Source organism: Balaenoptera musculus, chromosome 3 (genome assembly GCF_009873245.2).
Source record: "Balaenoptera musculus isolate JJ_BM4_2016_0621 chromosome 3, mBalMus1.pri.v3, whole genome shotgun sequence".
In the NCBI taxonomy this organism is placed as follows: Eukaryota; Metazoa; Chordata; class Mammalia; order Artiodactyla; family Balaenopteridae; genus Balaenoptera; species Balaenoptera musculus.
Window position 1 is genome coordinate 46,296,032 of NC_045787.1, and position 144,179 is coordinate 46,440,210.

The window sequence follows — 144,179 nt, forward strand, 5'->3', positions numbered from 1 at the left end:
CTGCCAATGCAGGGGACACGGGTTCAAGCCCTGGTCTGGGAGGATCCCACATGCCGCAGAGCAACTGGGCCCGTGAGCCACAACTACTGAGCCTGTGCGTCTGGAGCCTGTGCTCCAGAACAAGAGAGGCCGCAACAGTGAGAGGCCCGCGCAACGTGATGAAGAGTGGCCCCCGCTTGCCACAACTAGAGAAAGCCCTAGCACAGAAACGAAGACCCAACACAGCCAAAAATAAAATAAATAAATAAATATTTAAAAAATATATATATATAAAACAGTGCTCATTGGGAGACAATAAGACATCTTAGCGAGGAGCCTGGGCTGTGCAGTCAGAAAGAGCTGGTTGTGACTGCCTATTATGTTACTACTTACAAGATGGGTAGTCTTGGGGAAGTTACCCAGTCTTAACTGAGTCTCTATTTCCTGAGCTGTAAATGAATATAAATTCCATAGTAGCGGATATAAGCACTTAATAGGAAACTAGACATACCTAAAGGGAAAAGTGCTGAAAAGGAAGAAAGACTGAAGAAATTATCCATAATGCAGCACAGAAAGACAAAACTATGGAAGCTAGAGGTTAAAACAGAGGATAGAAAAGATCTAAAATAGTTTAATTATAGATTCAAAAGCAGAGTTGAGATTGTGACAAAGGCAATATTTAAAGTGATAAAAGACTTCAATCCTCTTAAGAGGCCCCACAAATCCCAAGTAGAATAACTGTTTAAAAAGCACATCATGTAAATTAGATACAGCATCATAAACTGCAGACCACCAAAGACGATGAGAAAATCTGAAAAAGCAGCCTGCCAAAAAAAGATACAATATCTGCAGAGGAATGACAATTAGAGTGGCAGTTGACTTCTCACCATAACAACAGAAACCAGCTACCAAAGGAATGATAACTACAATGTACTGAAATAAAATAACTATCAACCTAGAATTCTACATGCAGCAGAAATACCTTTAAAGAACGAGGGCATTCCTTATACTGAATGTACACTTAAAAATGGTTAAAATGGCCAATTTTATGTTATATATATTTTACCACAACTTTAAAAAATTTTAAATGTCACATACCAAAAACCATTTAATTATGGTGCTAACCACACTTTAAAGGGGTTAATTGTATGGTGTGTGAATTCTATCACAATAAAGCTGTTTTAAAAAAGAATAATAGCAAATAAAATGTTTTCAGACAAACAAAAACCAACAAACCCTTACTAAAGATAAATTCTAAAGAATGTACTTTCAGAAGGAAAAAAAAGTGGTAAAGTATGTAGATAAGCCTATTAAACAAGGACTGTATGTAATAACACGTTATGAGGTTTAAAAACAACAAAATTAAAATATATTACAACAATAATATCTAATTTGGGAGGGTGTTCTTAGTGCTTTCAAGTCCCTGAAGAGTCTGAGGAGGGTTAAAAGGTAATGACTAACTTTAAACTTTGATAAATTAGCATGCAAGATGTAATTTCTAGGGATCCAATAAGATTAGAAACAGAGTGTTTAAGTTTCAAATTAGTAGGAGAAAACATGAAATTATTTTTTAACTCCAAACAAAGGCAAGAATGTGGAGACAGTGTTAGAAAATTCAATAAAGATTTATACCAAAATATAAAGTAATTATATTAAATACAATTTGTCTAAATGTTACAATTAAAAATAAAGATTATCAAGTTGGCTTCTTAAAAAAAAATATTCCGGGCTTCCCTGGTGGCGCAGTGGTTAAGAATCTGCCTGCCAATGCAGGGGACATGGGTTCGAGCCCTGGTCTGGGAAGATCCCACATGCCGCGGAGCAACTAAGCCCGTGAGCCACAACTACTGAGCCTGCGTGTCTGGAGCCTGTGCTCCGCAACAAGAGAGGCCGCGACAGAGAGAGGCCCACGCACCGCGATGAAGAGTGGCCCCCCCTCGCCGCAACTGGAGAAAGCCCTCGCACAGAAACGAAGACCCAACACAGCCAAAAATAAATATAAATTAATTAATTAATTAAAGAAACGTTTAAAAAAAATACTTAAAAAAAATATTCCAACTGTATATTGTTTATAAGGTACAAAACTAAAATATAAGAATGCACAAAGATTGCAAATAAATGCATCACTAAAGATAAGGAGTGACTTTTCACAGTGGTTTAAAAAAAAGCAAAAGAGGGAAGCATGCAGGGATGTAGGGAAGAAAAAAGTATAAACTGTATTGTATCTATTGCTTCATAACAAATCACCCTAGATTAAATGGCTTAATGCAACAAATATTATCTCATATTTTCTGTGGGTCCAGAATCCAGAAACAGTTTAGCTGAATCTCTCACAGGCTGCAATCAAGGTGTCAGCTAAGGCTGCCTTCATCTCAAGGCTCAACTAAGGGAGAATCCACTTCCAACATCACTCACATGGGGACTTCCCTGGTGGTCCAGTGGTTAAGACTCCACGCTTCCACTCCAGGGGTCGTGGGTTGGATCCCTGGTCAGGGAACTAAGAATCCCGCATGCTGCGTGGTACAGCCAAAAAAAATCAAAACCGAAACAACATCACTCACATGGATGTTGGCAGGCGTCAGAAGATCCACTTCCAAGATCACTCATACAGCTGCTGGCAGGCCTTCTGTCCTCACTGGCTATTCAGCAGAGATGTCAGATCCTTGCCTGAGGGGCCTCTCCATAGGGCAGTTCACAAAAGGGAAGCTGGCTTCCCTCAGAGGAAGCCCGGAAGAGAACAAGAGAGAGGGCCAGCAAGATGGAAGCCAGAGTCTTTGTGATCTAATCTCAAAAGTGATATCCCATCCCTTTTGCCATATTCTACTTGTTAAAAGTGTGTCATGAGATCCAAGGTCACACACTCAAGGAGAGGAGATTACACAAGGGCATAAACACCAAAAGGCAGGGATCACTGGGGACATTTTAGATGCTGTCAACCACAGAAATGAAAAACAAAAAGTGTCATTGTTTGCTTATTATGTGGTGAATGCAGAAAATCCAGAAGAATCACACTAGATATTTAGAGTGAATAGGAAATTCTAGCAAGGTTGTTGGGTACAAAAATCTGTACACAAAAATCAGTTTATACTATATATAAGCAACAAACAGAAAATGGAAATTTAAAAATAACCCCATTGGACTTCCCTGGTGGTGCAGTGGTTAAGAATCCGCCTGCCAGTGCAGGGGACAAGGGTTCGAGCCCTGGTCCGGGAAGATCCCACATGCCGTGGAGCAACTAAGCCCGTGTGCCACAACTACTGAGCCCACATCCCACAACTACTGAAGCCTGCGCGCCTAGAGCCCACGCTCCGCAACAAGAGAAGCCACCACGATGAGAAGCCCAAGCACCGCAACAAAGACCCAATGCAGCCAAAACTTAAATAAATAAATAAAAATTTAAAAAATAAAATAAATATAGAAAAAAATAAATAAATAACCCCATTTACCATAGGAGCAAACAGTTAAATAATAACTGTTGACGCTAGGGATGGGTTCTATTATCTTTACCTTTTCATATATTTGAAAATTTTGGGACTTCCCTGGTGGTCCAGTGGTTAAGACTCCGCGCTTCCACTGCAAGGGGCACAGGTTCAACCCCTGGTCGGGGAAGTTCCGCAGGTCATGCAGCGTGGCCATAAAAAAAAGAAAAATTTGATATTAACTTTTTTTTTAAGTATCAAATATCTGGAAACAAATCTAATAAAAGATTTGCAAACGTTTACAGAGAAATTTAAATTTTTTTCTCATTTATTCTAAACAAATGGAGGGATAAAGCATGTTCACAGACTAGAAGACTCAATATCGTAAAGATTGCAATTCTCTCCACATAGAGTTATAAGTTCACTACAATCAAAATCAAAATCTCAACTGTGTGTGTGTGGGCGTGTGTGTGTGTAGCCTGACAAGCTGATATTAAAATTAGAACAAAAGTGAAAAAAGTCCAAAAAAATGTGGGAAAAGTCTTCAGCCATATTAATAACACAAAGTAAAACCATAATGAGATGCCATTATACATCCACCACACTGACAATTCAAACTGACAACAGCAAGTTTTGGTGAGGATGGTAAGTAACAGGAACTCTTATACACTGCTGATGGGCTGTGAATTGGCACACCCACTTTGAAAAACTGGTTTTATCCACTCCTCAATTTCACATGTAGGTGGTGGTTATGTTTTATGATCTCTCTATAAGTATGTGATATTTAACAATAAAAAAATAAACTTAAGGGAAAAAAAAGAAAACAGTAACATATATTCCCAAAGATAAGTCACAGAAGAGGAGACTCTGGAAAGTAAATTCTACCTCAGGGAACAAATAGAGCAGAAAGTAGATTTATTATTTGCTCTAAACAGAATTCCAAGGCCTAAGAATAAAATCCTGAAACACTAAAAATCTCCCATTACTTTCCACACTTGCATGATAAGGGGTACTCATACCAGTAGGAATACTTCTTTCCGTCTTTGAAGAGGAAGTCCACTGCAGGAGGCATTCTGCTACGAAAGAACAGAGGGGGTTCTCAAGTGCAAGGAAAATTCAGTCCAAAGAGCAGAGCAAGCCAATTAGTGAGTGCTGCTCTTAGCTTTTTGGGTAATCACTCTCAAAAGAAGCATTCCACCTGCTCCATAATTTAAGTGTACCACTATTTGCAAGAGGGAAAAGCAAAGGAAAAGAAATGGACAAAGCACCTCCTAAAGTCTAGTACAAAAGCCCAAAACTCACTTCTTATTTTATCATAGAAATAAATGATTGATGTGAGAACATTAGTTAAGGCGATGACATTTAGCGTCTGAAGATGCTCTCTGACTGACCTAAATATATATATTCTTTTTTTTTTTTAATTTTATCTATTTATTTTATTTACTTTTGGCCGCGTTGGGTCTTAGTTGCCACACGCGGGATCTTCGTTGAGGCATGTGGGATCTTTCACTGCAGCGTGCGGTCTCTTCATTGTGGTGTGTGGGCTTCTCTCTAGTTGCGGCGCCCAGGTTCCAGAGCGCGTGGTCTCTGTAGTTGTGGCACACGGGCTTAGTTTCCCCGTGGCATGTGGGATCCTAGTTCCCTGACCAGGGATTGAACCCACGTCCCCTGCGTTGTAAGGCAGATTCTTTACCAATGGACCACCAGGGAACTCCCTGACCTAAATAAATGCCAAAAAAGAAACACCATGTACAGTATTAAAAAGAACAGTATTTATTTACATTCCATTTACTTTCAAAAGGATGAGGAAGCTGGAGAAAATATATTGATACTTATAAAGGAAGTAGCCTCATTTTACTTAACCCATTTGTGTTTTTCATGAAACAACAAAGATTTGACTTAGAATCACAGGGCTAGTGAGACCAAAAGAATTTATCCAGTTCAATTTTCCATCTTTAGCCAAGACTGAAATTATACCACTGCAGGCAGATGAAAATCTACTTCACGTTCTTATTCAAACATATACACTATTTTTCAGTCTTGGTTATCACAAAGACATCAGTAACTAGGATGTACACACAAATATTTTATAAACACCATAGGAAACAACAAATAAAAAAATGAAAATACCCTTAAATTTTGTAACAAATTTAAAACATGTTAACTTTACCACTATATATTTGTCTCATTATTTTTAATTGGTTTGTACACTTTAAAAACAGCATTGAGTTTTATAAAAATACTGATAATGGCTCAACATTTTTTGAAGTCAGGAAATCTTTATAATTCAGTAGTCTGTGGTTTATGTGCTTGTTTCTTCCAACACCATAGTCCTCTAACCACCTATTTACTCAAAAACAACAGCAACAACAGAGGTCTTTAACAGCTATCCAAGTATTACATCCGAAAACTTCTAGTTCTTTGAAATGGTTGGAAGGGGTTTTTTAGTGCCCACATCAGCAGCTGTGGTTTTGCTTTAGGTTTTTCAGGAAACAGAAGTGCTTCACTTTCTGGTGTAGGAAATCGTTCTTGGTAGACTTCAGGATAGGACTTTTGAAACTAAAAAAAAAAAAAAAAAATCCAAGAAGTGTCAAAAAAAACAAATAAAAGTCAATAAAATTGGGCACTGTAATTTTAAAATAAGCTTCCGATGCAATAGTTCCCTATTTTTGTTTTGTTTTAATGTTTACTGCTTTTCATCAGAAAAGAAAATAAGAAGAAAACAGATCACAAGTTCACTTCAACACAAATCCATTTCTTTTTGTTAAATCATTGGATTGCACTTTCAATAGATCAGATTCATCTTTAATTTGATCTAATCTTCCAGTAAACTCGCTTTAGTCATACTTCTTAAAGTTTCTCCCCTGCCAACTATAAACACACCTCCCTTCTAAAATATTCACAAGTAATTCTGACTTATGTTCTACACAGTCAAAGAAAATCTGGGCCCAACATTTCCCCATCTCCCTGCTTCTCCAGCTTAGCCCCACCTGCTTCTACCCAAATGGAAGAGAAAACATGCTGGTATACATTACTTTACAAAAAGCTTACAGAGAAGCAACATGTTTTTCCTTTGATCATCACCACTGAACTCTTCTCCAAAATTACTCTGAGAAAAACATGATGGGAATCTAGAACCCTTGTGCTTTGTGTATAATCTTATGTGGTGTGATCAGAAATCAAGCTATACAGGATTCAGTCTTTAAAAATAAACACCATTCACTTGCTCTTGAATCAATACTTTAAAAATGATCAAGGTAGGACCTGTGCAGAAGGGGAGAGGCAGCACCTCCAAAGGAGGGCCTCTGGAGCGTGGCGTTCTGGAGTTCGGAGCCGTGTGGCTGACAGGGTCTTGGTGCTCTGGTCGGGTGTCAGGCCTGAGCCTCTGAGGTGGAAGAGCCGAGTTCAGGACATTGGTCCACCAGAGACCTCCCAGCCTCACATAATAACAAATGGCAAAAGCTCTCCCAGAGATCTCCAGCTCAATGTTAAGACCCAGCTCCACTCAATGACCAGCAAGCTACAGTGCTGGACACCCTATTCCAAACAAATAGCATGACAGGAACACAACCCCATCCATTAGCAGAGAGGCTGCCTAAAATCATAACAAGGTCACAGACACCACAAAACACACAACCGGACGCAGTCCTGCCCACCAGAAAGACAAGATTCAGCCTCATCCACCAGAACACAGGCACAAGTCCCCTCCACCAGGAAGCCTACACAACCCACTGAACCAACCTTACCCAATGGGAGCAGACACCAAAAACAACGGAAACTACGAACCTGCAGCCTGCAAAAAGGAGACCCCAAACACAGTAAGTTAAACAAAATGAGAAGACAGAGAAATACACAGATGCTCCAGATGAAGAAGCAAGGTAAAAACCCACCGGACTAAACAAATGAAGAGGAAATAGGCAGTCTACCTGAAAAGAATTCAGAGTAATGATAGTAAAGATGATCCAAAATCTTGGAAACAGAATGGAGAAAATACAAGAAACGTTTAACACGGAACTAGAAGAACTAAAGAGCACACAAACAATGATGAACAACACAATAAATGAAATTAAACATTCTCTAGAAGGAATCAATAGCAGAATAACTGAGGCAGAAGAACAGATAAGTGACCTGAAGATAAAACCGTGGAAATAACTACTGCAGAAAAGAATAAAGAAAAAAGAATGAAAAGAACTGAGGACAGTCTCAGAGACCTCTGGGACAATATTAAACACACCAATATTTGAATTATAGGGTTCCCAGAAGAAGAAGAGAAAAAAAAAGGGACTGAGAAAATATTTGAAGAGATTATAGTTGAAAACTATCCTAATATGGGAAAGGAAATAATCAAGTCCAGGAATCGCAGAGAGTACCATACAGGATAAATCCAAGGAGAAACACACCAAGACACATATTAATCAAACTATCAAAAATTAATACAAAGAAAAAATATTAAAAGCAGCAAGGGAAAAGCAACAAATAACATACAAGGGAATCCACATAAGGCTAACAGCGGATCTTTCAGCAGAAACTCTGCAAGCCAGAAGGGAGTGGCAGGTCATATTTAAAGTGATGAAAGGGAAAAACCTAAAACCAAGATTACTCTACCCAGCAAGGATCTCATTCAGATTCAACGGAGAAATTAAAACCTTTACAGATGGGCAAAACTAAGAGAATTCAGCACCACCAAGCCAGCTTTACAACAAATGCTAAAGGAATTTCTCTAGGCAGGAAACACAAGAGAAGGAAAAGACCTACAATAACAAACCCAAAACATTTAAGAAAATGGGACTAGGAAAATACATATCGATAATTACCTTAAATGTAAATGGATTAAATGCTCCAACCAAAAGACATAGACTGGCTGAATGGATACAAAAACAAGACCCGTATATAGGCTGTCTACAAGATATCCACTTCAGACCTAGGGACACATACAGACTGAAAGTGAGGGGATGGAAAAAGATATTCCATGCAACTGGAAATCAAAAGACAGCTGGAGTAGTAATTCTCATATCAGATAAAACAGATTTTAAAATAAAGACTATTACAAGAGACAAAGAAGGACACTACATAATGATCAAGGGATCAATCCAAGAAGAAGATAGAACAATTGTAAATATTTATGCACCCGACATAGGAGGACCTCAACGCATAAGGCAAATGCTAACAGCCATAAAAGGGGAAGTCGACAGTAACACAATCATACTAGGGGACTTTAACACCCCACTTTCACCAATGGACATATCATCCAAAATGAAAATAAATAAGGAAACACAAGCTTTAAATGATACATTAAACAAGATGGACTTAATTGATATTTATAGGACATTCCATCCAAAAACAACAGAATACACTTTCTTCTAAGATATACAGATTGCCAACAAACACATGAAAGGATGCTCAACGTCACTAATCATTAGAGAAACGCAAATCAAAACTACAATGAGGTATCACCTCACACCGGCCAGAATGGCTATCATCAAAAAATCTACAAACAGTAAATGCTGGAGACAGTGTGGAGAAAATGTAACCCTCTTGCATTGTTGGTAGGAATGTAAATTGATACAGCCACTATGGAGAGCAGTATGGAGGTTCCTTAAAAAACTAAAAATAGAACTACCATATGACCCAGCAATCCCACTAATGGGCATATACCCTGAGAAAACCATAGTTCAAAAACAGTCATGTACCACAATGTTCATTGCAGCTCTATTTACAATAGCCAGGACATAGAAGCAACCTAAGTGTCCATCGACAGATGAATGGATGAAGAAGATGTGGCACATATATACAATGGAATATCACTCAGCCATAAAAAGAAACGAAATTGAGTTATTTGTAGTGAGGTGGGTGGACCCAGAGTCTGTCATACAGAGGGGTAACTCAGAAAGAGAAAAACAAATACCGTATGCCAATACATAGACATGGACTCTAAAAAAAAAAAAAAAAAAAGATTCTGAAGAACCTAGAGGTGGGACAGGAATAAAGGCGCAGATGTAGAGAATGGACTTGAGGACACGAGGAGGGGGAAGGGTAAGCTGGGACGAAGTGACAGAGTAGCATGGACATATATACAGTACCAAATGTAAAATAGATAGCTAGTGGGAAGCAGCTGCATAGCACAGGGAGATCAGCTTGGTGCTTTGTGACCACCTAGAGGGGTAGGATAGGGAGGGTGGGAGGGAGACACAAGAGGGAGGGGATATGGGGATATATGTATATGTATAGCTGATTCACTTTGTTATACAGCAGAAACCAACACACCATTGTAAAGCAATTACACTCCAATAAAGATGTTTAAAAAAAAAAAAAGATGTTAAAAACAATTTTAAAAAAAGAAAGAAACTGGTGAGTGTGTTGAATAAAAGAGACTTATGAGACAAAAACAAAAACAAAAGCAAACAAACAAAAAAAACGATCAAGGTATGTATACCTGAAACTAACACAACATTGCAAATCAATTACACTTCAAGTTTTAAAAAAGATCAAGTTAAACCTATGCTGAGTTGAAAACTCTTCTCTGAAACCCTAGGCTGTGTTGTTTAATGAGAACTAAAAACTTTTAGTGATGCCTGCAGCAAGAAGTCAATTTGATAGTGGCTATGTAAAACCAAACTCTTATTAAATTCTGGACATTTTACACCTGTGAATTCAGTCTCATTTGCCTTTCAAAAAAATCCAGAGAAACTGTCCTCATTTGACAGCTTCTCTGAATTGAAAGTAATTGCTCCACTAACTCACATCATACTACACATCAAAACCAAGGACAAATATTAGAGAATAGCTTCATAAATGAAGAGATCAATAATGGTAAAAGATCTACATTGGAGAATAAAGACATGGAAAACTGACCATAATTGTGTAAATTAATATATGAAATAAATAATTTACTTTCAAAACTGCTCTGTCTCAGAAGATGAGATTCGTATGAAACCTATTAAAATAGAGAATAAAAAGGAAAAAAAAACAACATAAGAATGGTAGGGAGAAGAATTGACTTGTGAAGAATATCCTTTTTACCTGCTTCAATTTTTTCTTCTTTTCTTTACTGGAGAGTTTGGCATCTGTGATGACTTCCTCCAACAACGCTGCCAGAGGTTCCTGAGAGCCATATGCTCTTTGGTATTCAAATTCCTCTGGGCTAATTTGACGGCAAAATGATGGAGCAGACAGAGTGATATCCATATCAGCTCCTGGGTATTTTATCTGGGGCAAAGGGATTATTAGTGAAAGTGCACTTTCAAATAAATTTCAAAAATTAATTCACATCGTAGATCTCCTAGCAGGAATGATATGACATTCAATTTGGGGAAAACTATATTGAAAAGTAAAAAGTGTTTCCATAACTTCAAAAAAAGTTCATGTAAAGCCACAGTTTCGCATATGAGTTTTTGCCTTTTTAAACCCCAAAGCCATTTTCATAAACAAAAAACCTTGTGCTCCCTTCTAATAAGATCTGAAATTTATACACAAACTGAACATATTGACTAGAACGATTCCAAACACACACAATGAACTATGTAGGTTCTTCCCACATCTACAGAGTCTGTTCCTCCCTCCCTTGGGCACTGACAAAGGTACAAGTTTAGCTCAGCTGCTGTGTAGAGGGAAGTACTGCAACTATCTCCAAACATGTTCATAGCATGAAACTAGTGAAAACGAATGTGCAGACACTACAGGGCAAAAGGCAGAAGGGTGAAATAAGAGGGAAAAAGGTACCAAGATCTATAAATAAAAGCATCCATTAAAAATATTTAATTTCATCCAAATCAAAACTACAATGAGATATCACCTCACACCAGTCAGAATGGCCATCATCAAAAAAATACACAAATGATAAATGCTGGACAGGGTGTGGAAAGAAGAGAACCCTCCTACACTCTTGGTGGGAATGTAAATTAGTACAGCCACCTTCACAGCACGAAGGTTCCTAAAAAAACTAAAAATAGAGCTACCACATGACCACGCAATCCCACTCCTGGGCATATATCCGGAGAAAAACATGGTCCGACAGTATACATGCAACCCAATGTTCATTGCAGTACTGTTTACTATAGGCAAGACATGGAAGCAACCTAAATGTCCATCGACAGAGGAATGGATAAAGAAGATATGGTACATATATACAACGAAATATTACCAGCCATTAAAAAGAATGAAATAATGCCATTTGCAGCAACATGGATGGACCTAGAGATTGTCAAACTGAGTGAAGTAAGTCAGACAGAGAAAGAAGTATCATATGATATGGCTTACATGTGCAATCTAAAAAGAAATGATACAAATGAACTTATTTACAAAACAGAAACAGACTCACAGACTTAGAGAATGAACTTATCGTTACCAAGGGGCAAATGTGGGGGGAAGGGATAGTTAGGGAGTTTGGGATTGACATGTACACGCTGCCATATTTAAAATGGATAACCAACAAGGACCGACTGTATAGCACAGGGAACTCTGCTCAATTTTATGTGCAGCCTGGATGGGAGGGGAGTTTGGGAGAGAATGGATACTCGCATATGTATGGCTGAGTTGCTTTGCTGTGCACCTGAAACTGTCACAACATTGTTAATCGCTATATTCCAATATAAAATAAAAAGTTAAAAAAACTTTTTCAGAGTCCAAGAGGTTCATCTTCTCAAAAATATAGCACCTACTGTCCTTCTGCAGTGGATAAAATTCCTACCATTACATTCATGTCTTTGGTTTAAGATTTTTCTTTTCCCAGAAGCCACAGTTAAAAATAAATGTGTTAAGAGAATACAGAAGAGGAACCAAGATGGTGGAGTAGAAGGACGTGCTCTCACTCCCTCTTGTGAGAACACCAGAATCACTATTAGCTGCTGGACCATCATCGACAGGAAGACACTGGAACTCACCAAAAAAGATAACCCACATCCAAAGACAAAGGAGAAGCCAAAATGAGATGGTAGAAGGGGCACAATCACAGTAAAATCAAATCCCATAACTACTGGGTGGGTGACTCACAGACTGGAGAACACTTATACCACAGAGGTCCACCCACTGGAGTGAAGGTTCTGAGCCCCACGTCACGCTTCCCAACCTGGGGGTCTGGCAACGGGAGGAGGAATTCCTAGAGAATCAGACTTTGGAGCCTAGTGGGATTTGATTGCAGGACTTCGACAGGACTGGGAGAAACAGAGACTCCACTCTTGGAGGGCACACACAAAGTAGTGTGCGCATCGGGACCCAGGGGAAGGAGCAGTGACTCCAGGGGATACTGAACCAGACCTACCTGCTAGTGTTGGAGGGTCTCCTGCAGAGGCGGGGGGTGGCTGTGGTTCAACGTGGGGACAAGGACACTGGCAGCAAAAGTTCTGTGACGTACTCCTTGGCGTGCGCCCTCCCAGAGTCTGTCATTAGCTCCACCAGAGAGCCCAGGTAGGCTCCAGTGTTGGGTTGCCTCAGGCCAAACAACCAACAGGGAGGGAACCCAGCCCCACCCATCACCAGTCAAGCGGATTAAAGTTTTACTGAGCTATGCCCACCAGAGCAACAGTCAGCTCTACCCACCACCAGTCCCTCCCATCAGGAAACTTGCACAAGCCTCCTAGATAGCCTCATCCACCAGAGGGCAGACAGCAGAAGCAAAAACTACAGTCCTGCAGCTTGTGGAACAAAAACCACATTCACAGAAAGATAGACAAGATGCAAAGGCAGAGGGCTATGTACCAGGTGAAGGAACAAGATAGAACCCCAGGAAAACAACTAAATGAAGTGGAGATAGGCAACCTTCCAGAAAAAGAATTCAGAAAAATGATAGTGAAAATGATCCAGGACCTCGGAAAAAGAATGGAGGCAAGATCGAGAAGATGCAAGAAATGTTTAACAAAGACCTACAAGAATTAAAGAACAAACAAACAGAGATGAACAATACAATAACTAAAATGAAAACTACACTAGAAGGAATCAATAGCAGAATAACTGAGGCAGAAGAACAGATAAGTGACCTGGAAGACAGAATGGGGGAATTCACTGCTGCGGAACAGAATAAAGAAAAAAGAATGAAAAGAAATGAAGACAGCCTAAGAGACCTCTGGGACAACATTAAACGCAACAACATTCGCATTATAGGGGTCCCAGAAGGAGAAGAGACAGAGAAAGGACCAGAGAAAATATTTGAAGAGATTATAGTCGAAAAGTTTCCTAACATGGGAAAGGAAATAGCCACCCAAGTCCAGGAAGCACAGTGAGTCCCATACAGGATAAACCCAAGGAGAAATACACCGAGACACACAGTAATCAAATTGGAAAAAACTAAAGACAAAGAAAAATTATTGAAAGCAGCAAGGGAAAAACAACAAATAACATACAAGGGAACTCCCATAAGGTTAACAGCTGATTTCTCAGCAGAAACTCTACAAGCCAGAAGGGAGTGGCACGATATACTTAAAGTGATGAAAGGGAAGAACCTACAACCAAGATTACTCTACCCGGCAAGGATCTCATTCAGATTCGATGGAGAAATCAAAATCTTTACAGACAAGCAAAAGCTAAGAGAATTCAGCACCACCAAACCAGCTCTACAACAAATGCTAAAGGAACTTCTCTAAGTGGGAAACACAAGAGAAGAAAAGGACCTACAAAAACAACCCAAAACAATTAAGAAAATGGTCATAGGAACATACATATCCATAATTACCTTAAACGTGAATGGATTAAATGCTCCAACCAAAAGACACAGTCTTGCTGAATGGATACAAAACCAAGACTCATACATATGCTGTCTACAAGAGACCCACTTCAGACCTAGGGACACATACAGACTGAAAGTGAGGGGATGGAAAAAGATATTCCATGCAAATGGAAATCAAAAGAAAGCTGGAGTGGCAATACTCATATCAGATAAAATAGACTTTAAAATAAAGAATGTTACAAGAGACAAGGAAGGACACTACATAATGATCAAGGGATCAGTCCAAGAAGAAGATAGAACAATTATAAATATATATGCACCCAACATAGGAGCACCTCAATACATTAAGGCAAATGCTAACAGCTCTAAAAGAGGAAACTGACAGTAACACAATAATAGTGGGGGACTTTAACACCTCACTTACACCAATGGACAGATCATCCAAAATGAAAATAAATAAGGAAACAGAAGCTTTAAATGACACAATAGACCACATAGGTTTAATTGATATTTACAGGACATTCCATCCAAAAACAGCAGATTATACTTTCTTCTCAAGTGCACATGGAACATTCTCCAGGATAGATCACATCTTGGGTCACAAATCAAACCTCAGTAAATTTCAGAAAATTGAAATCATATCAAGTATCTTTTCTACCACAACACTATGAGATTAGAAATGAATTACAGGGAAAAAAATGTAAAAAACACAAACAGAAGGAGGCTAAACATTACGTTACTAAATAACCAAGAGATCACTGAAGAAATCAAAGAGGAAATCAAAAAATACCTAGAGACAAATGACAATAGAAACACAACAATCCAAAACCTATGGGATGCAGCAAAAGCAGTTCTAAGAGGCAAGTTTATAGCTATACAAGCCTACCTCAAGAAACAAGAAAACACTTAAATAAACAATCTAACTTTACACCTAAAGGAACTAGAGAAAGAAGAACAAACAAAACCCAAAGTTAGCAGAAGGAAAGAAATCATAAAGATCAGTGCAGAAATAAATGAAATAGAAACAAAGAAAACAATAGCAAAGATCAAAAAAACTAAAAGCTGGTTCTTTGAGAAGATAAACAAAATTGATAAACAATTAGCCAGACTAATCAAGAAAAAGAGGGAGAGGACTCAAATCAATAAAATTGAATAGAATGAAATGAAAAAGGAGAAGTTACAACAGACACCACAGAAATACAAAGCATCCTAAGAGACTACTACAAGCAACTCTATGCCAATAAAATGGAAAAGCTGCAAGAAATGGACAAATTCTTAGAAAGGTATAACCTTCCAAGACTGAACCAGGAAGAAACAGAAAATATGAACAGACCAATCACAAGTAATGAAATTGAAACTGTGATTAAAAATCTTCCAACAAACAAAAGTCCAGGACCAGATGGCTTCACGGGTGAATTCTATCAAACATTTAGAAAAGAGCTAACAGCCACCCTTCTCAAACTCTTCCAAAAAACTGCAGAGGAAGGAACACTCCCAAACTCATTCTATGAGGCCACCATCACCCTGACACCAAAACCAGACAAAGATACTATAAACAAAGAAAATTACAGACCAATATCACTGATGAATATAGATGCAAAAATCCTCAACAAAATACTAGCAAACAGAATCCAGCAACACATTAAAAGGATCATACACCATGATCAAGTGGGATTTATCCCAGGGATGCAAGGATTCTTCAATATACGCAAATCAATCAGTGTGATACACCATATTAACAAATTGAAGAATAAAAACCATATGATCATCTCAATAGATGCAGAAAAAGCTTCTGACAAAATTCAACACCCATTTACGATAAAAGCTCTCCAGAAAGTGGGCACAGAGGGAACCTACCTCAACATAATAAAGACCATATACGACAAACCCACAGCAAACATCATTCTCAATGGTGAAAAACTGAAAGCATTTCCTCTAAGATCAGGAACAAGACAAGGATGTCCACTCTCACCACTATTATTCAACATAGTTTTGGAAGTCGTAGTCACGGCAATCAGAGAAGAAAAAGAAATAAAAGGAATACAAATTGGAAAAGAAGAAGTAAAACTGTCACTGTTTGCAGATGACATGATACTATACATAGAGAATCCTAAAAATGTCAACAGAAAACTACTAGAGCTCATCAATGAATTTGGTAAAGTTGCAGGGTACAAAATTAATGCACAGAAATCTCTTGCATTCCTATACACTAATGATGAAAAATCTGAAAGAGAAATTAAGGAAACACTCCCATTTACCATTGCAACAAAACGAATAAAATACCTAGGTGTATACCTACCTAGGAAGACAAAAGACCTGTATGCAGAAAACTAGAAGACACTGATGAAAGAAATTAAAGATGATACCAAGAGATGGAGAGATATACCATGTTCTTGGATTGGAAGAATCAATATTGTGAAAATGACTATACTACCCAAAGCAATCTACAGATTCAATGCAATCCCTATCAAATTACCAATGGCATTTTTTACGGAACTAGAACAAAAAATCTTAAAATTTGTATGGAGACACAAAAGACCCCGAATAGCCAAAGCAGTCTTGAGGGAAAAAAACGGAGCTGGAGGAATTAGACTCCCTGATTTCAGACTATACTACAAAGCTACAGTAATCAAGACAATACGGTATTGGCACAAAAACAGAAACATAGATCAATGGAACAAGATAGAAAGCCCAGAGATAAACCCACGCACCTATGGTCAACTAATCTACAACAAAGGGGGCAAGGATATACAATGGAGAAAAGACAGTCTCTTCAGTAAGTGGTGCTGGGAAAACTGGACAGCTACATGTAAAAGAATGAAATTAGAACACTTCCTAACACCATGCACAAAAATAAATTCAAAATGGATTAGAGACCTAAATGTAAGACAGGACACTATAAAACTCTTAGAGGAAAACATAGGAAGAACACTCTTTGACATAAATCACAACAAGATCTTTTTTTGATCCACCTCCTAGAGTAATGGAAATAAAAACAAAAATAAACAAATGGGACCTAATGAAACTTCAAAGCTTTTGCACAGCAAAGGAAACCATAAACAAGACGAAAAGACAACCCTCAGAATGGGAGAAAATATTTGCAAACGAATCAACGGCCAAAGGATTAATCTCTAAAATATATAAACAGCTCATGCAGCTCAATATTAAAAAAACATCCAAAAATGGGCAGAAGGCCTAAATAGACATTTCTCCAAAGAAGACATACAGATGGCCAAGAAGCATATGAAAAGCTGCCCAACATCACTAATTATTAGAGAAATGCAAATCAAAACTACAATGAGGTATCACCTCACACCAGTTAGAATGGGCATCATCAGAAAATCTACAAACAACAAATGCTGGAGAGGGTGTGGAGAAAAGGGAACCCTCTTGCACTGTTGGTGGAAATGTAAATTGATACAGCCACTATGGAGAACAGTATGGGGGTTCCTTAGAAAACTAAAAATAGAATTACCATATGACCCAGCAATCCCACTACTGGGCATATACCCAGAGAAAACCATAATTCAAAACGACACATGCACCCCAATGTTCATTGCAGCACTATTTACAACAGCCAGGTCATGGAAGCAACCTAAATGCCCATCGACAGACGAATGGATAAAGAAGATGTGGTACATATATACAATGGAATATTACTCAGCCATAAAAAGGAACGAAATTGGGTCATTTGTTGAGACGTGGATAGATCTAGAGACTGTAATACAGAGTGAAGTAAGTCAGAAAGAGAAAAACAAATATCGTATATTAACGCATGTATGTGGAACCTAGAAAAATGGTATAGATGAACCGGTTTGCAGGGCAGAAGTTGAGACATAGATGTAGAGAATAAACGTATGGACACCAAGGGGGAAAAGCCGTGGGGGGGTGGGAATGGTGATGTGATGAATTGGGCGATTGGGATTGACATGTATACACTGATGTGTATAAAACTGATGACTAATAAGAACCTGCTATATAAAAAAATAAATTACATAAAATTCAAAAACAAAAAAAAATTTTTAAATAAATAAATGTGTTGACAAGCAGGGTTATTCCATGAAGAACATTCCATGTCTCAGCATCAGTTTACCAGGTCATTTAGAGACAACCCAAGAGAAACAGACCAGAACCACAAGGAAAGGAGGACACACACACTTAATTTTTATTTGAACCAAGAATTCTGGAAAAAGTAGAAAAGGGCCAGAATAAAGGGTGAGGCCCAGGTAAAATGTGCCAGCCGAAGCCTAGGACATGAGAAAAACACAAGATATCTATGATTAAAGGGTACAATAGGAAGAAGAGGGTTACAGACAAGGTCAACAGAAGGTTGGTGTCAAAAACAATGCTGACCTCACTGTTTTTATCTATCCCAGGATCAGCCCTGAAACTGCCCCAAAACAATTCACCAGAACAGTCCAAGTAACACTTCGTTTTCAGAAAGGTACCACCCTAAATGTGTTATGACGGAGGGGCTAAGTACCCTGTGTGAGAGAAGAGAGATCTATAGGCTTTGAGCACTAAAACAAACAATTGTTTGGCAATTCTAATGAGTGTGTACTTCTAAGAGAGAAAATGTAACTGGACAGTTGGGTGGTTACTGATTTTATTCAGGGCCATCACAGGTCATGCTACTCTGCGGTTAAGTTAATCATCACTCAGCCTTCTGATCTTCAGCTGACAGTGAAGGGCTCACAGGGTTACGTTCCTGCAATACATGCCTGTGCCATGTGAATACACAAGCCCAGCAAGGATGCAGAGCAACGGAGTCACTGCTATCACTTTTCCTTACAGAAATTCAGTAAAAGTATTTCTCTTCATTTTTATGTTTTTTTTTTTAAGTTTGGCTCATAAAATATCAAGGGGAGGTGGGAGATTAAAAGAACAGTAATATTACACTTTTCACCCATTTAAATGGCAAAGGTATGTATGTTAATAATAATACCCAAAGTAGTCAAGGGTGTAAAGAAATGAACACTTTCTTATACCAACAATGGGAATGTAACTTGGAACAATCACTCTAAATGGAAATTTGACAATATGCAATCAATGTTTAACACACATTCATGGTCTTTCACCATGAAATGCCACTCCTAGGAATTTATTCTTAGAAAGTAATCACAGATGGACCAAAAAAAAAATCTAACTATAAAAATATTTACTGTTATAATGTTTGTAAAATAGAAAAAAAAAATGGAAACAATATAAATATCAACCAAAGAAAATCATTTAAATAAATTATGGTATATTCATATTATGGAATATTATGTTACCAATCATAATGATATTGTGGAATATATAACAATAATGTTGATAATAATAACAGCAGCAGTACCAAATGAGGGCTTACTATGTGATAAACATTATTCTAAGCACTTTACATGTCTTAAGCCATTCAATCCCCAAAATAGCCTTAGGAGGTAGCTATTAACTATTGTTATCCCATTTTACAGAGGAAAAAAAGAGATGGTGGGGCAGATGCTAAAGCAGAGAGTCGTTATACAACATGCCAAGGTCACATGGCTAATAAAGGGCACATAAGAAATTCAAACACCATTTAGTCTGTGCTCCTGGCCATTCTGGGTCAATAAAGAATATTTAACGATGTGGAAACTTCTTCTTGTTGTATTGTTAAGAGAAAGTAAGTTATAAAAGAGGAACAAAGGAAGGAGGGAAAGAAGGAAGGAAGGGAGGGAGAGGGGGAAATAGAAAAGACTTAACACTGACTGAACATTTAGAGTTACTCTGATATTTTTTAATGTGTGTTTTCTCTATTTTCCAAATTCCTTCAATGTATTAGGTGATAATTACCAAAAAATAGGAAAATTTTTTATTTTAATTTTTAAACTTCACACTGAAAACAGATGGTTATTTACTTTAATGATACTTTGGGAGGTAGCAGCTCACTGGTCCTTAATTGTGGAGCCTCAAAAAATGCTTAAGGGGAAAGAGGGCCAGTCATTCAGAAGGAGACAAGCAGACCTGCCTGCCTTTAACCAACGTTTCTGCTCCTGCAGGCTGACAACAAACCCTTCTGGGGGGCCCACGTGATACTAATACATTACATTTCTTTTGCACCATTTTATTATAATGACTGCAATGACAAAAACAATAAATACCTTTCAAAAAGTATCTGCCATATGACAGACATTTTTGCCAGGGGTTTTACAATGTAGTATCTACTCTTTACAACAACTTCATCGAGTAGGTATTGACCATTTTAACACTTGCAGAAACTAAAATCCAGAGGGCTTAAGGGACTTGCCCAAAGCCACATAACCAGGAAAGTGGGGAGCCAGGAGTTTGGCCCAGGTCCTTATGGCTCTGAAGCAGGGTTCTTCTACCACACCATGTTTTACAGTGAGGCAGTATGGCATAGTAGTTAAGAGCACTGATTCTGGAAAACGATTTTATCAATTTGAATCCTAGCTCTGTGACCTTGGACAAATTACTTATGCTCTCTGTGCCTCGGCTTTCTCATTCAAAAAATAGTACCTAGGTGGCAGGGCTATTATGAATCAAGACTTTATTGCACATACATCACTTCCATCAGGAAGTATATGTAGATTCTGAACAAACTCATTTTAGGAATTTGCAACCAAAAGTATGCAGCATTGATCAACACAACAAAACCTAGTGGACATTCCACAAATTTTCAAAGATAATAACAAACATGTGCAGTGCCTACTATGTGCCACGCCCGGTTATAAGCACTTTGCACAAATTAACTCACTCAATCTTCAAAGCAAAAAATGCCAAGAAGCCTAGCAAACTTACATAACTTTCTACTGGCAATTTTATAATTATAAAATTATATTTATATAATTATAATAATATATTTAATTATATTAAATAATATACATAATTATATAATTATAATATCCCTTCCTTTACCTGGACTCTTCGTAGATGGGCCACACGCTCCTCTATGGAGGTCTGCAAGGCCAAAGGGACTTTCAGAATCTCTTGGTAATTGTCCATCAGAAACGTCACCAACCTAGCAGCTAATAAATCATCCAAGTCCACTTCATCTTTGGAACACAAGATGCAATGGGAAAATGTCTGAACCATCTAAAAAAAAAAAAATAGGGGGTAGGGAGGGTGAATTTTTAAATAAACACAGATGAGGTTTTTTCCCTACTCTGAACTGAATGCCATCTAATTTGCAAAAAGCAAATGTGACCAGTTAGGGAGAAATGGCCCACAGCACAGGGTGCACATCTCACCTGGCACCTGGCCACACGTGGTCATCTCAGATGGGCTGATCTTCTCATCAACCAGCATGAAGAGAATGTGCGTCACATCTCACAGAGACTTAGCAGAGATGCTTGTCTGAGCAGTTTTTAAAGGCACCCCCTTTTATAGATGGTTTTAAATATATATATTTAAACAAATTCTGAAAATTATTATCACCATCACAACTTGGATCATGTAGCACTTTTAAGTTAAAAGTACTTTATAGCCATTTAGTCTAATAATATCCTAATTTCATTATTGTCTTATTTCGTTGTTTTTTTAAAAAAAAAAATTTTGCTAGCACAATCTATGTGCCTCAACGATTAGTTTTTCCTAGTTAATTGTTATTTTCTTCAGGATTTTGTATGTACATTTGACAATCACCTTTGAACAAAACCATCAGAAGTGCATTAGGTGATGAAATACAAAAAATATTATAGCAGTTGTTTCCATAGAATTCATTTGAACTAATCCATTCTTAATGCAATCCTTTGGATGGACTTTTTTTTCCTTTTCCTGCTAATTTTATTGTTGACAATCTTATTTCAAAATCTATAAGCATGTAAATGAAACAAGTCAGGCACAGAAAGACAAATACTATACGATATCACTTATATATGGAAACTAAAAAATACAAGAAACTAGTGAATATAACAAAAAAGAAACAGACTCACAGATATAGTGAACAAACAAGTGGTTACCAGTGGGGAGAGTGAAGAGGGGAGGCACAATATGTGGAATCTAAAAAAATGGTACAAATGAACCTATTTACAAAACAGAAATTGAGTCACAGATGTAGAAAACAAACTTATAGGTACCAAAAGGGAAAGGGGCAGAGGGATAAATTGGGAGATTGGGATTGACATATACACACTACTATATATAAAATAGATAGCTAATAAGAACCTACTGTATAGCACCTACTGTATCTATTCAACACTCTGTAATGACCTATATGGAAACAGAACCTAAAAAAGATTAGATATATGTACATGCATAACTGACCCACTTTTCTGTACAGCAGAAACTAACACAACATTGTAAATCAACTATACTCCAATTTAAAAAAAAAGAATTACAAACTATTATGTATAAAATAAGCTACAAGGATATATTATACAGCACAAGAAATATAGCCAATATTTTATACCAACTATAAGTGGAACATAACGTTTAAAAATTGTAAATCACTATATTATACGCCTGCAACTTATATAATATTGTACATCAACTACAATTTTAAAAAACCTATAAGCATGACATCATGTAATTCTGTTTAATAAGACTTCATTTCATCAACATACTGCAGATGATACTTTCTCTTCACTCACATATATGTACAGAGGGAGAGACACACACAGAGACTCTTTATTTGGAGACTAGGGACCCCAGGGGATCTGTGAGTGCCTTGAAATTGTATAGAAAATTTTACACATGCATTCTTCTGGGGAATAGGCGCAAAGTTTTCTTCGCTTTTCAAAAAGGTCCATTAGCCCACCTACCCATCCACCCACCCCCCAAAAAAGGTCAAGAATCACTCTACTGGGTGCTGATTTGTCCTCTGATCTTATGCCACACCTCTAAAGGTCGAACAGTGGACCCTCAGGCATACACAATGGTTCACCAACATATGGAAAGGATGTACATCCCAATGAAACATCAATTTTGCTCTAAGATATTTTTTGAGGAAAATTAATAAATTTTGCTAGTAAATAATTCTAAACCTAGACCCTATTTTAAAACACATGCTGACATGACAAAGTAGAATTCAAAATTAGCCTATGTTTTTAAGCAAAACTGAGAATATATTAAGAAATATCCTCACTCATGGACCCTTAGATCATACCCTGAAAGATACACATTCTTTCCTTCCAAGTTGTCTGGTCTAACCCCATATTTTACTTCTTCCCTCTTTAATCCATGATATATGCTGCATCTTCTCTTACTGGTTATAGTAACAAAGGCTTTGCGACCCTTTTTGTCCTGGAGGAGAGAATGCTGTTTCTTGACAGGCCAGTAATCCTTTCTGTCCATGCTTCCTTCTCTTTGTGTTGACAGCAGGCAGGATGCAGCAGCTATCTCTACACGCAGTGTCTACCTCTACTCACTCTTTACTTTTCCTTATGTTCTTTAAGTCACTAAGACCAAAAGCACAATACCAGTCTGGGTGGATTCCAAGCCATGGCTCTTTAAGCGAGCCTGCCTTGTACCTTCCTCTGGTTGCCAAGCTAGTAAACTTTACTCAAGTGAATTTTAACCCCAAAACTCCAGTCCTCGTAGATGTCAGAAATCAACCTACCAGTGTTCGGGTGCCAAAGCCATCACACAGTGGTGGCATCTCCTTATTTAAGCAGATCCTTGCCATCATCCTCATCAACAGCTGTAACTTTCTTCTATTTTCAGGAGGCAGGAGGAGGCAGCAAATTTGAAATGCTTCAATGGCCATTTCCTCTTTCTGTAACAAACCTGATTTAGAAAAAAAAAAAGGTTCTAGTCCTTTAAAAACCTATAGCCTACCTGACTCTATTATGTTCACATTTTTACAAAACATGTATTACTAAAATTATATAAAGCATGTTTGCATGTGCAATTATACTGGGCTAACTTACATAGATCCACTGTCACAAATAAGCATAGAAAACACGAACCACCAACTAGCGTTGGCAAATATATAAAACAAATACAGCCATTTCCCCCTCCCACACCCTGGACAGATACAACTAAATTTTCATAGCATTTTTTCCCTCTGAACCAAGAGCAGTCAGGTTAAGCCTAACTTAACTCTAAACACTCTGTAAGAGGTCCAAGACAGCATGAGCAAGAACATGAATGTGCCATCACTGCCCTGAAGTTTCCCCTTTTGTACTATTTCCTCATGAGGAGCATGTTCACCATCCTGCATGACTCTCATAGACTAAATAATAGGACTAATGCTGTTAGAGTCGTTCTGGTGCCTAATGGCTCTGCTTCTGTCTAAATAATACCTTCCTCCCACTTAAGCTACTTTTTCTAGCTAAGTGTGATGATTCAATCGTGTTACATGTCACCCCTCCTCACCCAATATGATTTTGCTAAAAATTAGGGTATTCTAATATTGTGCTCTCTTCAACCATATTTGTCTCTGGACACACACACCTCCAAGCCTTCTGAATAGATGAGACTGCTTTCACCGATTTATTGGTTCATATCCAACTTTTTCAAGTTCCAACTAGTCTCTGCTTGGAGACAAAACCATCTTTTATATTCAGTAAATATTTACTGGCCATGTACGATATGCCAGGAACAATGCTAGGTCTCAGAAATATAAAAATATGCCAGGTACCTTCCTTTAAAGAGCTTATGCACTGTGAGAAGGAGAGGCCCATAAAAAAGTAAGTAGCAAAATGTGAGAGGTGCTGCAAGAGACATGTGCAACAGGCATATTAGGGAACCTGTAAGTCACTCAATAAGACTATAGCATAGGCTGTGAGTGTCCAATAGAAATGAAGCGAAAAAGGTTAGCAGAGATGAGATCTTAGAAGGCCTTGAATGCCAGACTAAGGACTTTGGGTTTGAAGAAAAAAAAGGAAACGAGCTGGGGAATGATAAGAAAATACTCCTAGAGTTTTGGGGAAAGTTACTCGCTAAGGACATTTGAGCAGAAATCTGAAGAAAATGAGAGTAAGCCTGGCAAATATCACAGAGACAAATTTTCAAGGTAAAGGAAATAGCAATTACAAAGATTGTGACAAGGGAGTATGTCTGGAATGTTTGAGGAACAGCAATGAGGGCAGTGTGAAGAGAGAGGAGTATGCAAGGAATATTCAAGTCAGAAATGAGGTTAGAGAGGAAGCCAAGAGCCAGATCATGTAGAACCTTGTAGACCATCATTAAGGACTCTGGTTTTCACTGTAAGTGGCCCAAGAAGCCATTGAAGGATTCTGGGCAGGAGAGCCATTTAATTTGAATTATTTTTACTCTGGCAGCTGTATAGAGAATAGACTATAAGGGGGTAACAGGGAGGGAGGAAGGAAGATTCAAGGCATGATTGCAGTCTGTATGAGGTTGGAACTGGTAGCAGTTGGATCTGGTCAAGACCAATTAAATTCTAGATCTATTTCTCCACGAAGTCTTTTACTTTTGCAACAAAGGCTTCTATCACATTAGGCCACAAATCCCTTCTTCTACCAAATTATAAACACCTGCAGAGAGTCAAATTTCACCTTAACTTTATATGTTTCATATACATATATACACACACACAGTTTTATAAATAAGACTTCAAGATAATTGAAATCATAATGCATTTCTTTTGGCAAGCCCGATTTCCTAGTATATGGTACAAAGCATAAAAGTAAACATTCAAGGGTTGGGGGAGGGACAAAATGGTAGAGTAGAAAGACCCTGAACTCACCTTCTCTCATGGGCACACCAAAGTTGCAACTGCTTACAGAGCTATGAAAATGACCTGAAGACTAGCAGAAAAGATTTTCCACAACTAAAGATATAAAGAAAGAGTCACAATGAAACAGGTAGGAGGAGCAGAGATTCAATATTAAAGAACCCACATAAATGAGTGGGCAACCCACAAATGGTAGGAATATCACAACTGCAGAGGTCCTCCCCAGAAAGTGAGGGGTCAGATCCTATATGGTGCTCCCCAGCTTGGGGTTCCTGCACCAGAAGGACAAGCTCCCAGGACATTTGGCTTTGAAACCAAGTGGGGCTTACATTCAGGAGGGCTGGAGGGCTGGAGGAAACAACAGAGACTCCACTCTTTTTTTTTTTTTTCATTTGCATTCTTAATTTATTTATTTATTTATTTTTGGCTGTGTTGGGTCTTTGTTTCTGTGCGAGGGCTTTCTCCAGTTGCGGCAAGCGGGGGCCACTCTTCATCGCGGTGTGCGGGCCTCTCACCATTGCGGCCTCTCTTGTTGCGGAGCACAGGCTCCAGATGCGCAGGCTCAGTAGTTGTGGCTCACGGGCCCAGTTGCTCCGCGGCACGTGGGATCCTCCCAGACCAGGGCGCGAACCCATGTCGCCTGCACTGGCAGGCGGACTCTCAACCACTGCGCCACCAGGGAAGCCCCAAGACTCCACTCTTAAAGGGCATGTGCAAAATATCATGTACTCTGAGTCCCAGCACAGAAGCAGTAGTTTGAAAGGAGCCTGGGTCAAACCGACTTGCTCATCTTGGAGAGTCTCCCAGAGAGGGAGGAGGAGACTGGGATTCTCCCTGGGGGTGGAGACACTGGCAGCAGCCATTTTGGGGAGCTCATTGTACCGTGATGAACCAGTGCTGGCAAGCACCATTTTGGAATCCTCCCTCTAATCTATTAGTGCCAGGGGGCCTGCCCCACCCACCAGCGGGTCCACAGCAGCCATGGACCACCAGATCACAGAGCCAGCCATGTGTGAAGCCTACCCCGCCCTCCAGCAAGGCCACATCCACCACACGACTCAGGGCCTTGCAGTCAATTGGGCTGGGGGTGAAGGGGAGCAGCCCCACCTCCCAGTGCACCCACAGTAGATGGCCTCACCACAACAAAAGGGCAAACACAGCCTACATAGGGAGCACCCGCAGGGCATATAGCTCTGGTGACCAGAAGGGGGTGATGTGCCTCTGGGTCCCACAATACATCTCCTATACAAAGCTACTTCTCCAAGATCAGGAAATGTAACCAACCTACTAAATACATAGGCATAAAAACAGAGAATTACGCAAAATGAGGATAAGAAGCAATATATTCCAAAAAAAGGAACAATACAAAACCTCAGGGAAAAAACTTAAAGTGGAGATAGCAATCTACCCAATAAAGAGTTCTGGGTAATGACAATAAAGATACTCACTGAATTCAGGAGAGGAATGGACGAACACAGTGAGAATTTCAACAAAGAGTTAGAAAACATAAAGAACCAAACGAAGTGGAAGAATACAATCATTGAAATACACTAGAAGGAATCAATAGTAGACTAGATATAGTAGACCCAGAGGAACAAATCAGCAATCTGGAAGACAGAGTAGTGGAAATTCACCCAGTTGAACAAAAAAAAACAGAAAAAGAATTTTTTAAAATGAGGATAGTTTAAGAGACCTCTGGAACAGCATTAAGTATGCTAACATTTGAATTATAGGGGTCCCAGAAGGAGAAAAGAGAGAGAAGGGGGCAGAGAACTTATTTGAAGAAATCACAGCTGAAAATATCCTTAACCTGGCAAAGGAAAAAGACATCCAGGCCCAGTAAGTAGAGAGAGTCCCAAACAAGATTAACCCCAAAAGGTCCACAACAAGACACATTATAATTAAAATGGCAAAAATTAAATGTAAAGAGAGAATCCTAAAAGCAGCAAGAGAAAATCAACTAGTTAGGTAGGAGGGAAGTCCCATAAAACCACAAGCTGACTTTTCAGCAGAAACTTTGTGGGCCAGAAGGGAGTGGAACAATATACTCAAAGAGATGAAAGGAAAAATACCTACAACCAAGAATACTCTACCCAACAAGGTTATCATTCAGATTTGAAGGAGAGATAAAGAGTTTCACAGATATGCAAAAGCTAGAAAGACTTCAGCACCACCAAACTGGCCTTACACAAAATGTTAAGGGACTTCTCAAAGCAAAAAAGAAAAGGCCACAACTAGAAATGTAAAAATTATGAAAGGAAAAATCTCACTGGTAAAGGCAAACATACAGTAAAGGTAGTGGATCAACCAGTTATAAAGCTAATAGGAAGTTTAAAAGGCAAAAGTAGTAAAATTCACCTATATCCACAATAAGTAGTCAAAGGATACACAAAACAAAAAGATGAAGAAATCAAAAAATACCTGGAGGCAAATGAGAGCGGAAATACAATGATCCAAAATTGATGGGATGAAGCAAAAGCAGTTCTGAGAGGGAAGTGACACAAGCTTACTTCAGGAAACAAGAAAATCTCAAACAACCTAAACTTACGCCTAAAGGAACTAGAAAAAGAAGAACAAACAAAATCCAAAGTTAGTAGAAGGAAAGAAATAAATATCAGAGAAGAAACAAATGAAAAAAAGACTAAAAACAAAAGACAAACCAAAAAATAAAAAACACCAATTACACTAAAGGCTGGTTCTTTAAAAAGATAAACAAAATTGATAAATCATTAGATTCATCAAGAAAAAAGAGAGAGGGCTCAAATCAATAAAATCAGAAATGAAAGAGGAGAAGTTAAACAGATACCACAGAAATACAAAGGATCATAAGAGATTACCGCAAACAAAAATTATATGCCAGTAAACTGGACAACCTAAAAGAAATGGATAACTTCCTAGAAATGTACAGTCTCCCAAGACTAAATCCAAAAGAAATAGAAAACTTGAACAGACCAATTACCAATAATGAAATTGAATCAGTAATCAAAAAACCCCAAACAAACAAAAGTCCAGGACCAGAAAACTGTTAGAACTAATAAACAAATTCAGTAAAGTTGCAGGATACAAAATCAATATACAAAAATCTGTTGCATTACTATACACTAATAATGAACTATCAGAAAAAGAAATTAAGAAAATCCCATTTACAATTGCATCAGAAAGAATAAAATACCTAGGAGATAAAAAACTTGTACTCTGAAAACAATGAGACATTAATGAAAGAATTCAAAGATGACAAAAACAACTGGACAGATGTGCAGTGCTCATGCATTCGTGCTCTTGTTAAAATGGCCATACTACCCAAGGCAATCTACAAATTCAATATAATCCTTAGCAAAACACCACTGGCATTTTCTACAGAACAAGAATAAATAATTCTAAATAATTTTTATGGAAACACAAAAGACCCTGAATAGCCAAAACAATCTTGAGAAGGAAAAACAATGCTGAAGGTAGCATACTCCCTGATTTAAAACTATACTACAAAGCTTCAGTCATCAAAACAGTATGGTACTGGTACAAAAACAGACACACAGATCAATGGAACAGAATAGACAGGCCAGAAGTGAACCACACTAATATGGGCAATTAATCTCCAATAAAGGAGGCAAGAATATACAATAGGGATAAGACAGCCACTTCAATAATTGGTGCTGGGAAAACTGGAAAACTACACGTAAAAGAATCGAACTGGAGTACTCTCTCACACCATGCACAAAAATAAATTCAAAATGGATTAAAGACTTAAATGTAACACCTGAAACCATAAAACTTCTAGAAGAAAACAGGCAGCATGCTCTTTGACACTGGTCTTATAATATTTTTTGGATATGTATCCAAAAAAACAAAAGCAAAAGTAAACAAATGGGACAACATCAAACTAAAAAGCTTTTTGCATGGTGAAGGAAACTATGAACAAAAGGAAAAGGCCAATTACTGAATGGGAGAAGATATTTACAAACAATGTATCCAATAAGGGGTTAATACTCCCCCGCAAAAAAAACAGAACTCATACAGTTCAACATCAGAAAACCAAACAACCTGATTAAAAAGGGGACAGAGGATCTGAACAGACGTTTTTCCAAAGAAAACATACAAATGGCCTACAGGCACATGGAAAGATGTTCAACATCACTCATCATCAGGGAAATGCAAATCAAAACCACAGTGAGATACCACCTCACACCTGTCAGAATGGCTGTTATCAAAAAGACAACAAGTAAGGGTTGGCAAAGATGTGGAGAAAAGGGAACTCTTGTGCACTGTTAATGGGAATGCAAATTGGTGCAGCCATTATGGAAAACATTATAGAGATTCTTCAAAAATTAAAAAATATAACTACCATATGATCTAGCAATTCCACTCTTGGGTATATATCTGAAGAAAACAAAAACACTAATTATAAAAGATACATGCACCCCTATTTCATTCCAGCATTATTTACAATAGCCAAGATATGGAAGCAACCAAAGTGACCATTAATAGATGAATGGATAAAGAAGGTGTGTGTGTGTGTGTGTATGTATGTATATCACACACACACACAATGGAATATTACTCAGCCATTAAAAAGAATGAAATCTTGCCACTGCAACAACATGGATGTACCTAGAGGGTATTATGCTAAGTAAAATAAGTCAAAGAAAGACAAATACTGTATGATTTCACTTATATGTGCAGTCTAAAAAACCAAAGAAATGAACAAACATAATAAAACAAAAACAGAGCTATAGATACGTAGAACGAACAGGTGGTTGCCAGAGGGGAGATGTGTGGGGAGAGGAAAGAAAAAGTGAGGGAGACTAAGAGTACAAACTTCCAGTTGCAAAATAAATGCGTCACAGGTATGAAATTACATATACATACATTTAGTACATTAGGGGAATATAGTCAATAACTATGTAATATCTTGTATGGTGACATATTGTAAAAAGACTCATCTTGGTGATCACTTTAAAATGTACAGAAATATCAAATCACTATGCTGTATAACAGGAATTAACGTAGTGTTGCAGGTCAATTATACATCGAAAACAAACAAATAGACAAACTCATAGCAAAAGAGATCAGATTTCTGGTTACCAGAGGCAGGGGTTGAGGGGATTGGATGAAGGCAATCAAAGGTACAAACATCCAGTTATAAGGTAAATAAGTACTAGGAATGTGATGTACAACAAAATAAATATAATCAACACTGCTGTATGTTATATATGAAAATTGTTAACAGAGTATATCCTAAGAGTTCTCCTCACAAGGGAAAAAAAAAAGCATTTTTGTCTATTTCTTTAATTCTGCATCTATAATGACATGATGGATGTTCACTAAACTTATTCTGGTAATCATTTCAGGATGTATGCAAGTCAAATCATTATGCTGTTTATGTTAAACTTATAAGGTGTTGTATGTCAATAATATCTTAATAAAACTGTAAGAAAAAATATTAAAAAAGAAAAAAGAAAGCAAACAGAAACAAAATAAAGAAAGAAAATCATCTGTTTAAAGAAAAAATAACAACAATATATAGGAGGGTTATAACACGTTATTAAAAATATATGTAGCACTAAAATGTATGATAACAATAGCACAAAGGGCAGTGGAAAAAAATGAAAGAATACTGTTGTAAGGTAGTAACATTATAAATGAAATAGTACAATATTTAAAGGTAGGCAAAATTTTCTTGAGATACAAAAAGCATGAACCATAAAAGAAAATGATAAAATAGACTTCAAAACTGAAAACTTCTGCTTTTCGAAAGACATTGTTAAGAAAAGGGGGGAAAAGAACCACACTCCAGGAGAAAATATTTGCAATAAATATATCTAACAAAGGATTTACATGAAGAACATACCAATAACTCTTTTTTTAATAACCATTTTTATTGAAGAATAATTAATTTACAATGTTGTGTTAGTTTCAGGTGTACAGCAAAGTGATTCAGTTATATATATATTTACTATATCATATAGATTTATTTATACATGTGTGTATATATATATATATATATATATATATATATATATATATATAAAAAATTCTTTTTCAGATTCTTTTCCATTATAGGTTATTATAAGATATTGAATATAGTTCCCTGTGCTATACAGGTTTTTGTTGCTTATCTATTTTATATATAGTAGTGTGTATATGTTAATCCCAAACTCCTAATTTATCTCCCCCCCATTCCCTTTAGAAACCATAAGTTTGTTTTCCATATCTGTGAGTCTATTTCTGTTTTCAAACATACCAATAACTCAGTAATAAGAGAACAAACAAACCAATTTAAAAAATGACAGAAATGAAGATTTCAATAGACACTTTACAAAAGAAGATATATGAATGGCCACTGAGCAAATAAATAGATGCCCAATGTTAGTAGTCATGAGAAAAATGCAAATTAAAACCAAAAATATATACCACTATGCGCCCACTAGACAGCCTAAAATTTAGAAGACTAACAATGTGACGTGTTGACAAGAAGGAAAAGCTACTGGAATTCTCATGCATCACTGATGGGAATGTAAAAATACACAATTATTTTGGAAAATAGATGGTCACTTTCATATAAAAGTGAACACACATTTACCACATGATCCAGCAATTCCATTTCTAGATACTTACCCAAAAGAAGAAAGACACATATTCACACAAAGTCTTGTACACGAATATTCAAAACAGGTATATTCATAATAGCTCAAGACGAAAAAACTTCGCATCCCAACAGATGAATGGATAAATAAATTGTGGCATATCCATATAACAGAATACTCAGCAATAGAATGTAACAAACTACTGGTACATGCGACAGCATGAACAAAAATCTCAAAAATGTTACAGAGCAAAAGAAGCCAGATAAGAAGTACACACTGTATGTATTCCACTTGTATGAAACTGTTAAAAAGAAAACCTAATCTATATGGATAGGAAGCTTCTATTCCTGGTTGTCTGGTGCCAGCGTTGGGGTGAGGACTAAAAGAGAGCACAAGGGAACCTTTAAGGGGAATGGAAATGGCCTATATTTTAATTGCAATGGTAATTACACTAGTATAAATTGACCAAAACTGTACTTAAAATGGGTGCATTTTAATTTTGTTAATTATACCTCAATAAAGTTAATTTAAAAATAAATGATTTAAGGAGACTCCCCAGGTGGTCCAGTGGTAAAGAATCTGCCTTCCAATGCAGGGGTCACGGGTCCTATCCCTGGTCAGGGAACTAAGATCCCACATGCTGTGGGGCAACTAAGCCTGCACGCCACAACTACTGAGCTCGCGTGCCTCAACTAGAGAGCCTGCGTGCCACAAACTACAGAGCCCACACACCCTGGAGCCCCTGCGCCGCAACTAGAGAGAAGACCATGAAGCCCACACCCCGCAATGAAGACCCGACACAGCCAAAAAAAATAAAGAAAACTTTAAAAATAAAAAAAATAAACAATTTAAGAAAATGATTTAAGAGACCTAAGCATAACCAAAGTAAAACTCAAAAATCTTAGTACAGAATCTCTTTGTGATTTAAAGATACAAAAAGATTTCTTGAGACACACAAAGTAATTTGACCAAAGTAAGGCACAGAAGTTTTTTACCTTGTGATTACAATCAAAAGACAAGCCACAGACTATGAAATGATATTTGCCAGACTTAAGGATTAGTATCCAGAATGTATTTTTATAAAGACAAAAAAGAAAAACCAAAAGAAAAAAAATGGGTAAAGGATAGAAAAAGTATTTTACCCAAGAAGAAACCCACATGACCAATAAACATCAATAAGATTCATTTTCATATCCATCAGACTAGAAAAATTAAAAAGCCTGATGAAACCAAGTATTGGTAAGGAAACAGGCAAATAGGAATATATCACTAACCAGTGTATAAATTGCTAGAACGACTCTGGAAAGCAATTTGCTAGAACCAGTAAAGACCTGAATACCAAACAACTTAGCAATTCTGCTTCTAGATACAGAGAAACACATGGATATCTTTGCAACATGGCGAAATGTATGTGTTGGATCAGGGTGGTGGGCACATGATGTCTGTTTTATTACTCTCCATTCTGCCAATTTAAAAACCACCCTCCTTCCAAACAGTACTTTTGGTGAAAATTTGGAAATTAAATTGCAGGGTTACTCCTTAACGTGCTATTTGAAAACGTTGTTTTCTTTCTATGAACAATACCACCTATAACAATGAGCACATCGAGCACTAGATCTCGTCTTCTAAATACTGTTCTCTACAGAAAGGAACCAAGAATCCTTAAAGAAATGGCTGATTCCAGGGTGGTGACAGAAAGTAAAAGATGAGCCTCTAGTGGCAAAAGTAAAGACAGTGCTTCAAGGATGCTGGGGATGTGGCAAAAGGATACATGAGCCATTTTAAAGGACCCCCTCCAGGGATTCCAAATACATGCATATTAGACTGCCTAATATTACACTATACGTCTCGGGGGCTGTGCTCAGTTTAATTCCCTCTATCCACAGTCTTTCTAACTCCTGAAGTCCAATTTGGTTCTTTTCTCTCTGTTCGTTTCTTATGAGATAATCTTTTTTTTTTTTTTTTTTTTACAAGTATACAATTCAGTGGGTTTTGGTATATTCACTAAGTTATGCCTATCACCACTATCTAATTCCAGAATGTTTTTGTCACTCCAAAAAGAAATATCCATACCTATTAGCAATCACTCCCCATTTTCTCCTCCCCTCAATTCCCTGGAAACCACTAATCTCTGTCTCTGTAGATCTGCCTGTTCTGAACATTTCATATAAATGGAATCATAAAATATGTGATCTTTTGTATCTGGCTTCTTTCATTTAAAATAATGTTTTCAAGATTCATCCATGTTGTAGCATGTTAACAGTACTTTCCTTTTGATTGCTGAATAACATGCCATTGTATAAATATACTGCATTTTTTTCATTCATTATTTGATGGACTTTTTGAATATTCTGAGTAATGCTGCTCTGAACATTCATGTACAAGTTGTGGTGACACATACTTTCAATTGGCTTGGGTATATGCCTAAGGGTGAAATTGATGAATCACATGGTAACTCTATGATTAACTTTTTAAGGAACAGCAAAACTGTTTTACAAAATGGCCATGCCGTTTTACATTGCCACCAGTAATGCATGAGGTTTCCAATTTCTCCACATTCTCAACTAATACTTGTTAACCATCTTTTTTATATAGTCATCCTAGTGGGTGTTAAGTGGTATCTCATTGTGGTTATGATTTGCCCAGTTTTGAGGAGTATCGCCCTAGAGATGTACAGCTTAGAGTATATTCAGCAACAGATTCAAGGGGATCCCCATGCAGAGTTGTGGAGCTTTTTCTCTGTATAATTGCCTTATATTAGTTTGCTAGTGCTTCCATAACAAAATATCACAGACTGGGTGGCTTAAACAACAAAAATTTTTTCTCTCACAGTTTTGGAGGCTAGAAGTCTGAGATCAAGGTGACAGCAGGGTTGGTTTCTCCTGAGGCCTCTCTCTATGGCTTACAAACGGCTGCCTGCTTGCTCTGACCTCACATGGTCATCCCTCAGTCTGTGTCCAAGATTAATCTCCTCTTCTTATTAGGACACCAGTCATATTAGACTAAGGCCAAATCACACAGCTTGTAACCGTAGAAGCTGGAGTTTGAACCAGTTGCAGAGTCTGCATTCCTAACCCCTATATTATATTGCTACTGACAAGAAAAAACTATTCTTCATTCTCATTCCATAATGATATCAGCTCTGTTTGCTATGTTTGTAGAAATGAGATTTAAAAATCATAGAAACTCTTATATAAATAATTTCCGATAACCTCGAATTTGTAAAATTTCTCCAAAGTTATCAAAGAGAAATTATAAAAAAAAAAAAAAAAAAGGGCATGTCATTCATATACTCAGCATTAGGAAAGCAGAAATACTAGGAGCATGGTAAGATGGTATAGAACCAAATGACTTTGGAAAAACTACTCAACTTCTTTTCAGGTCTACTGAGATTTTCCTCATCTGGAAATGGAAATAATACTAGCACCAATCTCACAGGGTATTGTGAAGGTTATAAAAATAATACTATATATTAAAGTGAGTCCAAAATTTGGAACAATACTCTTTTTATTCACAATGTACAAAAGAATACCTGTATGTTTATTAAAATTAAATACATAATTAATACAGGAATATTTTATACACTTCAACCCTTGATTCTGGCAAGCATATAATTTTTATTTTCTGCTCTGGTGCCTAGAACACTATAGGTACTAAATTAATGTCTTGAGTGACTGAAAAGACTTGGGAGATCATTCATACCACCATTTTGTTTGCTTATGAATCAAATGAGATTTTGAAAATCCTGCTCCCCCATCTTGGAAGTCTGAACAACATTACTGAATGCCTTCTAGGCCCAAGTTACTATATATTAAGCAATTTTATCTGTTCACATTTAATCATTTTGACTATTCTATGAAGTAGGAAGTACTGCCCCATTTTATATACAAGGAAACCGAAGCCCAAAGTAGTTAAGACTGAGAGTTTTCCCTTAGCTGAGATTCAAACCTATGAAATCCTTACATACATAATTAACAACACATAATTAGGAATCTCCTCTCAATAAATCCTACTTGGTTTTAATTTGGTATTAAAAGTGAATGGTCAAGGGCTTCCCTGGTGGCGCAGTGGTTAAGAATCCACCTGCCGACACAGGGGGCACGGGTTCGATCCCTGGTCCGGGAAGACCCTACATGCCACGGAGCAACTAAGCCCATGGGCCACTAAGCCCATGTGCCGCAACTAGTGAGCCCACGAGCCACAACTACTGAAGCCCACACACCTAGAGCCCAAGCTCCGCAACAAGAGAAGCCACCGCAATGAGAAGCCTGCACACCTCAATGCTCGCCACAACTAGAGAAAGCCCTTGCACAGCAACAAAGACCCAACACAGCCAAAAAAGTTAATAATAAATTAATTAATTAATTTAATTTAATTTTAAAAAGTGAATGGTCAGCAATTATTAATTATCAGTTAAAAGATTACACTCTCTACTTAATACCATGCTACCATACTCTATATACATATTAACACACTCATAGGCAAACTTTTCTTGGATACTATATGTGTCCTAGATAAAAACCATTTTAATCTTGGATTATATTTAAAACGTTCATCCATCAGCCACCTATCATCATTGTATTATGTCTTAAGTAATCTTTTGGCAAAATCTCCAGGGATCCAAAAAAAGCTCTAGTGGCTATCAAGTAAATACGTATTTATTTTAAAAGAGATTGAACCTAGGGTATAAAACAGACATAAACTAATAGAATTTTTCAACCACACCAAGGCTACAATTTGAAATCACAAAAATATTAATTGGTAGAAAGTTTAGAAAATTGGCAGGTGAATATAAATTATTCCTTTTTAATATTTTTGAATGTTTAAAGAGGCAGTAATGTAAAAAGTCACAATCCTATAACTCCCTTGGTATTAGGAACACAGATGCTACAGACAGCAGGGGAAATTGGGTCATAAGGATACTTAGCTGTGCTCCAGTTTATCACATCATTGTACATACCAAATAAAACCAGAAAAACAGATTAAAAGTAAAATACAAGCTATGTTTGCAGAAAGTAGAGATCTGCATGCTATTAATCTTGACGGGAGCAAATTGTTCTATTACTTGTAAAAGCACGTGAATTTCACAAAATATTTTAGAACTTGAATAGAAGATCTTCCACTACAACAGAAAAGAATTTTAAAAGTTTGATAGTGGTTTTGGAGCTATTTTTCCTTCTTTAAAAATTAAAACTAAGGATAGCAGCTAATATTTATAATGATAAACCTAATTTATAATGATTATGAAAATAGCTAACATTTATTAAGCATTTCATTATGTATCTAATAGTGTTCTAAACACTAACAGTATCTCATTGAATCTTTACAACAATCCCTATGAGATAGATACTATTATAATTTCCATTTACAGATAAAGAAAAGTGAGGCTTCAAGAGATTATATCATTTGCCCAAATCACATAGCTGGTCAGTGGTAGAAGGGGATTTGAGTCCACACAGTCTAGGCCATGCACCCTAAATACCATGCTGAATTACCAAGAGGCCAATTACTTCCTAAGGATAAATTCATAGAAGTAGAAATGTTGGTTCAAAGAGTACGCACAAATATTCAATAAGCAGATAATCAAATAAAATGTCATTCTGCGTTCCTCAACTTGAGGCAAGGATTAGAGAGTAAAAAGAACAGAGAATTTCTCAAATTTGAAACTAGCTCCTTTACACCAACAAGGGCACACAAAACCATTTTCTTCAGAATTCAAAATGAAAGCCAGGTTTCAAAATGAAAATTACTGCCAGTTTCCCTCCCACAAAGTAAAAACAGAATGTAGTTTATCCCTGAAGAAACTCTCTAATCACTTTAAAATGTTAATTCCTACAGATGAGCCAGTTTGCAGGGCAGAAGTTGAGACACAGATGTAGAGAACAGACATATGGACACCAAGGGGGGAAAACCGCGGTGGGGTGGGGATGGTGGTGTGCTGAATTGGGCGATTGGGATTGACATGTATACACTGATGTGTATAAAATTGATGACTAATAACAACCTGCAGTATAAAAAAACAAACAAACAAAACAACTAATACTAAACTTTCATTGGGTTATTTGTATGGAAGTATGTTAATATAAATGTTTCAGACATTACATGAAATTTCTAAAAATCTTATATGTTCTGGTATAATGTTATAAGTCATAATTCTAGTTATTACTTTAAAATGTATATCTCAGAAATAACTAAATTTCCTTGTCAATTGCACTATTATGAACTTTCATCAAATCTTTAACTGTGGTCACTTTTAAGTCTTTTGTCATTTACAGACAGTTCTGGGTATACTCTGATGCTTTTGCAAATATGTTCCTATAAAAGGGGTTCATCTTCAAGGAATTCATAGAAAAGACTCTGACAAGTACAGGTTTCTGGTAACTGTACTGCTGAACTGAATGAATAAGCATTTTCAGAACTCTAATGAAAAACTGATGAACTCATAAAAGTGCTAACAAAAGATCAAGATGAAAAAAAAAAAATTAATTACATGGGACTGAGTGAACTGATGAGGATGATTATAATTTTTGTGACTTTCTGTTTGAATTAAAAAAAAAAAATCCCACAAGGGCTCAGAGGCAAAGAATATACAAATCAATTTTCACTGCAAAGTAAAGGAGCTGTTACAGTGGAGGATTACTGGACTGAACGTCAATATTATGACATAGCATGAGTGTGTTTTGTGTTTGGTAATTGCAATCATTGTTGCTTTTGTTGTGGTCATCCATTTACAATGCTTGGTGTCAGTCTATTTATCTCTTGTAAAAATAAAATACAGTGTGTGTGTGTGAAAAAAAAGTAAACAATGAAAAAAAAAATGTTAATTCCACAACAATTAGAGATGAAAAACTGAATATAACTCTATAGAATGAGCCATAGGTAAAAGGTATTTTTATCTAAATGTAAAGGACAAATCATGTGATTTTTAATTATTCATAAAGGATAAATCATGTAATGTAAGCATCTTTCACAATTGCCTATTGTTACTAGCAATATTTGAATAATAGTATACTTTCTGAAAAACCTTCACATTCATTAAATCCTCACAATCATCTTACTATGTAGGAAGGTAGAGATGAAATTTAGAGTACTCTTTTTTTTTCAAAAATTTTTTACAACTAAAATTAAGAAACATATTTTATATCACAATAATATAAATACATAGGCATTTAAAACAAAAAAGTTTATAAAAATACCTACTCTTATTATATACAATGCACTCTGATATTTTGTACACTATTCTATGGGTTTGTTTGTTTTTTAATGCTGTTCTACTACATAGAATTCACATCCAACATGTAGTAGTTTCTGAAACAATGGCTTAGGGACTACTAAGTTTGAACCAAGGCTCTCGTATAACAAACATCCAGGAATACACAGGCAGAAGTCAAACAGATATTCTAGTCTTGAGTTTAGGAGATAGATCTGAGATGAAGATAAGAATTGAAAATTCTCAGCATATGGGTGATCCATGAAGTGGTATGATGTGATCAAAGAGAAGATCTGATATATCTGTAATACCTAAGTCCCTCTTGGCATCCTGTTCCAAGGATGTTGTTATTTTTCAATCTGTTCAAATGTCAGAGCAGGACTCGTTTTTAGTTCTTTCTGCCTTTGAATCTTGGAGTGCTATATATTGCTTTCCTCAGTTAAATTACACGTAGGAATACTTAAATTCTCAAAAAACAGTTTAATTTGAGCTCTCCGTTTCTATTTCCTAACTCTTTCTCATTGCTAACCATTACCTAATCCTTTTCTTCCCCTTCATTAAAAGCTTACTGACAAAAGCACACTACAGGATTCAGTAAAAAAAAAAAAATGACTGCAAGAGAATTTAGCTTTCAAATATCCATGACAGTCTACAGTTGAACTCAAGACATGTTCAACAAGTACTTGCAGATTCCTCACTGATTTTAAAGAGCTTCTTGGTTTTGTTTAAGGTTCTGTTTTAAGAACTTCTGAAGGACATTAGCATTCTATCCTTATTTTATAACAAAAGCGTTTCAGTGTTTTAACTTTTATTCTTTGGATTCATTTCATTTTGCTAAACAAAAGCTAAAAGAGTAACTTTTTCATCTTTCACCATTTCTACAATCTCAACATCATCACAAAAATACTGAATCCTCCTTCTTTTAAGAAAATGACAAGGGCCTTCTGTAGCCTCAGAAGTAACTTGTTTCTTGCATTTCAGAATGATATAATAGTGCTTATCCTAATTATAGATTGTAAAGATCTATCACAAATAGTTTTACATTAAAAAATCTTCCTATCTTTTGAGAGAAGAAATGGCTAGATAGCAGCATATGATCATCCTAGCTCAACTTACACATTGTTCCGATTTTTTGTAGTTTTCAAAATGAAACAAAACAAAATAGATACTTAGTAGGAAGTGTTACCCATCACTTTAAGTTTCATGTTTTCATATCTATGAGTATGACAGGCATTACTGCCATTTAACAATGCGAAAACAGGCCCAGAAAGGCAGAGTGATTTATCAGAATGGGTAAAACTAGGTCAACAAACCACCAAGTTACCTGAGCTTGGTGATGTTTCCACTGGTGAAAAAAGAACATAATAGTGAAAAGATAATAAACTATCCACGAAATTACTTAAGCAATTCATCCATGAGACTTTTTTCAATCAGGGAAACATTTCATTATTTAGCTGAATTAAGGAAGGATAAGTGAATAAATAATTAAATCTCAAAGAAACCCAACTGTTCCTTATGAAAGTAATAAAATAAAAATCAATGGGAATTTGTAATGTTCTGTGTTTTAGAAGTTAGGTGACACTTTGGCCATAATGACCATGTGACAGGTTCAGAATTCTTCAGTGCTTTATGTGACACCTACTTTTGGCACCCTCCTTCCCGTTCTCCAAAGGTGACATTAGATTTCTATTTTCAAATCATTGGAAACACAAATTTTCATTTTTGCAAAGTAGACTTGATCATTCCACTAACATATACAATGTTAACAATAAGCTATTCCTTATGGGAGCTTCAAAACAGAAGTGAAATTGGAAGACTTTTGAGAAGGCTTGGAGTTCCCAGAAAGTCAATGGACTACGTCTGTTCAGACAGAGGGTAAGAGACTCGAGAAGTGTTCATTGTAGTTTTCAAACAACCAAAGAAATAAAAAAATATGCCACAGTTTCATTTTCACTGAGAAAAGGTATAAAAAGGAAACGGTTTATACTAAGCGGAAAGAATTCAAACTACATATCAATTAGCAAGAACTCCCTGCCTACAGAGAGACACAGTAAGTGGGACTACTTCTCTGGAGGCTTTTGAGGAAAAGCAAACAAGTTGACTTCGTGAATTGCTTAAAGGTAGATACAGATCCACGCACACACAAGTGATGCCCTTTCCTACACGAAGAGTCCCAAACTGCTATAGCATTTTTATGAGTACTTTCGCTTTTATGCTTAGAAAGTCCTTCACCCACCCCAACATCAGAGAAGTATCAACTATTTTAGATTTGTATTTTTAAAATTTAATTCTCTAATACGGCTGGAATTAATCCTGCTGAATAGTATGAGAAAGGTCTTAATTTTTTTCCCAAGTTTTGTCAATTATCCTAGTGATTACTAGTCTACTTATAAATAATTTATGTTTTTAGTTACAGCCAGTGAATACCTAGGCATTTGCCTAAATTTCCATCTTTAAGAACTACCTAACTCACTTTATTCCAATAATCTTGACATAACAGTAGTCATTACATTTGGAGGTTATTCAGTATCTTTACCTTGGCCCATCTGCAACTTCAAAAGCTTGGGCCATAAGCCCTGGGACCTGAGAGCAGAGAGCACCACCAGCAAGAACTTCAGACTAACATGGGCAAGAGCTCTCTGTCTGGTCAAGTGCACCAAGTAGGCACTCTCTGAAAAAAGGAATTGTTTTCCCGTAAGGATTACCATGGGATAAGGACCCTGAGATAACCTGAAGCACATGAGGGCAAAGAGGTTACAAAGCAAGATGGCACACAGCTCCAGAGGATCTCCTAGAAATCACTGTACAAAAGAACCAAAGAATGGAAAACCTAATCTTATGGATATTTCTAGGTTAAAAAACATAGGAGGAGATCTCAGCCTTTGAGTTACATGATCTAATGTATAACCAGTCTAGTGAATTTCAATGTCATTTTCTAAACTTTATATCTACGAGAAAGCAAACAGCAAAGACCTGTTGTGTCAGCCTTCCAGCCTATTAGCACATAAACCAGGAGCCACGAACTCACTTGCCTATAGGAGCAGAAACCAAAAATATAAACTCTTATGTGAATTTCCAATTTCTTAAAGTTTGGCAATTAATTAAATTTTCTTTTTAAAACACACAAGTTAAACCAGATGTATTCATGAGCCAGATTTGGCCCATAGATCACCAGTCTAGGATCTCAGATATTAACATCATATAACACACAAGCCAGCCAATTTTCCAAAACACTCTTCCCTGCTCCCATGCCCCTTTGTGCTTCCTTTCTGCCTTCTCTTTTCCTCAGTATGCCAACTTATTGCAAGCTACACAGCTCAGTGGATTCTAGGGTGCATATGAAGTGTGTATAAAGGTTGCTATACTATCTCACTCACCCTATTCAAGAGTCAGCCAAACTCTGATCTTAATATAAGGAACTGCCATTTTGGAAATGAAGATTTATTACTAGTCACAGTTATGTTGTTAGGTCAGACTGCTGAGACGAAGTATAGTATAAATAAAGGGTAAGTCTTAAACCTCCAAAAATCTTTTTTTTTTTTTCATTTTTTTCTTTAAGAACACTTCGATATCCTGCTTCACCTATCAATGACTGTTCTCAGGGTCACAGTTATGGCATAAAGCCAGAATTATTTCATGCAAGAAGCAAAGGAATAACCCTCAAAAGAAATTCATTAACTAAACTAAAAATGATTTCCATTGAAATTGCTGCAGAATTAGCTTCTACAACAAAGCAGACTGATTACCTACTTTAAAGCATTTTATCTAAGGGGATCCTATTCCAATCAAAGTAAGTCAAAAGGTTTAAGGAATGACTAATTCCTCCTGGGATTCAACCTATGTATCTAGTTTGCATAGACCTAGATATGATACACTTTCCCACAGATTCTAACAGGATTGCTATATTAGATAATCTTTGTTATTCATATAAACAAATTATGGTCCTCCATAACCTAGAAGACTTTCTTCTTTCACTATGTAAAGTTCTAAAAACTATGGTTTTCAATGCAGGGTGTCTGAAATATATTCACTTGAGAAGGACTGATCAGGGAAGGTTAATATACGTCACCATCTATACACATTAGTCTATTCTTGCTGACACCTAAGAATAATAAATTCTCCATTCTATCCATCCTTTTCCACCTCAAAGCCTCTGCTGAAAATATTTTAGCTGATGGCTGACTCTAACATCAATTTGGAAACAACCAGCTTTAATTCCTAGATGGGATCAAAATGAACAATTGGGGGTAGAACAGACCAGTGACATCACAAATGTAACTGATGCAAATTGGAACTCATACATTTTTAAACACCTTCCATTTGATTTCCTAGAAGCCAGTGCTCAAATGAGAATTTCTTCAGTCAGCTTCCACTAAGCTTCCAACTGACTCTACCCAGAAAGGCTCTCATTCAGATTCCACAGAGAAATCAAAAGCTTTACAGACAAGCAAAAGCTAAGAGAATTCAGCAGCACTAGACCAGCTTTGCAACAAATGTTAAAGGAACTTCTCTAAGTGGAAAAGAAAAGGCCACAACTAGAAACAAGAAAATAACAAACGGAAAAGCTCACTGGTAAAGGCAAACATACAGTAAAGGTTGGAAATCATCTGCACACAAATATGATATCAAAACCAGCAAATGCGAGAAGAAGAGAACACAAATGCAGGATATTGGAAATGCACTTGAAATTAAAAGACCAGCAACTTAAAACAATCTTGTTTATATATAGACTGCTATATCAAAACCTCATGATAACAACAAACTGAAAATCTACAATAGATACACATGAGAAAGAAAAAGGAATCCAAACACAACACTAAAGTTAGTTATCAAATCACAAGAGAATAAAAGAGGAAGGGAAGAAAAAACACCTACAAAAACAAATCCAAAACAATTAACAAAATGGCAGTAAGAACATGCATATAAATAATTACCTTAAATGTAAATGGATTAAATGCTCCAACCAAAAGACATAGACTGGCTGAATGGATATAAAAGCAAGACCCGTATATATCATGTCTACAGGAGAACCACTTCAGATCTAGAGACATACACACTGAAAGTGAGGGGATGGAAAAAGGTATTCCATGCAAATGGAAATCAAAAGAAAGCTGGAGTAGCAATGCTCATATCAGACTGTAATAACAGACAAAGAAGGACACTACATAATGATCAAGGAATCAATCCAAGAAGAAGGTATAACAATTGTAAATATATATGCACCCAACATAGGAGCACCTCAATATATAAGGCAAATACTAACCGTGATAAAAGGAGAAATCAACAGTAACACAATAATAGTGGGGGACTTTAACACCAAACTTTCATCAATGGACCATCCAGATGGTCCATCCATTTCTATCAGATCATCCAGATAGAAAATCAATAAGGAAACACAGGCCTTAAATGACACATTAGACCAGAAGGACTTAATTGATATTTATAAAGCATTCCATCCAAAAGCAGCAGAATACACATTCTTCTCAAGTGCATATGGAACATTCTCCAGGCTTGATCACATGCTGGGCCACAAAGCAAGCCTCAGTAAATTTAAGAAAATTGAAATCATATCAAGCAACTTTTCCAACCACAACACTACGAGATCAGAAATCAACCACACACACACAAAAAAAGGTGAAAAACACAAACACATGGAGGCTAAACAATATGCTACTAAACAACCAATGCATCACTGAAGAAATCAAAAGGGGAAATCAAAAAATACCTAGAGACATATAAAAATGAAAACACGAAAATCCAAAACCTATGGGATACAGCAAAAGCAGTTCTAAGGGGGAAGTTCAGAGCAATACAATCTTACATCAGGAAACAAGAAAAATCACAAATAAACAACCTAACCATGCACCTTAAAGCAACTAGAGAAAGAACAAACAAAACCCACAGTTAGTAGAAGGAAAGAAATCATAAAGATCAGAGCAGAAATAAATGAAATACAAATGAAGAAAATAGAAAAGATCAATGAAACCAAAAGCTGGTTCTTTGTAAAGATAAAATTAACAAACCTTTAGCCAGACAGATTAAGAAAAAGAGGGAGAGGGCTCAAATCAATAAAATGAGAAATGAAAAAGGAGAAGTTACAATCGACACCACAGAAATACAAAGGATCATAAGAGACTACTACAAGCAACTATATGCCAATAAAAAGGACAACCAAGAAGAAATGGACAAATTCTTAGAAAGGTACAATCTCCCAAGAGTGAGCCAGGAAGAAACAGAAAATATGAACAGACCTATCACAAGTACTGAAACTGAAACTGTGATAAAAAAACTCTCAACAGCAGGACAGGAATAAAGATGCAGACATAGAGAATGGACTTGAGGACACAGGGAGGGGGAAGGGTAAGCTGGGACAAAGAGACAGAGTGGCATGGACATAATATACACTACCAAATGTAAAACAGATAGCTAGTGAGAAGCAGCCGCATAGCACAGAGAGGTCAGCTCAGTGCTTTGTGTCCACCTAGAAGGGTGGGATAGGGAGGGTGGGAGAGAAAAGCAAGAGGGAGGAGATATGGGGATGTATGTATATGTATAGCTGATTCACTTTGTTATAAAGCAGAAACTAACACACCATTGTAAAGCAATTATACTCCAATAAAGATGTTAAAAAAAAAAAACTCCCAACAAACAAAAGTCCAGGACCAGTTGGCTTCACAGGCAAATTCCATCGAACATTTAGAGAAGAGTTAACACCTACCCTTCTGAACTATTCCAAAACATTGCTGAGGAAGGAACACCCTCAAAATCATTCTATGAGGCCACCCTCACCCTGATACCAAAACCAGACAAAGATACCACACAAAAAGAAAATCACAGGCCAATATCATTGATTAACATAGATGCAAAAATCCTCAGCAAAATACTAGCAAACCAAATCCAATACTGCATTACAATGATCATACACTATGATCAAGTTGGATTTATCCCAGGGATGTAAAGATTTTTCAATATCTGCAAATCAATCAGTGTTATACACCACATCAACAAATTGAAGAATAAAAACCATATATCATCTCAATAGATGCAGAAAAAGCTTTTGACAAAATTCTACACCCATTTATGATTAAAAAAAAAAAAACTCTCCAGAAAGCGGGCATAGAGGGAACCTACCTCAACATAATAAAGGCCATATATGACAAACCCACAGCAAACATCATTCTCAATGGTGAAAAACTGAAATCATTTCCTCTAAGATCAGGAACTAGACAAGGATGTCCACTCTCACCATTATTCAAGATAGTTTTGGAAGTCCTAGCCACAGCAATCAGGGAGGAAAAAGAAATAAAAGGAATCCAAATTGGAAAAGAAGAAGTAAAACTGTCACTGTTTGCAGATGACATGATACTATACATAGAGAATCCTAAAAATGCCACCAGAAAACTACTAGAGCTAATCAATGAATTGGGTAAAGTTGCAGGATACAAAATTAATGCACAGAAATCTGCTGCATTTCTATACACTAACTATGAATGATCAGAAAGAGAAATTAAAGAAACAATCCCATTTACCATCACATCAAAAAGATGAAAATACCTAGGAATAAACCTACCTAAGGAGACAAAAGACCTGTACTCTGGGAACTGTAAGACACTGATGAAAGAAATCGAAGATGACACAAACAGATGGAAAGATATACCATGTTCCTGGATTGGAAGAACCAATATTGTCAAAATGACTATACTACCCAAGGTAATCTACAGATTCAGGGCAATCCCTATCTAATTACAAGTGGCATTTTTCACAGAACTAGAACAAAAACTTTCAAAATTTGTATGGAAACACAAAAGACCACCAATAGCCAAAGCAATCTTGAGAACGGAAAACGGAGCTGGAGGAATCAGGCTCCCTGACTTCAAACTATACTACAAAGCTACAGTAATCAAGACAGTATGGTACTGGCAGAAAAACAGAAATATAGATCAATGAAACAGGATAGAAAGCCAAGAAGTAAACCCACGTACCTATGGTTAATTAATCTATGACAAAGGAGGCAAGACTATACACTGGAGAAAAGACAGTTTCTTCAATAAGTGGTACTGGGAAAACTGGACAGCTACATGTAAAGAAATGAAATTAGAACATTCTTTAACACCAAACACAAAAATAAACTCAAAATGAATTAAAGACCTAAATGTAAGGCCAGATACTATTAAACTCTTAGAGGAAAACATAGGCAGAACACTCTTTGACATAAATCACAGAAAGATCTTTTTTGATCCATCTCCTAGAGTAATGGAAACAAAAACAAAAACAAATGGGACCTAATTAAACTTAAAAGCTTTTGCACAGCAAAGGAAACCATAAACAAGATGAAAAGACAACCCACAGAATGACAGAAAATATTTGCAAATGATACTACCAACAAGCAATTAATCTCCAAAATTTACAAACAGCTCATGTGGCTCAATATAAAAAAAAAAAAAAAAAAAAAACACAATCAAAAAATGGGCAGAAGACCTAAATAGACATTTCTCCAAAGAAGATACAGGTGGCCAAGAGGCATACGAACAGATAATCAACATCACTAATTATTAGAGAAATGTAAATCAAAACTACAATGAGATATCACCTCACACCAGTCAGAATGGCCATCATCAAAAAATCTACAAACAATAAATGCTGGAGAGGGTGTGGAGAAAAGGGAACCCTCCTACACTGTTGGTGGGAATGTAAATTGATACAGCCACTGTGGAGAACAGTATGGAGATTCCTTAAGAAAGTAAAAATAGACCTACCTCACGATTCAACAATTCCACTCCTGGGCATATATCCAGAACAAAACATAGATCAAAGGGATACATGCACCCCAATGTTCCTGCAGCGCTGTTTACAACAGCCAAGACATGGAAGCAACCTAAATGTCCACCAACAGATGAATGGATAAAGAAGTGGTACATATGTACAAAAGAATATTACTCAGCCATCAAAATAAATGAAATAATGTCATTTGCAGCAACATGGATGGACCTGGAGATTATCATACTAAGTGAAGTAAGTCAGACAGAGAAAGACAAATAACATATGATATCGCTTATATGTGGAATCTAAAAAAATTGATACAAATGAACTTATTACAAAACAGAAACAGACTCACAGACTTAGAGAATGAACTTATGGTTACCAGAGGGGAAGGTTGGGAGGGAGGGATAGATAGGGAGTTTGGGATTGACATGTACACACTGCTATATTTAAAATAGATAACCAACAAGGATCTACTGTACGGCACAGGGAACTCTGCTCTGTACTCTGTAATAACCTAAATGGGAAAAAGAATAGATACATGTATAACTGAATCACTTTGCTGTTCACCTGAAACTAACACAACATTGTTAATCAACCATACTCCAATAAAAAATTAAAATTTTTTAAAAATTGGAATTCGTTTTTTTTTAAGTTCCAAGTTCTTTTGTTTCTAAATTCTACCGTAAAACATTATGAAAATGGAAAATGAGAAGAAAATCTAAGTGGTTTTTAATCCTGTCTTTAGAATTTGTCTTTTACCAGTCACATAATGGCATTAAGTGGCTATAATGAGAATCTATTCAATTAGTCTTTATGCATCTTAAATAACAGCAAGTAGTCATCATTAGGCATGATATTCACAAGGACATAAGCCCCCAATTCTCCCTGGTGGAAAACAAAATACCAAGAAGACCCAGTGGTCTCAAAACACAGTACTAGGTCTAATCCCTTCATCTGTTCTCAATATTGGTCTCTCTGAGAACAAACTCACTCTTATGTACATGATTTATAATTGTTCCATTTTGCTTCTTATTATCAGAAATCCTATGAAATCTTAAAATTGAAGTATTGTGCTAAGAGATCAGGTACATTATTCACATATTGCTGATACTTTATTTTGTTAGGATACTATGGCTGCGTCCCTACTTTCCAACAAGAAAATAAGATAGTAGAAAGGGAAGAGACGGGGAAGGAGGAATGGGAAGGCGAAGACTGCTAAGCCCACAACACTCAAAACCAAGAGGATGCTAATTCCTACAAATCTACATAACAGAGTATGATACCCACACAGTGATTTGGTCACTAAAGCAAACTTTTGGACAAGAAAACAATAATATTTATTGAACAATCACAACATCAACAGAAAAATCTGATTTCCAAGAAGAAAGGAACAATATCAGAAAAACCTATACCAATAATACTGATTTCTTTTTCCTTTTTACCATGTTTCTTTGACAGTGTAAATTCTGAAATATAAATCTATGTGAGAAGTAGCAACAAGTTTTAGAGAACAGTAGTTACTATATTTTACATGTCACAGATAACAAATAGTCCTACAAAAACCTGTTACTTCTATAAAAAGAAATAAGATTTCTATATGAAAATATCTCTCTCACACTTGACTATTCATGAAGTCATATCCAGAGTAGTAGATTTACTCATGAAGAGTAAATGTCAAATTTACATTCTTCTCTACCAATAAAGTCATACTTCTTTGTACAGAAATGACATAGAACACATTACTCCTCCCTAAGAAATAAAAACTAGTGGTCCTTGTTTAGGTTTCATAACAGAGCTTAACTATTTTCTTTTCCTCCTTTATAGAGCAGGACTCCAACTAGGCAAGCATCCCATCTGTTTTTATTTCAAAAAAGCTATGGAAGTCTCAAGATAGTGAAAAATGAAATGATTCCATATCAGTAGTGAAGATATATGCTCATTATATTCCAACTTACCTAATACATTGACAAAGGCGTCAAAAAGGTGAAACGTAAGCAAAGGCTCTTTCAGGTGACCATAGTAATCAGCTATAGTTTTAAAGACATCTTTTTCAAATCCTAAATACATAGGCTGCTTCAAATCCGAACAATTAGGCCCTGTTAAAAAAGGGAAAGAGAAAGAAAGAGAAACATTAATGGGGCAATCATCTCTAAGTATTAGTCTCTGTGCATAGGTGTGGTGTGTACAGATACTTAAGATCAGAAAAGTTTTCAAGGAGAAAACTGATATTATACATTCTGCTTATATAAATATACTTTATATCTAAATTGAAATCTATTATAAAACAATGAGAAAAGTCACTGGCTTACTTCCATTTTCAAAGAAACCGACTTTTTCTTTTATGACGTTCTGAAAGACATTTTTATTAAATGTAAACAGTGATAATTCTCTTTGAAATAGTCAATATTTCTCCTAGTCTTTTTTCGCCACGCGGAATATGGGATCTTAGTTCCCCAACCAGGGATGGAACCCACACTCCCTGCAGTGGAAGCACACAGTCCTAACCACTGGACCGCCAGGGAAGTCCAGATATTTTCCTAGTCTTGACACAGTTAACCAACATAGTAATTACCTCATATATGTAATAGATAAGCTATAAAGCAATTTTTAAAGCTTTTTATTATTTCATCATTGCTATATTATAAAATTCAAGAATCAGAGTTGAGTGAAATAATTGCTGCCTCTAAACTATTTTAGACTAATAAGAATGTATGGACAGACTCTGGGAGGGCTCATGCCAAGGAGTACTTCCCAGAACTTCTGCTGCCAGTGTCCTTGTCCCCACGGTGAGCCACAGCCCCCCACCCCTGCCTCTGCAGGAGACCCTCCAACACTAGCAGGTGCTGTGAACCTGGTGGGAAAGAAGAGACATGTAGAGCAATTATCACAACACAGTACAGTCTGTGCCATCATCTTAAAGGTGGGCTGTCAGTGCTGGGCCTAGGAGGCTCCCTCCTGATCCCTGACTGCAAAAGAGCTCAGCTTGGTGCAGAAGACAATATATACCTCTAAGCCTTGGCGTCTTTCTCCCTCTGGTCTGATGGTGCTCAGTCCTGGCGAAAGAGCCGTGTGGATGAAAGGCTCTTGGTGCTCCAGCCAGGCATCAGGGCTGTGCCTCTGAGGTGGGAGAGCCAACTTCAGGACACTGGTCCACAAGAGACCTCCCAGCTCCACGTAATACCAAAAGACGAAAATCTCCCAGAGATCTCCATCTCAACACCAAGACCCAGCTTCACTCAATGACCAGCAAGCTATAGTGCTGGACACCCTATGCCAAACAACTAGCAAGACAGGAACACAGCCCCATCCATTAGCAGAGGCTGCCTAAAATCATAATAAGGCCAGAGACACCCCGAAACACACCACCAGACGTGGACCTGCCCACCAGAAAGACAAGATCCAGCCTCATCCACCAGAACACAGGCACTAGTCCCCTCCACCAGGAAGCCTACACAACCCACTGAACCAACCTTAGCCACTGGGGACAGACACCAAAAACAACAGGAACTACGAACCTGCAGCCTGCGAAAAGGAGACCCCAAACACAGTAAGTTACGCAAAATGAGAAGACAGAAAAACACACAGCAGATGAAGGAGCAGGGTCAAAACACACCAGACCTAACAAATGAAGAGGAAATAGGCAGTCTACCTGAAAAAGAATTCAGAGTAATGATAGTAAGGATGATCCAAAATCTTGGAAATAGAATAGACAAAATGCAAGAAACATTTAACAAGGACCTAGAAGAACTAAAGAGGAACCAAGCAATGATGAAAAACACAATAAATGAAATTAAAAATACTCTAGAAGGGATCAATAGCAGAATAACTGAGGCAGAAGAACGGATAAGTGACCTGGAAGATAAAATACTGGAAATAACTACTGCAGAGCAGAATAAAGAAAAAAGAATGAAAAGAACTGAGGACAGTCTCAGAGACCTCTGGGACAACATTAAACTCACCAACATTCGAATTATAGGGATCCCAGAAGAAGAAGAGAAAAAGAAAGGGACTGAGAAAATATTTGAAGAGATTATAGTTGAAAACTTCCCTAATATGGGAAAGGAAATAGTTAAAAAAGTCCAGGAAGCACAGAGAGTCCAAGGAGACTCCTAGGATAAAACCAAGGAGAAACACGCCAAGACACATATTAATCAAACTATCAAAAATTAAATATAAAGAAAACATATTAAAAGCAGCAAGGGAAAAACAACAAATAACACACGAGGGAATCCCCATAAGGTTAACAGCTGATCTTTCAGCAGAAACTCTGCAAGCCAGAAGGGAGTGGCAGAACATATTTAAAGTGATGAAGGAGAAAAACCTACAACCCAGATTACTCTACCCAGCAAGGATCTCATTCAGATTTGATGGAGAAATTAAAACCTTTACAGACAAGCAAAAGCTGAGAGAGTTCAGCACCACCAAACCAGCTTTACAACAAACGCTAAAGAAACTTCTCTAGGAAAGAAACACAAGAGAATAAAAACACCTACAATAACAAACCCAAAACATTTAAGAAAATGGGAATAGGAACATACATATCAATAATTACCTTAAATGTAAATGAATTAAATGCTCCCACCAAAAGACACAGACTGGCTGAATGGATACAAAAACAAGACCCGTATATATGCTGTCTACAAGAGACCCATTTCAGACCTAGGGACACATACAGACTGAAATATTGCAGAGGGAGGAACACTCCCAAACTCATTCTACGAGGCCACCATCACCCTGATACCAAAACCAGACAAAGATGTCACAAACAAAGAAAACTACAAGCCAATATCACTGATGAACATAGATGCAAAAATCCTCAACAAAATACTAGCAAACAGAATGCAACAGCACATTAAAACGATCATACACCATGATCAAGTGGGGTTTATTCCAGGGATGCAAGGATTCTTCAATATATGCAAATCAATCAACGTGATACACCACATTAACAAACTGAAGGAGAAAAACCATATGATCATCTCAATAGATGCAGAGAAAGCTTTTGACAAAATTCAACACCCATTTATGATAAAAGCCCTGCAGAAAGTAGGCATAGAGGGAACTTTCCTCAACATTATGAAGGCCATATACGACAAACCCACAGCCAACATCGTCCTCAATGGTGAAAAACTGAAACCATTTCCACGAAGATCAGGAACAAGACAAGGTTGCCCACTCTCACCACTATTGTTCAACATAGTTTTGGAAGTTTTAGCCACAGCAATCAGAGAAGAAAAAGAAATAAAAGGAATCCAAATTGGAAAAGAAGTAAAGCTGTCACTGTTTGCAGAGGACATGATACTATACATAGAGAATCCTAAAGATGCCACCAGAAAACTACTAGAGCTAAGCAATGAATTTGGTAAAGTAGCAGGATACAAAATTAATGCACAGAAATCTCTTGCATTCCTATACACTAATGATGAAAAATCTGAATGTGAAATTAAGAAAACACTCCCATTTACCTTTGCAACAAAAAGAATAAAATATCTAGGAATAAACCTACCTAAGGAGACAAAGGACCTGTATGCAGAAAATTATAAGACACTGATGAAAGAAATTAAAGATGATACAAATAGATGGAGAGATATACCATGTTCTTGGATTGGAAGAATCAACATTGTGAAAATGACGCTACTACCCAAAGCAATCTACAGATTCAATGCAATCCCTATCAAACTACCACTGGCATTTTTCACAGAACTAGAACAAAAAATTTCACAATTTGTATGGAAACACAAAAGACCCTGACTACCCAAAGCAATCTTGAGAACGAAAAATGGAGCTGGAGGAATCAGGCTCCCTGACTTCAGACTATACTACAAAGCTACAGTAATCAAGACAGTATGGTACTGGCACAAAAACAGAAACATAGATCAATGGAACAGGATAGAAAGCCCAGAGATAAACCCACGCACATATGGTCACCTTATCTTTGATAAAGGAGGCAAGAATATACAGTGGAGAAAAGAGAGCCTCTTCAATAAGTGGTGCTGGGAAAACTGGACAGCTACATGTAAAAGAATGAAATTAGAACACTTCCTAACACCATACACTAAAATAAACTCAAAATGGATTAAAGACCTAAATGTAAGACCAGACACTATCAAACTCTTAGAGGAAAACATAGGCAGAACACTCTATGACATAAATCACAGCAAGATCCTTTTTGACCCAGCTCCTAGAGAAATGGAAATAAAAACAAGAATAAACAAATGGGACCTAATGAAACTTAAAAGCTTTTGCACAGCAAAGGAAACCATAAACAAGACCAAACGACAACCCTCAGAATGGGAGAAAATATTTGCAAATGAAGCAACTGACAAAGGATTAATCTCCAAGATTTACAAGCAGCTCATGCAGTTCAATAACAAAAAAACAAACAACCCAATCCAAAAATGGGCAGAAGACCTAAATAGACATTTCTCCAAAGAAGATATACAGATTGCCAATAAACACATGAAAGAATGCTCAACATCATTAATCATTAGAGAATGCAAATCATAACTACAATGAGATATCGTCTCACACCAGTCAGAGTGGCCATCATCAACAAATCTACAAACAATAAATGCTGGAGAGGGTGTGGAGAGAAGGGAACACTCTTGCACTGTTTGTGGGAATGTAAATTGATACAGCCACCATGGAGAACAGTATGGAGGTTCCTTAAAAAACTAAAAATAGAACTACCATACGACCCAGCAATCCCACTACTGGGCATATACCCTGAGAAAACCATAATTCAAAAAGAGTCATGTACCAAAATGTTCATTGCAACTCTATTTACAATAGCTAGGACATGGAAGCAACCTAAATGTCCATCATCGGATGAATGGATAAAGAAGATGTGGCACATATATACAATGGAATATTACTCAGGCATAAAAAGAAACGAAATGGAGTTATTTGTAGTGTGGTGGATGGAGTTAGAGTCTGTCATACAGAGTGAAGTAAGTCAGAAAGAGAAAAACAAATACAGTATGCTAACACATATATATGGAATCTAAGGGAAAAAAAAAAAGGTCATGAAGAACCTAGTGGCAAGACAGGAATAAAGACACAGACCTACTAGAGAATGGACTTGAGGATATGGGGAGGGGGAAGGGTAAGATGTGACAAAGTGAGAGAGTGGCATGGACATATATACACTACCAAACGTAAAATAGATAGCTAGTGGGAAGCAGCCGCATAGCACAGCGAGATCAGCTCGGTGCTTTGTGACCACCTAGAGGGGTGGGATAGGGAGGGTGGGAGGGAGGGAGATGCAAGAGGGAAGAGATATGGGAACATATGTATATGTATAACTGATTCACTTTGTTATAAAGCAGAAACTAACACACCATTGTAAAGCAATTATACTCCAATAAAGATGTTAAAAAAAAAAAAAAAAGAATGTATACTCTTTTTCCTAAAGATATTCTGAAAAGGAGATTTTACATTGTGTCTTAAATTCATTCTGATTACAAAACTCTCCATTTGATCACCAACCATCAAAAGATAGTTTATAAAAAATTTTTTTAAAAAAATTTTAAAGCTGCTCAAACAAAGACTATGGGAGACTGGATAAAATGACCTCTAAATTCCTATTGAATTCTTTGATCTAAGAGTCTAGGTTTTATTTCCCCAGCAATGCTTTTAAGTGATTAGTGGCATTGAATGAATTTTTATTAAACAAAATTATAATAGAAAATAACACCAAAGCAGAAACAAACTGATGTTTCTGCTAAAAACAAGTTTAAAAATAAAAAAGATAGTTTATCAAGCAGAGTCATATTGCAAAGTAACTCTAAGAAACTGGAACAACCTAGGAACCAAGAAGCCTGGAACAAGTAAGGCAGAGATCCCCTTGTATCAGGGACCAAAGAGGAACAAGAAACTCTTAGCTCTCTACAGAGCTGGCAGCAAACGCCCCCAACAATCCGTACACAGATGGCAAGATTTACATCGCCAAGTGGAGAGAAGAGCTGGATCTGCCCATGCCTGAGGGAAATGGTAAGTGGTTCACGAGGAGCTGCTTGGCCAGCCTTGTCTATTTCCATCACAGTGTGGAAGAAAGGGACGCAAATGGACTGGCCAGTTCTGGGCCAGCAGAACACAAGACTAACAACTGTACCGGAACAGATCTGTACTCTCAGGACAGCCGGAGAAGCCAGTAAAAATTGAAAGGAAATTCTTCCTACAGCATCACTGTAACTAAAGAGAAAGTATCAAACAAAAAAGAACAGTTAAGTATTGTGGGCCTTCACATTTCAAGGCCATTGGAACATTGTGGAAACAGCTTTTTGTTGGTCTCCTTTAAAATTCTCTTACCTTTTAGTGTTCTAAAATTGACTAAAATGATGAAAATTATTAAATATCTATATGTGTGGTACCTCGTTAACCTAGCAGCAAACATAGCCATTTTTACTTGCTTCCTCCTCTATAATATCCCAAGCCTAGTCACTTGAAATAGTGGGATATGTCTCAGCAAGCAATACACATTGCCTTGAATTACTCCCTCCCAGGATAATATGCAGTTCATTCTAAGCGGTTGTACCCCCTTGTGAACACTTCATCATTCTTGATAAAAATATGCAAAAACAAACCAAAAAAAGGTTTCCCTAAAAATGCCAGTGCATGGCAAGCCCTATGAGAGGAGGCCATAGTTCTAAGATCTTTTGTTTCTCTATCATGTTGAATTTCAGAATATTTTTTAATCTAGTTTTTATAAATGTTATTCCTGAAAGACTTTGGAAAAGAACTGTTTACATCCACTTTTTATTGAATTCTTGCAATCTACGTGCACAAGGAAGAAAAACAGTTAACCTGGTTTTGTATTTATTTAGCATCAGTCCCTCATTCTGTGGCCCACCATGAGGCTGGCCAACAATGAAAGCACCCAGGCCGATGGTCTGCAATAAATGCAGATGGGCCCAAAGGGAAGAGATGAGCAGTAAACCTACAGAAAAAGAGGCACAGGGCCTTCAAAATCTCATATAATCAGCCTATCCTTTCTGTTCCCTATTAGAGGACTATAATGGGAACCTAGACTCGTTAAGGATAAGAAGGATAAGGAACAGACCAGGACTTTGCGAAGACTCACAGTAAATTTGGGGAGGCCAATGAGAATTTGGAAAAATTAATAATTTTATGCAACTATTCAAAAGGCTGACCTCGCCCTTCGGCCACCTTTTTTTCTTTGACATGTAAACAAGCACGTTTATGGATGCGCCAACCATCTGTAAAGCACTGCACTTGATACGTGTGAGAGGCGTCCCTGTTCCCAAGAATTTCCACCTAACGTAACATTAATGTGGAGAACATTACTAAGTCGATCCTCACATCTTTCCTCTCCACTGATGATTCCAGTTATTCTAACCTTTCTGCAGAAGTTTTGTGGCATTATGTATAAATCTTGCTTGAGGGAAAATTATACTCTTCATTACATTTTGATCACCACTGAGAATTCAACATCATAACCACACCTTAATATACACTTTACAACGTATTATAGCCTAGACTTGTTACACTGGCTTCCTCTGTTCATTTCCAGTTGATCAACTTCCAAAATCCTTGGTTTTCCAAAAATTCATAAATGGGTCATTTAACCCATTTATACCTTCTATTTTGTCATTCCGGCCAAAGATATAATTTAGATTAATTTACTTCAAATGACTGAGCAAGAATAAAAAGCACTCCCCCAAACTAAAAACCAAAGGACTCTACATCTCAGAGGGGTTCCAAAACATGAACCAAAAACCTATGAAAATCTTAATAGTTAAACACAGAGAACTTTGGGCTTCTCAAAAACTAACACTGCTATTTATATTTAGGATGATAGTATATAATCATTTTCTACATATTACCACTGAGATCACCCACAGTGAGCTGAACAGTTATTTTAGTTTCATTCTGTAATCAAACAAACCTAACTTCAGTGAAATTAATAATTCAGAGCCTACTAATTCAAGAATTTATACATGTATCTCTGTACATGCTAGTCTTACCCAAAAGGGAAGAAAGAAACCACCTCTCTGAGGTGATCTTTGAGACTCAAAAGACTCTACAGAACAAATATCACCATTATTAGTCAGCTAAAATAACTAGAATTCTTCTCATTAAAATCACTTGTTTGGGTTAAGCCATTAACCATTAGAATCCCTTCTTTGGGTTAAGCCTTCTGAAAATCCCAGAAAAATAGTAGTGTTAATGAGATACCATAATAACTCATTTCTTCACAGTGCCTATGATATCCAGTGAAGGAGATTTCATATGCTTATGAAAAACTTCAGAGGGACCGCCCTGGTCCAGGCCCCCTCATTTTACAGCCAAGTTGCTGAAATGGCCTTTTCTGTTTCTCTGCATGCATGTTCTTCTCCTTCCAAACCATGCTGCATACCAATTAGATTAGTTTTCTAAAACATTTCTCTCCAACTTAAACCAACGCCCTATAAAAAACCAGTGGGAAACAGGATCTGCTGAGTAAACTGATGAGGTAAATATAAGGCATACTTAGGAATACATGTGTTAGGAATAAAAATTTAGGTTTTAGGAATAAAAACCTATAAACTGTTAACAGGCATTTATCTATTACAATATTGCATTCAATATTACTAATTATTCTTTCCTGTGATGAAGAATTCAGAAGAAGCAGTATGGACCTTATCTGTAGTGTGATTATATCCACAAGAAAATGGAAGCACAAAACTCCTTTAAAAATGCTCTGTAACTCAGCCCTTTCACTAAGTCACAAATTTATCATTAAAAGCACAGTAATCCCCAAACAATTAACTGCCAGTCTCAAAGGTCTCAAATCAATGTTCAGGGCATTGAGCAAAAAAATTTTCTAATTTAGGGCACTAATTTCTGTTAATTTCATAAAAATGGCAGGTACTTAGTACTTACAATTTGCCAAACACTTCATAGCTGACAGTACCCAGTGAGGAAGTTCTTCTGCAGAAAAAGGAAAATAAAAAGATGTTTTATTCAATTGCATATAACTCAAGGGATTATATACACACTTGGTATCATAAGAATGATACTTGCCCAAGTAATATGAAACATACCTGCTAATCACAAATCACCTGCTTATGTATCAGAACATTTAAAAGATAATTTTTCCTTAGAAGCGATGTTACAGCATGTGATTATATAAACCATAACTACAAATTTCTCTAAAGACAAGATGCACTTGTATAAGTTTTAGGGAAAAGAAGAAATTTGATAGTTTGTTCCAAAGAAACACACTAACAATCAAATCAATTATCCTAAGAATTTTAGAAAGAGAAGAAAAAAACATAAAAAGCAAAAGTATGAGTCATCAAATGCATTTATGAAACCAGTTCACCAGATACCTTAAAAAAAAAAAAAAAAGTTAAACTCTGTATGTCCGATGTCCAATATAAGTATCATTTTACATGTTTCAATTTTCAAAATGTTTTAAGGCAAGGAAGTTCCACTGACATATCAATATAGGTTATTAGTATTAGGACAGCCTTAAAATAATAATCACTAGCATTGCTACAAAAAAACCCAACTGAGCCATTTGGTACAGGGTCTCTTCCCCTGGCCCTGCCACAGACATCTGATGAGCGGGGCCAGCACTCACGCTTCCACTTCTCACCTTCTCCACAGTCTGTGAAACTGCACAGACACTGGTTGGTTGACTTGTATTAGAGCTAATGAACCTGAGGCTTGTAAAGTGCTCTCTTCTCTCTGAAGAATGTACTTAATAAAATAAAAGACAACTGATCGGGGCTTCCCTGGTGGCGCAGTGGTTAAGAATCCACCTGCCAATGCAGGGGACACAGGTTCCAGCCCTGGTCCGGGAGGATCCCACATGCCGCAGAGCAACTAAGCTTGTGCGTCACAACTACTGAGCCTGCGCTCTAGAGCCCGCAAGCCACAACTACTGAGTCAACGTGCCACAACTACTGAAGCCTGCGCACCTAGAGCCCATGCTCTGCAACAAGAGAAGCCACCGCAATGAGAAGCCCAAGCACCGCAACGAAGAGCAGCCCTCGCTCACCGCAACTAGAGAAAGCCGGCGCACAGCGACGAAGACCCAACACAGCCAAAAATAAAAAATTAATTAATTAAATAAATTAAAAAAAAAAAAAGACGACTGATCATCCAACTGGTAGCTGAAAGTATTCATGTTTGCTGTACTCAGAGAATGTGGAAGGATTTTAGATGTACTTCAAAGGCAACAATACCCCCCTCATTCTATGTAATTTAATTTTATATGTTGATATTAACCTGACAACTCATGAAGTCACAAATCTGTTTATTTCTGTTTCCTAATGTTCTTCATTCCTGATAGAGGGGTTTTAAAGGGGAAGCGTTTCAGGTTTCAAAGACACATTCTGCTCATGTCAGGAAACATGGCCTAGAAAACCCTCTTCCTCTCTCACTGCTCAGGCTCCTTCTAGGCCAGGTTTCTTTGCTGCCCAGGAGCCTCCAGCCCTACATTTAATAATAATTTACAAAAGCCCAAAAGTACTATACCATCTTCCCACATCCAAACGTCATTCTAGCTCCAACTAATTCCTAGGATCAAGTGTCTGAAGTAAAAGAAGAGTCCATCCAATTCTGGTCTATCCCTTATCCAAGGGAAGAAAATTTTTAAATCAGTTTGGGGATTCTGGCTCACTACAGTTACCAGGACCTTATTTTTCCTAATCAAAAACCAGGATAGGCGGCTGCTAAATGTCTTTTTTCCCAATTTGTAAACTGGCTTGGAGGAAAAAGTATAAAAAAATTAAAGCACCTTCAACATCTGGAAAGCTTCCTTTATTAAAAAGGAAAAAAAAATGCCATAAACCAAGACTATCCCAGAAAATCTGACACAGAGACACCATAATGAAAAGGTCAGTGAGAGCTCCAAAAAAATCAGTCAGACCCCAGGACCCACGTAAAAACTGACTCAAGCTTTCTGTTAGGCATGAAACTTACTCACGTCTCAGGGATCTTCTGGGGATGATAAAGAACCACTTAATGCCCTGTGTGGCTAACACTGAACTAGCATCTGGATGGATCTTGCTGAGGCTTTCACTCCAGGGTATTCATCTTTCTATGACATTTCCTGACTCCAAACAATTAGTGTAAAGGTCTCTGGAAGTGAGCTAAGGCTATACGTAATGAGGGGGTAAACATATGTAAGGTTTAGGGAAGGGTCAAATAGAAGCTGATGGACCTGTACAGCCAATGTACTGGATCAACCGGGAACAAAATGGCTTTTATGCACTTACTTGACTTGTCATCAAGGATAACAACTCCCTGCTTGCTCACACTATATACATTATGGATGATGAACTTGGAGTTGACAAGTTTAACGTCTAAAACTTCTTCTAAGGAATCCAGGCCAAGGATTTTCTGTAAACTAAAAAAGATAAATAATGATTAAATTAATTAGTTACTTTTTAAAAATCATTATCTGCCCAAGAACTGGCACTGTAAAAGATCAATCTTTAGAATGTGCTGTTTTCATACATTTCACCCAATCTTTGTGGGGCAAAAAGGCTAGACATTGCATATATAAAACAAACTTAAAAGAGATCATTTTGTTATTAACATAGTACTTCACTAATTTAAAAACACAACACACTGAATGTCAAGAAAATGACTTTCTAAGTAAAATATTATAATAACAAAAACTAGCTTATCCAGTGATGAGAAACTGCTGTGAGTACATCTTTATAAGAATTAAAAAAAAAAAAAACTTGCTATGACATTGTTAACTTTAATCTAGGAGACCAAATTTTCCATTACATGTTTCATTAAGCTTAAGATTTCAGTGTAACTAGAAAGTATAAAGACTTTTACATCACTAATTATTAGAGAAATACAAATCAAAACTACGAGTTACCACCTCACACTGGTCAGAATGGCTATCATCAAAAAGTCTGCAAATAATAAATGCTGGAGAGGGTGTGGAGAAAAGGGAACCCTCCTACACTGTTAGTGGGAATATAAATTGGTGCAGCCACTATGGAAAACAGTCTGGAAGTTCCTTAAAAAACTGAAAATAGAGCTACCATATGATCCAGCAATCCTACTCCTGGGCATATACCCGGAAAAGATGAAAACTCTAATTCAAAAAGATATATGCACCCCAAGGTTCACTGCAGCCCTATTTACAATAGCCCAGACATGCAAGCAACCTAAGTGTCCATCGACAGATGAGTGGATAAAGATATGGTACATATACACAATGGAATATTACTCAGCCATAAGAAAGAATGAAATATTGCCATCTGCAGCAACATGGATGGACCTACAGATTATCATACTAAGTGAAGTGAGTGAGACAGAAAAAGACAAATATTATATGACATCACTTATATGTGGAATCTAAAAAAATAATACAAATCAACTTATTTACAGAACAGAAATACACTCACAGACATAGAAACAAATTTATGGTTACCAAAGGGTAAAGGGGAGGGGGAGGGGTAAATTAGGAGTATGGGATTAACAGTTAATTAAACAGTTAACAGATTAACACTATATATAAAATAGATAAACATCAAGGATTTACTGTATAGCACATGGAACTATATTCAATATCTTGTAATAACCTATAATGGAAAAGAATCTGAAGCTGTACACCTGAAACTAACACAATATTGTAAATCAACTATAGTTAAATTTAAAAAAACAAAAATAAAAATAATTAAACAGGGCTTCCCTGGTGGCGCAGTGGTTGAGAGTCTGCCTGCCAATGCAGGGGACACGGGTTTGAGCCCTGGTCTGGGAAGATCCCACATGCCGCGGAGCAACTAAGCCCGTGAGCCACAGCTACTGAGCCTGCACGTCTGGAGCCTGTGCTCCGCAACAAGAGAGGCTGCGATAGTGAGAGGCCCGCGCACCGCGATGAAGAGTGGCCCCCGCTCGCCGCAACTGGAGAAAGCCCTCTCACAGAAACGAAGACCCAACACAGCCATAAATAAATAAATAAATAAATTTTAAAAAACATATATTTAAAAAAAAACCAAACAAACAAAATAATTAAACATTAGGTGATTTTAGACCAGTGGCAAAAAAAAAAAAAAAAAAAAAGAACTTTTAAAGTTCTATTCTTAACTAGTATATAAATGACAATAGAAAATTCCCAGAATTCAGTTAAATTGTTTGCTAAGCAGCATAGCTGTAAATAATGCAATCAAATTTGAGAGTTTTATACACAGTTTCAGAAAATTAAATATGCAGAGAGCAGTAGAGAAGCAAAACAGAAAAAAAAAAAGAAAAATACTTAAAGTTCTCATTAATACCAAATGCACGTACTATGATAATGTCATAGTCTTCCATATCTCTTCTACATTGGCCTCTGTCAGCTGTCTGCGGTGGACGAGACGGCAAGCCGGCACCTCTCCAATAGCAATGCTGTGACGCTTGTACCACATCTCAGAATTCTAATTGGGGTGGGGGAGGAGAGTAAGACAGAAAGAGAGAGAAAAAGTATTTCAATAGACAGAGGTATGATTTTATGAGAAATTTCTGTGATTTGGTTATTTTTAACTTGTTTTAAAATAATAATTTGAAATATTAACTTTCTTTGCATGGACTGCAGAGTAATAAAGTATGACTCAAAGATCAGGTCATATCATAAATGAATATTCAAGAATTGCAAAAGAGCTATGGCAATAAGCATGACATTAGCTATTTTTCCCTGTGGGAGTTCCAACTAATCAGTGAAGTAGCAGTAAAATAAAATTTCATTAACTCAAATTAATTAATATCGAGGAATATCTATGCAAATTCACACACTGTCCAAATTAAGTGATTGTTAAAAATAACATTAAAGTCTATCACTTTCAAGAATTCTCTGTTTTTTATAAGGAAAGATCAAATAAGTACAATGTTAGATAGCAGGCCCCAGATCTTAGGCATCTGAAGAAGGCAGGGAAAAAAAGAGCTCCACAAGGACAGCTGGAGATGGCCGGGAAGAAAAACTAAAGCCCAGAAAGGTTAAGTAATTTGCTCAAAGTCACACAGCTTTAACGCTTCAACATTCTTAGCACCTCCCTTCTCACATTTAGGCTACTAGACAGAAATCTTAAAACTTCCTTTTGGTAATCACAGAGAGGAACTATGAATTTTTGAAGGCAAAACATATAAGAAATCACCTACAAAGGGTTTTTATAATAGTTTTTTGCAGAAGTGTCATTATAGAAAATATCTTATTAATTGGAAAAAATGAACTGGAAAGTTGTTTTTTGATGTGGTTTTTGGTTTCGTTTTTGGAGAATTACTGAACTACAGAAGAAACTTGAAGCTCACATGGATTTGTGACTTTTTTTTTTTTTAAAGTATCCAAATTAGGTGTTCTCTTTTAAAGGCAGGAATATCAGTTGTTGCATTTGCCTAGCAAATTCACTTCTAAAAGTTATCTTAAAGAAATACTCAAAAAGAAATACTCAACTATTTATCTGTAAAGATACTGTTCATTGCATTGTTTACACACATACTGAAACATGGTACATATCTAACAGTAAAGAACTGGATAAATAGGGCTTCCCTGGTGGCGCAGTGGTTGAGAATCTGCCTGCCAATGCAGGGGACACGGGTTCGAGCCCTGGTCTGAGAAGATCCCACATGCCGCGGAGCAACTGGGCCCGTAAGCCACAATTACTGAGCCTGCGCGTCTGGAGCCTGTGCTCCGCAACGAGAGGCCGCGATAGTGAGAGGCCCGCGCACCACGATGAAGAGTGGCCCCCACTTGCCACAACTAGAGAAAGCCCTTGCACAGAAACGAAGACCCAACACAGCCATAAATAAATAAATAAATAAATAAATAAATAAATAAAAAGACTTTAAAAAAAAAAAAAAAAGAACTGGATAAATAAACCATAATCCTTTATAGACATGATACAGATATTAAAAATGATGTTGAATGTTGAATAACATGAAAAAATGGACACAATACACTGTTCTAAGTGAAGAATATAGGCTACCAAAACAGCACAGCACGATCTCATTTTGTTGTTAAAAACATGCGTGGAAAAAATAAAACACAACAAAAACGTTAATATTAATTCTCTCTGGATGATATTATGAGTAATTTTTTTCCTTTTGTCTCTACCTATGAACAATTCTGTTAATAACAGCAATAGCAGTTAACAGTTTCTGAAAACCTGTGTGTCAGGCACCTTCTAAACACTTTATAGATAGGAAGTCACTTGATTCTCATAATGACCTTACCCCAGGGGGGTGTTTTCATCCCACTTTCACCAAAAAGAAAACTGAGACACAGACACAGTGAATAAAACAGAGAAACAAGATCACACAGCTAGTAAATGAAGGAGCCAAGATTCAAATCCAGCAGTCTGTCTCCAGAGCTCACACTTGTACTCTCCACATTACACTGCCCCTCAGCAAACACAACAAATCATTTTATTTGCCTCACTTCATTTTATTTTATAAAATGGCTAGGCAAGAGAGAGGGTAGGACAGAACAAAAACAAAAACGAACAAGCAAAGTGGAGGCAGAGATACAAAGAGGCAAAGTAAGATAGAAGAAATGAATACGAGCTCAGGTCCTTTAAGAAAGATGGACTGTTTCTCTATTGACTACTAACCTCATCAACCTAAAACCTGCATAAGGCCCAACTGGGGAAACAGATCCTGCTCTGCCATTCTTCCTCTGGACAGTCCTCTTCCTCCGGACAGCCCAAGCTTTAGAGGAACTGTAGCAAGTAAGGAGCTCAAACCTCCACCACTTGATTTAGGGGGAAGTACAAGAAAAGGCAAGAGCAACATTATCAGAAATATACACACAGACGACCAGTGACATGACAAGCTGTGGGGGAAATGCTTGATGAATCTGAGACACTGGTATACCACCACTTCAGGGCTGATGAAAAATTAGAAACTGAAAACAGAAGAGAGAAGAGAGACGACACTGTCTTCTTCATTGGTGCATGAAAGTGTGCTAATGAGCAGCTGGTCTTCCTAAAGGTTCACAGAACCAAAAAGAACAAAAAAGGGAAGTTATTATATCGATGACATAAATACACATTAGTTTAATATGGGATTTTATCTCTTTTGTATAAATAATACTAGATGACATTATAATGAAAAAATGGCTGTTGAATAACCACTCTACTGATGGGGTCATATTAGGTGTTTAAACACAAATGCTAAAAAAAATGAACCTGATTTCATGGAGCTGATATTTTAACTTTCTTAAGTACAGGAAATATCAGCTAGACCTTAATTAAGTTCTCCTCATTAGTAATGAATTAAATAGTCCTCAAATACCCTTTGTGCTCACTCTTTCAGAGTAGTTCCACTTTGTTTTCTAATAATCTATCATCGTATTGAAAACTTCACTAGACTATGAGCCCTTTTGGAGGAAAAACCGTATTACATACAACTGCATCTGTAGAACCTGGCAGGATGCATGGCACACAGTAGACAATCAACAAATCTTTGTTGAATGAACGTTAATGACTTTCAAATACGACCTCTCGTCTAAGTTCCAGAGCTTTTACCTCCACCTGCCTGTTAGATACTTCCATTTAATACAACCCACCTTTCTCATCAAACATATTTAAAACTACATTCATCACTGTCCCTGACAAATCTGCAAGTTCATATGGAGTCCCCATTTCTGTCACTGGTGCCACTCTTTTTCTTAAATTATTTTTGATAAAGCTTAAGCTGCTTAATTATTCTCTCCAAACTGAGATACAATATAACCTCTTTTAAAAATTTTTTTTTCTTTTCAATCACATCGCCTAAAAATGTTTACAACATATCTTTGCAAACGTATGAACTGGACATCCAGTCCTATAAGACTAGATTAACTTAAAACATTGGTGTTAGTACAATTCTTAAAAACTGCCGTATAAAATTTTTGTCTGCATTTTATTTTTTAGCATTATGGCAATCTTAATAGTTTTCTACTGAGGATATTTCAAGGAAAAAGTACACCCCAAAAAAGGTAGTTTATTCTACAATGTGCTTAGGTTTCCCAAAACTAGCAGAACCTACCTTTGTTCATATTGTGTCAGGACTCACTCCACAATCTTCCATGCCCCAAACTTCACACTTTCAACTGGTAATAATTATAACAAAGTTCAGGAAGAGAAGAGAAGGAGGGAGAAGAGAAAAATTATAGAATAGAAAGGAAAAGGAAATTATAAGGGAGTTTTAAGAGAAAACTGCTCAGTCTAAACATATGAAAACAGCTACCGTATATTCAGTCATAGGGTCAATAGGCAAGAGTGAAAAAATGCAAAAGCCAATCTTCCTGTGTTACTAGTCTCTCAGCTATTAACGGATAAGATATTGTTTTAAAGTGCTTTCAGACCACTGTTTCCAAGGGACCGACAGAAAAACTGGACTAAGCCTGATGGTTCACAGACTATTTCTTATCTTTCCCTCTGCTAGTCCTCCAGCTTCTATAATGGCACTTACCATCACAACTGGCCTCACTGGGATATTCTCTTGTGAGGTGCCTGGTGGGGGATCATTCCATTCTGGAAATTTAATAACATCCTTTTGATATGGGGGCCTCTTTGGATATGGCCTCAGGGGTGAGGAAGGAGGAAATCTAAAAACCAAAAAGAAAATATTATTACAGTCAGTGGGAAACACAGATATTTTAACAACAGTCCCCACTTCTTTTATCCTTGAGAGTTTATATAACTCCAAACTTCAGGTAATGAATTCATACTTAAATCATTACATACGGCTAATAGTACCCAACAATGTATGATTTTTTAAAAGCATTCATTCGGCCACAGCTGATGAGCCTCTTGCAGGGCACGCAGACCCCCCACCTTTTCCTCGTCTTCTTGGCCAGGTTGGCTCTGCCAGCTCCCCCCAAGGGGGACGAGGAGGAGGAGGAATGATTCTGCAGGCAGCCTGCCAGATTGGCAATTTGAAGCACACTGTCTGTACGGCTGCTGAGTTCGCTGTGGGGGAGTGAAGGGCTGTCATAAAGATGACTCCTGGAGCCGTGTGGCTGACAGGCTCTTGGTGCTCTGGCCGGGTGTCAGGCCTGAGCCTCTGAGGTGGGAGAGCCGAGCTCAGGACACTGGTCCACCAGAGACCTCCCGGCCCCACGTAGTATCAAACGGCGAAAGCTCTCCCAGAGATCTCCATCACAACACTAAGACCCAGCTCCACTCAACGACCAGCAAGCTACAGTGCTGGACACCCTATGCCAAACAACTAGCAAGACAGGAACACAACCCCACCCATGAGCAGAGAGGCTGCCTAAAATCATAATAAATTCACAGACACCCCAAAACACACCACTGGACGTGGTCCTGCCCACCAGAAAGACAAGATCCAGCCTCGTCCACCAAAACACAGGCACCAGTCTCCTCCACCAGGAAGCCTACACAACCCACTGAACCAACCTTACCCAATGGGAGCAGACACCAAAAACAACGGGAATGAAGAACCTGCAGCCTGCAAAAAGGAGACCCCAAACACAGTAAGTTAAGCAAAATGAGAAGACAGAGAAATACACAGATGCTCCAGATTAAGGAGCAAGGTAAAAACCCACCTGACCAAACAAATGGAGAGGACATAGGCAGTCTACCTGAAAAAGAATTCAGAGTAATGATAGTAAAGATGATCCAAAATCTTGGAAATAGAATGGAGAAAATACAAGAAACATTTAACAAGGAACTAGAAGAACTAAAGAGCAAAAAAACAATGATGAACAACACAATAAATGAAATTAAAAATTCTCTAGAAAGAATCAATAGCAGAATAACTGAGGCAGAAGAACGGATAAGTGACCTGGAAGATAAAATAGTGGAAATAATTACCGCAGAGCAGAATAAAGAAAAAAGAATGAAAAGAATTAAGGACAATCTCACAGACTTCTGGGACAACATTAAACGCACCAACATTCGAATTATAGGGGTCCCAGAAGAAGAAGAGGAAAAAAAAGTGACTGAGAAAATACTTGAAGAGATTATAGTTGAAAACTTCCTTAACATGGGAAAGGAAATAGTCACATCAAGTCCAGGAAGCACAGACAGTCCCATACAGGATAAATCCAAGGAGAAACAAGCCAAGACACATATTAATCAAACTATCAAAAATTAAATACAAAAAAATATTAAAAGCATCAAGGGAAAAGCAACAAATAACATACAAGGGAATCCACATAAGGCTAACAGCGGATCTTTCAGCAGAAACTCTGCAAGCCAGAAGGGAGTAGCAGGACATAATTAAAGTAATGAAAGGGAAAAACCTACAACCAAGATTACTCTACCCAGCAAGGATCTCATTCAGATTCGATGGAGAAATTAAAACCTTTACAGACAATCAGAAGCTAAGAGAATTCAGCAACACCAAACCAGCTTTACAACAAATGCTAAAGGAACTTCTCTAGGCAGGAAACACAAGAGAAGGAAAAGACCTACAATAACAAACCCAAAACAATTAAGAAAATGGTAATAGGAACATACATATTGATAATTACCTTAATTGTAAACGGATTAAATGCTCCAACCAAAAGACACTGTCTGGCTGAATGGATACAAAAAAAAGACCCGTAAATATGCTGTCTACAAGAGACCCACTTCAGACCTAGGGACACATACAGACTGAAAGTGAGGGGATGGAAAAAGATATTCCATGCAAATGCAAATCACAAGAAAGCTGGAGTAGCAATTCTCATATCAGACAAAACAGACTTTAAAATAAAGACTAGTACAAGAGACAAAGAAGGACACTATATAATGATCAAGGGATCAATCCAACAAAAAAGAGATAAAATTGTAAATATTTATGCACCCAACATAGGAGCACCTCAATACATAAGGCAAATGCTAACAGCCATAAAAGGGGAAATCGACAATAACACAATAGGAAGAAGGGACTTTAACACCCCACTTTCACCAATGGACAGATCATCCAAAATGAAAATAAATAAGGAAACACAAGCTTTAAATGATACATTAAACAGATGGATTTAACCTATATTTATTGGACATTCCATCCAAAAACAGCAGATTACACTTTTTTCTCAAGTGCTCATGGAATATTCTCCAGGATAGATCATATCTTGAGTCACAAAAAAGCCTTGGTAAATTTAGGAAAATTGAAATTGTATCAAGTAACTTTTCTGACCACAATGCTATGAGACTAGATATCAATTACAGGAAAAATTCTGTAAAAAATACAAACACATGGAGGCTAAACCATACACTACTTAATAACCAAGAGATCACTGAAGAAATCAAAGAGGAAATCAAAAAATACCTAGAAACAAATGACAATAAAAACATGACGACCCAATACCTATGGGATGCAGCAAAAGCAGTTCTAAGAGAGAAGCTGACAGCAATACAATCTTACCTCAAGAAACAAGAAACATCTCAAACAAACAACCTAACCTTACACCTAAAGCAATTAGAGAAAGAAGAACAAAAAAACCCCAAAGTTAGCAGAAGGAAAGAAAGCATAAAGATCAGATCAGAAATAAATGAAAAAGAAATGAAGGAAACAATAACAAAGATCAATAAAACTAAAAGCTGGTTCTTTGAGCACATAAAAAAAATTGATAAACCATTAGCCAGACTCATCAAGAAAAAAAGGGAGAAGACTCAAATCAATAGAATTAGAAATAAAAAAGGAGAAGTAACAACTGACACTGCAGAAATACAAAGGACCATGAGCGATTACTACAAGCCAAAAAGTTATTATATGCCAATAAAATGCAAAACCTGGAAGAAACGGAAAAATTCTTAGAAAAGCACAACCTTCCGAGACTGAACCAGGAAGAAATATAAAATATATACAGACCAATCACAAGCACTAAAATTGAAACTGTGATTAAAAATCTTCCAACAAACAAAAGCCCAGGACCAGATGGCTTCACTGGAGAATAATATCAAACATTTAGAGAAGAGCTAACACCTATCCTTCTCAAAGTCTTCCAAAATATGGCAGAAGGAGGAACACTCCCAAACTCATTCTGCGAGGCCACCATCACCCTGATACCAGAACCAGACAAAGATGTCACAAAAAAAGAAAACTACAGGCTAATATCACTGATGAACATAGATGCAAAAATCCTCAACAAAATACTGGCCAACAGAATCAAACAACACATTAAAAAGATCATACACCATGATCAAGTGGGGTTTATCCCAGGAATGCAAGGATTCTTCAATATACGCAAATCAATCAATGTGATAAACCACACTAACAAATTGAAGGAGAAAAACCACATGATCATCTCAATAGATGCAGAAAAAGCTTTTGACAAAGGCAACACCCAGTTATGATAAAAACCCTCCAGAAAGTAGGCATAGAGGGAAGTTACTTCAATATAATAAAGGCCATATATGACAAACCCACAGCCAACATCGTTCTCAATGGTGAAAAACTGAAACCATTTCCACTAAGATCAGGAACAAGACAAGGTTGCCCACTCTCACCACTATTATTCAACATAGTTTTGGAAGTGTTAGCCACAGCAATCAGAGAAGAAAAAGAAATAAAAGGAATCCAAATTGGAAAAGAAGAAGTAAAGCTGTCACTGTTTGCAGATGACATGATACTATACATAGCGAATCCTAAAGACGCTACCAGAAAACTACTAGAGCTAATCAATGAATTTGGTAAAGTAGCAGGATACAAAATTAATGCACCGAAGTCTCTTGCATTCCTATACACTAATGATAAAATTTTTGAAAGAGAAATTTAGGAAACACTCCCATTTACCATTGCAACAAAACGAATAAAATACTTAGGAATAAACCTACCTAAGGAGACAAAAGATCTGTCTGAAGAAAACTATAAGACACTGATGAAAGAAATTAAAGATGATACAAACAGATGGAGAGATGTACCATGTTCTTGGATTGGAAGAATCAACATTGTGAAAATGAATATACTATCCAAAGCAATCTACAGATTCAATGCAATCCCTATCGAATTACCAATGGCATTTTTCACAGAACTAGAACAAAAAATTTCACAATTTGTATGGAAACACAAAAGATCCCGAATAGCCAAAGCAAGCTTGAGAAAGAAACACAGAGCTGGAGGAATCAGGCTCCCGGACTTCAGGCTATACTACAAAGCTACAGTAATCAAGACAGTATGGTACTGGCACAAAAACAGAAATATAGATCAATGGAACAGGATAGAAAGCCCAGAGATAAACCCACACACATATGGTCACCTTATCTTTGATAAAGGAGGCAAGAATATACAGTGGAGAAAAGAGAGCCTCTTCAATAAGTGGTGCTGGGAAAACTGGACAGCTACATGTAAAAGAATGAAATTAGAACACTCCCTAACACCAGACACAAAAATAAACTCAAAATGGATTAAAAACCTATATGTAAGGCCAGACACTATCAAACTCTTAGAGGAAAACATAGGCAGAACACTCTATGACATAAATCACAGCAAGATCCTTTTTGACCCATCTCCTAGAGAAATGGAAATAAAAATAAAAATAAACAAATGGGACCTAATGAAACTTCAAAGCTTTTGCACAGCAAAGGAAACCATAAACAAGACGAAAAGACAACCCTCAGAATGGGGGAAAATATTTGCAAATGAAGCAACTGACAAAGGATTAATCTCCAAAATTTACAAGCAGCTCATGCAGCTCAATATCAAAAAAACATAAAACCCAATCCAAAAATGGGCAGAAGACCGAAATAGACATTTCTCCAAAGAAGATATACAGATTGCCAACAAACACATGAAAGGATGCTCAACATCATTAATCATTAGAGAAATGCAAATCAAAACTACAATGAGGTATCACCTCACACCGGTCAAAATGGCCATCATGAAAAAATCTACAAACAATAAATGCTGGAGAGGGTGTGGAGAAAAGGGAACCCTCTTGCACTGTTGGTGGCAATGTAAATTGATGCAGCCAGTATGGAGAACACTATGGAGGTTTCTCAGAAAACTAAAAATAGAACTAGCATACAACCCAGCAATCCCACTAATGCACATATACCCTGAGAAAACCATAATTCAAAAAGAGTCATGTACCACAATGTTCACTGCAGCTCTATTTACAATAGCCATGACATGGAAGCAACCTAAGTGTCCATCGACAGATGAATGGATAAAGAAGATGTGGCACATATATACAATGGAATGTTACTCAGCCATAAAAAGAAACGAAATTGAGTTATTTATAGTGAGGTGGATGGACCTAGAGACTGTCATGCAGAGTGAAGTAAGTCAGAAAGAGAAAAACAAATACCATATGCTAACACATATATATGGAATTAAAAAAAAAAAAAAGGGTTCTGAAGTACCTAAGGGCAGGACAGGAATAAAGACACAGATGTAGAGCATGGACTTGAGGACACGGGAAGGGGGAAGGGTAAGCTGGGACAAAGTGAGAGAGCGGCATGGACATATATACACTACCAAATGTAAAATAGATAGCTAGTGGGAAGCAACCGCATAGCACAGGGAGATCAGCTCGGTGCTTTGTGTCCACCTAGAGGGGTGGGATGGGGAGGGTGGGAGGGAGATGAAAGAGGGAGGAAATATGGGGATATATGTATATGTATAGCTGATTCACTTTGTTATATAGCAGAAACTAACACACAATTTTAAAGCAATTATACTCCAATAAAGACGTTAAAGAAGTAAAAAAAATTTTTTTTTAATTTTTTAAATAAAAACATCTGTTCATTATGCCCATTAAATAACATTTATGAAGAAAAACAGGAATCAAACATGTGATGTAGTTTTAAATAAATAAATAAATAAACCTTGGTCTGTCACTTGATTTTCATGATTAAACATGCTCTTAATGGGATACAAGGGTAAGCCATTTCTTTCACCCAGCTCAAAATCCTTACTGCTTCATAACTCCTGCTGAAACTTTTAGGTGGTAAGTATGCAAATAGAAATTATTGACAGATAAATCTTCAGTAATACTTGTTGAGGAAACTAACATTAGCACAAAAATCATTTGGCCTAAAATTCATTTTCATAACTATTTCTAATAAAGATTAATCCTCCTCTCCTTGAATATCCAACACCTCACAATGAGACTGAAGCTTCAGTCTAAAAATCCATCTCGGAGGAGATATAAAGCTTCCCAATATCCTTATTCTGCCCTTTTATACTCCTTTCTGTTTTTATTCCCCCTGGGAATCAACATCATCATTCCTTGGATGAATACATAGAAGTCTAAAGAACAACAGAGGTAATTAAATACATATTTTTCTCAGAGCATCTTTTTCCGTTAGCTTGCTAGAGAAGGATATATTGCATTGCACTGAAAAAGCAATGCAAGAACTCTAGTTCTTAAAGTTGACATAGGGACTTCCCTGGTGGTCCAGTGGTTAAGAATCCGCCTTCCAATGCAGGGGATGCGAGATCAATGCCTGGTCGGGGAACTAAGATCCCACATGCTGCGGGGCAACTAAGCCCACACACCACAACTACTGAGGCACACAAGCCACAACTAGAGAGCCTGCATGCTGCAACTACAGAACCCTCACGCCACAACTAGACAGCCCACACACTGCAACTACTGAGCCCGCGCACCACAACTAGAGACATGCCCACACACCACAACTGAGAGCCCACGCGCCGCAATGAAAGATCCCACATGCCACAACAAAGATCCTGAGTGCTGCAAATAAGACCCAATGCAGCCAAAAATAAAATAAAATAAATTAAAAAGTAGACATAGAAGTTAGTAGGTAATGACTTTTTCTCTTCATTTTTTCTTTATTTAAGCCGAAATAAAGGCTTAAAATCTTGTCCATGATATCCACAAAAAAATAATCCAAATAAACTATAAAGATTTTATTCATAAGGCAACTGCAGAAATAAAGAATTTTAAAATGTCTACTGTTTACAAGGAAAGTTTGTATTGAGGTGAATCAGAAGAATCATAAATAATAAGAGAACTATGGAGAAACATTTCAAAAACAGTCACAATAGACTTCAAAAAGGATGACTAACAGAGAGAAGTTGAGCTTCATCTTCTCTGAAAAGAACATCCAATAACTGCACTTTACTTGAAAAGTCAGTTTTGAGTCAGTAAGAAAAAAAAGAGGTCTTGAAATCATTAAATCAAATTAAGGATAAATAAACTGAAAGACAGCTTAAATTTCTGGTACTCAAGTTACCAACGCAGGTATTTCCAAATGATTCCAGTGAAAGTTATCCTACTTTGTAAGTAAAGGCTGGCTTACCAAAGTCCAATCCTATTTCTTAGAAGCCAACAATCACAGCAAAAGTCCTATTTCCAGCCAAAGTATAGCATGTGTATGCACACACATGCACACACATACACACTCACTCGCATACACACATACACTCTCACATTCACATATACAATATTGCATATAATTTCAGGAATTCACAGACCACCCACCTCTCAATCCTTTAAAAATTAAACATAATCCCTACCCCCACCCCATCACTAACACCCACTGCTTACTTCTTTTCCCCATTCCTTCAACTATAGTGTGAAAAGTATGGACCTGAGTTCCAACCTTGGCTCTCTCACAAACTGTTTGTCCTTTGGAAAGTGAAAGCGTCTCTAAATCATAGCTTTTTTACTTGTTAAATTAAGGGATTAAATTGGATGATCCATAAATTTCCTCCTAGGTTCAAAATATGTTTCCTGTATTCCCATACCCAGAAACAAGTAATATCTTCCAAAGACCAAAACAGAATATCTTATGTGGAGAACTGTGATTGATGAGATACTAGGGAGTCACTTTCTTCCTCTGCCCCATGAGATGAGGTCTGTGCTGTAACATCTGCAGCTGTCAGTACTGATGCGGTATCTTCACAGCCGACTGTTAACCTGACCTGAGATGAAATGCAGAAGAGCCCCCTCTAGAGGACCACCTGTATTTTGTGCATTGACAGTGTTCAATTTCTAACGTTTTAATCATGTCATCTCTATTCCAAATGTCACATTTTTCACTTAGGGGAATTAAGGCCCAAAAGAGGAACACAACTTATTAAAAGCCCAGCAGCTACCTGGCCAAGAGAGCAAATCTTGCACAAAAGATTTGCAAGCTCTTTAATAAGAAAATTATAAAGTTTTATTAAAAGGCATCAAAGAACTAAATTGATAGAGATATCATGTTAGTGAATAAGAAGATTCAATATCATAAAATATCAATTTTCATCATGAAGATATATAGTTACAACGAAATTCCAGTCAACATATAAAGTTTTCCATGACACAAGATAAACTGATTCTAAAATTTATACGGAAATGCAAGGGACCAAATATAATCAAGACATTCTTAAAGAAGGAAAGCAAAGTGAGGTGACTTACTGCACCAGCTATTAAGCTAACTAAGATAATACGGTAGGATGATACTGGTGGCATGGACCATGATTCCTCAACTCAGAATTATTGACATTTGTGCTGTATAATTCTTTGTCGTGGGAGGCAGTTCTGCACACTGTGCAGATCCACTAGATGCTAGCAGCATGTTCTCCCAAGCGTGACAACCAAAAATGTCTCCAAATATTGTCCCCTGCAGAATGGCCCCCAGTTGTAAACCATGAGTAAAAACAGGCAATCTAAAACAAATACACACATGTTTAGAAACCTGATTTATGACAGAACAGACATTACAGATCAATGAAAAAGTACAGACTGTTCAATAAAGTAGTCTGATCCAATTGGTTATCCATTTGGGAACAGTGATATTGCATCCCGGTGGCAGACTGCACTTCCAAAGATGTTTTGCAACATTACCTCCCACCTACACGTGCTTCTGCAATGTGATCTTGCCACTACCCCAACAAGAGGTAGAGTGTATCTGAGTTAGGGTGAGCCCTCTCTAACTGATTTGATAAATAGAAGATGGCAGAAGTGACAGTGTGGCAGTTCTGGGCACTAGCCTTTAACTAGCCTGAAACTTTCTTCCTGCCTCTTGGAACTCTTGCTCTTGTATCATTCATTCTTGCAAAGCTCCCTCTTGGAAACCAGTCATCACGTAAGAAGTGCGACTACCCTGAGCCCAGCATGCTGTGAGATGCCTAAGCAACAGGAAGAGGCCCTAGAAGATGAGACCCTGCATGGAAAGAAATTGAGGTCAAGGAGCAGCAAAGTTCCAGACTTGTGGATGAAGAAGTTATCATGGAGGTGGATTCCGCAGCCTCAGCTGATGTCCAGCTAAGTTCTTCCAAATTCCCAACCCACAAAATTACGTAAAAATTACAATGATTGTTTTAAGCCACTAGGTTTGGGCATAGCTTTGTTACACAACAATAGATAACCAGAACAGAAGTGTGTGGCATCAGGGCCAGGGAGTGAGTGGAGGTCTGAAGGAGCTCAGAGAGACTTGTTAGTGGAGGCTGGAAGAACAGCGAGGAAGTTGTTATTGGAAGATGGAGAAAGACCCATGTTACATAGTGGCATAAAGTTCAGTTAAAACTGGCACCTTCGGTAACAAGGAAAATACAAAAGATGGATCTAAGGAGTTTTCCAGGATGAATGTTCAAAGTGCCGACTTGTTTCTTTTAGCCTTGATAACAAGATATAGACAAAGAGAGAGAAACTGAAGAAGGAACTTTTTAGTTTTTAAGCAGAATTTAGAGGCAATATAAAGGAGTCGTGATGTGAATGATTTGAAAACAAAGCTATTTCTCATCCCTAATCTCTCCCAGCAAAAGGTTCTCAGAGTAAAAATGGTCTTATAACAAATATCAAATTCAAGATGTTTCCAGTAAACTACTGTCTCAGAGCAGTCACAAGTGTGTGGCTATAAAACTTTTGCTATAACTTCAGGAAAATTTAAGGTGGTACCTTATAAAGCAGTACTTTAAGAATCTTAATAGTGTTGTACCACAGCAGACTTATAACAGCCCAAGGCAGGGGAGAGTCTATCTCAAAGAGATTTATGAGTGTGACTTTTGTCTAATGGATTAAAGCACAATGAAATTCATAGAAAAGCCACAGCATTTTAAAGATAATAGTACTAACAGAATCACCAGCCACTTGGACTAAAAAAGAAACAATTGAAAATTAAAAGAACAGTCAAGAATCTCAAGCTTCTATAAGCAGGAAGCATCTGAGAAAGATTTCCACTGCAGTCATGGGCCAGAATGACTCAGAAATTATAGCTAAGAGTACAAGGGTGTAGGCAGGAACCACACAGAATCACTCCCAGGAAGCAGAACTGTGACCTAATCAAGGAATGGCAGACATATGTTCAACTGCATTTTTTTTTAATTTACTTTTTTTTTTTTTAGGCATCAAATGGCTTCCTCCTAATTTATTAAATTTATTTATTTATTTATTTATTCATTTTTGGCTGTGTTGGGTCTTCACTGCTGCGTGCGGGCTTTCTCTAGTTGCAGCGAGTGGGGGCTACTCTTCATTGCAGTGCACAGGCTTCTCATTGCAGTGGCTTCTCTTTGTTGCAGAGCACGGGCTCTAGGTGTGTGGGCTTCGGTAGCTGTGGCACGTGGGCTCAGTAGTTGTGGCTCGCGGGCTCTAGAGCACAGGCTCAGTAGTTGTGGCGCACAGGCTTAGTTGCTCCACAGCACGTGGGATTTTCCCAGACCAGGGCTCGAACCCGTGTCCCCTGCATTGGCAGGAAGATTCTTAACCACTGCGCCACCAGGGAAGTCCCTCAACTGCATTTTAGAAGTGCAATGTATGGGCTACTGATTCCTGTATGTGATGCCATAACAGGATGAATTTTGGGAGTCTTGAGGAAGGGGGTGAATATAGTTTGCAAACGAATGTTGTTGTGGTCAGATTGTATTTTTCAAGGATGGCCACGACATTATCTCCCATTCTTTATGCCTCTTCCACAATGTGACTTTAACACTCCCCATCAACAGGAGGAGATTATTTCTCTACTCCTTTGAACGTGAGTGAGCGCCGTGATTCTTTTGAATAAATAGAATAAGCAGAAGTGACGCTTTGCCAACTCCAGGCATAGATCTTAGCTGCCTGGCAGTTTCCTCTTCTTGCCTATTGTAAATACTTGCTCTTGGGATGCTCATTCTTGGAACATACCTCTTAGAAGCCAACAACCCCTTGCTATTATAGTTGCTATAAGAATAGCAACTACCCTAAGCCCATCATGCTGCAAGAAGCACAAGCCATGGGAGATGCCCTAGAGGATAAAAGCTCATGTAGAAAGAGAAAGGAGCCAGGAAGCACAAAGACACCACTGTTGTGAGCAGAGAAAGAAGCCGTCTTGGAAGTGAATTTTCTAGCCCAACTAATGCTTTGTGGGTAAGGGGCAAACTGCCAGCTGAGCTTTTTCTACATCCTTGACACAAAAACCATGAGCTAAATAAAATGGTTGCTTTCAGCCATTAAAGTTTGGGGTAAATTGTTTTTCAGCAGTAGAAAACCAGAACAATCCCAAAATCACACTATGAATAAGAATCATGGGCAAAACCATAAAATTCAGGGCACAATATAAGAAAATATCTCTCTGACCTTGGGCAATAAAGGAATTTTTTTAAGCAAGACATAAAAACCACACGGTATAAAAAAAAAAGCCTGATACATTCACTTATATCACAATTAAAAACTTTTCTGTTCATCAAGACACCATAAGGTGAAAAAAAAGTGAGATTTTGTAATCTATATAATTGACAAAGGATTAATATCCAGAATATTTTTTTAAACTGCTAAGTATTTATAAGAAAAAAAAACCCTGTAGAGAAGACAAAGACATGAAGCAGGCACTTACAGGTGTGGAATCAGGAATGATGAATAAACATATAAAAAGATACTTAATCTCGGGGTGGGGGAGGATAAATTAGGAGTATGGGATTAACAGATACACACGACCATGTACAAAATAAACAACAGGGATTTACTGTATAGGACAGGGAACTACATTCAATATCTTGAAATAACCTATAATGGAAAAGAATCAAAAAATAAAGAATATATGATACCAAGTCATTTTGTTGTACACCTGATACTAACACAATATTGCAAATCAACTCTACTTCAATTAAAAAAAAAGATACTTAATCTCATTAGCAATCAAGGAAATTCAAAATAACATCACAATGAAAGATCATTTCACAGATCGGCAAAAGGTAGAGTCAGCCAATATCAAATATTTTCTACTACTGAAATAAAAATTTGCATATTCACTACGGAAAACAGCTGGCATGACCTAGTAAAGTTGAACATGCACATATGAACATACCCATATCCTGTATACTAATTCCATTCCTCGGTAACTCTGGGTAACCTAAAGAAACACACATGTGCAAAGGATACATGTTCATAAATGTTGATGGCAGCATTGTTTATAATAGCAAAAAACTCAAAGCAACCCAAATCTCTACTGACAGGAGAAGAGACAGATTACAGAGATTATATCAATATAATAGAACATAATACAGCTGAGGAAATTCCACGAATATAATTAAACACACCAACATGGATGAAATCTCAAAAATCATGAGCAACAAAAGAATAAGTCAGAGAACATACACTCTTTGATATCTTTAATATAAAGTTCAAAACAAAGAAAAATGTTTCAAACAAAAATTGGGGCTTCCCTGGTGGCGCAGTGGTTGAGAATCTGCCTGCTAATGCAGGGGACATGGGTTCGAGCCCAGGTCTGGGAAGATCCCACATGCCACGGAGCAACTGGGCCCGTGAGCCACAGCTGCTGAGCCTGCGGTCTGGAGCCTGTGCTCCGCAACGGGAGAGGCCGCGATAGTGAGAGGCCCGCGCACCGCGATGAAGAGTGGCCCCCGCTTGCCGCAACTAGAGAAAGCCCTCGCACAGAAACGAAGATCCAACACAGCCAAAAATAAATATAAAAATAAATAAATAAAATATTTTTTTTAAAAATACTATATTGTTTAAGGATACAAATCTAAGTGTTAAAACAATAAAGAAAAGCAAGGAAATTATTAACACATTAACAAATGAGGTCAGGATATTGATGACCTCTCTAGAGAAGAAATAAATTGTGGGTAGTTAAGTGTTTGCTTTGTTATTCCTATATAAATTGTTCAAATATAGTTTATGCACTCTTGCATGAAACATGTATTTCTCAAGACTGAGGACATTCAAATAGAGCAGAGCTCTCTCTAGCGGGCAACATTTGTCTTTAAAAACTATAGGGAATTCCCTGGCGGTCCAGTGGTTGGGACTCCTTGCTTTCGTTGCCAAGGGCCCGGGTTCGCTCCCCTAATTGGGGAGCTGGGATCCTGCAGGCTGCAAGGCATGGCCAAAAAATAAATAAATAAACACCAACTATAAATTTAATCCCAACATGATCATGGATTCCAAAATTACAAAGTCCCTTTAGAATGATCTAGCACAAACTCCACATTTGCACACTGAAAAATGTGAGGCCAGAAAAGGAATTGGCCACAGCTAATCATTCAACAAAATAATCCAGGTCTCCTACTGCCACCTCTGTTGCCAAATACTGGTTGGAAAAAAGCAATTAAAAAATAATCCATACCAAAGCTACTATCCTTTGATGAATGTACTTGAAACAAACCAGAATTCATTACCTAATCAATCAATAAAAATATTCTAGGGCATCTAAACCCCAAGGAAAACAAAGTTTATAAATCTTAATAAATTTCACTCATAAATGACAGAGGACAGAATGACTTAAAGTCCTTTCCACAATATATACTAAAATTTTTCCTTTAGCATCTGTAGAAATTTGCAGCATCTACAACTTTTACCACCCTGCCTCTTTGCCTTAGTAGCCTAAAGCCTTTGTATTAAAAAAAGCAATCCAGTAGTGATTATTATAGGAGCTGATCTCTCTGAGACCACTGTTTCCCAGAAACCCATGGGTTAGGCAAATTTATAGTATTTTTCTGGGTTTCACTATGCTCTGTAAACCCATTCAACATATTTTTCGAGCCCAATAGTGGTATATAGTACTGTATCACTTAAATGTTGAAAAACTGCCAATGATTACATCTCACGATACTGCTTAAAGGTGCATCAGGAACTAAAAGTATCTGAGGGAAGGACAATGATGGATGAAGCTAGAAAAAGTTACTTGATAAACTGAGGAACTCTTTGAACTACAAGCTCAGAATCATTCCGTATTCTGTATGAATAAAGATTCCTCTATGAGTAAAGAATCAAATGAGTATTTTCAAGAAGGGGAGAGATATGATCTGATCTGAAAGACATTCCTACTTTAGATCAGCAATAACTATTTAGAAAATAAATTCCATTTACAACAAAATAAAATATATTAAATACCTATGACAAAAAAATAAAAGAAATGCACAAGATCTATAGGGAAAACTACCACCATTTACAATAGCACCAAAAAACATGAACTACTTAGATCTAAATCTCCAAAACTTGTGCAGAATCTTTATACTTAAAGCTACAAACACTGCTGAGAGATTTAAAACCTAAATTAACTGAGAGATACACCATGATGATTTGGAAGGCTCAATTTTGTTATCATATCTCCCCAAGCTGATCTATGGATTCCACACAATTTCATTCCAAATCTCAAAAGAAATTTTTATAGAAATAAACAAGTTGATTCTAAAATTTATATGAAAAGACAAAAGAACTAGAATAGCCAAAACAATTTTGGAAAAAAAAAAGAAGTTAGGGGTCATTATCTGAATTCAAGATTTATTATAAACCTACTGTAATCGAGACGGTACTGGAGACAAGGTGGACATACAGGACAATGGAATAGTGTATGAATTAAGTCAGAGGGCTTTATACAGTGCTGGGTCCAATATACACATGAATACACGTCCTGGGACCAAGGGGTGGAAGTAGGAGTAGCCCTTCTTACCATCCCTCCCAGTGACCCACTGGGGGACTTTGTGCTTCCCATCCCTACAACCCTGGGCTCTGCAGTTAGAAGTTCTGTCCCCCAAAGAGAAGTAAGTACTCTTGCCAGGAGCCACAGCAGGGAGCAACAGGCAAGAATAGGAACCCCTGTCATAGCAGGGGTAACTGATCCTGACCAGCAGGACGAGGCAGGGCTGCTCTCAGCCCCCGGGGGCAGGAAGGAATGACTACCCGTGCACCTCTTGTACTCCCTTGCCCCACTGTACCATGAATGGGCATGTGCACCAACATCACACCTGAGAAGTTCACGGCTATCAAGGGTCCAGATTCTCAGAATGAACTTCTGGGTCACACTTCTAGGTAATACACCCAAAGTCTGCCAACATGACAGCTGAGGGTGGGAGAATCTACAATGGAGAGTGGAGAAGGGAAAGAATCAGCACCAGTTGCATCCATGAGATCAGCTACAGCAGCAGAGAACATATTCTTCCTAGTAATTTCCATCTCCTAGATTTTGCCCCAGGAAGAAAGGCCTATAAACACATGTGGAGAAGCAGATCTGTGCAGCACCAGAAATGGACAGTGCCAGCCATGGAGGTGCACGGCTCATATCTCCCTTCAAGAGCAGCAGCCTGGGCTACCCTGGTGGCGCAGCGGTTGAGAATCTGCCTGCCAATGCAGGGGACACGGGTTCGAGCCCTGGTCTGGGAAGATCCCACTTGCCGCGGAGCAACTAGGCCCGTGAGCCACAACTACTGAGCCTGCGCATCTGGAGCTTGTGCTCCGCAACAAGAGAAGCCGCGATAGTGAGAGGCCCGCGCACCGCGATGAGGAGTGGCCCCCGCTTGCTGCAACTAGCGAAAGCCCTCGCACAGAAACGAAGACCCAACACAGCCAAAAATAAATATAAATAAATTTTAAAAATTAAGAAAAAAAGAGCAGCAGCCTCCAGGACAGCCTCCAGCCTCTAGCTGCTGCACATTTCACGCTTCCCCCAGGATGCTTCCAGCACATCAGTGAGCACAGTGCGGATATGGAGGCAGGCCAATCCCACCAGAAGGCACAGGACTCCTCCAGCAGGCAACCTTTGCCCAAGGCCTCCCCATCACATCGGCCCGGCCGAGACCTTCTCAGAATTGCACCCTGTGGGCTTAGGCTCTTCCTTCCTGATTCCTCTTTCCTTCTCTGCTTTCCACAGAGGTCAGATCTGCATCACAGTCTGAAGGCTCACCTCAACTCCTCTTGCCTTCCCTTTATCCTTTCCAGGTGCCCCGCCCCCCCGCACCAACCGTAGCATTATAATGCCTGCACATCTAGTCCCTTCCTGGCATCTCCTTCTCTTCTCAGAGGACTTGAATTAACAGAATCTTCTATTAATCTGTACTCCTTTCTGTGTGATGACTTCAAATCAATTCAAACAGTGTAAGTGCATGCTATGTATCAGGCATCTTTCAACGACTTTTATAAGTCTAGTCTTATAAACTGCAACTCAAGGCAAGTTCCCACTCTTCTCAGAAAGTTACAGTTTTAGGATTAACTGAGAAGAACTGATTGATGCCCACATGATCTATATCACAGTTGACCCTTGAACAACATGGGTTTGAACTGCGTGAGTCCACTTACACACGGATTTTTTTCTATAAACATAGTGGAAATTTTTTTGTAGATCTGCAACAATTTGAAAAAAAACTAACAGACAAACGATGTAGCCTAGAACTATCAAAAAAAATTAAGAAAAAGTTAGGTATGTCCTGAATGCATAAACTATATGTAGAGACTAGTCTATTTTATCATTTACTACCATAAAATATATACAAATCTATTATAAAAAGTTAAAATTGGTCAAAACTTACACACAAACTCTTACAGACTGTACATGGCACCATTTGCAGTTGAGAAAAAGGTAAACAAACATAAAAATGCGGTATTAAAACTGCATAGAATTAACTGGGTACACAATGTACTACTAGTAATTTGGTAGCCACTTCCTGTTGCCATTACAGTGAGCTCAAGTATTGCCAATACCTGCTTAAAATGCCCTGTGACGCTCATCATCTCCACGGGAGCAGTTCATATCTCCAGTAAATTGCGTTTTGAAGTAAAAAGTGATCTCTCACTGTTCTCATGTATTTTTCATCATGTTTAGGGCCGTAAAGCTTGCATAACACCACAGGACCCATACAAAGTGCCACTAGTGATGCTGGAAGTGCTCCCAAGAAGCAGAGAAAAGTCATGACATGACAAGAAAAAGTCGAATTCCTTGATATGTTCCATAGATTGAGGTCGGAAGCTGTGGTTGTCCACCAGTTCAAGACAAATGAATTCAGTGTAAGGAACATTGTAAAAAAAAAAAAAAATTCGTGAAGCTGTTGCTGCTGCTAATAATCCAGCAGGTGCAAAAACCTTGCACTTTTTGAGAAATACCTTTTTATCTCACGTTGAAAATGCAGTTTTTAGGTAGGTACAGGATTGCTATAAGAAAGGCATATAGACTCTAATATGATTCGAGGAAAAGCAAAATCATTATATGAAAACTTAAAGCAAAAGGAAGGTGAAGGATCTAAAACTGGAGAATTTAATAACAGCAAGGGATGGTTTAGTAATTTCAGAAAAAGGTTTGGCTTAAAAAATGTCAAGATAACAGGACAAGCAGCTTCTGCTGACCAAGATGCAGCACATGAATTCCCCGACACCATTAAGAAAATCAATGAGGAGAAACTCAGATATCTGCCTTAACAGGTTTTTAACACAGACGAAAGTACCCTATTCTGGGGGCAAAATGCCACAAAGAACATTTATTAGTAAGGAAGAAAAGTGAGCACCAGGATTTAAGGCAGGAAGGGACAGGCTAACTCTATTGCTGTGTGGAGATGCAGTCGGGTTTACGATCAGGACTGCCCTTATCTATAAAAAGCTGCTAACCCATGAGCCTTGAAGGGAAAGCTAAACACCAGCTGCCAGTCTTCTGGTTGTACAAGAAGAAGGTCTGGACAACGAGAACCCCTTTTCTGGACCAGTTCCATCGATGCTTTGTCCCTGAAAATATCTTGCCAGTAAGGGACTGCCTTTTAAAGTTCTTTTGATATTGGACAATGCCCCTGGCCACCCAGAACCCCATGAGTTCAACACTGAAGGCGTCAAAGTGGTCTACTTGCCCCCAAACACAACGTCTCTAATTCAGCCTCTACATCAGGAGATCATAAGGACCTTTAAGGCTAATACACACAGTACCTTATGGAAAGGACTGTCACATTATGGAAGAGAACCCTAATCGAGAGAACGTCATGAAAGTCTGGAAGGATTACATCACTGAATATGCCATCGTTGTTACAGAAAAAGCTGTGAAAGCTGTCAAGACTGAAACAATAAATTCCTGCTGGAGACAAATATGTCCAGATGTTGTACATGACTTCATAGTTATTACTAAAGAGCCAATCAAGGAAATCATGAAGGATATTGTGGATATGACAAAAAAGGTGGAGGTTGAAGGGTTCAAGACATGGATCTAGGAGAAATTCAAAAGCTAATAGACACCACACCAGAAGAAATAACAGAAGACAACTTGATGGAGATGGGTGCTTCCTAACCAGTGCCAGACAATGAGGAAGAAGATACAGAAGGAGCAGTGTCAGAAAACAAATTGACATTAGACAATCTGGCAGAGGATTCCAATTATTCAAGACTGCTTTTGACTTCTTTTACAGCATGGACCCTTCTATGATACAGGCACTGAAACTAAAGCAAATGGTAGAAGAAGGATTGATACCATATAGAAACATTTTTAGACAAATGAAAAAGCAAAACAGTCAGAAATTATGATGTATTCTGTAAAGTTCACCACGTGTGCCTGCCTCTCCTCCCTCCCCTTCCACCTCCTCCTCCTCTTCCACCTCTTGTCACCCCTGAGACAGCAAGACCAACCCTTCCTCTCCCTCCTCCCCCTCAGCCTACTCATTGTGAATACAAGGATGAAGCCTTTATGATGATCCACTTATACCTAATGAATAGTAAATAATCATCATCCCGTACAGTTAATAAGTTTATCTGTTGTGTATGAGTGTGTCTTCATGTGAAAATCTCATAACTGTACAGAAGGACTGTACGAGACATTTTTGTGTCATCATCATCATCATCATCATCACCTAAGTATTCATTGTGTAGAACATCCTGTGCAAGACTCGAAGTGAATAGCCTATCCTTACATAGGCATAAGATGAGTGATATTTAATATAAAACTACTACTGTGTTACTTTTCTTACTATTTCATAACCTTGCTTTCAAAGAATTATATTACCATACCATATGCCTCTCTCTCTTGTGTTTGGAGAAACCATGTATCAGCCTATCATCACACGTAAGTGGCTTTTTTTTCTTACATGTAACAGTATTATATGACTGTAATACTGTATGCCACAAAAATTTTGTAAGAATTCATACACTAGTGTATAGGGTAGTCTACTATGGAGCAATCATATTGTTGCTTCTTTGTTATCAATGCATGGATGATTATACCTGTAAATAAATATGAATTTCTTTTTCACATTATCTTTTTTTTAAGATATTCTTTTAAATCCTAAATTTATGAAACATTTGAAGGGAGAGTTTAAGAGTTATCACATTATCTTTTCATTTGTGATGTCTAGTGTTAGTGATACATATAACATCTACAGTGTTTTGTACCATATAAGACAATATTGATGTTACATACTGACAGACAATTCATCTTGTAAACAGATGATGTAAACTTACAGTATCAATAAACACTGTCTGTATGTCTTTTTTGGAAAAATGGCTATTCAGGTCTTCTGCCCATTTTTTAATCAGGTTGTTTGTTTTTCTGATATTGAGTTGTATGAGCTGTTTATATATTTTGGGTATTAACCCTTTATCATACATATGCTTTCCAAATATTTTCTCCCATTCAGTAGGATGTCTTCATTTTGTCAGTGGTTTCCTGTGCTGGGCAAAAGCTCTTAAGTTTAATTAGGTCCCATTTGTTTATTTTTTATTTTCTTTCCCTTGCCTGAGAAGACAGATGCAAAAAAAATACTGCTAAGACTTATGTCAGAGTGTACTGTCTGTTTTCTTCTTGGAGTTTTATGGCCAACCGGCACATGAAAAGATGTTCAACATCGCTAATCATCAGGGAAATGCAAATCCAAACCACGATGAGAAGGACTTCCCTGGTTGGCGCAGTGGTTACGAATCCACCTGCCAATGCAGGGGACACGGGTTCAAGCCCTGGTCTGGGAAGATTCCACATGCCGTGGAGCAACTAAGCCCGTGAGCCACAACTACTGAGCCCACACACAACTACTGAAGCCTGCGCACCTAGAGCCCGTGCTCCGCAACGAGAAGCCACTGCAATGAGAAGCCCGCACCGCAACAAGAGAAGCCATTGCAATGAGAAGCCGGCACACAGCAACGAAGACCCAACGCAGCCAAAAAAAAATTAATTAAAATAAATAAATGTTTTTTAAAAATCAATGAGATATCATGTCAAACCTGTCAAAATGGCTATTGTCAAAAAGGCAACAAATATAAGTGTTACTGAGGATGTGGAGAAAAGGGAACCCTAGTACACTGTTGGTGGGAAGGTAAATTGGTATAGCCACTATGGAAAACAGTATGGAGTTTCCTCAAAAAACTAAAACTAGAATGACCATATGACCCAGCAATTGCACTCCTGGGTTTATCTCTAAAGAAAATGAACACCAATTCAAGATTATATGCACCCCAATGTTCATAGCAGCATTATTTACAACAACCAAGATATGGAAGCAACCTAAGTGTCCATCAACAGATGAGTGGATAAAGAAGATGTGGTAGATATATACAATGGAATATTACCCAGCCATAAAAAAAATGAAATTTTGCCATCTGCAACAGCATAGATGGACCTGAAGGGTATTATGCTTAGCAAAATAAGTCAGAGAAAGACAAATATTGTTTATTTTCATTTGCATGTGGAATCTTAAAAAAAAAAAAGAATGAATGAATATAACAAATATAGTATAGTACTATAAATGTATTTTCTCTTCCTTATGATTTTCTTTTCTCTAACTTATTTCATTGTAAGACTACAGTATATGATACATATAACATACAAAGTATGTGTTAACTGACAGTTAATTATTATTGGTAAGGCTCCCAGTCAACAGTAGGCTCTTAGTACTTAAATTTGGGAGGAGGAATCAAAAGTTATACTAGGACTCCCTTGTGCGAGAGCACCTGAATCACAACTAACTGTTGAACAATCATCGACAGCAAGACACTGGAACTCACCAAAAAAGATACCCCACATGCAAAGACAAAGGAGAAGCCACAATGAGATGGGAGGAAGGGCACAATCACAATAAAATCAAATCCCATAACTGCTGGGTGGGTGACTCACAAACTGGAGAACACTTATACCACAGAAGTCCACCCACTGGAGTGAAGGTACTGAGCCCCACGTCAGGCTTCCCAACCTGGGGATCCAGCAACAGGAGGAGGAATTCCTAGAGAAACAGACTTTGAAGCCTAGCGGGATTTGATTGCAGAACTTTGACAGGACTGGGAGGAACAGAGACTTCACTCTTGGAGGGCACACACAGAAAGCAGTGTGTGCATGGGGACCCAGGGGAAGGAGCAGTGACCCCACAGGAGACTGAACCAGACCTACGCGCTAGTGTTGGAGGGTCTCCCGCAGAGGCAGGGGGTGGCTGTGTCTCACCATGAGGACAAGGGCAAAGGACACTGGCAGCAGAAGTTCTGGGAAGTATTCCTTGGCGTGATCCCTCCCAGAGTTCTCCATTAGCCCCACCAAAGAGCCCGGGTAGGCTCCAGTGTTGTGTCGCCTCAGGCCAAACAACCAACAGGGAGGGAACCCAGCCCCACTCATAAGCAGACAAGAGGATTAAAGTTTTACTGAGCTCTGCCCACCAGAACAACAGCCATCTCTACCCACCACCAGTCCCTCCCATCAGGAAACTTGCACAAGCCTCTTAGATAGCGTCATCCACCAGAGGGCAGACAGCAGAAGCAAGAAAAACTACAGTCCTGCAGCCTGTGGAACAAAAACCACATTCACAGAAAGACAGACAAGATGAAAAGGCAGAGGGCTATGTACCAGATGAAGGAACAAGCTAAAACCCCAGAAAAACAACTAAATGAAGTGGAGATAGGTAACCTTCCAGAAAAAGAATTCAGAATAATCATAGTGAAGATGATCCAGGACCTCAGAGAAAGAATGGAGGCAAAGATCGAGAAGATGCAAGAAATGTGTAACAAAGACTTAGAAGAATTAAAGAACAAACAAACAGAGATGAACAATACAATAACTGAAATGAAAAATACACTAGAAGGAATCAACAGCAGAATAACTGAGGCAGAGGAACAGAGAAGTGACCTGGAAGACAGAATGCTGGAATTCACTGCCACGGAACAGAATAAAGAAAAAAGAATGAAAAGAAATGAAGACAGCCTAAGAGACCTCTGGGACAACATGAAACGCAACAACATTCGCATTATAGAGGTCCCAGAAGGAAAAGAGAGAGAGAAAAAACCCAAGAAAATATTTGAAGAGATTATAGTCAGAAACTTCCTTAACATGGGAAAGGAAATAGCCACCCAAGTCCAGGAAGCACAGAGAGTCCCATACAGGATAAACCCAAGGAGAAGCACGCTGAGACAAAAAGTAATCAAATTGGAAAAAATTAAAGACAAAGAAAAATTATTGAAAGCAGCGAGGGAAAAACGACAAATAACATACAAGGGAACTCCCATAAGTTTAACAGCTGATTTCTCAGCAGAAACTCTACAAGCAAGAAGGGAGTGGCAGGACATAATTACAGTGATGAAAGGGAAGAACTTACAACCAAGATTACTCTACCCGGCAAGGATCTCATTCAGATTCAATGGAGAAATCAAAAGCTTTACAGAAAAGCAAAAGCTAAGAGAATTCAGCACCACCAAACCAGCTCTACAACAAATGCTCAAGGAACTTCTCTAAGTGGGAGACACAAGAGAAGAAAAGGACCTACAAAAACAAACCTATAACAATTAAGAAAATGGTCATAAGAACATACATATCAATAATTACCTTAAACGTGAATGGAATAAATGCTCCAACCAAAAGACACAGGCTGGCTGAATGGATAAAAAACAAGACCCATATATATGCTGTCTACAAGAGACCCACTTCAGACCTAGAGACACATATAAACTGAAAGTGAGGGGATGGAAAAAGATATTCTATGCAAATGGAAATCAAAGAAAGCTGAAGTAGCAATACTCATATCAGATAAAATAGACTTTAAAATAAAGAATGTTACAAGAGACAAGGACGGACACTACATAATGATCAAGGGATCAATCCAAGAAGAAGATATAACAGTTGTAAATATATATGCACCCAACATAGGAGCACCTCAATACACAAGGCAACTGCTAACAGCTCTAAAAGAGGAAATTGACAGTAACACAATAATAGTAGGGGACTTCAACACCTCACTTACACCAATGCACAGGTTATCCAAACAGAAAATTAATAAAGAAACACAACCTTTAAATGACACAATAGACCAGATAGATTTAATTGATATTTATAGGACATTCCATCCAAAAATAGAAGATTACACTTTCTTCTCAAGTGCACATGGAACATTCTCCAGGATAGATCACATCTTGGGTCACAAATCAAGCCTCAGTAAATTTAAGAAAATTAAAATCATATCAAGCATCTTTTCTGACCACAACGCTATGAGATTAGAAATCAATTACAGGGAAAAAAACGTAAAAAACACAAACACATGGAGGCTGAACAATACATTACTAAATAACCAAGAGATCACTGAAGAAATCAAACCATATGATCATCTCAATAGATGCAGAAAAAGCTTTTGACAAAATTCAGCACCCATTTATGATAAAAACTCTCCAGGCGGTGGGTATAGAGGGAACCTACCTCAACATAATAAAGGCCATATACGACAAACCCACAGCAAACATCATTCTCAATGGTGAAAAACTGAAAGCATTTCCTCTAAGATCAGGAACAAGACAAGGATGTTCATTCTCACCACTATTATTCAACATAGTTTTGGAAGTCCTAGCCACAGCAATCAGAGAGGAAAAAGAAATAAAAGGAATACAAATTGGAAAAGAAGAAGTAAAACTGTCACTGTTTGCAGACAACATGATACTATACATAGAGAATCCTAAAGGTGCCACCAAAAAACTACTAGAGCTCATCAATGAATTTGGTAAAGTTGCAGGATACAAATTTAACGCACAGCAATCTCTTGCATTCCTATACACTAATGATGAAAAATATGAAAGAGAAATTAAGGAAATACTCCCATTTATCACTGCAACAAAAAGAATAAAATATCCAGGAATAAACCTACCTAGGGAGACAAAAGACCTGTATGAAGAAAACTATAAGACACTGATGAAAGAAATTAAAGATGATACCAACAGACGGAGAGATATACCATGTTCTTGGATTGGAAGAATCAACATTGTGAAAATGACGACACTACTCAAAGCAATCTACAGATTCAATGCAATCCCTATCAAATTGCCAATGGCATTTTTTACAGAACTAGAACAAATCATCTTAAAATTTGTATGGAGACACAAAAGACCCCGGATAGCCAAAGCAGCCTTGAGGGAAAAAAACACAGCTGGAGGAATCAGACTCCCTGGCTTCAGACTATACTACAAAGCTACGGTAATCAAGACAATATGGTACTGGCACAAAAACAGAAATATAGATCAATGGAACAGGATAGAAAGCCCAGAGATAAACCCACGCACCTATGGTCAACTAATCTATGACAAAGGAGGCAAGGATATACAATGGAGAAAAGACAGTCTCTTCAATAAGTGGTGCTGGGAAAACTGGACAGCTACATGTAAAAGAATGAAATTAGAACACTCCCTAACACCATACACAAAAATAAACTCAAAATGGATTCGACACCTAAATGTAAGACTGGACACTATAAAACTCTTAGAGGAAAACATAGGGAGAACACTCTTTGACATAAATAACAGCAAGATCTTTTTTGATCCACCTCCTAGAGTAATGGAAATAAAAACAAAAATAAACAAATGGGACCTAATGAAACTTAAAAGCTTTTGCACAGCAAAGGAAACTACAAACAAGACAAAAAGACAACCCTCAGAATGGGAGAAAATATTTGCAAACAAATCAACGGACAAAGGATTAATCTCCAAAATATATAAACAGCTCATGCAGCTCAAGATTAAAAAAACAAACAACCCAAACCAAAAATGGGCAGAAGACCTAAATAGACATTTCTCCAAAGAAGACATACAGATGGCCAAGAAGCACATGAAAAGATGCTCAACATCACTAATTATTAGAGAAGTGCAAATCGAAACTACAATGAGGTATCACCTCACATCAGTTAAAATGGGCATCATCAGAAAATCTACAAACAACAAATGCTGGAGAGGGTGTGGAGAAAAGGGAACCCTCTTGCACTGCTGGTGGGAATATAAAGTGATACAGTCACTATGGAGAACAGTATGGAGGTTCCTTAAGAAACTAAAAATAGAATTACCATATGACCCAGCAATCCCACTACCGGGCATATACCCAGAGAAAACTGTAATTCAAAAAGATAAATGTGAATGTGAGAACCAAGATGGCGGAGTAGAAGGACGTGCTCTCACTCCCTCTTGCGAGAGCACCAGAATCACCACTGGCTGCTGGACAATCATTGACAGGAAGACCCTGGACTTCACCAAGGAGGATACCCCGCGTCCAAGGACAGAGGAGAAGCCACAGTGAGACGGTAGGAGGGGCGCAATCAGAGTAAAATCAAATCCCATAACTACTGGGTGGGTGACTCACAGACTGGCGAACACTTATACCACAGAATTCCACCCACTGGAGTGAAGGTTCTGAGCCCCACGTCAGGCTTCCCAACCTGGGGGTCCGGCAACGGGAGGAGGAATTCCTAGAGAATCAGACTTTGAAGCCTAGTGGGAATTGATTGCAGGACTTTGACAGGACTGGGGGAAACAGAGACCCCACTCTTGGAGGGCACACACAAAGTAATGTGTGCATCGGGACCCAGGGGAAGGAGTAGTGACCCTGGGGGAGACTGAACCAGACCTACCTGCTGGTGTTGGGGGGTCTCCTGCAGAGGCGAGTAGTGGCTCTGTTTCACCGTGGGGATAAGGACACTGGCAGCAGAGGTTCTGGGAAGTTCTCCTTGGCGTGAGCCCTCCCAGAGTCTGCCATTAACCCCACCAAAGAGCACCGGTAGGCTCCAATGTTGGGTTGCCTCAGGCAAAACAACCAACAGGGAGGGAACCCAGCCCCACCCATCAACAGTCAAGTGGATTAAGGTTTTACTGAGCTCTGACCGCCACAGCAACAGGGAGGGAACCCAGCCCCACCCATCAACAGTCAAGTGGATTAAGGTTTTACTGAGCTCTGACCGCCACAGCAACAGTCAGCTCTACCCACCACCAGAGCCTCCCATCAAGCCTCTTAGATAGCCTCAACCACCAGAGGGCAGACAACAGAAGCAAGAAAAACTACGATCCTGCAGCCTGTGGACCAAAAACCACAGTTACAGAAAGATAGAGAAGATGAAAAGGCAGAGGGCTATGTACCAGATGAAGGAACAAGAAAAAACCCCAGAAAAACAACTAAATGAAGTGGAGATAGGCAACCTTCCAGAAAAAGAATTCAGAATAATGATAGTGAAGATGATCCAGGACCTCGGAATAAGAATGGAGGCAAAGATTGAGAAGATGCAAGAAATGATTAACAAAGACCTAGAAGAATTAAAGAACAAACAAACAGAGATCACCAATACAATAACTGAAATGAAAACTACACTAGAAGGAATCAATAGCAGAATAACTGAGGCAGAAGAACGGATAAGTGACCTGGAAGACAGAATGGTGGAATTCACTGCTGCAGAACAGACTAAAGGAAAAAGAATGAAAAGAAATGAAGACAGCCTAAGAGACCTCTGGGACAACATTAAACGCAACAACATTCGCATTATAGGGGTCCCAGAAGGAGAAGAGAGAGAGAAAGGACCAGAGAAAATATTTGAAGAGATTATAGTCGAAAACTTCCCTAACATGGGAAAGGAAATAGCCACCCAAGTCCAGGAAGCGCAGAGAGTCCCATACAGAATAAACCCAAGGAGAAACACGCCGAGACACATAGTAATCAAAGTGGCAAAAATTAAAGACAAAGAAAAATTATTGAAAGCAGCAAGGGAAAAAACGACAAATAACATACAAGGGAACTCCCATAAGGTTAACAGCTGATTTCTCAGCAGAAACTCTGCAAGCCAGAAGGGAGTGGCATGATATACTTAAAGTGATGAAAGGGAAGAACCTACAACCAAGATTACTCTACCCGGCAAGGATCTCATTTAGATTTGATGGAGAAATCAAAAGCTTTGCAGACAAGCAAAAGCTAAGAGAATTCAGCACCACCAAACCAGCTCTACAACAAATGCTAAAGGAACTTCTCTAAGTGGGAAACACAAGAGAAGAAAAAGACCTACAAAAACAAACCCAAAACAATTAAGAAAATGGTCATAGGAACATACATATCGATAATTACCTTAAACGTGAATGGATTAAATGCCCCAACCAAAAGACATAGACTGGCTGAATGGATACAAAAACAAGACCCATATATATGCTGTCTACAAGAGACCCACTTTAGACCTAGGGACACATACAGACTGAAAGTGAGGGGATGGAAAAAGATATTCCATGCAAATGGAAATCAAAAGAAAGCTGGAGTAGCTATACTCATATCAGATAAAATAGACTTTAAAATAAAGAATGTTACAAGAGACAAGGAAGGACACTACATAATGATCCAGGGATCAATCCAAGAAGAAGATATAACAATTATAAATATATATGCACCCAACATAGGAGCACCTCAATACATAAGGCAACTGCTAACAGCTATAAAAGAGGAAATCGACAGTAGCACAATAATAGTGGGGGACTTTAACACCTCACTTACACCAATGGACAGATCATCCAAAATGAAAATAAATAAGGAAACAGAAGCTTTAAATGACACAATAGACCAGATAGATTTAATTGATATATATAGGACATTCCATCCAAAAACAGCAGATTACACGTTCTTCTCAAGTGCGCACGGAACATTCTCCAGGATAGATCACATCTTGGGTCACAAATCAAGCCTCAGTAAATTTAAGAAAATTGAAATCATATCAAGCATCTTTTCTGACCACAACGCTATGAGATTAGAAATGAATTACAGGGAAAAAAACGTAAAAAGGACAAACACATGGAGGCTAAACAATACGTTACTAAATAACCAAGAGATCACTGAAGAAATCAAAGAGGAAATCAAAAAATACCTAGAGACAAATGACAATGAAAACACGACGACCCAAAACCTATGGGATGCAGCAAAAGCGGTTCTAAGAGGGAAGTTTATAGCTATACAAGCCTACCTAAAGAAACAAGAAAAATCTCAAGTAAACAATCTAACCTTACACCTAAAGAAACTAGAGAAAGAAGAACAAACAAAACCCAAAGTTAGCAGAAGGAAAGAAATCATAAAGATCAGAGCAGAAATAAATGAAATAGAAACAAAGAAAACAATAGCAAAGATCAATAAAACTAAAAGTTGGTTCTTTGAGAAGATAAACAAAATTGATAAGCCATTAGCCAGACTCATCAAGAAAAAGAGGGAGAGGACTCAAATCAATAAAATCAGAAATGAAAAAGGAGGAGTTACAACAGACACCGCAGAAATACAAAGCATCCTAAGAGACTACTACAAGCAACTTTATGCCAATAAAATGGACAACCTGGAAGAAATGGACAAATTCTTAGAAAGGTATAACCTTCCCAGACTGAATCAGGAAGAAACAGAAAATATGAACAGACCAATCACAAGTAATGAAATTGAAACTGTGATTAAAAATCTTCCAACAAACAAAAGTCCAGGACCAGATGGCTTCACAGGTGAATTCTATCAAACATTTAGAGAAGAGCTAACACCCATCCTTCTCAAACTCTTCCAAAAAATTGCAGAGGAAGGAACACTCCCAAACTCATTCTATGAGGCCACCATCACCCTGATACCAAAACCAGACAAAGACACTACAAAAAAAGAAAATTACAGACCAATATCACTGATGAATATAGATGCAAAAATCCTCAACAAAATACTAGCAAACAGAATCCAACAACACATTAAAAGGATCATACACCACGATCAAGTGGGATTTATCCCAGGGATGCAAGGATTCTTCAATATACGCAAATCAATCAATGTGATACACCATATTAACAAATTGAAGAATAAAAACCATATGATCATCTCAATAGATGCAGAAAAAGCTTTTGACAAAATTCAACACCCATTTATGATCAAAACTCTCCAGAAAGTGGGCATAGAGGGAACCTACCTCAACATAATAAAGGCCATATATGACAAACCCACAGCAAACATCATTCTCAATGGTGAAAAACTGAAAGCATTTCCTCTAAGATCAGGAACGAGACAAGGATGTCCACTCTCACCACTATTATTCAACATAGTTCTGGAAGTCCTAGCCACGGCAATCAGAGAAGAAAAAGAAATAAAAGGAATACAAATTGGAAAAGAAGAAGTAAAACTGTCACTGTTTGCGGATGACATGATACTATACATAGAGAATCCTAAAACTGCCACCAGAAAACTGCTAGAGCTAATTAATGAATATGGTAAAGTTGCAGGATACAAAATTAATGCACAGAAATCTCTTGCATTCCTATACACTAATGATGAAAAATCTGAAAGAGAAATTATGGAAACACTCCCATTTACCATTGCAACAAAAAGAATAAAATACCTAGGAATAAACCTACCTAGGGAGACGAAAGACCTGTATGCAGAAAACTATAAGACACTGATGAAAGAAATTAAAGATGATACCAACAGATGGAGAGATATACCATGTTCTTGGATTGGAAGAATCAACATTGTGAAAATGAGTATACTACCCAAAGCAATCTACAGATTCAATGCAATCCCTATCAAATTACCAATGGCATTTTTTACGGAGCTAGAACAAATCATCTTAAAATTTGTATGGAGACACAAAAGACCCCGAATAGCCAAAGCAGTCTTGAGGGAAAAAAATGGAGCTGGAGGAATCAGACTCCCTGACTTCAGACTATACTACAAAGCTACAGTAATCAAGACAGTATGGTACTGGCACAAAAAACAGAAACATAGATCAATGGAACAAGATAGAAAGCCCAGAGATTAACCCACGCACCTATGGTCAACTAATCTATGACAAAGGAGGCAAAGATATACAATGGAGAAAAGACAGTCTCTTCAATAAGTGGTGCTGGGAAAACTGGACAGCTACATGTAAAAGAATGAAATTAGAATACTCCCTAACACCATACACAAAAATAAACTCAAAATGGATTAGAGACCTAAATATAAGACTGGACACTATAAAACTCTTAGAGGAAAACATAGGAAGAACACTCTTTGACATAAATCACAGCAAGATCTTTTTTGATCCACCTCCTAGAGTAATGGAAATAAAAACAAAATAAACAAATGGGACCTAATGAAACTTCAAAGCTTTTGCACAGCAAAGGAAACCATAAACAAGACGAAAAGACAACCCTCAGAATGGGAGAAAATATTTGCAAATGAATCAACGGACAAAGGATTAATCTCCAAAATATATAAACAGCTCATTCAGCTCAATATCAAAGAAACAAACACCCCAATCCAAAAATGGGCAGAAGACCTAAATAGACATTTCTCCAAAGAAGACATACAGATGGCCACGAAGCACATGAAAAGATGCTCAACATCACTAATTATTAGAGAAATGCAAATCAAAACTACAATGAGGTATCACCTCACTCCTGTTAGAATGGGCATCATCAGAAAATCTACAAACAACAAATGCTGGAGAGGGTGTGGAGAAAAGGGAACCCTCTTGCACTGTTGGTGGGAATGTAAATTGATACAGCCACTATGGAGAACAGTATGGAGGTTCCTTAAAAAACTAAAAATAGAATTACCATATGACCCAGCAATCCCACTACTGGGCATATACCCAGAGAAAACCGTAATTCAAAAAGACACATGCACCCGAATGTTCATTGCAGCACTATTTACAATAGCCAGGTCATGGAAGCAACCTAAATGCCCATCAACAGACGAATGGATAAAGAAGTTGTGGTACATATATACAATGGAATATTACTCAGCCATAAAAAGGAACAAAATTGAGTCATTTGTTGAGACATGGATGGATCTAGAGACTGTCATACAGAGTGAAGTAAGTCAGAAAGAGAAAAACAAATATCGTATATTAATGCATGTATGCGGAACCTAGAAAAATGGTACAGATGAGCCAGTTTGCAGGGCAGAAGTTGAGACACAAATGTAGAGAATGGTCATATGGACACCAAGGGGGGAAAACTGCGGTGAGGTGGGGATGGTGGTGTGCTGAATTGGGCAATTGGGATTGACATGTATACACTGATGTGTATAAAACTGATGCCTAATAAGAACCTGCAGTATAAAAAAACAAACAAAACAACTAATACTAAACTTTCATTGGGTTATTTGTATGGAAATATGTTAATATAAATGTTTCAGACATTACATGAAATTTCTAAAAATCTTATATTTGTATTTGTATGGAAATATGTATGGAAATATGTTAATATAAATGTTTCAGACATTACATGAAATTTCTAAAAATCTTATATTTGTATTTGTATGGAAATATGTATGGAAATATGTTAATATAAATGTTTCAGACATTACATGAAATTTCTAAAAATCTTATATGTTCTGGTATAATGTTATAAGTAATAATCCTAGTTATTACTTTAAAATATATATCTCAGAAATAACTAATATTCTTGTCAACTGCATTATTATGAACTTTCATCAAATCTTTAACCGTGGTCATTTTTAAGTCTTTTGTCATTTACAGACAGTTCTGGGTGTACTCTGATGATTTTGCAAATATGTTCCTATAAAAGGGTTTCATCTTCAAGAAATTCATGGAAAAGACTCTGACAAGTACAGGTTTCTGGTAACTGACTGTACTGCTGAACTGAATGAATAAGCATTTTCAGAACTCTAATGAAAAACTGATGAACTCATAAAAGTGCTAACAAAAGATCAAGATGAAAAAAAAAATTAATTACATGGGACTGAGTGAACTGATGAGGATGAGTATAATTTTTGTGACTTCTGTCTGAATTTAAAAAAAAAAAAAAAATCCCACAAGGACTCAGAGGCAAAGAATATACAAATCAATTTTCACTGCAAAGTAAAGGAGCTGTTACAGTGGAGGATTACTGGACTGAATGTCAATATTATGACATAGTATGAGTGTGTTTCATGTTTGGTAATTGCAATCATTGTTGCTTTTGTTGTGGTCATCCATGTACAATGCTTGGTGTCAGTCTATTTATGTCTTGTAAAAATAAAATACAGTGTGTGTGTGTGTGAAAAAAAAAAAAAAAAAAAAAAAAAAGATAAATGCACCCCAATGTTCATTGCAGCACTATTTACAATAGCCAGGTCCTGGAAGCAACCTAAATGTCCATCAACAGACGAATGGATAAAGAATAAGTGGTACATATATACAATGGAATATTACTCAGCCATAAAAAGGAACGAAATTGGGTCATTTGTAGAGACGTAGATGAATCTAGAGACTGTCATACAGAGTGAACTAAGTCAGAAAGAGAAAAACAAATATCGTATATTAACGCATATATGTGGAACCTAGAAAAATGGTACAGATGAACCGGTTTGCAGGGCAGAAATTGAGACACAGATGTAGAGAGCAAACGTATGGACACCAAGGGGGGTAAGTGGTGTGGGGTGGTGGTGGTGGTGGTGGTGTGATGAATTAGGCGATTGGGATTGACATGTATACACTGATGTGTATAAAATGGATGACTAATAAGAACCTGTTGTATAAAAAAATAAATAAAATTCAAAACTTAAAAAAAATAAAATAAAATACACACTAAAAAAGAAAAAATACAAAGCACAGCACAACACAATCGGCAGTTGGTTGAATCTGCAAATGTGCAGATACAGAGAGCAAAAAAAATGTTATACTCGGATTTTTGACTGTGCAGGGGGTCGGCGCTCCTAATCCCTGCATTGTTCAAGGGTCAACTACATTTTGTTTCAAGGTCAATAGTATTTGAGAACTACCCCTGTTCCATCTACCTTCTCTGGCCTAAAGAGCTTTCTTTCCATCTGAAATGGGAGCATTCAGTAAGCCAAGCTCCTTTGATTTTTCTGAATTCCATTGCCCCATTCCCTACTAATGATGCATCATTCTCTATTAATGATAATAATCAGGTATCATAAATTCATAGGAAAGAAAGCTGGGTAAGGATTAAAGAAAAAAAGAATTTCAAGAGCAAGTTGGTGAAGACCAAGTGGATAAAACAAACAAATATAAAGGGAAGGATAAAGTAACCTGATAGGGAACGTGTAACTATGACCACAAATGAAAGATCAAGATAGATAAATCACAAGTTTGAAATTTTCACAAATTAATCACCAAAAAGCCTAAGAAAGGATGTTACAAAACAAAAGTTTATCAGTTACCAGGAGTTGCCTTTTTTGAGTGAGGGCAATCTACTTCAACCTTCTATTTAACGCACCATACTGGCATCTTTTACATCCAAAGACGGCAGTTACAATGCAACCTCAGTTAGAATCAGTTAGACAAAACAGCCCAATACAGAACTTTCAGCACCGCCCCACGCCCCCCACCACCCCCGCCCCGCCATGTGTAGCCATTATTCTTAGTAGACTCCATTCCTGTGCCTCAGGGATCCTGAGCTCCATCTCCTTTTCTCTGATTGCTACAGGCCAATCTGATCTGGTGCTTAGCTCTCAGGCAGTCCCAATACACACAGAAATTGTGGCACTATTTCCTAGGCCCAAAAAGCTGCCCCAGTTTTGCTACCTCTATAGGCATTGCTTGTTATATCAGTCTGAGTTCTCGGTTGCAGAAACCAATTCTGGCTAATTTAACCAGAAAGGAGTTTGAAGATATCCTAGTAGGTCACAAAATCAATAGGAGAGCTGGAAAACCAGGATCAGAAAGTTAAAAAAAAAAAAAAAAGCTGGGACAAAAGGGACAAAAGGAAGCCGCACAGCACACACAGCAGGAACCACAAGCGACAGGCTAGTGTGAAAGCCACTGCTGGCACCAGGGCTGCTTGTCCTTGCTCCTGCAGGTCACCACTGCTATCGCAACAAACTCTAAGCTGTCCAAAGTCCTAGGTAGGAACATACCAACAGCCAAGGGTAGGACGTGTGCCTGCACCGTAACTGCTCAGGGGCAGGGAGAGAGCGTCTCATCTGCCTAGGCTTCCACTGGGGCGGGGGGGGAGGGGGGGCCCTGCTTCTCACCAAGGCTCACACAAACAAGGGATCCCACAAACTAGAAAAGGAGTCTAGAAGGCATGGCAGCAAAAAAAAAGCCAAACATCTACTATATTTTTTTTTCTTTTTTTTTTTGGCTGCGTTGGGTCTTCATTGCTGCGCACGGGCTTTCTCTAGCCGTGGCGAGCGGGGGCTGCTCTTCGTGGCGGTGTGTGGGCTTCTCATTGCAATGGCTTCTCTTGTTGCGGAGCACGGGCTCTAGGCACACGGGCTTCAGTAGTTGCAGCACGTGGGCTCAGTAGTTACAGCACGTGGGCCCTAGAGTGCACAAGCTTCAGTAGTTGTAGCGCGTGGGCTCAGTAGTTGTGGCGCACAGGCTTAGTTGCTCCGCGGCATGTGGGATCTTCCCGGACCAGAGATCAAACCCGTGTCCCCTGCACTGGCAGGCGGATTCTTAACCACCGCGCCACCAGGGAAGTCCCCTCTACTATATATTTTTCCATCATTATCCCACAGCTATGACACTGTGACCTGGACATTCATTCTTGACCCTTGTGGGAGGTATGGGGACAGAGACTCTGAGACATTCACCCAGCTCCAGCTCCGGAGGCTCCAAACTCCTTGAGACATTAAATAGGAACAAAGCCATTCCAAAGATTTAAACACCCACTAAACACTGTAGATGTGTCTGAAGAACTGCAAGGTATTAGGATTGACAGTCGCCTTGAAAAAGACTTGAGTTACATTCCAGGCCTCAATAAAAGAAAATGCCAAACATCAACAAAGATTCTAAATGAAAATAGCTATTTCAGACTAATGAATAATACATTTTAAAAAAGTCAGACTTCAGGCAAACCTGAAGGCCTATGGAGCAGTTAGGGTCTAGCCTGGAATTTGGCTATAAAATGTGGGCCCTTCCTTCTTTTTCAGCCCCATGGCTGGCATTCTCATCCAGGCAACATCATCCTCGCCAGTAACCTTAAAAACCTCACCAGTTTCACTGCCTTAAAAATCTATTCTATTACTACTATTCAATTAACTCTATTCTATTCCTTTTTCTTTTTTTTTTTTTTTTTTTTGGCCACATGGCATGGCACGTGGGATCTTGGTTCCCTGACCAGAGATCGAACCCATGCCCCACCCCCCGCAGTGGAAGCACAGAGTCTTAAACACTGGACCACCAGGGAAGTCCAATTAACTCTATTCTAGAACACAGACTTCATTCCTACTCAAAACACGGACCTTGGCTGCCTTTTCCTTTTACATAAATGTCAACTCCATAGCCAGGTATTTAAGAAACACCACCAAATTTAGCCCTATGACTTCCTGACCTAAAACTTCTTCTCCAGCCAGGTTAGTCTCCTCCCTCTTCTCCCAGTGAAGCTGACTTAGGTATATCTGACTGAGAGCCATGGTCCTGTCACCTGAAATATGCTCCCCCTTCCCGTCCCATCTGATCATCCAGACCCTATCCCATTCTCAGGACCCAGACGGACGTCCTCCACCTCCCTCCTCCAGGAGATCTCACAAAACTCCAGTCCACACCGACTGGGTCACTAACACAATTCCTGCACTGACCAAGACAGACAACATTACCATGATACAGTCTGGTATGATGTAGTGAAGTGGTGGGAAGGGCGGCAACTGCGGGGAATTTGCTCCAATTAAAGACTTGCAGGTTCACAATTTTTTAAGACGCTGTGTTACCAGCTAATAACATTAGGTGCCTGTGGGGAAGGGAACTGGGTGGAGACTTTGTTTTTTCTCTACTCTAGTCAGTTCCAGATTTATTTATTCCAGGTCTATTATCACACTGTTTAGCCCTACGGCATTTTAGTTTCTGATAAAGCAAAAGGTCTCGTTGCCCAAGATTTTGTTGGCTACTTTTGTGCCTTCTCTCTTCCAGATGAATTTTTACTACTGTTGACTGAAAAAAATGGACGACCTAAAACTTCAGAATCGTGTATTATTTGGCGAACTTTCTCAGGACTTCAAGCCCGGAAGGCAGCCTCTCATATAGCTCTGAGAAACTTCTCTGAAGAGGTAAGGGGAGAGCCAAGATAATGTAGGAGTTTTGTAACAAAGTCCAGATAGTGGGAACATCAAAAGGTTAATTAAAGAAAACCACAAGTCTCAAGTTAATTAACTTAGCGCTTTTATATGTATGGGAAGATGCAAGAGCCTGGGCTCGCTGAAATCATCCCTTTGACGTGCACCTTAGCTACCTGGGGCCAGTATCCTGTGCTCTCCCATCCTGAGTCCCCTCGGGGTGCAACGCTGGGGCGGCTGCAGTTGCTGATGGCTTGATGGCTGCAACATCCTTTGTTTACTGATAATGGCAGGCAGCATTCCTAGTCCACAGTATCCAGAAGCAAGTGGGGTACTGGTATGGAGCAGAGGTGCCTAAAAGAACTCGTCCTATCGTTGTAAACTTCCAAACAATACAATGTATTGATTACTCTTTTACTGGAATGATTTTAAAAATTGAAAATAAAAGCAATATGTACTCAATGTGTAAAATTAAGAAGAGATAAAATAATCTATGCTGTCTTTAAGCCCTCTATCCAGAAATAACTACTGTTAACATTGTGACTTTTCTATATTTTTTTGCTTAAGCCTTTACATGGGAAAAAGTAAGAATAAACTGTTTTCTGTCCTGCTCTTCCCCCTCTACCCCCCACTCTATTTCTATTGTGCATCTGAAAGTTATTTAGCTTCTTCTCATCCAGGACAAACTAGCATTTAAGGTATAAAAAAAACAACACAACTTGAGAATAAATAATAAAAATAAGAAAGCTTCAATGCAAGTTCAAGGCCTGAACCCCACCTAGGGGAGCAAGGTAGAAGGGAAATTTTTATTGTATATACTCTTTTGTACTTTGTAAATTTTGAAACACATGAATGTATTACCTTCACAAAATACACAAAATTGAAAAACAAAAATGAGAAAAAAATTTCAATGATTAAAAACACAATGCCACTTAAACAAAACAGCTGTGTCAACCCAAGGACTGCCAGTGTAGTACCTCTAAGCTTTTGTTACAGGTTCATTTTGGTTAATTAATTCAATACTGCCTTGGTTCTGCTACATATCTTTTTTATATATGCATACTCTCTCTCAAAAGAGATTACAAAATTAGGGAGGAAAAGAATGTTACATTTCTTTCTTATCTTCTTCATCGCCTAGGACTTGGAAAACACCTATGATAAGTACTCAATATTTGGAACCATAAAAGTTTAGAATGGAAAAAGACCTTAAAGAGCTAGTCCAGCCCTTTTTCATTTTATAGATGAAAAAAACTGATGCATAGGAAATGTACAAAATTTATCCAACTATCACAGGATAAAAACTCAGGACTTGAGGAAATGAATAAAAACAAAAGAAAAACAAAACTCACAATCACAATTTTAAGCTTTACTATAAAAACAGAAGGTGTCCACTAGAGGGAGCCAATAGTCCATTAACTTGAAGAAGTTCCTATTGGCCCCTTCAAAAGACCTATAGGGTAATAATAAAGACTTTTTCCCAAAAAAAAAAAAAAAAAGACTTTTTCCCAGAGCCACAGGAAATGACTAAAGGGCCATATACCTCAATCAATGTAAATTCGGATTTCTTTCACTAGAGGTACAAACAGAGACTTTTCAAATCTCCAGCATTAAAAAAATGTCATTAGCATCTAGTAAAATTGATTCTTTTTTCTTTTGTGTGTGTGTGTGTGTACTGCTCTATCAATTTTAACACACATATACACTTTGTAAAACCACCATCACAATCAGCAAACAGAACAGTTCAATTATTCACAAAAAACCTCCCTCCTGCTCTGACTTAGTCACACCTCCCACTGCACTGGATATGCACAGAAGCGTTCCATATAGATGTTCAGTGTTTATCCATTCACCCATAGGAACATTTGAATTAACAGAGCTGCTATAAATATTCACATACAGAAGGGTAAGCTGGGACGAAGTGAGACGATAGCATTGACATATATACACTACCAAATGTAAAATAGATAGCTAGTGGGAAGCAGCCGCATAGCACAGGGAGATCAGCTCGGTGCTCTGTGACCACCTAGAGGGGTGGGATAGGGAGGATGGGAGGGAGACGCAAGAGGGAGGGGATATGGGCCTATATGTATACATATAGCTGTTCACTTTGTTATACAGCAGAAACTAACACAACATTGTAAAGCAATTATACTCCAATAAAGATGTTAAAAAAAAAAAAATTCACATACAAGTTTTTGTGTGAACATAAGTTTTCATTTCTCCAGGGTAAATGCCCAGGAGCAGGAATACGAAGTCATATATAAGTACATGTTTAACTTTAAAAGAGACTGCCAAACTGTTTTCCAAAGTGACTACCAATCTAGGCTTCCCTACATCAATGGAGGAGATTTCCAATTGCTCTGCATCCTCTCTTGATTTTGGCATTATTAGTATTCTTATTTTAGCCATTCTACTAGATATGTAGTGGTATCTCACCATGGTTTTAATTTGCATTTCCCTAGTGCTGATGATGTTAAACATCTTTTCAAGTGCTTATTTGCTGTCTGTATATCTTTGATGAGCATCTTCATATATTTGATGAAGTGTCTTTTCAAATCTATTATTTGTTGAGTTGTTTGTTTTCTTACAGTTGAGTTTTGTGAATTCTTTATATATTCTTGATACCAGTTCACTGTCATATATGCGGTTTACAAATATTTTCTCCCCAACATTCGCTTGTCCTCTCATCCTCTTAATAGTGCCTTTCACACAGCAAAAGTTTTTAATTTTGATGAAGTCCAATTTATCATGTTTTTCCTTTTATAAATCATGCTTTTGGTGTCATGTCTAAAATCTCCTTGCCTAACCCCAGGGCATAAAGATTTTCTCCTGTTTTTCTAAAATTTTTTTAGTTTTACATTGAATTCTATGAATGAATTTCTGTATTAAAAAAATTAGGTTTAGGTTGAGGTTCATTTTTTTGCATGTAGATGAATAGATGTCCAACTGTCCCAACATTGTGAGCGTTGATGGTATATTGGTAAGCATAGCTGCCTTCCAATTGTTCCAACATCATTTGCCGAAAAGACTAATTTTTTTCCTTCAAGTTACCTTTACATCTTCGTCAAAAATCAACTGGCCATGTTTGTGTATGTTTCTGGACTCTGTTCTGTTCCACTGACCCAAGCGTCCATCCAGCCCTTCACCAACACCAGTCTTCATTACTGTGATTTTATAGAGTAAGTCTTAAAACTGGGTAGCACGACTCCTGCTTTTTAAATAAAGAACAGTGAAAGTCACGTTCAAGAAAGCTGACAAAATCTACATAACAAATTTTAGGTTCAAATTAAACATTTTGGAAATAAGCCAGAAAAAAAGCAAATATGAGGGAAAAGACAGAAAGAAAAGGAGAGAGAAATGAAGTAGAAGAAAAAGAAAAGGGGAAAGAAGTGGGAACATGCCAGTCATACACATTAAGTGGTATAAACAGAGAAAGAAAAAGAGAAGGAAAGAAAAAAAGGAACAGGAAGAAGTAGGAAAATAAAAAGAAAATGGTTCCCTGCACATTAGATCACAAGCACTACCCCCGAGCCAGTGAATTTCTATCTGTAAGCCATGAACACCTTGGTTACAACTGCATACCAGAGCTAGCATCAGTAGTAAGAACAGGGCAAGGGCCCGGTGGAGGCTCCAGACCGAGGACCCATCCTGCTAAAGATCTAAAATAGGCCAAACACTTTCCTCATTTAATAGTCCAAAACAAGCAATGATCATAATGCACAATTCTATTTCTATATAACCCACTTCATTAGGTTTAAATAATCCTATGTAACTGTCTGTTCCCATACATAAATGGGCCGATTCAATGATCACCATGGAATTTACTGATGTTTTGTTTAGAGGTTTCAAAGAGACAACTGTCTAGTTCTCTGAGGATGAACTATCCACCCTGTCTACCGTACGGGGTTGTCACGAAGATCAAATGAGATCATAAAGAATTGCTTCATAAACTGAAATTTCTTATAAAAATACAAGGTAGTGTCACTGGTTCTCTTCATCCAAAGTCTGGGGCCACGAAGCTTTGTAAGACACAGATGACAGCATATGGCTCAACTATGAGGACCCTTTAGTGAAATCTAAAATTGTCTCCTCTGGCAGCCAGTCCAGCTCTCTTTCTAGTCACCCACGTTACTAACAGCAAAGAGTGGTTCAGTAAATAGCTCTGGGCCCTTCTCTGCAAAATCTCCTCTGCTAGGGACATTCAGATATTAGGATCTTACTTTCCTTTCTTACACACAAAAATTCACTATTTCCCCCTACTTTCTATACTTAACTCTTGGATTCTTGAAAAATAAAATCGTAGTTAACAAATGTAAATGCAGTCACACAGCAAATATGACATGTTTTTAAACTAAAAATAAGATTTGACACATTCCAAAATAAAAGCTTCACTCATCATTTCTGTTATAAAATTCTCCTGTGGTGTGTGTGGTGTGTATGTAATTTCTGTCTTTAAAAAATACTCTTAAGAGTCTTTATATTTCATGTTGCTTTCTCTAACTATGCCTTTCTGTAATTCACAGACCCAGGAAACCACCTATCCCCTGCTATATTTATGTAAGTGTTTAAGCTGATTATGTTTACCTTACCTCCTTTATTTGAGAAGACAGCTGATCACTTAATATGTCTTACATAGTACTTAATACATTACTGGAATTCTGTGAATATATGAACGTGTGTTGACTACACTAAATATTTCTTGTTTATGATTCTGTTTACTCATTCAGTCATTAGTTTATTTAATAAGCTAGTCAACCTCATGCCGTGGCAATGGAGGCAGTCTGACACGCCACAAGAACACAGGCTTCAGAGATAGAGACCTCAGTTTAAATCCTGACTCTTACTACTACTTGAGTGACTTTGGACAAGTCAGTAACTTTGGCCTCATTAATTTCCTAATCTTTAAGATCAAGATCATACCACCAGCATCTACAGGTGCTGAGTTCAATGACGACTATGCAATGAGCCTGGCACATCACCGGTGGTGTTGGTATCAGTTCCTTTCTTAGACCTTAGAACTAATGTCTAAGAAAGTTCTAAGTAAGAATTTAGTAAGATGCTGTACATCTGAAACTAATATAATATTGTAAATCAACTTATACTTCAATTAAAAAAACATAGGCAATTAAAAAAAAAAAAAAGAATCCCCAATGAAGTATGGCATGTGGAACCAAGGATAGAGTTTCCACTGCCTGATACTAATAAGCACTATGGTCTCAGAACAGGCTAAAAATCACGCAAGATTCTAATTAAAAGTTGGATCAGCAAGCCAGAAGTAACTGCCAAATGGAGAGACAATTAATTGCCCAGCTGACGATCTTGACATCTAGAAGAGGGAGACTGCTGATGAAATTCCGTGATGAAGTTAGATCCTAGACATACGAAGTTGTCTGGCCTTCGCCTTGGTCTGGTGACCACCCTCACCTCGCTCTGTGGCCTTTCTCAGCTCCTAGTCCCCAAAGGACCAAAGAAATGACTCAGGTAGGAGACAGTCACGTTTTCTCTGCTCAAACCCAGCTGTCCCAGTGACCCCAAAATGCCTCACTGAATGTGCTGTAAGAGCATTCCTTATTCTTCTGTTGCAGTAAAAGGCAGCAAATATCTTCGTTTCTTCATTTAATACCTCTCAGGTTCTTAGTACTTTGGTAGCCCTCTCTGTAGATAGCTCAACAATTCCTCTTTTCTGGACTCGTGTGACTTCATTCCTCTTTAGTATTCTCCCATTCCCTGAATCCTAGGCAGGTCTCCTCCACCTCCAGCAATAGAACAGTCTAGCATGCAGTGAGGACAGAAGTGTCAGCAGAGAGACATCCTTGCCCTCAGATTATTGGGTGGTAGTAAGTGAGCAATCATAAAACAGCACTAAAACATGAGCAAAAATGTTTAGGGAAAAGCAGACACGCACTGCAGGGTTAATCTAAGACATCGGGGAATTCTAGTACAACTCTTCATTATAGGCCTGAGCTTTGCTTAAAGATCAGACGCCTCTGCCACTAACTCCCTGAACACACACCTTCACACTGCTCAGAAAAGTGCAAGCCAGAACTACTGTTTCACCCTTTCAGGTTCCCCAGGAGAGGTACTAAGCTACTATAGCCATCCTCCCAGTGTGCAAAAGGCACAAAAAGGCTTCCTTACTGAAAAGCCACTGCAACAAAAGACTACTTAAGGGGTGCTCTATGAAGAAAAGAGCACCAAGAAAAACTGCAATCAATTTTACTGTAGCAGCAGATTCAGTTCTCCACCCAACAAATCACAAGTAGAAGCATCACGCCCACGGACAAGTAAGTTCTTTCACATGAGGAAGTTTCAATAGACTGACCAGATCCACTGGTCCTCCCCAAACTCCTCCCCTTCGGAGCTGACTTGTTGCCATTACCTGTACAAGTGACGGTTGTCTTCAAAGTCTTCCTGGCCCCATTTTCCCTTGATGTCTTCAATAACGTGATTCTTCAGGAATTTTTTTAGCAGCTGGACCGTCTGTTTGCGGGTCACTTCGGGACCAAAGTTTTGGCTGCGCCTCAACAGCTCGTGTAGCCAATCCACAGCTTCGGCCGCCGTGAAGCAACGTTCATAACTTTTGAAACGACAGCGATGTTTCCGTAACGGCATCTTGGTGCGAAAAAGCTCAACTGTTTCATTCCACTAGGGGCAAAAAGAGAGGAATGCATTTAGTGATCGATTGAGTTTTTTACAAGGTTATTACATCCCAAATATTTAAGACAATGAATGCAGTTTTCCATAAAAGACTGCCTTAAGGGGACTTCTCTGGTAGCGCAATGGTTAAGAATCCGCCTGCCAATGCAGGGGACACAGGTTCGAGCCCTGGTCGGGGAAGATCCCACATGCCATGGAGCAACTAAGCCCATGCACCACAACTACTGAGCCTGCGCTCTAGAGCCCACAAGCCACAACTACTGAATCCCGCACACCTAGAGCCCGTGCTCCGCAACGAGAAGCCACCGCAACGAGAAGCCCGCGCATCGCAACGAAGAGTAGCCCCCTCTCGCCGCAACCAGAGGAAGCCCATGTGCAGCAACGAAGACCCAACACAGCCAAAAATAAATAAATTTTTTTAAAAAATAAAAATAAATAAAGACTGCCTTAATAACAGATGGAGCCTTGAAATTTTTTTTTATTTACAACTTTTACATGCTAAAGAGAAAGTAACTTTTACAAATGCATTTATTCATGCAATAAATATTTACTGGAGATGTTGCCATCAAGTTGTCCAATGATGTGAACTTAACGGATTTTTTACATTAATGAGAAACATATGAACAAAAATAATGGTAAAACTGAGCTGAATATGCATAATTCACTTCTTAGAGCCCTATGTTTAATATGAGTTTACCTCATTCAGCAAGTATTTACTGTTTGTTACACGAAAGGCACTGTATGGGGAGAGGAAAAGGGAGATGCATAAAATACAGTGCCTGGTGTCAAAGCATGTTTAAAAATTCTGCAGAATATTTTCCTATTTTAAAAAAATCTACCTGGTCCGGGAAGATCCCACATGCCGCGGAGCAACTAAGCCCGTGTGCCACAACTCCTGAGCCTGCGCTCTAGAGCCCATGAGCCACAACTACTGAGCCTGCATGCCACAACTACTGAAGCCCTCACGCCTAGAGCCCGTGCTCCACAACAAGAGAAGCCACCGCAATGAGAAGCCCGTGCACCACAACGAAGAGTAGCCCCCGCTTGCTGCAACCAGAGAAAGCCCACGCACAGCAACCAAGACCCAATACAGCCAAAAATAAGTAAATTAATTAATTTTTAAAAAAATCTAGACATCCAAGCCATCATCGGCCATCCCTAAATTAAATGAAATGTTCACATGTGGTGTTCTTCCTGCATAATTACTCCATTTTCTTAGGACCCTCGTCTTCCCACCATTCCTCCTAAAAGTCCCAAAAACTCAGAGTCTTATTCTCATAACCATTCTCTCTCCTCTCATGCTCCTCTTTCAAGTCTATCACTTTACAGACTCTGAACCTTATTTTTCACCTGCCTTCCTACTGAAATCAGCTCTTCTGATTTCACCTTTTTCTTTCAGTGATAGTTCTGACCTCAGCATATTCTTTTTATTTTGCCCAACACTGGTTCCTTGTCTTCTCTTCCAACCAGGCCTCTTCTTCCAGGTTTCTCTTCATATGCTCTACAGCCCAATCACCTCTGCACCTGTTGTCCCATTTCTCTTCTCCCTTTGATGGCTAACTTTCTCAGCCACAGTAATCATCCCTGAGTATACAACACCAGGTGCTTCAAGGGCCCAGGTAGGGTCTGTGCAAGCAGGCACCCTGGATGTGCAGCACCGGGCTCAACAAACACACAGTTGGTACTCAACAAGCAAACGCCTAACTGGTCTTTCACTTTCCTTATTTTTTTTTTTTAACTACCCCCTAACTTCATGCAACTTAATTCTACTCTGACTCCCAGTCATGTCTTTCTCCTGGCCAAACTCAAACATCTTTTTGTCCTATGCATATCAATCTTTCTACTTCATTTGACACTACTATAAGCCATGCTCCAAATTAAGTTGGTCCAGATTTAAACTTTTTTTTTTAACTTTCTTAAAACCACACACAAAAACAATACAAGCTGTAGAGTAAGATAACCTATAACCAGAATTTCTAAAACAAAACAAAAAATTCAAATCAAGAAAGGACAGACACTCCACAGAAAAATGGAAAAACACTTAAACAGGCACTTCACATAAAAGAATCTCCAAATTTACCATAACATATGCAGATATTCAATCTCATTAATTAGCAGTGAAATGCGAAAGAAATCTATAATGCAATACCACTACATGCCTACAGAATGGCTAAAATGAAAAAGACAGGCAATACTAAGTGTTATCAAGGGAACGTGGAACAACTGGAAATTATATGCACACTGTATAACCCCGCAATTCCATTCTTAAGTATATATGCCACAGAAATATGTTCACCAAAAGCCACCCTGTTCATAATAGCACTATCTTAATAGACAAAAACAACCCAAATATCCATCAACATAAGAACAGATAAACAAATTGATTTATTCATGCAATGGAATGCTGCACAGCAATGAGAATGAACTATTGCTACATGCAATAACATAGATGAATAACACAGATAAAATATAATTGATATAAGAAGGCCAGATATGAAAAGTACTATATGATTGTATTTACATAAAGTTTCAAAGCAGACAAAAGCTAATCCATGGTATTAGAAATCAAAGTAGTGGTTAATATGTATGGAGGTAGAGACTGGGAGGGGCAGAGGGACATCTGGGCTGCTGGTAATGTCATATTTCTTGATCTGGTCATTGGCTAAATAGGGCGCTCACATTGTAAAAATGCACTGAGTTGTATACCTATAATTTGTGTGCTTTTCTGTACACGTTATGCAGAATAAAGGGCTAAAAACAAAACATACATATATATACACACACACACACACATGCTCATATATTAAAATCCTCCTTGAGAGCAATCCACAATTTTAAATTACCAACCTGAAAGTTGATAAATATGAACTAGCTGATTGTACTGGTACACTGAATGCGGAAGAGATTAAGAAGGGTAGCCGAAGAAGAAACAGAGTGGATGAAAGAGGGACTTGAATGTAAACAGAGGAGAAGCAGGGCAAACTGGCTAGAATGAAATAATGAACAGCAGAAAGAGAGCCCAGGAAGAGCCCATGAACGTTGATTTAAGTCCACTCTCTGCCCACCTCCCTCACCAGGTTACTGTGACGTCTCATGAGATCATGCTTACGAAAGCCCTCTGTGAAAGATAAGGCGTTCCTCAAGCGTAAGGATAATATATAAAATTCCCAGGATAATCTCTTAAAACAAATTACAGGTTCAATCTATTCTGGAGCTAGAAGAAAACTGTGGGGCAAAATCAAGATCCAAAGAGGACAGGCAAGTCGGCACATGTCACTCAGGTATGTAGCCTCATAATAAAATCTGGAAACCTGCTCTATGCTCTGCTTCTCGAGTGGTCATTTCCTTATAACAAGAACCTATGAACTTCAACATAGCTTTAAACAATTTCCACATTTTTTTTTAAAGGAACTGTATTTATTTATTTATTTATTTATTTATTTATTTATTTATTTATTTATTTATTATTTATTTATTTATGGCTGTGTTGGGTCTTCGTTTCTGTGCGAGGGCTTTCTCTAGTTGCGGCAAGCGGGGGCCACTCTTCATCGCGGTGTGCGGGCCTCTCACTATCACGGCCTCTCTTGTTGCGGAGCACAGGCTCCAGATGCGCAGGCTCAGTAGTTGTGGCTCACGGGCCTAGTTGCTCCGCGGCATGTGGGATCTTCCCAGACCAGGGCTCGAACCTGTGTCCCTTGAATTGGCAGGCAGATTCTCAACCACTGCGCCACCAGGGAAGCCCCCATTTCCACATATTTTTAAACATTGGTTGTTTGGGTCTTTTTTTCAGTTCTCTGCTGACACCAAGCTTGCATTTCAGTCCTGATTAATATATGTTGGGAGATGGGGAGGCAAGAAGAGTTAATAAAAAAGAGTTTTATTTATTTTAGGTTGATTGATAAACTTAATGCATAGTACTTTATGCATTACTTAATAAAACAATGAAGATATGGCTCTCTGGGACCCAATATTTCAAAATATAAGTAAATATGCCTGTTATTTGACTCAAGCTGGTTAGCAGTTCCTCTACTGTCACTTTAATTACAGAATAATGCACACTGTAACAAATTAAATGCAGAAATATATACAAAAGAGTCTGCCCTGTCTCTCTCCAATCCCACATATCCATTAATCATACACACACATATATAGAATCCTTCCCTTTGTATGTATGTATTGTTTATTATCACTGTCGCTGTTTGCTTCCTTTTTGAAGAAATGAGATCAACCATATTGTACATATTATCCTACAACTTGCTTTTGCATTAAACATACCAGGATATCTTTGTGTCAGTACCTATAGATATAGCCCGTTTTATGAATGAATGAGTTCAATAATTTATTCAACCATTTTCCAACTAATGGGCATGAAGCTGTTTCCAGTTTGCTGTTTCACAAGTATATCCTTGTTTACATAACCTAACGTATCAATCCTTTTATTTATTTATTTTTGATAGAACAGATTTCTAAAGGGTATCAGCTTATTTAAACCAGTTGTAGCAATTCACACTCCCACCAATGCTGTATGAGCCTACTGCCTTATCTCTGGCCATTCCTAGATATTATCATTCTTGTGTCTGCCAATCTATATACAAGAAATGGTATCTTTACATTTTGTTTGTGTTTTCCTGCCTTTATCTTCAGTCATTTTTATTTCTTCATTTGAGACTTGCCATTTTTCTTCTGGGTTGTCTTTCTCTATGTTTTACTTAATTTTAAGAACTGTTTAAATCTAGAATTTGAATCTAAGTGCATAGAAGTCAGGAAAGTTACTCTATTTTGCTCAGTTCAGTATCCCCACAACTGAGGACAGTGCCTGACATACAGTACATGTATTTAATAAGTATGTATTGAGTGAATATAAATAGGGAATATTAATCCTTTTTCAAATATATTAGAAATGTTTTCTCCTGACTTATCAATTTGTTTATTTGGTGTCTAGCTATATAAAGGTTTCGCTGATGATTATATTGTTTTAAGAAAACAAATATATCTTCTTATCTTTATAGCTTCAGGGTTTACTCCCTCAATTAGGAAAGTTTCCCTATCCTGAGATATTAAAAATATTTATCAAATTTTTCTTTTAATATTTTACAGGGATTTTAATATTTGAATCTTCAACTGAAATTTTTTATGGTGGGAGGGAGGAGATCTCCAACTTTATTTTCTCCCAAATGGAGAGTTAATTATGCTACCCTTCTCTCACTAAACTGAAATAGTAAGCTACCTTACATACTACCTTTCTTGATTGTTTCTTTCTTTTTTTTTTTAATAGACAGCTATGAAAGAACTTTGAAATTGTTTATGTTTTACTTTATTTTTTTTTAAACTTTTTAACTTTTTATTTTGGTATTTTTTGTTTTTTTAATTAATTTTTATTTATTTATTTATTTTGGCTGCATTGGGTCTTCGTTGTTGCACATGGGCTTTCTCTAGTTGTGGCGAGCAGGGGCTACTCTTTGTTGCGGTGAGTGGGCTTCTCATTGCGGTGGCTTCTCTTGTTGCGGAGCACAGGCTCTAGGTGCGTGGGCTTCAGTAGTTGTGGCACACAGGCTCAGTAGCTGTGGCTCATGAGCTCTAGAGCGCAGGCTCAGTAGTTGTGGCACACGGGCTTAGTTGCTCCACGGCATGTGGTATCTTCCCAGACCAGGGCTCAAACCCAGGCTCGCCTGCACTGGCAGGCGAATTCTTAACCACTGCGCCACCAGGGAAGTCCTTGATTCTGTTTCTGAACTCTTTTTTTTTTTAATCCCACTGAGCTATTTGTCTATTCCTGAACAATACTACACTGGTGTGATTACAGTCTATTAATACTAAATTTAAATTTCTGGTAGGTCAAATCACCTATACTCATCTTTTTTAAAACCTTTTAATTCCTCCACTTTTACTCTTCTGTATGAGCTTTCTACTCAATGCATCCCCACACAGGGGGAAAAAAAATCTATTAGGATTCTGATTGGTTTTTTAGCTAATCTGGTGATAGCTAGTTTTCATTTTACACTAGAAATTTTCTAAGAAGACATCCTTATCAAAGACTCATATCTCTTTTCTAGAAAAATTCATAAAAAGAATTTTGAATTTATTTATTTTGATTTTTAATAGCATTTAACGTTAGGATATTTACTCAATCCATGAGACACTTTAGATTTTCAAAACCTAGCAAGGACTGTGATCTCTGCTCCCACGTATTTCCAAATATAATTCAGTGGTTATTTGGCTACTCTGCCAAGAAGGAAAAAGTTGTCTTTAAAATAACTCACTATCCTCAGTAACATTTAGAAAGAAAATATCCTTCGTCAACAAAGAACTAGATAGAGCTTGAGAATGTGATTGTTTCAATGACATATTACGAGAGAATCTTAATAGCAAAGGGGACAAAACAGGTTTGTTTTGTGATTAAAAAACATTTTTTGTTTATTTGAAACCCCTAGTTTAAGGCATAAAGAATCATACAACTGGGGCTTCCCTGGTGGCGCAGTGGTTAAGAATCCACCTGCCAATGCAGGGAACACGGGTTCAAGCCCTGGTCCAGGAAGATCCCACATGCCGCGGAGCAACTAAGCCCATGCTCCACAACTACTGAGCCTGAGCTCTAGAGCCTGCAAGCCACAACTGCCGAGCCCACATGCCACAACTACTGAAGCCCACGTGCCTAGAGCCCGTGCTCCGCAACAAGAGAATGAGAAGCCCGCACACTGCAAGGAAGAGTAGCTCCCACTCGCCGCAACTAGAGAAAGCCGGCATGCAGCAACAAAGACTCAACACAGCCAAAGATAAAAATAAATACAAATAAATAAATTTATATAAAAAAAATCATACAACTGTTTTTGCTTAACAACATGACAAATACTGAGTGTTGAAATGTGCTTCCTATTCTTTTCTCTTGAATATTTATTCCATTCCTTTACTTCTTAATATCAAAAATATTATGATAGTAGTGCTATAATATAGCACCTGGCCAGGGACTTCAGAGGCAAACAAACGCTAGATCTAGATGTACTTGCCACATACTGGCAGTGTGAACTTGATCAAGTCAGTTCACCCCTTTACGCCTCAATAAAACGAGGGAATTGGACTAGATAATCTTTAGAGTCCATTCAAACTCTCAGATTCAGTGATGGCTGTAAGTCTTTTAAAGTTCACTAGTTGCATCAGAAGATATAGACAACTCAGAATTAAGTTCAAAGAAAGTATCAGTAGATTTAAGCAGTTTTCAGAAAAAGCAATTTTCTTTCTCCTCATTATTTCTTTTTTTTTTTTAACTTATTTATTTATTTATTTTTGGCTGTGTTGGGTCTTCATTGCTGTGCGCGGGCTTTCTCTAGTTGCGGTGAGCGGGGGCTACTCTTCGTTGCAGTGCGAGGGCTTCTCATTGTCGTGGTTTCTCTTGTTGCAGAGCACGGGCTCTAGGCATGCGGGCTTCAGTAGTTGTGGCATGTGGGCTCAGTAGTTGTGGCTCGCGGGCTCTAGAGCTCAGGCTCAGTAGTTGTGGCACACGGGCTTAACTGCTCCATGGCATGTGGGATCTTTCCGGGCCAGGGATCGAACCCGTGTCCCCTGCATTGGCAGGCAGATTCTTAACCACTGCACCACCAGGGAAGCCCTCTCATTATTTCTTTTTAACTAATGAACTATTTAATATGTGGGTTAAAATGAAAGCTATTTCAGTGAAGATGAATAAGTTGCTAATTAGCTTCCATATTCACCATGAATTGACTTACAGAGTCTGTCATTTTATTTTGGGCATAGAAATTTACCTAGTCCATAAAATGCTATTTTCAGATAAGACTTTGGTGTCTTAGAAAATGGAGCTGTACATGGTTTGAGAAAGTATAGTGAGCTATGAAAGGAGGAAGTAAACGCCTGCTCTTTGTGTACCAATAGGTTTTTCCCAAGCTTTTCCTGAAGATTAGGTTGAGGATGATGTTGGGAGAAGATGGAAATGCTAAGTTGGGAGCCAGGGAGGAAAGGTGAGCTGGGGCAGGTAAATAAAGAGAGGACTAATCACAAACTTTATGATTTAACTGATGAAACCTGTAAAGCACAACTGAATTATGCTCAGGGAAACAGAGATTTTACAATGAGGGGAAAGTACCTGTAAAGACTACGGAGATCACTGATAAATCAGTAATACTCACTTAAAAAAAAAATGGCTATTGTTTTCTGTGTTTTCAAAAATCTTAGTTTACGATCAAGATTCTCAAATAGAATAAAGTTGAGAGGACTTCCCTGGTGGCGCAGTGGTTAAGAATCCGCCTGCCAATGCAGGTGATACGGGTTCGAGCCCTGGTCTGGGAAGATCCCACATGCCACGGAGCAACTAAGCCCGTGTGACACAACTACTGAGCCTGCGCTCTAGAGCCCGTGAGCCACAACTACTGATCCCACGTGCCACAACTACTGAAGCCCGCGTTCCTAGAGCCAGTGCTCCGCAACAAGAGAAGCCGTCGCAATGAGAAGCCCACGCACCGCAATGAAGAGTAGCCCCTGCTCGCCGCAACTAGAGAAAGCCCGCGTGGCAACGAAGACCCAACGCAGCCAAAAATAAACAAATAACATAAATAAATTTATAAAAAAAAAAAAAAAGAATAAAGTTGAGAACTGAATTGACTACCTAGGAAATTCTGGTGATATTTAGGTATTTTCATTAATTATTCACATAATTTAATTTCCTACTTAACTTGATCAGTCTTGGCTAAATCTGACTTGAATATCACTTCTTGGGGACTGAAGACTTCTGAAGAACAGGGTACTTTTCTTTGTAAATTCCTTTGATAATATTTTAACGTGACTCAGAATCAAGAATGCCTTTCACATAGGCGCTCTGCATCTCTAAAAAGTGGTACTTCACACAATTCTGTGAATGAGATTAAAAAACAGTTCCAATTATCATGTAATTTATTTTTTTAGTCTAAAGCTGGAAGAATGAGAACTGGTTACCCCAAGATCCAGAGTCTCTCTATTTCCCCTGCATTAGTGCTGTGAATAAACTGGCAGTAGGGGAGTGTTATTTTCCCTCCACAAAGAATAGTAAAGTTTTTGAAAGTCCCTTATAAAGCACAACCTGTATCTCATCCTTAAAGATGGACCTACCAATAGCCTTGACCCCAGATGGTTTCAAGTGGTAGAGGCAATTGTGAAGTGGAAGCAGATATGAAAAGAGGTTTTTTAAAATCCTATTTGTTCCCTGCTACCAGCATCCATACCTCTTAGAGGCAGGTCCAAAGGAAAACCTAAATTTATATGTGTTGAATTTTTTTTCAATGAATGAATCATTATGGGTGTCTGTAGTGCATTGTTTGCAAAGATGAGTACAGTAACTCCTTCCATCCTGTTCTCATCTTTTCCTGGATATCCCTTGGGGTGCATAGAACAATGAGCCTAATTCCCAAGTTAGCTGTGGCCAGAAGTGTTGACAGACCAAGGGGAGCAGTCCTTTCCTCCCAAATCACCTTTAAGCTTTCATAGAAAGTTGTCTAAAACTTGCTCTAGACATTACCAAATTATCGCCACTTACTCCATTATGAAATCGCTAAAATCACTTGCTCCAGGTCACAAAGAAATCAAGTACGCCTTAGAACTCTGATTACCAAAGCTCTTCTCCCAGGAAAACAGGCAGCACCCTGGACCAGGGTCTGCAAAGGCTCGTTCAAACCATAAGTCCGGGCCCACCCTCCTCATTTAGGTCGGTGCTCACAGAAAAAGAAACGTCAGGAGCCGGAAACGGGGTCAGGGCGATCCACCTCTGTTCTGGGCACCGTTAGAAAGAACCTCAAGTGTCACCACAAGTGACACTCGGGACAGAGACACGCTCCAGGCGGCGGGTGGCCCTAAAGTTACGGACTGGGGCGTTGGATTCCGGAGGACAGGAGAGGGGAGAGGGGTGTCACCCTGGTCTTCCGGGCGCTTTAAACAGGGAGGCGCCGCTGATCGGCGAGAACCCAGCCAACGTCTCGGGATCGAAGCTGCGCCCACCCTGGACGCGCTGGGCCCCAGGCCCGGTTAACCTTTCTTTGAGCGTCGTCCAGAATACCGCCGCCCGACCCGAAACACGTCCCGCCTCCAGACCCGGGCCCGGCCTGCCCTGGAGAAGCGAGGACTGACGAATACGCGGTCGGCACTCAGGCCGGGGCCTCGCTTCGTCCGGATCCCCGCATGCACACTCACCAGCTTGGTGGCCCGGTATGGCCCCGGCCCCACGATGCGGTGCTCCATGGCCCGCACGCAGCGGCGGCCGCGGCCACACCAGCGCAGATCCCGGAGAGTCCGAGGCGCCGCAGTTTGAATCCCGAGCCCACGCGCTGCAGGCGCTGATTGGGCGGCGCGGCGGCACGTGACGGGAACTGCGGGGCGGGGCCGCCGGGGCCCCAGGGAGGGGGCGGTGGGCGTCTCCTCCGAGACCTCCTGCTGCGGAGCGGCAACGGGCTCACAACCACCAGGGGCAGAGTCCGCCGCCCACCCTCGCCCACCCCGCGCACACGCAAGCAGTCTCCGCAGAAGGGTCGATGAACGTGTGTAATTCAGTGACCGAAAGCCGGTTGGACTGGAGAGGCAAATCCCTGTCCGCCCTTCCAAGTGCACCGTGAACCTGGTGGTGCGGCGAAGTTTGGGAGAAGTGGGTAGTGAAAGGAAGCGAGGGGACAGCCTCTTCAAGTGGAGGGACTTGTAAAAACTAGATAAGAGCCCTTGGCCACAGGGAGTGTCGACAGCGTGTAAGAACAATAAAGAGCTGGAAAAGAGCCCCATTCAGCTTCCTGTGTTGTTCTTTTGGTAGAGTAGTCTTCCCCTGGAATTTGAGTTCTTTGTTTTTTGGATCTGACTGAAATTTTCAGTCTTATGCCACAGGGCTCTGAGTACATTTTGCTGCTCAGAATTTTCCCCCTAGGAATTGATGGTTTACAAATTGATTTGCAATTGTTCAAAGGGATAAATGAGGTCACCACTCTATGCCTACAAGTTCAAAGTTCAAATCTCGTCACCTCAGCGACCATTCAGGATGAGATATCATAGGTAAGAGATAAGTAAAGGATCAGATTCTCACCCTTTGTTAATACTCTTCCTGCATTTGCTGCCCTAGATATGTATTTAGCTGCATTTTAGAAAGCCCCCAAAATTCCTGAGATGATAACATATGTATTACTTTTGTAATCAGAAAAAAGCAATAAAGATATTTTTTTACTTCCAATCCTTATCAGAACTTTTTCTTTTTTTTGGACCTCTAAACTCCGTGGAAGAAATATTGCTTGTCCTTGGCAAGGGACACCAATGGGGCACAAGAGACAGAAGGAGAAATTTCAGAGCCTTGTCCATCTGGGAATTGTCAGCACCTGCCACAGTGGTGGAACTGTGATCTGATACAAGACATCATGCCCTGCTTCCTGAACATTCTCCCAAGGGTTGGTCATGAGCCAAAGACAAGATAGTTCCTTTTTCTGGAAAGGCATATCTCCCAATGATCTACATATCAGAGGCCACAAGACAGTCTTTGTAAATGTAGTTCAAATTAGACAGCTGATCATCTACCAGTCTTTCAGCATCACATAAATCAACTTGGAAATTTCTCACCTTCTCTCTGCCCTAAAATGCCAGTGCTTTCTACCTTTCTGACCTATGTTTCAGCCACAGTGGTCCTCTTTCCATTCAAACCTCACAGTCCGCTTGGTTCCCCTGCTGGGAATGTTCTTGCCTCAGCTGTTTGCAAGGCCGTCTCCATCTCACCATTCAGGTCTCAGTTCATAATGCTGCCAACCTTAGAAGAGCCTTCCTTGACCTTCCTGTATAGAGAAGCCTGACACGCCCACCCTACTCTTGCACTGTTTTATTTCCTTCTGAGCACTTACCTGTAACTAGAATTACTTATTTTCTTCTCTTCTACTTCTACAATAATGGTTGTCAAATGAAGGGGTTCCAGCTTCTGGGAGCATTTGGGGCATTTGGGCATTGAGGTTGTTTTCTGATCTTCTAAAAGGTAGGAAGGCCAGTACTGGTATTTTGTGGGCAGGGGCCAGGGGAGCTAGATGTCTTCTGGTGCTTAAGTCAGGCCACACAACCTACAATTAGCCCATGTTCTACATGCCTTTTTATTGTCCACTGGACATTCAGGTAAGTGAATAACCTGTTTGTTATTATCTGAGCCTAGAACCTAACTCTGTTTTACATGTAAAATAAAAAGTAGTTTTGGCCGGCTAGAGTATACACTGAAGTTCCCAGGAATATGATACCCTGTGCCATTTGGGATTGTACCAAAAGTTGCTCGCCATGTCAGAAGAGCATCAGTAATGGCAACGCAGCTAATGGTATTTGAGACATGTATCTGTGTCATTCTGTATCTGCAACTCTTGAATTCATGAGAATTATGCATACAGGTGCTATATACTTATTTAGTCCTTATTTCAAAATGTCAAATATAAAGGAAGAATGACAAGAATATTCAGTTGACTTTATCTTTACTTCTCTTTAATCCAAATTTATTTATTTATTTATTTATTTTTGGCTGTGTTGGGTCTTCGTTGCTGCACGCAGGCTTTCTCCAGTTGTGGCGAGCGGGGGCTACTCTTCGTTGCGGTGTGCAGGCTTCTCATTGCGGTGGCTTTTGTTGCGGAGCACAGGCTCTAGGCGCGCAGGCTTCAGTAGTTGCGGCACGCGGGCTCTAGACCACAGGCTCAGTAGTTGTGGTGCACGGGCTTAGTTGCTCCGCACCATGTGGGATCTTCCTGGACCAGGGCTCGAACCCGTGTCCCCTGCATTAGCAGGCAGATTCCCAACCACTGCGCCACCAGGGAAGCCCAATTACTTCCTTTTTATTTCACCGTTATATTAAAAAAATGTTAATTTTAATTATGTGTAGGTTGGTTACCTGTGAATTTCATTTCAGCAGAATAAAGAGTATTGGCCCTGATCCAGTTGTGAACCGTTGCTCTGTCTAGACTATAAACTCCATGAGATCAAGGACCTCTTGTTTCCCACTGTACCCCAGTTCCAAAAACAGTATCTGATACATAGTAAACACTCAATAAAAAAAAATTAATATATAACTTTGTTTTAATGTAAAAATGTTTTAACTTACTCAAGTAAAATTGAAGCAGGAGGGAGATCCTACAGTTTATCCTCTGGCTTTCCATGCCTGAGCATACCATAATCTTCCTTCCAAATCCATAGGCACCGCAGTTGAATAAGCACAAAAAATGCTAGTTTATTTTTTTGTTTGATAGATTAACAACTATAAAGAATATAATGGTGCATTATTTCATTTTTCTACATTTATTTTCTATGTATTCTGTGGTATTATATAAATACATCGTAAGTTGACTCAGTTCCTTTTTGGAAAGAGTTACCCACTACTTCTAAGAAATAAATTACAATCCTTACAGTTGTAAAGCTGCTTGCAAAGCTTTGTCACATTATCTCATTTGATCCTCAGAACCATATGGATATGCAAATATGGATAATACCATCCTACTGCTGAGGAAGCTAAACTTCAGAGACTAAGTGACTTGCTTAACTAGAGAGGTTAAGTGTCCCACAGCCAGTAATTGACAGAACTTGGAACTGAACCTATACCTTCTGCTGCCAAAGCCTGTGGAGTTTGGTTTGCTTTGGTTTGATTGCTTGGTTGGTTGGTTTTTACTAATGCCTTCACAAATCAAAAAGGATAATTTCCAAATGTAAAGTAGAATTTCACATTTATATTTATGCAAAGACACATTTCAGGAGGGGGGAGAAGGATAGAAACCTTTCATAAGTTTATCCAAATGATCATTCCTAGGAATGAGTTTCATAAAAACCTGAGTAAAAAACTTGAGTTTCACAAAACACTTGAGTTCTTTTCAACCCTCTGATTATAGTTTGGCTTGTTACTATGTTTGTATTCATTGGGATTGATTGCATATGAAATACGTATTTACTCAGATTACTACCCCCCAAGAAAGTTGAACTCTCAGTTATGTCTCAGTTAAATAATTAAAATTTATTTCCACATTCACAGTGGAAGCAATTTTAATAAATTGCTGTGCATACTCTTCTTGGCATATATAAGTGTAAGGCCATCAAGATCCTGTAGCAGCTTTGCCTCAGCCTCAGAACATCTTTATAAAGTGAGTATTAGCACATTGAGAATGGGCAGTTTCACCATCACCACCTGACTTGTCACTGATATTAGGAAGTTCCAAGCTATGGTGCAAGAAAGCAACATAGGCCTCAAGTATATTGTGGGGTTGGAAGCTGTGTTTCTCAATCATGCCCAGTAGGGAACAGTTGGGAGTGGTGCCCTCACTCCCCAGGGGATTCCTGACTGCTACATGCAGTTCTGCTGCTGCCTGAAAGGTCTCCCAGCCGATTGGATGGGTCATTTTGAAAGAACTCCTCTGCTGAAACCCAAGTCACTCAGTTCCTACATTCAACTTGAGCCTTTCAGATTGTACTACAACTACATTCAGTTGTGTTTGTTGGCATTTAAGCCATCAAGACTGTCTATTTGCCAAGGTTCTTAGAAGTTGTAATATCTGTGACTTGATTCCCATGGCTATTGGTCTGTACTGTCACTGTTCTATTAGGAAATGTTCCCCCAGAGCTTGTATTAACCCTATTCACTAATAGGAACATCATATTCTTTGGGGTATGGGTGAAGAAGAAAGGATAAAAATATATGGAAAACATAAAACCATACTATTTCATTGAAACTGTTGAATAATATTTTTATTTCAGTATTTCAAAAATAAATGTCCCAAAGAAATAGAGAATTTGTATTCATTCATTCATTTATTCAACAAGTATGTATGAGTACCGACTATGTGCCAGGCACTGTTCCAATCACTGAAATACTGAAGTAAATAAAACAAAGTTCTCATTTCCAGAAGCTGACATCCTAGTGGGGAAAGGGATGACAAGCTAACTATAATACATAAAAATATATATAATATATCAGGTGGTAATTGGGTGCTGGGAAGAAAAGTAGGAGAAGAAAGAGAGAAGGGTGGAGGGAGTGGATGCTATTTTGGCTCAGGTGGTCAGGAAAGGTCTCTCTGATGAAGTGACATTGGGTAGACAATCTGAGTGGAATAGAGGGGTAGCTGTCTAAGGGAGGACCTTCCACACCAGTGGAGCAACAGCCCATGTGAAAGCCTGAGGTGGACACATACTTGCCACGTCCAGGGAACACGGGAAGGAGGCCAGTGTTACTGGAATGGGGTACGTGAAAGGGAGAGAGGAGGAGATGGGGTTGAATACAGAGTGGAAAGGAGCTTCTGAGGCCACATTATGAGCCACAGGATTTGGATTTTACTCTGAATTTGTTGCAAATGTATTAAAAAGTTTTGAGTGTGTCAAGATCTTAAATAGGGTTTTTTAAGCAGCACTCTTGCTATTGTGTGCATAATGGACTGGAATGGGTGTAGGTATGGAGTGGAAGCAGGAAAACCAGTTAGGGATACTGTTGCAATACACTTGCAGGAAAAATAAATAAATTTGGTTGGCACAGTGCTTGGCACATAGTGACATTCCACAAATATTTGTTGAATGAATAAATGAATGAGCAAGTGAAACTAAGCTTCAAAAAGTTATCTCGGGACTTCCGTGGTGGTGCAGTGGATAAGACTCCATGCTCCCGCTGCAGGGGGCCCGGGTTCAATCCCTGGTCCGGGAACTAGCTCCCACATGCATGCCTCAACTAAGAGTTCACATGTCACAACTGGGGAGCCCTCGTGCTACAACCAAGGAGCCCACGTGCCGCAACTAAGACCCAGATCAACCAAAAAAACCAAAAAGTTATTCATCTCCTAAAGATCAATTCATTTTATCTATAAGTGTATTTCTTATAGGTATGTACTCTACAATATAATAGCTAACTTTTATATTTTGAATTTAACCTATACAATTTGCTGCTGAACCTACTATTCTGGTAGGTCTTATTGTTAAAGGATTATCTATTCTTGCTTCTCCCTTTTGAGTCTGGTAAGATATAGGGTTGGCCAAAAAGTTTGTTTGGGTTTTTCATAAGATGTTACAGAAAAACCCGAACGAACTTTTTGGCCAACCCAATACAATCCATACCCCATGCCTTGTGTTATAATCATGCACATGCAAACACACACACACACATGCACACAGACTTCCTGCCACCTCACAATCACACCATTATAGTTTGAAGTTAGCATAAGAAAATCTTTAGCAAGGACCTAACTGTATGGTTTCTCATATTTGGACACAAGTTCAGTTTCTGGCATATCATAGCCATGCCTCTGTGTTGCTATGGCTAAGTATAATTCTCTACATCTAAGAAAGTGATATGACAGAAAAAAAATTTTTAAACGAACATTTGTCTGGCCAAGGAACATAGGATTCGAGGAGGAAGATCCTAGAGACAACAATCACCAAGGTAGCTTGTTTAAAATCCTAGGTACCTAGATTCCACAGGTGATTTATGGTTTTGACTCCTTACCAGCAACTCCAAAGATCCATGTACATATTTCTAATTTTGATGAGGCAAAACTTTAAAACTCCCACCTTGGAGGCTGGTATGCAAGAGAATGTCATCCAGCTTGTACATGAGCCTAGCCAACCCCTAGGATCTCATGTCCAATGTGACTTTGATATTCTCTACTGTTTGCGTTTATGTATCTTATGGGGACAATATTATGCTATAGTTGTATTTCAGAATTACCCAAGTCAATGGACCTATTCCTCATAAATGCTAAAAGCCAAAAGAAGTTGGAATTTGGATATGCAGCCTTTGACTGACAGTGAAACATCCAAATAGAGGTGACCCATGGTTGAAAATGTTAGGTGAAGAGGGCAGGGTAGCGTTGGGGAAGTTGAAGACCTACAGATAAATGAGGACTTTGAGGAAGGAAGAATATAGAGAGAAGAACAGAGGCCTTCACTGTCCCATTTCAGCCCTTTAGCTTACTACCCTGACTGACAAGTTTCTCTGGCCCTCAAACCTGCTGTTTCAATAGAAAACTTCTGTTGGTTCTTATAAGGTAAATTTAAATTTGCCTTGCCCCATGACAGTCTAAAAAATTATATGTCTCATTTATCTTCATAAAGACCAAACACTTTAACAGAGCAGCCATTTGTTGTACAACAAATTAAATTATTTTTGAACTATCTTCCTGTTGTCACCAAACATCTTTAAAGTCACCTTAAAATTAATGTTATCTTAAAAAAAAAAAAAAAAAAAAAAAAAAAAAAAAAAAAAAATTAATGTTATCTTTTTGATAAACTTTCACAATATCTGCTTTGTTGCGGGGTTTAGAATATTTCTTAGATGTGTAGTTCTTGTTTCCATACAAAGAAGTGTGTGTAAAGTTAAATAGAATAAGATAGTAGTGAGAATTAACTGTTTGTTCTAGCTCTTAAAAAAAAAAAAAAAAAAACCTGCTGCTTCACCTCTGAGTCTAGGCTTGTCTGCCCACTCTGGGCACTTCATCTTCTGCGATTCCTCAGCCTGTCCTGGGCCAGGGATAGCTCAGTTAGGGGATTACCCCACTCTCTTGGTTCCCTCCCTAGAGGCTTCAACTCTGGGCATTCATCAAAGACTTTCTCCTCTATTTCACTGTCAAAGGCTCAAGATTCAAGTTTTCACCTCAGCAGAATTACAAATCATTACATGTTATTGAACTTTCGGGTAGCAAACCAATAGTTAAATGATAAATTCTAGTATCAGTACATCAGTTGTCTGACCCATAGCCCCTAAGCTCAGTTTTAAGAAAAATCTAAAGGTAGGATAAAATTATCGCACTTTTAAAAGATGCATCACAAATGGTCCCTGAAATAGCAAATATACTTAGGATAGCCCCCAAAGAATTCAATTTACAAAAAAAAAAAAAAAAAAAGGGGGAGAAGGAGAAGAATGTGCAGAACTTTTAGAAAACGCTGCTGCCCGGTCTCACAGCCAGACGCTTGTAAGTAGTAAGGTGCCCAGGGCAGAGGTAAGATACTTAACAGGGAATCTCCTACTCCTGGCGGCAGCAGCAGAGGACCCTGGGAGCCAAGGCCCATGGACCACAAACAAACACAAGAGCCCAGAGAAGTGGGACAGCAGGCGGCAGCACCAAGCCAGAGCAGGATGAAAATGAGATTGGGAGGTGAAAGCAGTTGGGGAACAAGGAAGGTCTGTGAGCTGGGGCAGGGTGTCTGTTATGTGTTGGGCTATCTTGAAGGGCTAACAAAGGCAACAGTGGTTATTGTGTTCGCCTACGACACTGCCACTCTTATTTTCTTTCAGAGGCAAGTAGCTGAAACTGGCTTGGATATAAAAAACAAAGTTATTTTAAGCATTTTGTCCTTACCGATGATTACTTTATACTTTATATTTTTCTTTGTTTATTTCTGACACAGACCTTTTTCTTTTCTTTCTTTCAACTTTTTATTGGGTTATAACATATGGAGAAAAGCACTCATTATCTGTATAGGGTTTGAGAAATTTTCACTAACTGAACCCATCCTTGTAACCAGCACCCCAATCAAGAAACAAAACATGACCAGGACCTGAGCAGATCTCCAGTCTCTACCTGCCTAAAGATAACTGGTATGGATCTTCTACTATGTAAGAAAAAAAGAAACAAGAAAGAGTTTACCCCAGACTAAAGAGGGAACAAGAGCCAACTCACAAATTACCAGGAATTTAGTCCATCTATGTTGTAACCCAAAAGCCAACTATAAAAAGTGGAGGGGGGGGACTTCCCTGGTGGCGCAATAGTTAAGACTCCGCGCTCCCAATGCAGGGGGCCCAGGTTTGATCCCTGGTCAGGGAACTAGATCCCACATGCATGCTGCAACTAAGAGTTCGCATGCCACAACTAAGGAGCTGGCGAGCTGCAACTAAAGGAGCCTGCCAGCCACAACTAAGGAGCCCGTGAGCCGCAACTAAGACCCGGTGCAACCAAATAAGTAAATAAATAAATACTAAAAAAAAAAAAAAAAAAAAAAAAAAGTGGAGGGGGGAAGTGACAAAAGGATTTTATTTAGTGGACAAAACACAGCATTTGGTTTCAAGCTTGACCGGATATACCATCTGTGGATTTTTGTGGGGTTTCCCTTTTCATTTAAAATGAAAGAGAGGGGCTTCCCTGGTGGCACAGTGGTTAAGAATCCGCCTGCCAATGCAGAGGACACAGGTTTGATCCCTGGTCCGGGAAGATCCCACATGCCGCAGAGCAACTAAGCCTGTGCGCCACAACTACTGAGCCCGTGTGCCACAACTACTGAGCCTGCTCTCTAGAGCCCGTGCTCCGCAACAAGAGAAGCCACCGCAATGAGAAGCCTGCTCACTGCAATGAAGAGTAGCCCCCGCTCTCCTCAACTAGAGAAAGCCTGCGCACAGCAACGAAGACTCAGTGCCACCAAAAATAAATAAATAAAATAAATAAATTTTTTTAAAAAAGAAAAGCATTGAAAAAATATATCTTACTGTATGTAATATGGCAAAATAAAAAAATTTTTTTTTTAATTATAGAGAGACTTTCTAGACATTCAAACCCGCTTGACTACACTTCCTTATCCAGCTGTCTCTGAAAAGTCAATGACTGGGGACTTCCCTGCTGGCATAGTGGTTGAGAATCCGCCTGCCAATGCAAGGGACACAGGTTCGAGCCCTGGTCCGGGAAGATCTCACATGCCGCGGAGCAACTAAGCCCGTGCGCCACAACTGCTGAGCCTGTGCTCTAGAGCCCGCGAGCCACAACTACTGAAGCCCGCGCACCTAGAGCCCGCCCTCCGCAACAAGAGAGGCCACCGTAATGAGAAGCCCGCGCACTGCAACGAAGAGTAGACCCTGCTCACCACAACTAGAGAAAGCCTGTGCGCAGCAACGAAGACCCCACACAGCCAAAAAATAAATAACTTAAAAAAAAAAAGTCAATGATTGGGTTGCTCCTGGAATTAACAACAGGGCAGTGCTGTGATCCCAGCTCCAGTGAGGGATTAGGAGGGAGAGTAGCTCCTCAGAGCTCACTATGAAGTGACCTCCAGCCTGTCTACATGCCAGAACCCTAGAGACTCTTACTTAAAACACAGATGCCAGGCCTGACTCCAAGTCTCCTGAAAGTAGCTCCCTCGGGGCATAGGGGCACCAGAGGGGTGACCACAGATATGCCATTATTATCTGATCCTCTCCCTCAGACAAGCTGAGGGCTGGAGGCGGGGTTCTGCAGGCCCTGCCAGGAGTGTCCTGAGGACCTGGGCAGCATTCTAGGAGAAAGTGCCTCTTACCTGTTCCTCTTTGCATGATGATGAAGTTCCAGAAGTAACATCCTAAAGGAATGTTAAAGGCCTTGAGGAGAGTCAAGTCAGGCCTCCCAGCGAGGCCAGGAATAATACAGAGCCCAAGGAGATGGGAACAGGGGGGTACAATGAGACAGGAGGTTTGAGGCAGAACCTAGAGTAACTACAGAGCTGCAGTGCAAATAGCTAGCATCAAGTTTTAGCCAGGAGCTTTTAAAGAGACAAGGATCACAGCTTCATCTACTAAGGATTCTTGCCCAAAAAATTGAAACTAAACCTGACCATACCTCATTTTTATGATGCAACTACCGATTTACAGGTAATGCAGAGGACGGAAAAATATGGGGAATTGCAATTGGCAACGTCTGGAATGTGGGGAAGTCTATAAGTGACCGGGTATTTGCAATTACAAGGAAGGGGGGTATGGAGGGTGGAGGGAGAGCCCATAGAGGTTTGAGACAAATCAACCATTCACAGCATGTGGAGTTATTTAGATCATAATTCAACCTACTGTAAAAATTATAAAACTAAAAATTTAAAAAGCAATTGGGAGACAATTGGAAGATGGAATACTGAACAGATATTTGAAGATAATCAAGAATTATAGTTTAAAATTGTATTGTAGTTATCTTTTAAAAGACTCAGTCTTTAAGGGCTGTAGTTTTAGAACTTTAACATGCATCAGAATCACCTGGAGGACTTCTTAAAATGCAGATTACTGTGCCTCACCCCCAAGATTTTCTAATTCTGTAGAACTTTGTTGGAGCCCGAAAATTTCCATTTTTAACAAGCTGGATGATGGGTACATGAGGGTTCTTTATTCCTATTCTGTCTACTCTTGTTATGTTTGAAATTTCTATTTTAAAAGTTTTTTTAAGATAAGGGAAGAGAAAAAAATAGAAAAAGCATTTGACAATATCCAATCCCTGATTTTTAAAAAAAATCTCTCAACGAACTAGAGAATACAAGGGAGCTTCCTCAACCTAATAAGAATCTATGAAAATCCTCAGGTAACGTCGTATCTGATGAAAGATTGAATACTTTCTCCCTAAGATCGCAGCGAGACAAGGATATCTGCTCTCATCATTTCTATTCAACATTGTACTGGCTAGCTAGTACAATGAGGCAAGAAAAGAAAGAAAAAGCATCCAAATTGGAAAGAACAAGTAAAACCGTCTTTATTTGCAGACAGCATGATAGCCTATGTAGAAAATCCTTTGAGGTCTACAAAACAGCTGCTAGAACTAAGAAGAAGGTTTTGCAATACTGTGGCAAGGACAGACACGACGGCTGGGTAGGAGCTGGATGGCTGTGGGGAAGGGCTTTCTATCTTTATTTTCTAAAGCCCCTAGGAGCTTTTTTTCCTTCTGAGCTTGCATCCTATCACAACCTGGGGGCCTTCCCTGACTGATATTGAGAGTGAAGACTTATTCCTTACTTAATCGTATTTCTCCAAGGAGAAACTTCCTAAGAGCCATGGCTCTCAAACTTGTCTGCACACTGGAATCACTTGGGGAGCTTCGAAAACTCCTGCTGCCTGGGTTCCACCTCCACGGATTGTGATTTAATTATACTGAGGTATGGCCTGGACGTAGGATCCCCAATTCTGATGTACAACGTACCTTGAGAACCACTGCCCTACAGGAATATTTCTGGTCTGATAACTTCTCTGAACAGTGAGTTTAGGAGGTGAAACTGGGCAGGCATGGCTCAGGCTCTACTGGATTTTCTGTGGGATCTGCCTGCCTTTAAAGTTTACTGATTCTGTTCTGCTACTCTGAGCCATAAATTGTACGGCAAGGGGCAGAGGGAACAGGAGGTGGGAGAAGACTATGGCTGTCCAGGAGTGACTGACTATGACAAGGTAAATCTAGCTAGTTCAGATATAAGGAAGTCCACTTAGTCAAAAGACTTAAAGCCATCTATTCCTAAAACCTTACCTCCCCAACTTTTATTTGGAAAAAGTTCAAAGCATATATGCTCGCCACATACATTCAGTACATTCATCAGTTGTTAACATTGTGTTCCATTTGTCATCTTTCTCTCTCTTTTTTTTTCCTTTTTTTGGCTGAACCTATATAGTTCAATAGGTATCTCTTAAGAACAAAGGCATTTTTCTACTTAATCATGATACAATTTTTACCCTCAGGAAGTTTAACATTGATACATTATTATCTATTATACATTCCATATTTATATTACCCTAGTTTACCTCAAAAATTCCTTTATACCTGTTTTAAAGACCGTACACTGCATTTAATGGTCTTGTCTCTTTACTATCCATAATCTATAGAATAATCTCCCTCCTTTTCAGGAGACACTTACAAGTTTGAAAAGGCCAGACTATCTGTGTCATAAAATACACCATAATGATGCTTCCTTATGATTAATTCATGTTAAATATTTAGCACGAATACCAGGTTTGTGATGTCGTATGCTTCCAATTGCATCACATCAGGAAGAACACAATGTCAGTTTGTTCCAGTATCTCCGATGCTGGATTTAATCACTTTGGTTAAGGTGGTGCCCACCAGATCTCTTCATTTTAAAGGTATCTTTTCCCTTTATACTTAATAAGTAACCTGCTGGGTGATACTGTGAGCCCATACGAATATCCTGTTCCCCAACAAACTTATACCCATGGTTTTAGCATCCATGGATAATCAGTTATTACTGATTGCAAATAGTGATTTGCAATAGTGGTGTTTGCAAATAGTGATTTTCTAATTCTATCATTCCTTCTACATTTTAAACTGGAGTTCTTTTATAAAAAAGAGCTTTCCTCCGTTCCCCTCACTGCCTGCATTTCTGAGTATAATTATGGACTCAGGGATTCCTTGTTTATTTATCAAATTATGATCCATTTCTGTCATTTGTCTTTTTGAAACCAGCTCTTGTGTTGTTTCCATATATCCCCATTAGTTTTTAAATAGCGTCTTTATTTCTGCTACAAGATATTTTAAGCTCATATAATATATTTCCTTCTCCAGACCTGGAAGCAGCCATTTCTCCAAGAAGTTCCCATTCCTTTTAACTGGAAATGGTATTTATTATGCCATTTCTCTTTGATACAAATTTTTTTTTTTTTATCTTTATCTGCCTGATTCCTACATCTATGTCCAAGTTTGTTCCAAACTCGGGCAGGTGAAAAATAAGGTGTTATGTATTAAACCCTTTACCCTTCAATACCTGACCCAGTGTAATATAGAATAGGCTCACAACTTATCTTTACAGTTCTATATTGATTCAACAAATATTTTTTGAATGCTTACACTGTGCTAAGTACCCGGGATAAAATTTGAAGCAAGACACACACAGTCATGGCCTTCCTGTGCTTACAGTCTAGTGGAGAAGGCAAATATGAATCAAATGATCATATAAATATTTAACTAAAAACACTGTAAGTCTCTAAAAATAGGCACATTGAGCTCTAGGCATACATCAAGGAGTCTGGCATATTCTGGGTTGGGAAGGGTTCCCTTAAAATAGGAACTTAGAGGGACTTCCCTGGCAGTCCAGTCATTAAGACTCTGCACTTCCACTGCAAAGAACACAGGTTCGATCCCTGGTCGGGGAACTAAGATCCCTCATGCTGCGTGGCACGACCAATAAATAAATAAATAAATAGGAACTGAGATCTAGGATCTGAAAAGTGGATAGGAGTTACTCAGTTCAAGGGGAAAAGGCTCGTGTGTGTGTGTGTGTGTGTGTGTGTGTGTGTGTGTGTGTTGGGGGTAGTGGTGCTGGTGGCAGAGGGTTTGGGAGTAGTGAGTCTAGCAGGTTCTGAGGTAAAGAGAGGAAATTGGAATATCTGAGAAACCAAAAAAATGCTGAGGTCTTTATTGTCATAAGCTAGGGTAAGGGACTGTGGGGTAGCTGGCAGGCTGGGCAGGTGCTCACTCCATAGGACCCTGAGGGCACAGAAGTGAGATTGGAGTTGATAATGGTGAGAGTTTAGGAACACATAGGTACACAAAGCCAATAAACAAACATGCTCCAAAAGCCTTCAAAGGCATGGTGGAGGTCTCTGGAGGAAGAGAAAGAGATGGATAAGAGCTGGAATTTTGTTTGGATCTTTTGCAGGGAGGAGGAAGGGATGGGTGAGAGGTGAAGGGAGGGAAGAGTCTGAGCACAGGGCTGACCTTCACCCTGCCCTTACTCCGAAGGATCTGCCCTTTTGCTCTCCTAAGATGTGGCACCACTGAAAACCTGGTCTGTCTCAGCCCTGGAGAGGTGGAAAATTTTAGCAGTGATAGCTGGGAGGAAGGGAGTCCAGAGAATAATCTGAATGATTCCTTAAAGCTACATACAATCTGTGAGGCATGTGGAAGTGCTCTAAAAAAAAAATTCTTTTTTAAGTTTTCCAACTCCTTTTACAATGCTAGCAGAACTGACACCAAATCTGATTGACATAGTAAATGCAAAGAGAAAGGAGTAACATAAAAGTTACCATCTTAACCATTTTCAGGTGTACAGTTCAAGTAGTGTTAAGTACATTCACATTGTTGTGGAACCAATCTCCAGAACTCTTCATCTTGTGAAACTGAAACTCTGTACCCATTTATCCATCAATGGACACTTGCGTGGCTCCCACCTTTTGGCTAATGTAAAGAATGCTATGAACATGGGTGTACAAATACCTCTTTGAGTCCCTGCTTTCAATTCTTTTGTATATATACCCAAAGGTGGAATTGCTGGATTACATGGTAATTCTATTTTTAATTTTTTGAGGAACTATTATACCAAACTTTTCTCCATTGCAACTGCAAAAGGATTTCAATTTCTCCAATTTACCAATCTTTATTGGTTCCTGTCTGGTTTTTCTTTTACATAGTGGCCATCCTAATGAGTGTGCATTTATTTTTAAAGTATACATGTTTATTGTGGAAATTAGAGATACAGAAAAATATAAATGAAAGAAAAAAGCAAAAACAAAACTTTTTAAATGTTCCATTTTAAAATGAGAAAGCATAGGGTTGCTATGTAAACATAAAAAGAGCCTTTGTTTAAAGAAATGCAAAGAGATTAATTAATAGAAGAGTGAGCAAAGGACAGCCACGGGAAGGTTGCCAGGGATGAAACAGAAGTAGCCAATATTATGTGAAAGCGTTGGTATCTGGTATTGGGGAGACAAGGGTGGGAGCCTGCCTAGTTCACTGGCTACTTCCACCAGGTGAGGACACTGTGGAAGGGGCTTCCTGCAGCCACCACAGCTGGAGGGGTGTCAAAAACACCCTTGGGACTTCCCTGGTGGCGCAGTGGTTGGGACTCCGTGCTCCCAAAGCAGGGGGGCCGGGTTCGATCCCTGGTCGGGGAACTGGATCCCACATGCATGCTGCAACTGAGAATTCACATGCCACAACTAAGGAAACTGCCTGCCGCAGCTAAGACCCGGCACAACCAAATAAAAAAAAAAAAAACAAAAAAACAAAAAAAAAACACCCTGTTCTGCCCTGCACAGACTATAACCCCAACCGGTTTATCCACTGACTACAAAAAATGGAGGCTAGACAGCCAGAGGAAACATTTCCTTCCCTGATACCAAAACAAATGATATATTTGGAATGCTCCACAGAAAATACAGAAGAGAATCGAGCCCTTAAAAAGCTCTAAAAACACAAATGAGGTGGTCAAACTACACATTTTGTTTTAGAGATAAGAATGCTGGGAAAGAATTTTGGAAAAGCAAGAATATTAAAGCGCTTTGTCCAGACTGCAATGCCAGACAATAGTTTACCCTGCACTCATTCAGTTATCATGCCAATAGCGAAGCAGCTCACCTGGGGAACTCTGAAGGCGCAGCAGCTCCCACTGGAATCTGAAGCTATGTGGTGGTTTTAAAACAGGCCCCAGAATGCTTGGAAACACCTCCCGTCAAGAGGCGGCTGCTCTGTCTCCCGAATGAATCCAGTGGGCTTATGACTGTTTCAGCTGATAGAGTAGGACAGAAATGATGCCATGTGATTTCTGGAGTTGGGTCCTGAAAGGCTATGCAGATTTCCCCCCAGTTTTCTTGGACCACTCACTCTACAGAAGTTTCTTTACTGGGTCCTCACTCTAGAAACCCAGCCGCCATGCTGTGAAAAGCCAAGCTTGGGAGAGGCCAAGTGTTGGCACTGGTTGATGGCCCAGCTGAGCCCAGCCTTGGAATCATCTCAGCCCAGGTGCCTCACATGTTAATAAAGAAGCCTCAAGATGATTTCAGCCCTCAGCCTTTCAAGGCATTCCCAGCCTTTAGAATCTTCAGAACAAGAAGCCTCAGTCATGGAAGAGAGATGAGCAGTATATGCTATGCCCTGTCTAAATTCCTGATCCACAGAACCTGTGGTAGTTTATCTTTCAACGTCTTTGGGATCATTTGTTGTGCAACAGCAGATAACCAAACCAAACAGTTAAATTACTAGCACTACAAAGAAAGTAATTTCAACTACTGGTTAAGACTATTAATTCACCTGTGTGTAGTAGAAGAATTAGTGGTGTTACAGGTACTTAAAAATCAAAGAACTTGGACTATTCAGCTAGCAGTCACTTTCTAGGAATGCTGTCCTCATTCCACAGATAGATTATTCTCATGGGTGAAAATCCTGGTAGGGCTGTGGAGGTAGATCACTCTTGATCTTATGGCTGAGTCTTCCATCAGTGGAAATTCCCTATGTCTGTAGGGATTTTGCAATAATGTTTGATGACAAAGAGGATGTCCTGTAAGAGTCCCCATGTGGGAAAAAGATTTTGTCCTAAGGGCTGTGAGCTTCCAAGACCTCAGTCTAGACGAGACTGTGATGAGCTAGCCCCTCATTGAGGACTTACTTTCTTAAATGCAGTGGTGGACAGAGCTGGCTGGGGTCGGGGTAGATAGCCCTTCTGCTCAGTCCCTTGGAGTCCTCTTGGGGTTTAACAGAAGGATGGAATGGCTGTTTATAGTGCTGATAAACCCTGGGAATCTGCAGTAAATACATAGCATGACAGATGGTCTATGAACAAACAAACTGTAGACTTACTTTGGATGTGATTATTTCTGGCTAGGGCGGGTGGGGGGCAGTGGCAGAGGAGGGAGTGGTGATCCTGGTATACCCATTATTAAAACATTTTCCAATTTTGTCTGCATCTATTATTGAACACACAGTGAATCAAACAAATATAACAAGTCAGGAGCTTCAATAAAAATTGATGGACCTTTGGAAGGATCTTAAGATGAGCTCATGACCATTACACGATCACAGGTTAGACACTGAATCCACAGTATTTGCTAACAAATAAAATAATAATAATAATAATATATACAAATATTAAAGGATTGTTATCAAAAGAATTTTCTAATAGTAAAAGCAGTATTTGGATACAAATTTAACTCTTTATTATGTAAAATTTTAAACATATGAATGAGTGGAGAGAATAGTATAGCAAACCCACAAGTTCAGTAATTAGCAACTTACGGCCAATGCTGTTTCATCTATAGCCCCACCCACTCTTTCCCAGCCCAGCTTATACCCGCTTCATACCATTTCACTGGAAAATTGTAGTACTGTTTCTTAAGCTGGGGTCCAAAATAAGTCACATGACATGGATTTACCCCAGACCTGTTGCTTAGAGCCAAACCTAAGCTCAGCCAAAATCAACCCAAACAACCCACAGACCCATGAGTGGAAAAATAAATATTTGTTGTTGTAAACCACTGAGCTTTTGAGGTTGTTTTGTTAAGTAGCATTATTTGTTGATAGTTACCTGAAATTTATAACAAAATGTTAACAGTGGACTTCTTTGGATGGAGGGAATATAAGTAGATTTTTCATTTTCCAATTGTACTTTTTGTATTTCCCACCTTTTCTACTTTTAGCTTATACTATCTTTTAAATTAGACTTGGAAAAATAATATATTTGAAAAGAAGCATTAGACGGAAAAAAAAAACAATGAAAATAATGAAGTTGTTTCTTCTTCCCAATTCTGTACTTAAACTAGAATAAACTTGTTTACTTTCCACAGTACATGCAAGGTACAATCAACTAAGCACTGAAAGTTTCACATTGTAAACGCTGTAAAAAAAAAAAATGTGATGTCTTAACAACCAAATCATTATGGGCTTGTCTTGGTGCTCTTCTTCTTGAAGCCGTCCCTAATTAGACGGATGCACTGACCCGTCTTTCCTCCACTGCCTCTAAACCCATAAACCACATATTTCTACCTTATTCTAACAACGTTTTCCATTTGTAAAACAAGGAAAGGAGAAACTGAAGGATCAATATGTTATTCAATTACCAAATAATTAGGGGTAAAGATTTGAAATGTAGCTCTTACAGTATTGAAGAATCCCACCATCTGGCTATTTATAAGCCATGGTAATACTCTGCCCCATTTTCTTACCTCATGTATCAGAGTAAAAAGTGATTTATCAGTATATCCCATGTCTTTTTCCATATTATCCCAGATTATCTTCGATTATTAAAAATTGTGTCATACATATGTTTGCCAGCTGGCTATGTACAGCCATAAAAACATATCCCCTACAAGGACACATTTGAAAAAATTAGTGACAACGTGAATGAGCCTGGAAGACATTACACTAAGTGAAATAAGCCAGACTCAGAAAGACAAATACTGCATGATTCGCCGATATGAGGTATGTAAAGTAGTCAAACTCATAGAAGCAGAGAGTAGAATGGTGGTTGCCTGGGGCTGGGTGGGAGGGGAAAATGGGGAGATATTGGTCAAAGGGCACAAAGTTTCAGTTATGCAAGATGAATAAGTTCTGGATATCTAATATACTGTGTGGTAACTGTAGTTAACAATACTGTATTATATACTTGATATTTGCTAAAAGAGTAGATCTTAAGTGTTCTTACCACAAAAAAAGCAAGAAGCAAGAGGAAAGGAAAGAAAGAAGAAAGGAAGGAAGGAAGGAAATGGTAACTATGTGAAGTGATGAATTTGTTAATTAGATTGATTGTGGTGATCATTTCACAATGTATTTAAAACATCAAGTTGCATACCTTAAATATATACAGTTCCTATTTGTCAATAATACCTCAGTAAAGCTGGAAAAAAGAAAAGAAAAATATGCACGCATACAACAATGAATTAGGCAAAGATAAACTCATTGTAGTACAGGTCTCACACATTTCTTAAGTGTTAGAGCCTATTAAGAAATGACAAGAAAGACTCCTGTACAAAAATGACAATGTGATTGTGAATCACAGATAAGATATTCTAAAAGTAATTGTGATATTCAGTTTGGGGATTCATGTGTTTGACTCTAGGAGGGAAGACCAAGAAGAATCTGCATAATTAGTCCATAGTAGTCAACAGTAGTCCAGAAGAAAGAAATTGGAACAGTCACTGAAGTGCCGAAGGAGGCCACTAGATACGAAAAAAAATCACACATCACACCACCAGCACCACCACCATCACCACCATCACCATCACCACCAGCCAGCAGAAACAGGTGCTCCCTTCCCTCCTATAGCCAGGGACACAAAATTAGATACTACTCCTTTGAAGTAACTCTGATTCAACTAGGACAAAATATATTGCAGTTTTATGCAAAAGTGCTCTCTAGTGAAAGAAGTAAATAATGGCAAACGAAATGTACTTTAAATGAGGAATTGCCATACTAGGCTACTTTGCCTGTAGGTATGAAATTGATTTATATTGTTAAAAATCGAAGTCTTAAAGCTTCTCTCTTGACAACTGTGATTACTTTTACAATGGGTAGGGGAATTGCAGAAAGCATTTATCTTGATTCACTTTGCAAAATGGTACAAAGAAGAAAGCTGGAGAGTTATACAGTACACAGGTGAGGAAAATACATGGAAAAGTACCATAATGTAAGCAATCAGTTCACATGACACCACAGGGCTATCTACTAATGAAAATCAGAAACTGCATTGATCTGTGAATCAGTAGTCAGGTTGGAAGGCTGATTCAAAGACATCCAAGATGTGAAACCCTGAGCAGTTTATTTCAATGACATGGATCAACCTCTCTGTGAGGACTAGACGTAATTTTACCTCTATATGTCAGGTATGATTCTTAGCCCCAAAACTCATGACTCCAAGAAATAGAACTGCTTCTGTTTTTTATAAGTCCAACTTAATTTCTAACCCTGACCTTTATCCTTATTTGCTTCATCCTATATAACAGATAAAAATTTACCCTCAGTTCTTTCCACAGTTTTCTGAAGGTATGGGAAGGTGGGGTGAGGGAGCATGACTTTTGTCATCTGACCTTAGACATGGACCTTGCTATGCCCACTGACCTTCCCTCCCTCTCCCCATGGATTCAACATCCCCTTTCTACAGCCTTAAGGCCCAGAAATCTTTACTAGGCTCTTTTTGGACCTGTCTGACCAGATGCCCCCTGCAGCCGTTTCTCCCCAGAGATACTATCAAAGGAAAGTGAAGGTCCCTTCTGCTCTCAGAAGCCAAAGGTTATCTCTCAGCCTCTTCAGATCCATTTCCTCCCCGTCCCTAGAAAATTAAAATACCATTACTCCCTTGAGGATTACTAAATGTAACCTAGGATGTTTTTGAGAAGAATATGTGGTACATGTACAGTATACTACTTAACATCACAGTAGAGCTTTGGGCAGCACTACATAATCAAACACATCCATATTTCTGCAGTAAAATATGTGAATATTCACTCTGTGTGGATGAATAAAAAGATGGTCTCTCATTGCCCAAGTCAGGTTTGGCCACCAAATACATGTGCTGCAAACTTAAAACTTTGGGTTTCATAATCACAGACAAAGGTTGTGGATCTGTAACTGAATTTGAGCAAGTTAGATACGAGTATGATGTAACTCCGCTATAGTGCAATAGAAAGTCAAAAAAGGAAGGTGATGTTAAGGGCTCATAAGGTTTGTAAAGACATCACGGAGGAGAAAGCACTTGAATTAAGGCTGGATAATGTGTGGAATTTGCAAAGATCAGAAAATAAAAAGCATCCCATGTGAGGAATAGAAAGAACTTGACTATACTAAATATCATCTGTCATGAGGAAAGTGCAAACTAAAACAATACTGAGATAACACTATATACCTACTAGAATGTCTAAAATCCAAAAATCTGAAAATATCAAATTCTGATGTGAATATGGAGCAACAGGAACTCTCATTCATTGCTGGTGGGAATGCAAAATGGTACAGCCACTTTGGAAGACATTTTGGCAGTTTTTTTACAAAGCTACACATGGTCTTACCATACAATTGTGCTCCTAGGCATTTATCCATTCGATTTGAAAGCCTATGTCCTCACAAAACCCAGCATGTGAATGTTTATAGCAGCTTTACTCATAATTTTCCCACACTGGAAGCAACCAAGATGTCCTTCAATAGGTGAATGCATAAAGAACTGTGGTACATCCGGACAATAGATTATTACTGAGCAACAGAAAGGAATGAGCTATCAAACTACACAAAGACATGGAGGTATCTTAAATGAATATTTCTAAGTGAAACTATCTAACCCAAAAAGGCTACATACTGCATGATTCCATTCATATGACATTATGGAAAAGGCAAAACTATAGAGATGGTAAATAGATTAGTGGATGTCAGGGGTTCAGGGTGGGGAAGGGTTGAACCAGTGAAACACAGAGGATTTTTTAGGACAGTGAAACTATCCTGCGTGATACTGTGATGGTGGATATATGGCACCATGTATTTGTCAAAACTCAAAGAGATTTAAAGCACAAAGGGTCAACCTTAAAGGAGGCAAAAAAATTTTTTTAATTGTTTAGAAGGTGAGAGGTTCCCAGGATAGAAGGTAGAATGTGACAAAATAATCTATTACAAATATATGAAACAACCTCATTGAAGAGGATGAAGGGGAGAGGTGCTGACTTAAGTAATTGTGGAAATGAGTGGAGTCTGTAAATGAAAGGCAAAAGGAACTTTAGTTGATCAAGTGGGGTATGGGTTAACAGTTCTGAAACCACTATCCATGTATACTAGAATTGAACTATTAAGTAAACACATGGCAGATGTTGGGGCAAGGTTTCTCAGAAGCAGTTACAGATAAGCAAGGAGCAAAGGCTAGAGTGATCTATTTAGTAATGGATTAGAATTGAAGATATTAATATGAACTTATGCTTATCTTAATATAGATACAGATGGTTACATATAGAAACATTTATAGATATATGCATATGCACTGGTTAGTATACACACATATACTTCCTTGCTCTGTCAGCTGATAGGGCCTAGAAGCAATGACATCCCAGTAGCAGTGAGCACACCTGGTGCCAGCTCTTGGTTTCTAATACCATTCTCCAGTCAAAGGAACCAGGGCCCCTTGGAGAATTGGCTGATTCCAGGACTGGGGCAGGAAATATGCAAGATAAGTCTGGAGCATCTTGTAGTGCCAGAAAGTAAGGAAGTAGAGATATGTCAGTGATACAGGAGCCACCTGGAAGAGCTCCCAGTGGTGAAATCTGGAAGAATTTGAGCAACAAAATAAATGAGGTAGTATTAGATTATAACCCAGAGTATAAAGTAGATATTCATGAGTCCATACTACTGTAAATAAATGAGAGAATGAATAAGTGGGACAGAATAGGTAACTTACTCAAGCAGAAGAATTCCAAATAATTTATGCAGATACTTTGCCCTCAAGGGGGTATCCTTAAGTATGACTGTACATAGTCACTCCCTTCCAAAGAATAAAGTATAAAAGGAGAAAAAAAAGAGTAACATTACCTCAACCAGGTGATCAGGGTTAATATCAACAGTGAAAAGTCATGGTGATAGTATGTACCATTTATATGATAAAAGAATGATACTTTACCTCTATTGTCTTCCTTCTAAAACCTAACAACACATGTAATCATGAGAAAAACATTAGACAAATTCCAAAAGAGGCACATTCTACAA

The 144,179-nt window shown here is 38.5% G+C and overlaps 1 protein-coding gene across 2 annotated transcripts; it reads right to left on the reverse strand.

Moving 5' to 3' along the window:
* Positions 1-5,149: 5,149 nt before the first annotated feature.
* DEPDC1B (DEP domain containing 1B) lies at positions 5,150-121,392 on the reverse strand. 2 transcript variants are annotated; one of them, XM_036847671.1, is made up of 11 exons: positions 121,261-121,389; positions 110,816-111,081; positions 67,631-67,766; positions 63,494-63,621; positions 61,459-61,589; positions 59,114-59,161; positions 50,185-50,325; positions 23,591-23,757; positions 20,950-21,126; positions 10,419-10,604; positions 5,150-5,957 (listed from the first exon to the last, which is right to left on the reverse strand). In XM_036847671.1, the coding sequence occupies exons 1-11, from the start codon at positions 121,306-121,308 to the stop codon at positions 5,796-5,798; spliced, it is 1,590 nt and encodes a 529-aa protein (XP_036703566.1). In that variant the 5' UTR covers positions 121,309-121,389; the 3' UTR covers positions 5,150-5,795. The 2 variants fall into 2 exon arrangements, with proteins under 2 accessions (XP_036703566.1, XP_036703567.1); XM_036847672.1 differs by lacking the exon at positions 10,419-10,604 and having other exon boundaries at positions 5,151-5,957; positions 121,261-121,392.
* Between the last annotated feature and the right edge of the window lie 22,787 nt (positions 121,393-144,179).

Excerpts from the sequence above, each read along its gene's own strand:
- DEPDC1B (XM_036847671.1), bottom strand. The coding sequence starts at position 121,308 with ATGGAGCACCGCATCGTGGGGCCGGGGCCATACCGGGCCACCAAGCTG. Across the intron at positions 63,622-67,630 it reads CAGTGAGGCCAGTTGTGATG|AATTCTGAGATGTGGTACAA; the intron begins GTAAGTGCCATT and ends CACCCCAATTAG. Across the intron at positions 61,590-63,493 it reads AAGACTATGACATTATCATA|TTTACAGAAAATCCTTGGCC; the intron begins GTACGTGCATTT and ends TATCTTTTTTAG.